We start from the raw sequence: 121,896 nt of genomic DNA, 5'->3' as shown, positions 1-121,896 counted from the left end.
TTAATAAGCAGTTTAGACTGTGAGGGGGTTTTTATTACTTGAATAAAAAATAAATCCTAAATGCCTCTTGGATTGCTAACAGGAAACATTAAAGCATTTTGACTGATGGATCTAATGCATTTCCCCTAGTTCACACTTGTTTATTTCTTGAACTTTCCTCTGCTTCGCCTGCTGCCTGCCCCAACCACTTCCAGGCATTTTTGTGTTAGTGTGTTTTAAATATTTAGAAAGAGTAGCTTTATTTAGCTGAGGGGAGTTGCAGTCATTTCTAATGAGAGCCTTTTAAGGATATAGTTTCATGGGAGAAAGAGGAAGATTCTGGGGTGGCTCAGTGATCCTTCCCAGCAGCTGATGGAACTAATTCACTTTCACAAGCTTTATAATGAAGAAGTTGTGTGGATGGTTCTGAGATGGTTCTGCAGTGCCAGAGGAGAGAAAACATGACAGGAACTCTAAACAACTGACTTCAACAGACATTAAGGAGAAATGCAGTATTTAGGGTGTATATATCACTGATGTTTTCCTGCAGAAGCCATAAATCAGAGGCCATAAGTTTCTAAATAAAAGATGTCAGGGCAAACAGGGAATATCTATCATCTTCGCGCTCTGCGTGTGAGCTCTGGGAGGCATTTGGCTGGCCACAGCTGGAAGTGTTGCTGGACTAGAGGATCTGACAGGCTACCTCATTATGTGTGGCGGCTCCTGACTGTGGCTTCCCTAAAGCATTCTTCACAAAGTTTCTCCTGCGATTGTCACCTTTTGAAACCGTGGACTTGGGTGTTTCAACAAGCTCTCTGTTTCTCAAAGATGGATGTAAAAACAACGAACAGGGAGTAGTTCAAGCTGAAACAATATTGAGAAGGGGAAAGCTGGCTAGTTTTGTGGAAAACATTCTTCATTGCTATTACTGCTCAGGCTGCATAGAATCACTTCAAGTGACAGAGATGAGCTATCTTTTTATCCCTCTGCCATATTCAAAATCAGTATGCCTAAATGGTCCTTTTATCCATTTTATTTGCATAGGAGTAAGAACATAAGAACCAGGAGTGCCAGCTTGCCGCCCTGACCGTGGGTGCCCGGGGTCGTGGGTGCCCAGCCCCTTCATGGGGAACTTGGGGGGTGCTTGGGCACCCAGGGCTGCAGGGAGTTGGCACCTGTGATAAGAACCCTGCCTAGGTCCATCTAGTCCAGTATCCTGTTTTCCCCTCTAACCATTTGGATGCTACTTGGTAGCCCACAAGCAAGACCAGCTCCCCACTAACTGGTGTTCAGTGACCTGTTTCCTGGACATGGTGGTTCCAATTGGTTGTCATGAAAAGGAGTCAAGGGTAGACTTCTCCTTAAATTTCTCTAATTAAAACAGAGCACTTCATTTTGTCTGTCTTGCATTTACTCCCAACCAATTTCATTTGGGAACCCTAAATTCTAGTGGTATGGTCAGGGTGGGGGCAGAGAGAGAAAAGCAGTTTTCTATCCATTCTCCCCACCGTCGGGGTTGATAAGAGACTGTGGGAGTGGAGCTCACTTATAAGCTTGCTAACATCTTATTCTGCTCTACGTCATTATTTGAATTCTTATAACACTTCATAAAACAGATGTTGCTTATTTTATTTTATTAGACTACAACTTCACTAATTCCTGACCACCAGGGCTTTTTTAGCCAGAACACAGTTCCAGCCCCTGTCAGGTGGGTGCCATTGCCATTATAAGAGAACCAGGAAGGCATTCATGGTGAGTTCCAGCACCTATTTTTCTAGAAAAATAGCCCGGCTATCCTCTGACTATATTGGTTGGGGCTGAAGAGAGTTGGTTCACTATCTGGAGGGTACAGTTTAGCCACCCACCATAGAGGCTGACAAACTGGCTCCATCACAGCCAATTACTATCTCTACCTTATTTCACAGGGTTATTTGGATTAAAAGGTGGGGGGAACCTATTGGCTCTACCTTGAGCTCTTTGGAGGACTGATATAATTGGCATCCATCTGTCTCAAGAGACAATGGCGTGCGCCTCTGGAAGTGAAGCCAAACCGCTGCATTAGCAGAACCAAAGTGACCTCCCCAGGGTGAAGCCTGGCCAGTATGTCTGGAGGTCCTGGGCTGCCCAGACAACAAGACCTCCCTCTCGGCCTCACTGATGTGGTCCAAAGGAAAGCAGAGCAATATGCATGGGGTGTTAGGGGAAGGGTAGAACCTCTGGTGAGGGACACGTCGTGCTCCTTCTGTGGTAGTTTGCCCACCTTGGTCACCACCCTGCCCTCAGTGCTCAGCTATGGCTCCTAGAAACTGTCAGAATACGACAGCAGCAAAGCCCCAAGGAACGGCTTCAAGTAGCTGTCTAAACTTGGTCAGAGTAGCCGATGGGTCTCAAACCCTTGGTGGTTAGGGACTTCTCCTGCATGCAAGGACAGGGTGCAGTGGATTGAGCAGACAAGACCAATAGCGGACTGATATAAATATGATTAGTAAAGAATAAAAAGCGTTGGTCATTATTCTGAATGCATTAGCATTCTCTCTCTATCGCTCTGTATATAACACACACACACACACACACACACACACACACACACACACACTTATATATATAATACCATATCCTCCCATCTTTGGGGACAGGGCTTGGCTGGCAATGGAGAAATCTGCCAAGCAGCTTTCACACTAGATTGACTCTAAGGGGATTCATAAAGAATGACACTTCTAGCTTGTGCTGGCTGGAGGCTCTGCTTTTTTCAAGATCTGCTTTCTCATATGTCTAACATCTCTCATCACTAATTGTGCAGCTCCTTTACAAGTTACATAATACTGCACTGCTGAAAAAGCTTTTGTTTGCTGAAAAGGGTAAAATTTCACAATGGAGGTAAAACACACTAAAAAGGAAATGGTTATAATCTCATTCCAGTAGAAGATCCTTCTCTTTGCAATGCCTTGCCCATCCCCTTCTCCATCAGCCAAGGCTGATCAGGTTGCCACCTCTTCTCTGAAGTGGTCCTCAAGACTCTGAATACAATTGTAATTTGCACATAACAGTCTCTTCTGTGTATTAGATTTTGAACGCCTGTTGATTAAAACAAATATACACAGATCTCCAGCTTTTAAAATGTGCTATTGCAAGCAAAGGTGTAGCAAGAAGTACACTCAAAGGAAGATCACTGGATATTAAAATGACATTGTCTTATCCCATCAATTTCCCCTTGGAAATTTATTTGCCTGCCAGGAAGGGACACCTATTGATGGAAGATTCAAATGTGCAAGAGAACAACAAGTGGAATATAGCAGAAAGACGGGAATGACTGGATTGGGGAATAATCAAAGGCAGAGGAGAAAAACATTTTACATTAAGAGGGGTGCAAAGGGGAGTAGTATTAGTGTGTGGAAGAATAGCAGGGAGCAGGAATAGGCCCCAAGGCTGTGGGAGAAAATAACGGCTATTGGAGGTGGCACAAGGGAATCTAATGGCTGAGTGACAGGAACACACTCCCCCCCCCCACCAAAAAAAAATTCCTAACACATTTAAAGGGAAATCCAGCTAAACAGCTGCCCAATCAACTGTATCAGCCCCAAATGATGGTGCGGGGACAGAGGTTCCCTAGATGCAGGGCTGTATTTTTGTTAAAACAGTTCTGGAAGCAGATCTTTCCTACAGATAATTCGGATATTACTGGTCAGCCTTGCTCCCTGATCTGGGGCTTGAATCTATCTGTGCCTCATAGGAAAATGGTGGTGAGGCTCTTAGGAGTGGCATGTAATGAGATTGCACAGCACTGGATGTACATAGAAGGTTTCTCCTTTAACAGGTTGATGGCCTGTGTCTGATGTGTTGCACTCTAAACATCTAAGCCAGCGTGCAATAGTAGTTTGGTGTTTTTAAAAGAAATATCATTTTGACACAGTGTGACACAACCTTTTTATGTCAACTGTCATATATATATATATCACCCCCATCCCCCTTGTTATGTAGTTGAGAGGTTATGTATCCCCAAGTTTTTGAGTGTGAGAATTTCAAATCTGCAGTTACTTTTGTGATTGGACAACATTTAGCTTGGTCAGTCTACGTTTGATGCAGAAGCATATAAACTGCTTTCGGAAAAGAATTTGAATTTTACCTTCTGAAAATGTCAGGTAATGCGTAAGAATAAGTATACAACTGCAAGTACTTGGCAATTTTTTTTAATGATTTCTGTGCCATTTTACACAAGTTTTACTCACCAAGCAAAACTAAATTATATTAATTTGACCCAAATTTATTTTGGTCATGGTACAATTTTTTAGCACCTCTCAGTTTTGGAATTTGAAAGCTGGAAAATCCAGCACACCCTGAAGCCCGTGGTGCCGCTGCAGGGCCTGTTTGCCACAGCCCCACTGCCTGCTGCTCTCTGCGTGGCCGTTTGGAGGGCCCCTGGGCTGTGGGGGGCCCAGACTTTGGCCCCACGGCCTCCTTGCCTTGGCAGCAGCTGCCAGCCTTGTTCTCCCTGGAGGTGGGGGAAGGGAGGAGGCCGGGCCGGACGGGGCGGCTGCGCTTGCGCTGTGGGGAACAGGGCGAGAGAGGTAAGGGGGCAGAAATCAAGCAGCCATGGGGCTGGAAGAGGGTCAGGGAATGGAGCCGCTGTGAGCGGGGACGGGGGTGGTGGGGAGGTGAAGGGAGAACACTGAAGCATCCCGGAGGCGGAAAGGGGACTGGAAATCTCCACCTGCAGGGCAGCCATTTTGTGGCAGGGCTTGAAACTACAAATTTTTGACTTTGCCCTGTGGGCCCAAGCAGCCTTCAGGAGCCTTCGGATTTATGGCTTCCTCGTGTTTTATTCCCTTCCCACAGCTAAAGCCTGCTAACGTCGTTCTGCTCCTGGTATATAAATGCAGGAGCCGGGAGACGTTGGTGGCGCTGCCTTTCCACCATCATTCCTGTGGCCTGTGAGGTTGAAAAGGGCCTGGGGGGCGAGAGGGGGCCGGAGGGGGTCCCTCTGTCAGTTTTCTGCATTTGAGGCCTTGTGCTCCCAAACTTCCTCCACAAAAATATACATAAATATAAATAAAAGAGGATCAGAAATAAGAAAGCACATTCAATTCGCACACCTTTGTTTATGTACAGATGAGGAAAAATAATTCAGATTGAAATATCCTTTTATATTGCAGTGCAGATCAGATCATCAGAAGACATAAGTATTAGTTAAAAAAAGAAAGAAAAAAGATTAACTTACTATTTACTTTTTTAAAAAGACCTTTTCTGGCCTTTTTTGCAAAAAAAATCAAACTACCGCATGAAAATCAATCTCTTTGGCAATGTTTGATTCAACACTTAGCCTGGCCAAATCCACAAGACATTTCTGAGACATTGTAGATAATTATTAATTAGCTAAAGTTTGCTAAACGGCCTCTCTCCAGAAGCTACTGTTGCTGGAATTGTCAATAGTATACTTAATACTATTAACACAAACATTTGGAAACAGGTCACAAGTTTACTAGATCTAATGGCTTTAACTTGATTGATTTGATTTGATTTATTATATTTCTATGTTGCTTTTTATTCAAATGAATCTCAAAGCGGCTTACAAACAGTAAATAACAAGAACATAATAGAACATAGTAGAACATCAGAAATACAGCATAAAACATAAAATAATTAACAAATCATCAGTGAAACAATTATAATCTATAAAACACTTAACACTTAAATCTTACTTTGATGGAGAATTCACAAAGTGGCCCTAACAGTAAGTGGAAAACCTACATTCTAGGTTGTTTGATAGATTGCTGAGAATGAGCTGGGCCTGAGTGAAAAGCGCTTGGAAGCTCCTAAAACACTTTAGTATTGTGCACCTGTTTGGCTTTCTTCTAGAATCTAGCCTGATTGCATTTTTAGTTTCTGTTCTCCATTCTCATTCAGACATAGCTGAAGATGTTTCCTCCTGCTACTTCCACTTCTCTGCTTTAAAAAGGTCCTCTTCTTTCTCAGCAAGCCATAGCCAAACTCTTCAGAGACTCATCAGTCATTTTGCCCAAGGCTGCAGGGAGTTCAGCCTTAACAATACCCTGATGAAGACCAACATCTTAGGTCAGGACATTGCCAGCACTCCACACATCAGCATTGGTGATCACACACTTGAGGTGGTAGACAATTTTGTCTGCCTACGTTCCACCATAACCAGCAATCTCTCCATCAATGCTGAGCTGGCAAGGCAGCTGTGGCAGTGGCTCGCCTCTCCAAAAGGGTATGGGAGAACGTGATGCTAATGTCCAATACCATGATAAAAGTTTACCAGGCTTGCGTGTTGAGCACACTGCGTTATGGAAGTGAGTTGTGTGCAACTTACAACCTATTTGGAGTGATGTCTCAATGCCTTCCACATGAGCCATGCCAGGAGGATTTTGGGTATCAAATGACAAGACAGAATCCAAACAAAGATGTGCTCACATTCCCAGCATGTTCACATTCCTGTCTCAGCGATTGTATATGCTGGCATGGTCATGTCCACAGAGTGGAAGATGTCAGGATTCCCAAGGATGTGTTTCCAGCACCAGGCCAATTGGCAGACCAACACTGCATTACCGAGATGTCTGCAAATGTGACAAGAAGGCTGGTAACATCAACCATGCTATGTCTCCAGGCACTTGCAGACAACCACAATCAGGGCCAGATTTGGGTTTAATGAGACCCTAAGCTACTGAAGGTAATGGGGCTCTTTATATGTCCAGCTGTCCTTTGTCAACAACAAATTATCACTTTTTTGTGTGTTGAATATATGCTATATGGTAATTATGGACTTAATGGATATCTAAAGCCATTTGCACATAACAAAATATGTACATCATAGGAGCCTACACAACACAAAACAATGTTGCTGCATGTAGGTTTTATTTTATTTGTTTTTTATCTTATATTTTGGAAATGTACATCCAGTTTTTTTCCCTTTAATTTTTTGGGGGGACCCCAAAAGATTGGGGCCCTAAGCTATAGCTTGTTTAGCTTATACATAAATCCACACTGACCGCAATCCCTGGAGATAGGCAATCAAATTGTGCATCCATAGCAGTGACCACAGGAGAAATGACCCCTGGTAGGAGCACAGAGAGAAGAAACACCATAGTCCCAGTGGGACTCCTTCATCTGCCCCAGCTGCAACAAAACAGGTCTCTCCCACATTGGTCTCTACAGCAGGCACTAAAATCATCCAACAGCTTGACCCCACCCCAAAAAAGTACATTCCTCCATTGTCTCCCAAGACAGACAGATTCCAACCTCAGTGCAGCCCAGCCTCAAAATGCAGGAAATTTTGTTCCTGACACACTTCCTCCTCCTCCCCATTCTGTCTCCAGTTCACCATCTCTGCATTTACTGCAGCACTACAAATGCATACCACACCTTTAATGTTTAAATGCAGAATAGTTTTTTGTTTTGTTTTTTAAAGCTGCTGTTCCTGCCATTGCTACTATAATAAACACCGCTTACAGGAGATATTTTAAGACTGGAAGAAAGTCAAAAGATGAATGGAAGATTGGCATGATGTTTATTGGACAAATGGCTAAACAAATTAGTACCTGTACTGGATCTGGGAGTTCAGAAAGTGGAGGCTTGTTCAGCCTGCTTCAGTTCCCTCTGAGAAGTCTGCATGCAGAAAGAAGCATTCTGTTCACCATGGTGGACAGATGTAATACAATTCTGGCAAGACAGAGGCCTGTGGATGATTGGTTATGCTGTATGAGAAATATGTCAGTTTCCTGTTCTGGATGAAGCTACCTTCCGTCTGCAGGAGCATGTTTGTAGTCTGGGAGGATTCTTTGATCCATCATTGTCATGGAGGTCCAAATGACTAGGAATGCTTTTTACCAGCTTCCAGCCATGTGCCAAGTCCAACCATTCTTGGATAGGGATATTTTAGCTACAGTGGGTGATGCACTGGTGACCTCAAGACTGGATTAATGCATTTTATGTGGAGCTCCCCTTATGGTTGGTCCAAGAAAGCAGCAGGCAAGCGAAGAAGGCGGTAGCATGACTTCTAGCTACTTCTGCTTTCCGACAGTACTGCACATTATGCTACTGGGCCACATTTAATATTTTGCCACTAGTTTATAAAACCATAAACAACTGGATCTGAGGGATGACTGCCTTCCCTACATTTCTGTCCTGCCACTGTGGTCATCTGTAGGCACTCTCGTGGTACTGCATTGCATCAGAGAATCATTCTGTGGCTATACTGGTTAGGTCAGCAGTGGGTATTCTTTATCTTTAACCAGATATTTATCTCCCCTCCACCCTGCAGGCCAACTTTGACAGTTGGGTTGAGACCTGTCAGTGTTGCCCCATGGGGCTGGAAGTGACCAAACAAGACTGAACTCCCCACACATCAGCTGGTGCACAGAGAGCTCAGTCCTGCTTTCTGCAGGGATCATCTGTGTGAGCCACAAATCTATCTCTGCCTGTGCCACATCTGACATCGCATATGATGCGTGCACTAGATTTAAGCCTCCTAAGTATTGCTCAAAGGGACGTGGGTGGCGCTGTGGGTTAAACCACAGAGCCTAGGACTTGCCGATCAGAAGGTTGGTGGTTCGAATCCCCGCAACGGGGTGAGCTCCCGTTGCTCAGTCCCTGCTCCTGCCAACCTAGCAGTTTGAAAGCACGTCAAGGTGCAAGTAGATAAATAGGTACCGCTCCTGCAGGAAGGTAAACGGCGTTTCCGTGCACTGCTCCGGTTCGCCAGAAGCGGCTTAGTCATGCTGGCCACGTGACCCGGAAGCTGTATGCCGGCTCCCTCGGCCAGTATAGTAAGATGAGCACCGCAACCCCAGAGTCGGCCACGACTGGACCTAATGGTCAGGGATCCCTATACCTTTAAGTATTGCTAACAGCTGAGCTAAAGAAGGCCTTCTTCTTTTTCATACGTATGGGGTAGGGAGAAAATGCAGTATCTCAAGTAGTGCTAGAGTGATGGAAAAGTTGCGCTTGGCCAAATGTGCTAATGTTCACTTCAGAGGCAGAAGCTGAGAAAGAAAGGCAGGGAAAGCAGCAAAGACACTTTTGACAGAATAATTGCCTATTCTTGCCTCCTGGTTGGCTGGGGACTGGAGCTAGTAAAGGAAAGTATTTGCCTTTTGAGGAAATATTGTTGGGCGAGAACTTATTATGAATGGTGGCAGATATGTGAGACAGTTGGCTAGGAACATCTTCCATGATCCTCAGAGTGCCCTTTCCTGAACTGATCATCCATTGATAGAGCTCTTCTCTGACATTTTCTGGTGCCGCTCTGTTTTACATTATAGTGAAACCAGGGTGTTCTGTCTTATGACAGACCCTGGGCATCTTATAATCCTAATTGAATAACATTAATGTAATTAAAATAGCACAAACAGGATGTTCTTGTTCATTCAGTACAGTGGATCTGGTTCTTTGTAGAAGATTTCACTTTTGAAAGCTTTTTCTGTCATGACAGCTTTGTCATGAAGGAACAGGTTTTCAGTTGTATTTCTGCATGATCTGTCTTTTTGTGCATGCAAAATTCCAACTTTTCGGCCAAGAATGCAGCTTGCTCCTCTGTATTTTGCTACATCTTTTCTTTTGCAACAGTCAAAAAGGTCAATTGAATCTACAGCATCTTTGGTCAGGAGACAAATTCAGTAGAACCATGAGATCAAATGGCGTTAGAGCTAAGCTGGAAAGACCCCTTCCTTTAGCTTCCATACTCAAGGCAGAGAAATGGGGTGGCGAATTGGGCCATTTTTTTCAGCAAGAAGTGAAACTACCCTAAAACATTTCAAGGGGTACTTCAAGATATAGTGCCATTCCATTGTACCCAGCCACTCCCACACCACCTCCAGAGTTCTCTCTCTTTTTGCTCTGTAGAGATGAATGGGGACATCATTCTTAGCCAATGAAACTGTACCAGGTTAACTCAAACTGGTTTGGCTTACCCCTACTGTAAATACAAACTGAAACAAAAGATTTTACTATTGAACAAAAGACATAATTTTATCAGATGCTTGAAAAAAGCACCCCTTTTTGTTGTGATTAATAACTGGGAGTGGAGAATAGTTCTTCCCAAGGCCTGTGAGACCATGGTGGTTTGAATAAGTGCCTGAAATGTGATTTAATGCAAATCACCATTTGCATAGAGCCCACAGCATCACTGATGTCACAGCTCCTCTTCTCCCCAATGTTTACACCATGTTCAGATAGAAACACTAGACCTCAGTCTGCTAAGAGGCGTTTGCATGGCATAGGAAATGCTCATAGTTCAAGGCACAATGTGAAGAAGGTGGTTTAAAACTGTGGCCATAACTAGTTTTACTTTGGGAAGGGATTAATCAGTAGTGGGTCAACATTGCACCTCACTCTGCCCTCCCAACAGAAGATAGCTGGCCCCAGATGTTGCTCTGTAAAGGTACACCTTTTGTCTCTGGGATAGCAACCATATAGTACCTGGGTAATACAGGGATGGGGGTGGCGCTGTGGGTTAAACCACAGAGCCTAGGGCTTGCTGATCAGAAGGTTGGCGGTTCAAATCCCCGTGACGGGGTGAGCTCCCGTTGCTCGGTTCCTGCTCCTGCCAACCCAGCAGTTCGAAAGCACGAAGTGCAAGTAGATAAATAGCTCCAGCGGGAAGGTAAACGGCGTTTCTGTGCACTGCTCTGGTTTGCCAGAAGTGGCTTAGTCATGCTGGCCACATGACCCAGAAGCTGTACGCCTGCTCCCTCGGTCAATAAAGCGAGATGAGCGTCGCAACCCCAGAGTCGTCCGCGACTGGACCTAATGGTTAGGGTAGCCATTTTTATGTTGTGGACAGAGGGGACCTGCCTCTTGCAGAAATGCAGTGAGCACAGCTGTTTCTGGCACTGGAGATGCAGTGGTAGATTCTTGCCTGCCCGTTTAAGGCACAGAGTCTTGGCTTGTAAAATGGCGGGGGGGGGGCACTATTTGAGTGTCATGGCAAATGACTCATACACACTACATCGGGAGATGTTTGAATTTGTCCTATATTGAAAGACAGGTCACTTATAGGATGTGGGCCCTTTTGGTGGATATGAAGAATTGCAGATAGTGGCTGACCTCTGCAGAATGCTAGTTTTCCCACTACCTTACCATCCAGCAATACTTTTAATCAGGGCTGGCTCAAGACATTTTGGCAACTGAGGCAGACCCCAAAATGGTGTCTCTCCTCCTTGCCAGGGAAGAAGGGGTAAGGGAAGATCAGGAACAAATGGGGAAGAAAAATCGATATTGGGATCTTCTGTCCTGGTGGATCCTGCTGCCTGAGGTGGTCACCTCACCTTGCCTGATGGGTGAGCCGGCCCTACTTTAACATTCCTTGGCAGCATACAGAAGCTCTAGGGGAAAGACTGTGACAGATTGGGAAGGATGGTGAAAACATGCTGATAGCAACTCCATAAAAATGAATGTGGCCCTCTTTTTTAGCACTGAACAAATAAGTATTACCCTTATGTATCTGAGCTAGCTCACCCCCCCCCCCCGCTGACCTTTTTGCATAGAAGCAGAGGCTATTGCTCAAATGCCTTGAACTACATAGATGTGTCTACACTGATTTATTTAAAGTTTCACATCAGAGTGCTGAGTTCTTTCACAAATGAATACTGAAAATATGTGACTGCAACCCCTGGGAAAGGTTGCCTGCCATTCTTCCTATATTGTCAAGGACTGTGTACACACTAAAGCTTTAAAACACATTCCAAGCACATTCTTTCCCTCAAGGAAAGTTTGCCTGTCACAGAGTTACAATCCTCAGCAGTCCTTAACAAACTAGAAGGCCCAGAATCCTTTGAGGGAAAGAATATGCTTGGAATATGCTTTAGAGGTGTTGTGTATACCCAGCCCTTGACAATGTACAAAGAATGGCAGGCATGCTTTCTCAAGTGTTGCAGTTGCATAGTTTTCAGTATTCACTTTGGAAATCAGGAGAGCTGGGTCTGCTTCCATCCCTGCCCTGATAAATGTCCCAAATGACCTTTGGCAATGCTTTATTCTTACATAAGAGGAAAACAACGCATACCTGCTCCCCAGGCCGCTTAATGCATGGATACTAATGCAGTACTGTATGTTGATTATGTGTCTTTCTTCTTATTGCTGTAACAAAGTGCAAGAATCTTGTTAATGTTATGATTCTTTAGCCTTTGGTAAAGGGAGATTTGCACAGCAGTTGGTTTGGGGTGGGGGCTGCCAAGTCAGCATTGCAGTGGTACCTTGGTTCTTAAATTCAAATCATTCTGCAAGTCTGTTCCAAAACCAAAGTGTTCCAAAACCAAGGCGCATTTTCCCATAGACAGTAATGCAAAATGGATTAATTCATTCCAGACTTTTAAAAACAACCCCTAAAACAGCAATTTAACATTAATTTTACTATCCAACAAGACCATTGATCCATCAAATCAAAGCAATAACCAATGTACTGTGCTATAAAATAAATAAGACAGTATTGTAGATGATAGAAAATGTAAAAAGAAATCTTACCTGCACTGATGATAGTCATTGTTTAGATGGGGGGCTTTTATTCATTTCCGCAATCACACAATCAATCACAAGGGGCTCGTCTTATACACGGGTAGTGCTGAGGGGTGTTTTCTTAATTTGGAATCCCCAAAATTATACATGGGGGCGTCTTATGCACGGAAAAATATGGCAATAATGATTTGCCTATCTCAATATTTTTACATATGAACTGGATTTCACTCTTGACTTTGAAAGGGAACTTAGAAGGGTATCTCACAAAAGATAAGACATAGGCCAGACATTCTCTGTTCTTCCCTTCTGAATTCAGCTTCTCTGGCTTCAAGATGATGATCCATGTTCCAAAGTGTAGCCAGATAGCAACTGCTGAACCTCGCTTGACAAGTTTCCATGACTTCTGCGTAATGTTTTTCTCCCCAGAGTGAGACACGCATTGCCTAGAGAGATAGCATGACAGGATTGTAGCTTTAAAATGAATGTGTTCAAATTCCCCATCCACCAGTCACTTCTCTGTATAGCCTTGGGGAATTCACTTAACTTCTTTCTGTTTTATTTCCTTACCTGTGAAAGAGAGATGGGTAAGCACAGTGCTACCACTGGGGAGCCAGTTAATAGCTTTAACAGGTTTACAAGACACAAGCCCTCAGCCAAAAAGACCCTACTTACTTCAAATTAGGGGGGGTGCTTTCAGGATAAATGGGGTCCTTTGTGGCTGTTATCTTGAGGTGAACACCACACTTCTCTGCTTATGAAAACAGAAACTACTCAGGAATGAGTAATGGTTCATTTGGTGCCTCCTATCTCTTCTTTTTCTTCTTCATTTCAGTTTCCTTAGCCAGGGCCAGATTATATGATGTGTGACAGTGGGGCACACAAGGTTCACAGAGAGAGAACAGTGAGACCACATTCTAGCAAAAGAATCTGATGAATGGAAACTAAAAAAGGGATGTGTAGTAATAATAATAAAAAGTGCCATGATTTGTGCACTTAAGGGAGTGACAAATGATCCTTGATTGTATGTGTAAAACAAAAGTACAGTTCCTTGTTGCACCATTTGCATTTAACATTTTAATTATTAGAGTCAATTTTAAAAACTAATTTATATACCACTTGATAGTAACAAAAAACTAAGCGGTTTATGAAAATGTTAAATAAAGCATTAAAATTATCAGTGACAACAGTTAAAAACAGGTATTTCAAAACATTCAAAACATTATTAAAATCAACAGTAGCTAAAAAGAGATAAAACACACATTATTTCTACATGTCTGGATAGGCTTGTCTGAACAAAAATGTTTTAAGGTTCCAAAAATAGAACATTGCACTAATTGAGTCTTGAAGATGCCAGGGCATGAACTACTGTGGCCAAGGTTTCCCTGTCCAGCAATGTCTGTAATGGTTACATCAGTCACAACTTCTAAAAGGCACTTCTAGCCACTAAGGCTACCTGGGCCTCTAGTGACAATACTGGATCTAGAAGCACTCCCAAACTGCGGTCCTGTTTCTTCAGGAGGCAGGCAATTGACCAATTTCTGGAAAACAGGAACTTTGATCTTATATTTGTTCTTATTTTGTTTTTGGGTACCTATTTAGCATTTTAAATACAGACCATAGGTCTGCAGAGGTGTATGGGGTGGTAGGGAAGGGGTAGAACCTCTGGTGGGAGACATTTCCTGCTCCTTCTTGGGTAGTTTGTCCACCTTTAGTCCCCAACCTGTACTCAACTCTCATCTGTGGTTCCTAGAAGCTGTCAGCATGCAACAGCAACCACACCCCGGGAACTGGCCAGCTAAACTAGGTGAGGGTAGCCGATGGGTCTTAAGCCCTCCGTGAATTAGGGACTTTATCTGCGTACAAAGAAAGGCTCCGGCAGATTGAGTAAGTGGGTCTAAAGGCCAAGAAGGCAGTTTCTGCATGTGGTGTAGAGGGAAATGAGGGGCAGATGGGGCTCATCAGCCAGGGAAGGTAGCCCATCTAAATGAAGGAAAACTCTGATCCTTAATCTCCTCCCCCTTGTCAGATATCTTTGGGAGAAGAAAGACTAAGGAGTAAATCCTAATATCCAGCGTGGAGTCCCTAAGATGCCTGGATGGTGCCTTGTGTGCCTTCTTCCAGTAACTCTTGCAGCCCAGCTGGTGCCAAATGTATTGCTCTGCTTTCCTTTGGACATCAGTGAGACTGAGGGGGGAGGTCTTGTCATCTTGGCAACCCAGGACTTCCATACACCAGTGGCGTGGTTAGGGGGTGTGAGAGGGGCTGATCATCCCGGGTGACACTGGGCCTGCAGGGCACCCGAGCTGCCACATCCCTCCTAGGCACCCTCCAGCTGGAGGGCGCCTGGGAGGAATACTCTTTACCTTGGCACTCAGGTCTGTTCTTCTTTCTGTTCTTGCATTGCACCAGGGTGTTTTGTTTTGTCTTGGTTTTTTGATATTATGTCAAATAGGAATTAGTCAGTGCCTTTCTTAATGGACTCAGTAAATGAAGAGCCCTTTGACCATTTATCTGAAATGTGGCAGATGTGCTTCATTGGAGGAGGGGGAGGAAAATGTCTGAAATTTTTGTGTCAGCTGGATAGAAAATTTGTGTTTCTCCCCTATATTTTATCATCTGATTGAAGATTAGTGAAATACAAATGAGAATCCAACACATGATTCTTCTTTTCAAGATCTTCTGACTACAATAAAGTGTTTCAGATACTAACCACCCCTCAGTGTTTCTGGATTAAATGATATTTTTAACCAGAGCCTTGTGGCTTCCTCAGACACTCCTTAATGCTATTACAGATAGTTCTTTCATTATGACCATCTTAGGAAAAGGGGGACTTACTTTTGTAAAAAGGGATCTACATCAGACTTTGCTAATCTTGAAGTGTATCTTTCTACCATTGGAAGCATCTTGTGAGTGGAGTTCCATTCACAGGATGCTTCTGCTGGTGAGAAGGAGTGAGACAACATACACAGTTTCTTTGTCCCTACAGCCCCTGAAAATGTGCTCAGTAAGGGGAGCTGCAAGCAGAGGGGAGAATTCGTGAAAACTGCCTCCCTTTTTCTGCCCATTTGTTAGAATGACATTTATTTCATCACAAAATTTTACCAGTTTCCATAATTCACAATTGTTCCAATGATTTCAATTAGAGACTCTACTTCTACAGCCTGAAACATCTATACTTTCTGATATTGGTGACATTTGTGAACATTTGATAACGGGATATTAAGTTTTCCATTCTGAAATGACTTATTCCAGAAATGCCTGCACAGAAATTACAGCTGCCAGCTGCTTTGTAAGTGCAGGGTAAAGGGGAAATATCTTGGAGGATGGGGGAAGGGAGAGTACCAATCATTAATTAGTATAAATATGGGTAACTATCAGCTTCTTGCCATCTATTTAACTTTATTCCTGCCTACTCCTTGATGTGAGATTAACATTGAACATCTTGTGGTTGAGTCGTGAAACAATCAGTGGTGCCTCTGTTTAAACAGTATGAGCAGATGTTTACTAGCTTAGGGGAAATTTGTACAGTTCCAAAATCCATTAGCCTCAGTACTTGTTGCATTAAAATGTATTTAGCTGGACAACCATGTGTGACAAAGGTACACATATTCCTTGTGAGGTAGGTGAAGCTGAGAGCGAGAGGCAGCCACCACCCACATTATATAACCCTAGTCTGAATGTGTAAGAATTCAGACCTCTTCTGTGGAGAACAGCAGATCTGGGCCAGTTTCCTTCTGTTAACCAGGTAGCTTTAGGCACAAGTAGGCAACTGTGGGTGAGGGAGACTGTGGGCAAACAAAACCTTATTCAGTCAGTTCCAGGTTTATCATTAAACTTTTTATTAAAGGCTTCAAAATAAACAAGTAGAAGAGTAAGAAGCAGCATGAAATTTAAAAATAAACAAGTGATTTCTAGCTAACCTCACCCTGATATAGATTCTAAGCTAGGTTTGATAAGTTGGAAGTAGAGTCTGTCCCTTCAGGCACCATGCAAACAGGTCATTGCAGGGCACCCTAGAAGGCATTCAAAGGGGTGACAAAAGCACCAGGGGAGATCTCATTGTGTGGAATTCAATGTAGCCCAAAGTGGGTATGCATGCATGCTTAAAACAAGGTTGCCACCCTCTCTTCTCTCTGCATGCACCCCCTTAACCTGTGCTGGGGGTTCCACAAAACCCTACAGACAGATTTAGGGGGTGCAAGGGTGGAGTCCCATTGCACAAGTGGACCTCATTCTGTGTACACATCAGCTTAAATGAATCCTGCCCATTCTTTTTCTCTCTGGAGATTCAAGAAAAGGGCTGGCCAGGAAGAAATGAATTGATGAATCAGGGGAAAGCCAATTCTTCTTGGTACACCTGAGGTTCATCATGTACACAGAGGGGAATTGACCATTAACACTTGCCAACAACCAAGTAAGCTGATAGAGTACCGGTAGGTATGAATGGTAACAGTCTCCTCTTGGTCCCTGTCCAATGAGATTAACTAAGAATAAACACAACCCTGTGTTTATTGGGCGGGGTGGGGGGATGCTCAAGATGTGTCTTGTTCATTATAACGGAGTAGAAAGTTTCTGGACTGAGATAGAATTTCTTAAAGTAGAGAAAGTATGACCTGGTTTGTATAATTGAGGCCTGGGAGTCCCAGTAGCCAAGTCACCAGTTCCCTGCAAGTTTGGGTCAGTAGAGGGGATGGCATGAAGCTGGTGTCCCGTTCTATTTTTCTCATCACTGCCACTAACTATGCCATACCTTCTCCTCCCAGAAATAACAGCAGGATATTCATGCTCCCCTCACATCTACCCCCACCATGCTTCCTCCAACATATCCTGCCATGCTCATCACACCACAATTAATTGCTTCTCAGTTCTCCACATCCTCTGCCACGTCTGTATCCCACTGAGTGACCCATTCACTCCAGGATCACAGAGCAACATCCACAAATAAATATGTTCCCAAAACCAAAGAAAGATTTTTCCACACAACAGGGCCACTCCCCTGTATCACTATGTCATATGAACTACTGAGGCAAATTCTGCATTACAGCCCCAACATCTAGCAGACTGCATCATGCCTTTTTGAAAAAACCTCCAGGACATCCAATACCCTCAATATATATATATACATATTTTTAAATTAATATTTTACTTTTAGGTCCAAGGAGACTGAACAAATTGAAGTGAAAACTACTGTCTTCTGTTGTCGACACATTTGAATTCTCTGCTTCGCTCCTCTCTTATTCCTTGTAAGTTACATTTTGTCTTATATATACATTAATGGTTTTTAATGGTGGTGAAAATATGGGCCATTAGCCAAAATAATACTCATAAAAATATGAATTTGTTCAAAAGTGACTGGCAAAAGATTTTTGAAAACTGCACATATCTTTTTTATATTTTACTGTATAAAACTTTTATACTTTTAGAAAACCATGTAAAAATGGAGTTTTCCCCCATTATGAACATTTCTCCACCCACCCATGTTTATTATTCTTGTGGTTGCCTAGAAACTTCTATGTGCAACTGAAATTGCAGAGGAATTATAATAATGAGTTGACTACTACTTGAGAGTGAAAGTACTGTATACATTGCTTTATATTAAGATGAAACCTTATTCAACTTTAGTACCTGACAGAAGGCTAGAAAGCAGGAATACTGGACTTAATTGTTTAACAGTAGACACGACAACTTGTTATATGTCCCCATGGATTGTTATAAATTGTTTCTTTCAACAAAAAGCTCTTACCCTGGGAGGGACATGGAGAATGATTGTCATGTGACCATCCCAAGATGTGGTTAGCTTCCCTCTTCCCAAATATGTTCATTTGGATTCCAGAGTTTTTTACTGCTCTCCCTGTGAGCAATGTTTCCTTTGGTCTTATATTGGAAGAACTGTACTCTCAGGGACAAACCTATCACATGCATGTAGTGTTATATTTATTGTGATTTATTTAAAATATCTTCACCCCACCTCAGCTCAAAAAGGGTTCCAGAGCAGCTTACAAAGATAAAATACAAGAACATATCTGACATTGTGCTGATAATCTAAGATACAACGCAAAAGAAGGCATTGAGAGGGAGGGAAAAAGAAACACTCAGCCACTAGACCTCAGTGAACAAAGTTCTTATAATGACCAGCTGGAAAGGAGCAGTTCAAGAAAAGGAGGAGCCAAAAGTTGCTCATCTCCCACGGAGGGTGTAGTGACACTTGCTTTCTTGCAGCTTGATGGTATGAAATGACTGCTGCCAGATGACAGTGGATGAGGGAGGAACATGATGCAGGTGGTTTAAAGAGATTACTAAATCCCTTTAGGATGTGGGGAAATGTTACAGTATTGTTTTCTTAAGTGATCCAGATCCTTTGTCTTCAGTATACTGTATAGTGTACAAAGGTCTCTATTACAGATTTTTGCTTCTAGCTGTTCCAGGCTCTATTCCCAAACATACCTGGACTGCAATGTCACATGTGTGACAGAGAGAGTGCATGGGCAATAAACATAGGACAACGGTGCATTGCAAAGTGGACCCAGATTGGTCATGCTTGTGGAAAGTAAAACATTAATGCACACAGGGAAGAAGATTTAAGAGGTTTTCTGGTGCCTTGTATAGCAAGTTGAAGTGTGACATAACCATCAACTCTTTGATTCTATTATTCATGCCATTGCGTGTAACATTTATAGACCAATCAAAGTCAATTAAATCCCATTTGGGGAGAAAGCAGAGGGTTATGCATGGGCTTCTATCACAGTTTCTTCCTAAAGTTTGAAACACATGGTTGTCTTTCTTACAAGATGACTGTAATATTTGATTAGCTTTCCCTGGTGGAAGGCTTACTCTGCGAGGTGGCATCAGCAGAACCCAGGCAAGCACTCTCGCTCTCAGTTTCTATGGCTGTTCCAGATTTGTGTTACTGCAGAATTGACTCCGTATATGTGCCAACGAAGTACTCAAGAGTCTTGTCAAAGAAAGGGCTCAGATTGTGGTCTTGTAAGCGTCCATCACCGATTTAGGTTAAAACTGAATGCTTTTTGGGTTGCTGAGAAAATAATTTCTGAGGGGAACGAAAGGAAGCAAAAAGTGAAGAGAATGCCTAAGCTTTCTTACAACCCAACGTCACAGGAACATGCCTGGGGCAGGCAGTATTGCTGAATCGAGCTCTGTGCCCTTCAGTCATGTTAATCCTTTTGGCTGAGACATTACATAACCATTCCCTTCCATATTTCTGTCCTGTCTGGCCTTTCAGCAGCCTTGGCTTCACGTTGTGCTAATATGAACATATCCCAGGCTGAATCTGGTAGTGGTGGCTTTCATGCTAAATAAATAGCTTTGTAAGCCAAATTATGTTGTGTAGTCAAGAAGAAATTCATCTTTTCTTATGAGCATTTATTGGGGGAAGTCATTGAAAGCTAGGACTATAATTTCCTCAGTTATGTACTGTGAAATTTGGAACGCTACAAAACCCAGAAGCTTTAAAAGAGCAGAAAGCAAGGCAAACTTACCACAATAACAAAGGAGGTACTGGGGTGGGGGAATCCATTGGAATCCAGTAAGATCTTATTTTGACATGGGTAAATAAGGCAAATTTGTTTGTTTGCAGATGTGGGTATTGTAAGCAATATATAACATGTGTTCTCAGCTTCAACTGGAGAAAGACTAGGTTTTGAGACTCCTGGGGGCAGTTTGAAAGAGTGATCACATCTTATGGTGAATATAGTCATCCCACCTTTTCTACTAGTAAACAGGTTTTGCAGGTTTTTGTATCTTTTCATTTCTAAATATCTCTCCCGCAAGTTGTAACCATGAGCGACTCATAATAGAACATAACCCTAGAACCACTTCTGAATAAGAAGATGAGTAGCTCTGCTGAATCAGATCTAAGGACCACCAAGTCCAGCATTCTGTTTCAAGCTGTGGCCTTCCAGATGCCTTTGGGAAGCCCACAAGCAGGACATGAAGGCAAGAATTCAAGTAGGTGTCAAGTATCTGGTGTTGAGGAATGCTAGGCTCCACCTGCCATGCAGGGGAATAATTGAGAAGGCCTTGCATATGCACATAATAACTTTGCTTTAGAACTGAGTAAGCCACAAGCAGCCTGCAGGGATCTGGGATAAAGAGAAAGCTGTAGGGCAGACCTGAAACAGGTCTAATTCCCATTGCTTCAAATTCTGTCATATAATTCTTAGCTATATGCACATATATATGTGAAAGTAATCACTAGGAAGCAAGCAGCTACTATAGCAAAGTTATTTTTCCTGAACTCATTCCAGCATTTGGACCCTGGCCTGTTCCAGCAAGTGGTCAGTTTTGCTTGCACATGCAAGACTGCTAGTTGCAGTGTCTAATGCTGATGCTGTTTTATATACAGATAGAAAATGAAACATGCATTCTAAAAAAAAGTTGCATTCTGCAAGCATATATAAATGTACCCAAGTTTGCCTTTCAGATATAAAAATGCCCTATTGTCACTGGGTGTCTCAGAGGAGCTGACACTGCATTTTAAAACATGTTGACATAGAGCTCAGTCCCACTATTGTCCAATGGTCCCCCCCCCCATAGAATTGGGAGCCACTTTCACTGAGGTTCCATTACAGGACATGTGTAAGTGGGGATTCCCCCATTCCACCCTTTTGGGTGCAGAAAAAAATGGAGAGATTTGGTGCAGAAAAAAGAGGATTTGTAGATATGCAGAAAGCATGGGTGACATGAAGAGGGAGAGAAAGAGAGAGAGAAGAAGGGCATCCCACGACACCCCTGACCAATTGTTAAATCACCCAAGGGTGCTGAGGCACACAGGTTGAAAACCTCTGGTTTAGACAGATAAACAAGCATGTATCTACCGTAGTTATGATGAAGACTGTGTAATTTTTTTTATACTTTAAAAAGAGGGACCCTCCTACTCTGAAGCATGATTATTTCCTTTTAACAAATGAAAATACTCTCCTTAAAATATTTGTATCTGTGCATTACATGAGAAAAGAGACTGCCATTTCCAAGGTAATAGAAGGACATGATACAAATGTGAGGGATAAATAATTACTTGGGCACATCAGGAAATAAAAATTAGCTGCCTCATCACACACTAGTGCTTCTCATCCCATTTCAGCAAATAATAGCACCACACTGCAAGGATCAATATTACAAGCTATACAATGTAAACACCATCAAATCAAAGGAAAAATACCCCTTCCTTTTTTTTAAGTCCATAAGCAACAGAGTGAAGGTAAAATTTGCAGTGATTTGCTTACTGAATACAATAAGGTGAGGCTTGATCTGGCAAGCAATAGTTCCTACTCAGTTATTTCCCAAGAGAGAAGCATTCAAGGGCTTTCACCTCAACTTTTATCTTATTGTACATAATCAGTCTTATCTTTCAAGTCTACTTCTCATGTTACTTTTTCCGGTGCAGAGACAATCTGATGTTGCAAAAAGTCTGTATCTTGTACTGTCTGATTTAATTTCACCACGATTCTGCAGAATTCAGCTTCCTGAGAATCTCAGCTTTCATTTGAAATAAAGCATGTTTCTTGCCCTTACCTTGATGATGATATGCTTGAAAGTGCATCTGCTTGGTCAGATGTCAGAAGTCCATTGAAATGCTAAATAACATCTCCAGTGATTGGGGGAGTGGGGAAAGTGTGCAGGGCTTTTGTGCCCTGCGTATGTCCTTGCCCTCGATGCTTAAAAAGGCACACACTGAATTTACAGTAATATACAAATTGATTTACAGTTAATCCATTGATTGCTTAATCAGTTAAAATATAAATGACTAATCAACTAAACATTCATCCCCAGGCGACACCATATCTAGACTATACTGCTTTGTAACCACTCTTTTTGACACACAGGAAGTCAAAGAATAGATTTAGGACATTCTAGGAGAAACAGTTAGCAGCATACATGAACTAAAGAGCTGAATTGGAGTGCAGCTTTATCCTTTTAGATACTAATACCACTGTTTCACAGGAACTATTTTTAAAAAGTGCCAGTTCTACATAAGGACCACTCAGGTGTAGTAGACTGTACTCTTGCATACTTGTTTTGTCAAAAGTAATGATCTTAGCTCTAATGAAGGTTGACATTGGGGAAAGTGCTATATAAATATTAAACAGGGATCACATTTAGAGACAGAAGGGATTAGTATAATTGCTGTGCAATTTTTGAGTTCCTCTTCCCTGGACTGGCCCCACCATTAGGCAGAGTGAGGCAGATGCTTGGATGGGGAGTTGGATGGGGTGAGATATGGAGGGGCAGCAAAGGGGAGGAAAATAGAACTGCATGTGCCACATTGCCTGCCCTGACCTCCCAAGCTAACATGCAAAATTTCATAATTTAGCTACCAGTCCAATTGGCTTCTTTATGTAGAGAGGAGTAGCATCTTATCCCTTTACCTCAGGCATCAAAGTGTCCTGGGCTGATTCCAGCCCTTCTCCAACCTCTGTTGCCCCTGCATCTTGAAAGATGGGTCAGAGAGAATGTTGTTTTGATTACTCTCAAATGATCTCGGTCTAGTCATTGAGCCAGTATTAGCTCCTTGAAACCATAGGGTCTATAACATAAATGGAAGAAGACTCATTATGATTACGTCAGAACAGAGATGAAAACCCACTTGCAGTCTTATTAAGTTGTGGCAAACAAATCATACTTTACCACCACTGTCTGTTCAACATAGTCCTGCAGAGATCTTTCATGTAGTGAAGGGCCTCCTGGGTGCAGACCTGGCGAGAGATTTATTACTAAATTTCTATACCATCCTTCATCCAAGGATCACAGAGAGGTTTACAGTATAAACACAAAAATACATATTAAAAAACAAAACAATAATCCTCAAAGAATTAGTTAAGTAATTGGCAGATAAAGTCATTGCATCCATGCTTACTTTGATGCCATAGTTGTGACAGTGTGTGCCATATGGTCATGTCACAGCTTGTGAAACATGTAGATGTGTACATGTGGGATAAGGTCTACTATTTGTCTTCCAGAGTCATGCCTATCTTAGCTGATGAAACTTCCAGGGCAGGGCTGGGTGTGTGAATCTTTGATGTCGTGAAAACCTTTTTTGAGGGGAGAATGATCCCTGCAATTTTTAAAGAGGCAGTAGTGAGACCCATGGTAAGAAAGCTTAATTTAGACGTTTGGTTTGAGAGATCTACCTCCCAGTTTTTAATGTTCCATTTTCGGTAAGCTGATGTGAGCGGGCAGTGTCAGGTGATACTAGTCTGGTTTCAGGCCTAGTTTTGGAGCAGAAGCAGTCATAATTGCCCAAGTGGATGACTTATGCTGGAAATGGTTGGACCTGTTGTCTGGGCTGGGATGCAGTGTTGTGGTAGCTCTGGTTCTTCTTGGAGAATCATTTACAGAAGGTGCTGCTGAGGAATTTGTTTCATAGGCCTTTGACTTATGGGGTGTCTCAGTTTTATTCTGTCCCCCATATGTTTTAACCTCTACATGAAACCACAGAAAGATATCTGCATGCATAAGTGAATTGTGTGTAAGTGAGGAGCACCCCGCTGCATCTCCAGCTCATGAAGAGATCTTCGCCAGAGCCCAAAGGGGACATCCTCTTCAGGCTCTAGGGAGGGTCTCCTTGTGAGCCGGAGGCACAGCACGGCTTTGATAAGGCTCTTCAGGTCTCTTCCCCCACTTCAAGGTTTCTGGTACCATGCATATGCGTGGTCGCACATGACTTGAACACACCTGAGATGCCTGTACACCAGTACTGATCCAGTGTCGTAGGCTGCCAGTGCCCAGTTACCACACCCAATTCAAAGTGGTCATGAATTTTAAAGCCCCAAATAGTTTGGGGCAGGTTACTTACACATGTATCAACCTGCCTGTACCTTAAGTTCTACTCTAAAGGACCTGTTGAGATACCCACTTGCAGAAATCACTAGGAATGTTGAACAGAGCCTTCTCTGCAGTGATTCCCCCAATTATGGAACTTGATTCAGCATGAGATCAATTGCTCACAAAGAGGACAGATGAACCAGCAGAGACAGCAAGGAGGATGTAGTGGTACTTGTAACATGGAATGGTACCTTCAATTGCATGACAGCTTCAGTTACAGAAACTCCATGTCTATTCCAGTTTTCTGGCATTTAAAGGTAAAGGGACCCCTGACCATTAGGTCCAGTCTAAAGTATCTCTGGATCCTAGCCTTTAGAAGCTTGTGAATGTCCCTAGGAAGAGGGAGACCAAAGCTTTTATTAACTACACATGGCTTCTACTTATCTGAGGGGAGGAAATGCATTAAATTGATCTACATATACATTTCCCAACATGGTCCCCATGGTCACCACAGCATCCTCAGGTACATCCCTTGGCACCTGCCAGCACCCCTGCCTGGAGTTTGGCTTTGTTGTTGTTTTGTGGGGTGGCATTGCCTGTAGTTTGGGGTGGACTATTGCCTCCTTTTTTCTATTTTATTTATTTTTGGAGTGTAAATAGCTGTTATGCTCGAGGGGCTGTTGCATGCAGGAGTGGTCTGAGTATCACTAATTTATCTGGTGTGAATTGAGCACTTTGTGGTGCACACAGCAGTTTCTTAGATTTCCAAATCTGCTCCCAGGCCCAAAAAGGTTGGGGACCCCGATTTACATTAAAGCAGAGCTTTCCAAACTGTGTGTCGTGACACAGTGTGTCGGCTGCAGTGTGTCACACGAACGCTCCCCACACTCCTCCTGGGGCTGGAAAGGGATTAGTTTAACCTCTGGTTTGCTAGTAAAACTCAATTACTGTGTCACGAAACGATGCATGTCTAAAAAGTGTGTCACCAACGTTTGGAAAGCTCTGCATTAAATCTAGATTTTTTTCTAAGCTTAAAATATACACTTTTTACTATACTCTTGAGAACTTCTACAAGTTTTAGAAGGATGATTAATATATACTTACATTAAACTGCATGGCATTAATTTAGAAATTTGATGACACATGAACTCTCTTACACACAAAAATATAGTCTATAAGACATAGTGCTACAGTGTGAACTAAGAACTTGTTTACATTTTCCTGTATGACTTGTGTTGGGAAGAATGTTGTCACTGCAGTTCTATCATAAGTGGGGTTACTTTAAAGTTGGAGTGCACAGAACTGAACCCTTAATTTTGTTGCACTCGGCTGAGAGAGGAGTAGATGAGCTGAAAGTGCTGGAGGGGGCAAGGGGCTCCATACTTTTTAGATGAAAAATGGACTGGCAATAGAATCCTAGCTCTCCCATACACTTTGCTATTATATGGCTCACTGCTACTTATAAAAGCAAAATGAGCCGGCTGCTATGGACATACAACCAACTCAAGCGAGTCTATTTTAAGTTTATACATAAATTGTTTGAATGTACAAACATACCACAACAATGCTCTCAAACTACACTGCTTTGTAACAGTTTAGTCTCAAATTTACATGAGAGTTGGATTGACCTTTGGAACCTGATGACTCTTACTCCTTTCCCCCAAAATAGCTTTCCCCTTCCATACCAAGGTCTGAATTCTTGTCCTGTTAATAGCAATTATTACATTGACTTTGGTAATGAAGTGACTCTCAGAACTAGCAGATGTCTTGTAGAATTTAGACTGGCTGACAGCTGGAGACGATATGCAAGGATCCGTTTCCTTGTATTTGTGCTGAATTCTAATGAGAATTTACTCCAGCAAACCCCTAGAGGAGATTCTGTTTTGGTGCACTAATTGCTTGTGTGTGTAATTATACCAAATGTAGATGAAAAACTGAAGCCCTAATTTGTCCTGATGATAGTGAAGGAAGAACAGGAAAGCAACAAAGCAATTAAGGGGCTTCCAGACAAAAGAGTTACCGTAATTTTGGAATGAGTTCGTGAACATATGCTTTTCACAGAGTCCACACAACATTGTGGGCATCAAAACGTTAGCCTGTATTTATTGATTTACACACACTTAATCCAGATTTCCCCTTAATGTAAAAAATCTGATAAGTGAAAATAACCCAGCCACCCATCCAATCACCCCCGGTAGAAGATTGTTAGTGTATTTTTTTGAGTTGGCCTTTTGTCACGCATGATGTTTCAATAAGCAGCCTCATAGCACCACACCCCTAATGTCTATTTGCCCCTCACCTGAGCACAGTAGAGGGTCACTCATCACATCAATTTCCTCCAACTGCTGTACGCTGAAAGTACATCTAATCTATAATTCTGCCACCTGAGTACAACTCTTAAACAAACCTTATGCAAGTCAGGTAAATACCACTCTTCCACAAGATCTCAGTATTTAAAAAGCAACAACAAACAGGAATGGATATTGCCTCATGCAAAAAGCCACAAGCTTCCATTTTTCCCTATTGTGCAGCAGAATAACTAAGGCTATTGTTATTATTATTTATTAAACTTGTATACCACCCTCATCCAAAGATCTCAGGGCTGTTTACAACAGGAAAATACAAAACAGCTAGTAACATTTATTCTTGTGTGCTTCCTGGGATTGTTTTTAAAGGTGCACCCAGGTGCAAAAATGCCTCTATACATGCCCAGAATGGAAAGAGGGTTGGCAGACCTGTGATTGAGGAGCTGGCAGAAATATACAACCCAAACAGCCAAAACCCACCAGCCGGTGAAGAGGGCTGAAGAAGCAGGAATGTGGTGGGGGCTAAGATGCCAAACCCGGGCGGGGGGAAGGATCTTTACGACCCGTTTACACGGAAGACCCTTGTCTGCAACTGCAAACGCCCTCGTTGGCATCTCACCCGCGGGCTTTACAGCAGAAACCCTGCCAGGCGCTCCGACGGCATCCTGCACCTGCCAAGGTGCCTTCAAACCCCCATCCCGGCCCCTCCGGCTACGTTTAGGGCCGTGCTTCGCCCCAGCGGCCAAGGGAAGTTTGAGGAAGTTTGTTTGTTCAGACGTGGCCGCAATGGGCTTGTTTCCTGGTTAGCTCCGCAGCTGCGGGAATTGCCGGCCTCGCGCTTTCCGCCGGCCGCGCTTCGCCGCGCTCTTCTTCCCCCTTCGCCCCCCGCTCCCTCCTTGTCTGACCCCGGAGCAGGCGCGGGGAAGGAGCGAGACTCTTTCGGGCGCCCTCTCCCTTTCCGCCTCCCCGCGCGAGGCTGTCTCCGAGGGGCCGCCCAGGAGGTGGAGCTTGGCTCCTCCCGCTCGCTGGCTCGCTCCTCTCCCCGGTCCCCGTTTGTTTCCTCCGGTGGCAGCGGCAGCGTGGCCGCCTGAGGGGCTGCCTTGGGTTCCTGCGCGAGCGGGCGAGAGGCTGGCGGGAAGCGGAGCAGCCTCGGAGGGCCCCCGGGCAACAAGTGGCCGCGCCGCCGCCGGCGCCCTGCCCTCCCCTCGGAGCAGGTAGCCTCCTGGCCAGCATGTCCGGCGGCACCCGGCGAGCGGGCGGGCCCGCGGCGCCGTCGCCGAAGCTGCTGCTGCTGCTGCTGGGTTAGGCATTGTCCGCGCTGCGCCCTCGAGAGCATCGCGCTCTCTTTCGGAGTCGCCCCGCGAGCGAGCGAGCGAGGGAGTGAGTCACTCGCGCGCAAAGGAGGGAGGAGGGAGGCCGGCGGAAGCGGCGTCGCCACCCGCCCTTTCCCGGACTTCGACTCCCCCTTCCCTGCTGCCGTCGGGGAGAGCCGAGGGAAGCCGCGCGCCCCGCCGCCAGGCCTCCAGCCCCGGCCTCGTTCCCGGCGAGAAGAGCGCAGGGAGCCGCACCTGGGGGCGGGGAGGCACGCCGGGCCGCCGCGGCGGAAGCGGCGCGCAATGGGAGCGGCGGCGGCGGCGGGTTCTGGCGCCCCCGACGAGGCCGTCGCCCCCTGAAAAGCGATGGTGGCGGATCCACCGACGACGGCACGAGTAGGAGCAGCAGCGGCGGCCCGGGCCATTGTCTGCCAAGGTAAGGCGAGCCTCCATCGCCCAGGTGTGTGTTCGTGGGGAGCGAGGGGCGGGCGAGGCGGGAAAGGCAGGACTGGACCCGCGGCCGCAGCCCTCCTCGCCGGGAAACCTGCGGGCTGCTCCGGCGGGGCGGGGAGAAGGGGAGGCTGCGCTTTCGGCCGGGCGTCGGAGGGGTTGGCGGACTTGGCGCCCTCGCCCTCCCAGCGCCCTCAGCCGCCAGCCTGCTTCGGGTGTTTGGCTCGCTTTCCGCCCCGCTCCCCGGGCTTGGACGTGGAAAATTCTAGCTCAGCCTGTGGCTTCAAGAATGGGCGTTGAGGTCCACGAGACAAACTGGGGAATTTCCTCTTGGGGCGTCCTAGGTGCGAGCGAGACTCAGATTTGTGGCGTCGAGATTGGAGCCTGTCTCCTTCTGGCGTGGCTCTTTTTCTTCGCTTTCTCTTCTCTTTCTCCCCCCGCCCCCCCCCCCAGCAGTCCGCTGCCTGTCCGACCCTCACAGTCCATGCATCAGCCTTGTCTATACTGTAGTCAGGAATGGTAGAGTTCATGTGGGCGCAAGTGAAAATGTAGAGGGGTTTTGTCTACAAAGACATTTGGGTTGCAATCCCAGACACATTGACTTTTACGTTTGATTGGGGGCGGGGGCGACGACTTCTAAGTGCATATGTATATGGTTGCCCTGTTGGGAGGGGGCGGGTGGTTGACTAAGGGTGATGGTGAAATCTGGGTAATAAAAAGAAGTTGGGCCAGATTTCTGCTGCTGTTATTCAGGTGTCAACATGACACAGAGCAGTTTCTGTTTCTGCTTGAGTGAAAAAGTAAGTTGGCCTTGAGATTTGTTTTCTACTCTGACACTAAACAGGGCTCCCCCTAGTTACAAATTTGAAAGGAGGAATATAGCAGGCGCTTGCCCTGGCTGCTCTTACCTTGTGATCTTCTGGCATTGGTCATGAATTACAGTATATTGAAGAAAATTGCAACACAGAGCCCTTGTTGTGAAGTGGGACAGTTCTACTGACAGTTGCCCCTTAGAAGCTGCAGCCCTCTGCTGTAAAGTGGAAAAATAATTCATTCTAAATTGGAAGTGGCAAGCATAATCCATGCCAATTTGCTCCAAACATAGAAGCATCCTCTGGAATTCAATAGGAGTTCTTTTTTTAGCATCTGTGCAAGTTTTCTTCTTTCACATTTAGTGGAGTTAATCTTATTGTAGGGTTTGACACAATGATCTCACTCCATGAGGGTGATTTCACACATAAAGAATTTACCACACTGATACAGGTGCAGAGATCAAACATGAATAAGCCTTAAAATAACCTTCTTTAAATTTAGTTGGTCTTTAACACAAGAATGTATAGCAGATATTGTTTTAAAAGCCTTTAGCATGACCTTCAGATAACAGCCCACCATGGTGTAGTTTAATGATTAACTTTAGGATTCAGCTAGGTAATATGGAATCTGTTTTGACAAGAATTGGTTACCTTTCATCAGATAAGGGGAATCCTTGATTCTTTTGTGCTCTTGAATCTTTCCATTCTTGCCAAAGATCACAAAAATTACGTGTTGCAATGAGTTTTTGTTATGTTACGAAGCACTTTATTAAAAGTGGTAAATACCACTGTTTCATAGATAGGGATATAGTCATGGATATTTATGTTTCCTTACCTCTACCTCTAACTAGTCACCTGCATGACAACAGTAATGTTAGCTTTCATAAAATGCCCCATGCTGTAGGTTTTTCCCATTAAGTGTCATTTAATTTTCATAGAGTAGAATATATCTGGTATGGCTTAGGTGAAAGGTAGCAAAAGGGTGTCTTTTGAAACTTCTCATAATCTAAGGAAGTGAATGGACTATTTCCATAATTCCCTGGTGTGTCACCATGTTATCAGGGTGTTAATAGGCCTTCCCCTTTATGTTACATGCTGGGTCAGTTGTACAACAACCTGGAGAAAAGTTGCCGTGCTACAGGTAGGGAGGGATCAACTGGCTGCTTAAGAGTCTGGTTGCAAAGAGTAGCATGTAGCCATGGTAGAGAAATAAACTTTTAACATAAGCAAAGGGGAAGGCAAAGGCACTGGAATTTTGTGGCAACTTGGGAGATGTTTGTGATATACATGAAAGAACTTCAGCCTGCTATAAACATGTCATCTGCATTCCCCAGGTTCTGGGACAGAACTTAATACACTTACTTATGAGAGACAAACACACATCCTCACCTGTTTTGTTTTGTACATTATAATCAAAAATATATATTTTTTAAAGATTGGGGAAAAGTTGAGTGCTTAAGAGTCTGACGTAACCTCCCTCAACCTGATACCAGCCAGATGTTTTGTGTACTTTAAACACCCATCACCCCCCAACCAGGATGCTTAATTCTTAGGATTGATGGAAGTTGTAATCTAAAACCAATGTTGGGCACCAGATTGGGGAAACCTGGAATGGTGGAGGAGAAGGGACTGTTGGCAAGGGAGTGGCACTGGAGAGTATGGAAGGGAAGGCAGTAGCAGAACACCAGCACGCTGATTGGAGCTGAGGCAGACTGAAGAGAATTATGGTGAATCTGATTCCTGGCTATAGGAAGTACCAAAGCTCGATAATTGTGACCATTCTGTTTACAGACACTGGTAAATGAAGGCAACTGCTCAGTTTCAAGTGTCTTCCAAATATGCTGCTTGATAGTGTTTGCATAAGTGTTTTCATTAAAGAAGCCTTAGGGCTCTTTGTGCATGATGCAGATTAAAGGTAGATTACAGAAACTGAAAAAAGAGTTTATGCTTGGAAGTAAATCCTGTTTAGTAAATCCTTTGTAATAACTCAGTGAAAGTTATTACTGGATAAAGGTTTAAGTGTACGTCAAATGTTATGGACAAAGGACAAAACAAACATAGAGAAGTGTGTTTGTCAATGCATAGCTCTTACATGCTACTCCACTTTTCAGACTTTGAAATCTACCGTATTTTTCGTCCCATAGGACGCTCCGTCCCACAGGACGCACCTAGTTTTTTTGGGGGGAAATAAAGAAAAAATTTTCCCCTTCATTTCCCCCCCAAAAGCAGGTCGGAGAAACCGAACCAGGTCGAGGAACAGCGGGATGGCGGCGCTGCACCTCCCTGCTGTCCCCCGAGCTTGTGGGGCTGGCCAATGTCTGCCCGGCATGAGGGGCGCTCTGCTTCAGGGCGCCCTGCCCACCGGGCGGCAGGCTGCTATCTGCAGCGTGGGGAGCCCTGCGGGGAACTCCTGCAGGGCTCCCCATGCTGCGGATGTCTGTCCGGCGGGCGGGGCGCTCTGCTTCAGGGTGTCCCGCCCGCTGGGCAGCAGGCTGCTATCCGCAGTGTGGGGAGCCCTGCGGGGAACTCGCGCAGGGCTGCCTAGGCTGCAGATGTGTTCCCGAAGCGCCGGGCGCTCTGCTTTCAGCGCGCCCGGCGCTCCGGGAAGCAGGCTACTATCCGCAGTGTAGACATCCCTGCGGGACCTCTCGCAGGGCTGCCTAGGCTGCGGATGTGTTCCCGAAGCCTGGAGAGCGAGAGGGGTCGGTGTGCACTGGCCCCTCTCACTCTCCAAGCTTCAGCGAAAGCCTGCATTCGCCCCATAGCACGCACCCAGATTTCCCCTTCATTTTTGGAGGGGAAAAAGTGCGTCCTATAGGGCGAAAAATACGGTATATGCTATTTTGTAGTTAATCAGGATTGTAAAAATCATGAGTCTGCTAGTCTGACACACACACTTTAAGGAACAAGTTATAATAAAAGGTGAGAATCTCTTAGAAGACCATGTTCTTAAAAAGTCAGGATGTCCTGTGTGGGTGGATCAAGGGGATTTAAAATCATGCTTTGAATTGCCAGGGGAAAGGGCTGATTATAAAATGTCCTGAATGTTTAACTCTGTCTTGGTTGCCGTAGCAATTAAAACTTACAGAATCATCAAACTGGAAGGGACCATGAGGGTAATGTAGTCCAACCCCTGCAATGCAGGGATCTTTTTGCCTAACGTGGGGCTCAAACCCATAACTTTGCAATTAAAAATCTCATTCTCTGCTAACATTATCAAAGAACCTCTGGTCATACTTCTGGGAGTGTAGCCCACACATGTGATCTGCAATGATTTGTAATTGCTTGGGGCAGCAATTGTGAAATTGAGGCTTTCTGCAAGTATACCAAGCAGCATAACACATGAAGACTTAAGTTTGGGCACTGTCCAGAAGCAAGGACAGCTAGATAGTTGACAGAAATGTTTCTCCTTGTTACAAAAGTAAAACGTTCTTGCCACCTGATTGACAGTAAAGATAGTCCTAGCTTGCCTTGCTCAATAATAAATATTGTTATACACCACACATTTTAGGGTGGGCATACTTTAGGCTGATGGGGGTCTATTTCGTTTTTTCATTCCAGAGCCCCAGATCCACTAGCTGGAGTTGCTCAAAAACAGCAACTTAAACATAAGGGTTAGCTGTGGCAATTCATAAAATAGCAGGTCAGATTTTAGCTGAATGCAGTAGGCCTTATAGTCCTTGGTGGGCCAAAGATTATACCTGGAATATGCAACAGCGTACGCTGCATGTTACCCAGAAGTAGCCCTGTCAAGTTTCTAGACTTGATTCATTGTGTAAGTGCTTACCCTTTTAAAGCCTTATATAAATTGGGACCCAGGTACTAAAGTATTGCCTTCAGCGAATGAACTGGCCCGTATGCTAAGTAGACCTTTGGAGAACCTTTTCTCTTTATCTCTGCTTTTTTTGTGTGTTGGCTTCCTGCCTCTGGAATGTCTTCCTTAGGGAAGCTTCTGGCAAAGGCTCTTACACATTATTGTTGTTATGCAAATGCCTGCTTATTTCCCCAGACCACCTTGGCTGAATTTTGTTTTATTATGCTGTTGCAATTTTATGCTTTTGCTAAAAAAATGAGAGGCACAAATGGGCAAAAAAAATGAGAGGCACAAATACAAGATGGGTGACACCTGGCTTGAGAGCAGTACATGTGAAAAGGATCTAGGAGTCTTGGTCGACCACAAACTTGACATGAGCCAACAGTGTGACGTGGCAGCTAAAAAAGCCAATGCAATTCTGGGCTGCATCAATAGGAGTATAGCATCTACATCAAGGGAAGTAATAGTGTCACTGTATTCTGCTCTGGTCAGACCTCACCTGGAGTACTGTGTCCAGTTCTGGGCACCACAGTTCAAGAAGGACACTGACAAACTGGAACGTGTCCAGAGGAGGGCAACCAGAATGGTCAAAGGCCTGGAAACGATGCCTTATGAGGAACGGCTAAGGGAGCTGGGCATGTTTAGCCTGCAGAAGAGGAGGTTAAGGGGTGATATGATAGCCATGTTCAAATATATAAAAGGATGTCACATAGAGGAGGGAGAAAGGTTGTTTTCTGCTGCTCCAGAGAAGCGGACACGGAGCAATTGATCCAAACTACAAGAAAGAAGATTCCACCTAAACATTAGGAAGAACTTCCTGACAGTAAGAGCGGTTCGACAGTGGAATTTGCTGCCAAGGAGTGTGGTGGAGTCTTCTTCTTTGGAGGTCTTTAAGCAGAGGCTTGACAACCATATGTCAGGAGTACTCTGATGGTGTTTCCTGCTTGGCAGGGGGTTGGACTCGATGGCCCTTGTGGTCTTCCAACTCTATGATTCTATGATTCTATGATTCTATTTTATTGCCCTTTGATTTTATTGTTTCTGTTTTATTTATTTATTTATTTAATTTCTATACTGCCCTATACCTGAAGGTCTCAGGGCAGTTCACATAAAATATCAAATACATAAAATCAAAACAAAAATAACAACCCAATAACTCCCCCCCCCAAAAAAGAGCAGGCATTTTAAAAAGGGTATAGGATGTTAAGACAGGGAGCCACTGCAGAGAAGGCCCATTCTCATGTTGCCACCCTCCTGACCTCTCAAGAAGAAGGGCCTCAGAAGATGATCTCAGGGTTTGGGTAGGTTAACATGGGAAGAGACGGTCCTTGAGGTATTTAGGTTAGCCATCCTGGCAGCAACAATGTCACTTCAGCAATACTGAGGGAGGGGGTAAAAATATTCCTAAATAAATAAGCACCACTTATTCTGCTGGGCACCAACACAATGTAAATTCTGGATCTGAGAGACGGGGGAAGTACCAGTGCATGCTACTAATTCAATTACTATGAGAGAGAGAGCATACTTTCAATGAGTACTTACATAATAATATGAGATCACTGAGCAGAGAAAATGGAGTCGAGAATAGGGCTGTGTAATTCTAACCTTGCTGGCTTAGCCAAACATTGCAGTTGCTAGCCCTCCCCCCACCAGTTATAACCCCTTCTCTGATCCAGAAAGAAGTAGAGAGGATCATGCACTGTTGGGCAGTATTTCCTGAAGGCACACAGTGGGCTTTAGGCCCTGGTATCAAACATTTTGCCTGCATGCCTCTTTCGCCTGAGGACCACATTGTCTTCTGGGCAACTTTCCAGGGACCTCATGTAAATTGTGGCCAGGGCTAGAGGCCAGGGTGGGAAACGTAATAAATGTAATCTTGTGAGTTTATACAGTAGGCTACCTTCTACCTACCCATCCACACCATTCCCTCTTCCATCCAGGCAGGCTAGGGCTGCCATATTTCAAAAGGTGAAAATCTGGACAAAATCCACACACACACACCCCGGAAGTTGTTGAGCTATTTTTAAGGGAAATCGGCAAAAACAACACTGCTGACATGGATTGCCATACGTCCAGATTTTCCCGGACATTTCAGCGATTTCTGCCCAGACTGCTGAATCCTCGCTATGTCCAGGAAATTCTGGGTGTATGGCAACCCTAAGGTAAGCAAGAGTCATTGTTAGAGTTGAAGGACACAAGGTCATTGAGGGATGTGGCCTGGGGAGAGTTCCAAGAGCTAGTCAGAGATCTTGAGGGCCACATTTGACCCTCCGGCCTTTGGTTCTCCCATCCACAATATGTAGCCTTTCTCCAAACCTTGGAACTGGAGAGGGAGTGGGGGGGGTCACCACAGAGTTGCTTGGAGATCTCCCATGTACCTTAGCACCTTCAGAGCTTGGAGGATAGCTGGCAGTTTGTCATACTAGACAGTAGCAGCATGCCTGCCTTGATGAATGTGCCCTGACCAAAAACTTGAAGGCACTTCAGCTGGTGACTGAGACTGATACATGCTACTTGTTCTTAGCCATTGCTCAACCAGCCATTATCACACTTATGACACTATAGCTGCTGGTCCAAGGCTGCTGGCAAAGCAGCCCTACTGTTCCAAGCACTACTACTGGAGTGTCTTTCAGGAATGCAGACTACTCTGCATTCTTCTACCACTTGACCAGAAAAGGAGTGAAGCAGCTGACTGAATTACCCTCCAAACACTGGCTCCCTTGGCCAGTAAAGTGAGATGAGCACCGCAACCCCAGAGTCGTCCACGACTGGACTTAATGGTCAAGGGTCCCTTTACCTTTACCATTTCAAATTATACATGTGCCCACAAGCAATTTTCCATGCTTTCTCCCCACCTTCCCTGTATGCCTCCATGATGTCTGCTGTTATAGAAGAAGGGCTAGCACAATCTGAGCATCACATTTAAAAAGTGACAAGTGTCAGTTTCTACCATGACCAAGACAGTAGTCAACATGTCCCCACCTCAGAGCTCTTGACCTATTTACAATGGCTTCACTTCCAGAAGTCAAATACAGTGGTACCTCGGGTTAAGTACTTAATTCGTTCCGGAGGTCCGTTCTTAACCTGAAGCACCACTTTAGCTAATGGGGCCTCCTGCTGCCGCTGCGCCGCCGGAGCACGATTTCTGTTCTCATCTTGAAGCAAAGTTCTTAACCTGAGGTAATATTTCTGGGTTAGCGGAGTCTGTAACCTGAAGCGTATGTAACCCGAGGTACCACTGTATTTTTTGTCCCTGGGTTTGTTTTTAAATAGAAAGAGTTTGGATAGTAGTCAACTAAATTTTACTTTGAGTAGAGCCATTGAAATGAATGAACATGACTGTTAGATGCATTGATTTCACTGGGTCTACTCTGAGTAAAACCTAGTTGAAAGCACTCTTAAACTCTAGTAAAAAGTGTTGGATGAAATTTAATGGGTTCAGTTCAAATAGATTTTGTGTTTAGACCTTTGATAATGCAATCAGATAATTTCAAACCATGATATTTTAAAATGAAATGTGTTGTTTTATGTTTATATTCTTCAAAGAATCTGATTTAAATAAAAGCTTTTGCTCCCATGTAGCAAGTGTGTAATGATTGCAGTCCTAATATTTTCATCTTAGCTCTGAAATGTGGTTACTTGGTTTTCCTTTCAGATAAGAAAAACTTAACATACTGGCTCTTTACACATTTGTAGAATCATAACTACTAAATTATCCTCAAGAGTTTTGTCATGTGCATCTTTAACCAGTGACTCATCTGACACCTCACAGTAAGCCAAGGGTTGCTAGTGTGGCACCCATGGGCAAACATGTGCTAACAGAGGCTTTCCCCACTTTCCCTGGAGTTTCCTTTTTGGATGTCAAGTGGAGAGACAGCTGAGAGTGGGAATAAGAGAACAGAAGGAGGACAAAGTGTGTTAAAACAGGCCGTAGTTCCTTTGGTCACCTGAAGGCCATTGAATCTGGCCATTGTGCACAGTGGACAGAACAACATGGATAGTAAACAAATGCTAACCTTGTAGAGCAGGGGTAGGCAACCTAAGGCCCGGGGGGGGCAGATGCGCCCAATCGCCTTCTCAATCTGGCCCACGGACGGTCTGGGAATCAGCGTGTTTTTACATGAGTAGAATGTGTCCTTTTATTTAAAATGCATCTCTGGGGTATTTGTGGGGCATAGGCATTTGTTCATTTCCCCCCCCCCCCGAAAATATAGTCTGGCCCCCCACATGGTCTGAGGGACGGTGGACCGGCCCACAGCTGAAAAAGGTTGCTGATCCCTGTTGTAGAGTAACAGCTTTCACTCTGGAAATTAGCACTAGCATTGGTGGCAACAGCTAGATAAGTCATACATCTTTAGAACATTTAGATGCAGCACAGAAGATGAATAAAGAAATGTTGCATTACTGTATATTCAGCTAAGAAAAAATAGAGCAGAAACCCCTTGAGAGGCAATTGGTATTTAATCAAATAGAAGTCCTAACCAGTGTTTTAATGCTGGTTGGATTATTTATTTATTTTTTAAGGAGAGGGAAACTTGATGAAATAATTTCATCATCAGTAGCTTAGTATAGAGCCTAATTAGACATGAGTAGAATGAATAGAATGTTATGGGATAAGGGTGGCACTGTGGGTTAAACCACAGAGCATAGGGCTTGCCGATCAGAAGGTCGGCAGTTCAAATCCCCGCGATGGGGTGAGCTCCCATTGCTCGGTCTCTGCTCCCGCCAACCTAGCAGTTCAAAAGCACATCAAAGTGCAAGTAGATAAATAGGTACCGCTCCTGCGGGAAGGTAAACGGCGTTTCTATGCAGCTTAGTCATGCTGGCCACATGACCTGGAAGCTGTACGCTGGCTCCCTCAGCCAATAAAGCGAGATGAGCGCCGCAACCCCAGAGTTGTCTGCGACTGGACCTAATGGTCAGGGGTCCCTTTACCTTTACCTTTAGAATGTTACTTGGCATGATTAAATATTTCTGAGGTCTAAACTTACTCATGGAAAACATCAAGGCTTCATTTCAAGCTCCTGCAGTATAATGTGGGTGATCCACTAGCAGAATGCAGCACCTCTTCAACAGTTGTTGGATAAACTAGGACTTACTCATGGAAAACAACAAGGCTTCATTTCAGGCCCCTGCAGTATAATGTGGGTGATCCACTAGCAGAATGCAGCACCTCTTCAACAGTTGTTGGATAAACTAGGACCGTGACAGATTAGAGAACTGGGCCAAAACAAACAAGATGAATTTTAACAGGGAGAAATGTAAAGTATTGCACTTGGGCAAAAAAAATGAGAGACACAAATACAAGATGGGTGACACCTGGCTTGAGAGCAGTACATGTGAAAAGGATCTAGGAGTCTTGGTCAACCACAAACTTGACATGAGCCAACAGTGTGACGCGGCAGCTAAAAAAGCCAATGCAATTCTGGGCTGCATCAATAGGAGTATAGCATCTAGATCAAGGGAAGTAATAGTGCCACTGTATTCTGCTCTGGTCAGACCTCACCTGGAGTACTGTGTCCAGTTCTGGGCACCACAGTTCAAGAAGGACACTGACAAACTGGAATGTGTCCAGAGGAGGGCAACCAAAATGGTCAAAGGCCTGGAAACGATGCCTTATGAGGAACGGCTAAGGGAGCTGGGCATGTTTAGCCTGGAGAAGAGGAGGTTAAGGGGTGATATGATAGCCATGTTCAAATATATAAAAGGATGTCACATAGAGGAAGGAGAAAGGTTGTTTTCTGCTGCTCCAGAGAAGCGGACACGGAGCAATGGTTCCAAACTACAAGAAAGAAGATTCCACCTAAACATTAGGAAGAACTTCCTGACAGTAAGAGCTGTTCAACAGTGGAATTTGCTGCCAAGGAGTGTGGTGGAGTCTCCTTCTTTGGAGGTCTTTAAGCAGAGGCTTGACAACCATATGTCAGGAGTGCTCTGATGGTGTTTCCTGCTTGGCAGGGGGTTGGACTCGATGGCCCTTGTGGTCTCTTCCAACTCTTATGATTCTATGATTCTAAGCTCACCTGCATTGTCCATGATCCCATTCCAGGAGTGCTGAGCAATAACTGCTCTTTCTTTCCATTTTTTGTTAGCCATCTATGGAAGGGGAGGACGTAAGCCAAGTAGCCCAGTTCAGAAATCATAAGAGTACATGTTATAGAGCAGGGGTGTCCAACAGGTCGATCACGATCTACATGTCGATCACGGATGTACCTGGTCGATCCTGGTCAATCGAGGGACACTGATGCCCCCCCCCCCCCGACAAACCAACGCAACAACTTTGGCTGATCCTCCCCCCAAAAAGCTCAAAAACTCCAGTCAATCCAATGGGTAGATCACTGCCAGTTTGTTTATAGTGGGAGTAGATCACAATCTCTTGGAAGTTGGACACCCCCGGTATAGAGATATGAACGGAGGACAAGCATGAGGGCTCCTGGCTAGTCTTTTTCTTTTTCTTTTCGTTTCATAGTTGAAGAGTTTGGGTTCGTCACTGTGGAACGCTTGTAATCTTAGTCACCATGGCACTTGGAAAGTGTTGCATGATTCATTACACAATCCTTTCTTTTTGACACATCATTGACTATTCAGATGTTACTAAGAATCTGAACACATGATGGATGCATAACAAAGTGCAACACAGGGTTGGCCCTTCTGAGCTGCCCTCTCATTGAATTGCTGATATTCTTCCACAAACATAGTCAAAGCAATTGTAACTGGCTCATGGTGTTTACCTATTCACAACATCACTGCTTATCTTGTTAGATGGTGATGCATTGCAAACAGTAATATTTGGGTTAAAGGTCTGTTCTTTGCTGTGGAAAAAAACCAAAAGTTTCAGAAGAGGCAGCCAGCAACTAGTGACCCATTTAACCCCTCTTGTCTTTTCTTCCAGCTTCTGTTAATTAGTAGCTGAACTCCAACTTTTTATCATTCTTTTTCATAGTAGTTTAGCTGCTTGGAGCTCTGCAAGCTGTTGAAAAGCAGTCGGAGATTAATTCAAATTCTGCTCTCTTTAATTTTGACTGTTGTTACTGAAATAAAAGTTCTCTTTTTACCATATAATTCATTATATCAACTATCAAAAGCTAGTTGTAAATTCTGTCATCATATCTTTGTTATTTCTTTTAAAACAATATTTCTGAGTTTTATTTCAGTCCCTTGATTTCCATTACATGAATTTTGTGGTGCTACTTACAGCATATCAGGAGTTCATAGTTCAAAGTATATAGAACACATTTCAAGGAACTGTAATGCAGGTTTACCGCAATCCCTGTTGGAAAAGAAATTGACTAAGAACTTGACACAGGCATGGGCTTATGAGAACTAAATCAGAAGCTGAAATGCTTTACCGTTTCTACCTTTACCGACTGCAATCTTAAATATTCTTACCAAAAAGTACCTCGTGGGATCCAGATTCTAAGTAAACCTGTTCAAAATCAATGACAGGCAGAGCAATCCTAAGAATTCTTTCTCAGAAATAAGTCTTTTTGAGTAAATAGGACTTACTCCTTAGAAAGTATGCAGAGGCTTGTAGAATTGGATACTTGAAAATCAGACATTAACATACGTAAGTGCAAACTGAATTTTGTGCCTTGTGAGCAGAACCTGTGTTCCTGGAAGGGAGAAAATGTGATTAAGTAATCAGAGTTTCTATAGTCGTATCACAGGAACAAAATTAACCTACTTGGGCATCTGGAAATTCCCATGCTCTAACCAGTTTGATCTAGCTATTCAAATACCATTGCTTCAACATCTTTTTTCATCAGCATTACAGAACAGGCATTTAATATTATCCCTTAGACATTGTGGCTGGGGTGGGAAGGATTCCGGCTGAAAAAATTAATACTTGCATGATTGACTTTGTGTAGTTTAACCCTGTTTCTTCTTTTCATGTGGAGGGGCTAAGGCAATGATCTGAGTTTACACAACAAATAATTAATAAGCCATTTATTGCAGTCTGCACAATGTAATATAGTCGAAACTAGAAAGATCTTTTTGGTGTAACAGTAGATAACCGATATAAGACAGTCTAGAAAGTAGTGCTTCTTGAGAGACTAACAAATAAGCTGTGGTTGACATGTGGACAGATCAAGAAGGGTGGCTTCACCCCAGTGGTTTGATTTTATTACATATGCTATGTTGTAAACAAAATCTGCCCTTTTTCCCTTCCAAGAGCCCGTATAGAGTCCTTACGTGGGTTCCCTCTTGGTAGGAGAAAATAACAGAAAATAGACATTTTTAATTCCCTGCCCTGGAGCTCAAGACCACCCCTCCATACATCATACATACATCACAGAAGGTGTAACCCAAGACCACCACCCCCCAAACATCATACCTACATCACAGAAAAGGTGGTCTACAACAGAAATTTGAATGTTGTTGCTTTTCCTGTCAGTCAGGTTATCTGATAATGCCTTATCTGATTGCCTTTCCTGGTAGTCTGCCCATTCCTTTGAAATGGTGATTACCCAGTTCCTGTAACAAGGAAGGTTTTTCACTTCCTTCCTCCTTGCAGAGAAACATTTGGTCAGCTTGGGAGTCAAAATGGTTTCAGGTCGGTCTTCCTGTGCTGATCTGTGCTTGGTTGGTACATTTATGAACATATATATATATAAGTTCATAAATGTACCAACCAAGCACAGATCAGCACAGGAAGACCGACCTGAAACCATTTTGACTCCCAAGCTGACCAAATGTTTCTTGGGAGTATATTTATGAACATATATATATATATAAGGAAGGGACGCGGGTGGCGCTGTGGGTAAAACCTCAGCGCCTAGGACCTGCCGATTGTCAGGTCGGCGGTTCAAATCCCCGTGGCGGGGTGCGCTCCCGTTGCTCGGTCCCAGCGCCTGCCAACCTAGCAGTTCGAAAGCGCCCCCGGGTGCAAGTAGATAAATAGGGACCACTTACTAGCGGGAAGGTAAACGGCATTCCGTGTGCTGCACTGGCTCGCCAGATGCAGCTTGTCACGCTGGCCACGTGACCCGGAAGTGTCTTTGGACAGCGCTGGCCCCCAGCCTCTTAAGCAAGATGGGCGCGCAACCCTAGAGTCTGGCAAGACTGGCTCGTACGGGCAGGGGTACCTTTACCTTTACCTTTATATATATAAGACCTGAAATTTTATTATTACAGCTAGTATGTATGAACAATCCCGCCCCCAGCCTTTGGCTCAATTTGGTTTATTTAAACAATATTTTCACTTCTATTCTCACGTTCAGTTATATATCAGTACCCAATTTTGCCTTATTTGTAACCTAAAAAGAAAATGATTATTATCCATATTCAGTTTTAACACAACCACAAGGATATTTGACTGGACAGTTGGCTACGTGATATTGAATGTTAACTGTTACTTTTATCTTGTTTAAATTAGTTTATAAACCAGGAAGCTATATATTGGCCACTAACCACAAACCAAATGTCTGAGATATGCTATTTTTGTTATCCATGAATGATGATACAAGATGGTTTTGGTCTATTTATTTGGTTTATTTATTTATAATTGTGGTCCTTCATATAAAACCCAATAAAGAGTTATTTAAAAAACAACAACAATCCAGCCAGTGGCCAATGAAAGAAGAAAAGTTAGAAGTACTGTATCTCTTTCTTACACCGTAATCCTTCCCAGGATTAAAACTGCATAAAACAAGTGAAGCAGTTTCAGGATTGAGCTGCTAACTTGAATTTATTGTTGTCTGACACTTGGAAAATACTCTGCAGAATACTGAAGCATTAAGTTGGCCTTCCCCAATTTGTGGCCTTTCAAATGAGACACAGCTCTCATCAGCCCCGGTCCTCATTACCAATGGTCAGAGATTATGGAAGTTGCTGAAGAAGGCTGCCAACCTCTTGACTTTATAAAGTGTACATTAATCTAAAATATGCTATCTGTGATTTGAAGCTAATTGTTTAAAATTCACAAACATCAACCCCAACTCTTTATTTGCTTGTCGCCCCCCTCCCCAATCCTTTTACTTATACAGAACTTTGCATATAATTAAATTGATGATAACTTTACTGTTCAAGTGCCAGGTTAACAGAGGCTAGCCATAAGTCCACTTTTATAATAGAAGCGAAACTTTTCTTCAATAATATGAAAGCTGCTGTATTTACTTATTTATTTGTAAGATTCCTTGCCCTTTGCCATAAAGTCCCAGGACAGGTTGCAACAATATACAATTACAAAAACAAGTAAAGCAATTATAATTTCAGAATAAGTAAAACACATAATATAGATAGCAACGGGGGTTCCATTCCTGCCCCCCCCACATTAGTGGAGCATGCATGCATAAGCGTGCACTGTTCCATCCCTTGTTCTGCCCTCTTCTGGGTCTAAAAGGACCCAAGTGTTGGTGGTTGTGTGTCAATCAGACGTGCGCAAAATGGTCGCTGCCTGTACAGTTATAATAACCTGAACGGTACATATTCAACAAAAGGCATCCACACACTGAACACCTTTTTTGCGGTGGCTCCCTGCTTGTGGAATGCTCTCCCCAAGCACCTTCATTACATATCTTACATATCTTTAGGTGCCAGGCAAAAACATACTTCTTCTTTCAGGCCTTTGGCTAATTAGCCAATCTATGGTCTTTTAAACTGTTAGAGGGGGTATTGTTTTTGTTTGTTGCTATGTTATGTATTTTTGCCTTTTTTAGATTGTAAACCTCTCTGTGATCCTTGGATGAAGGGCAAAATAGAAATTTAATAATTCATTATCATCATCATCCTCTTACCTAGTTTCTCCTTCCCACCTAGACTGTCTTAGGAAGTGGAGGCAGCTGAAAGTTAGGTGGAGAAAGCAGACCATGTGTTGAAAGTTGAGGATCTGAAGGTGAATATCTAGAAGCCTTGAAAGCAAGTGACGCCTTAGGAATCACATACATTTTTGTGCTTGAATCCCAGAAACAATGCACTGTGCATTGTAATTTAAAACGATTTCGTAGATTAACTAAGACTGCAACCCCAACCCCATTTACCTGCCCTATCGAGTTCAATACGATGTATTTTTTAGTAGTCATGTTTAGGATTGTACTGTTTAGTTTCTAGAGATGGACAGCCTGATCCTATGCATGTTTACTCAAGATGTAAGCTCCACCAAGTTCAGTATGACTTGCTTCCACATAAGTGCACAGTCTCACATTATGCAGAAGTTCCATTTTTAATGCTGTGGGCTTCAGGACACACTTTGTATTTACAAATTTAGCTCAAAAAACAAAATAAACTACACATATGTAAATTATTGTGTAAAATTGTTTAGAAGAGTTGTTCTTTTTCATGGCAGTTTATCAGATGGCATTTGCAAAAGCCTCTGAATTACACAATCTCTGCAGCTCCAAATATGGGCAGCAGCTACTAATATTGGCCTACCTGAATACATAATATTGGCCTACCTATATAGTTTGCTGTTACTTGAAATCAGTTTTCACGAGTGTGTTGGATATCTAAAATCTTACACTTCCTACCCAATTGTGTTGGTGCTGGTACATGAAACTCATGCTGTGTTGCAGACGGTGTCCCTTCTTTCTGAAGTCTGGAGAGGACTTTTAAATATCACTTCAGTGTATCCAGCTCCTAATATGTGCTAACAATGCACTCTGATGTCATGGCATACAGGAGAAAGTGCCAGTGCAGTTTTATGTAGCAGCTTCTCCCCTGTATGCCTTACAGTTTTTCTGTTAGGAAGAGTCAATACCTCTCCTTTCAATCTGAAATTGTAATAAATTCAGGTTTGCTAGCCTGATATCATAGCTCATTAATGCCATCCTGTCTGTATTTTATATAGTAGTTTGATAGTCATTGAGCTAGAATGAAGTTTTTTATTTGCTTAATTTGAGTATCTTCCATATTGCCTTCAACCATCTGGAAGTACTTGGTAAGTTTCCTTTTGCTATATACAATATTATTAACTGCTTATCTGATTGGCTGTTGATTCATAGTCAAAATGCCAACTGTGTGCCATCTGAAGCAGTGAGGTTGTGTTTGCACATAATACTTAAGCCATGGATTAAAATACAGCACATAAAAAAACTAATTCAATCAGTAATAATGCTGTGAGAAAATTTCTTCCAGGCCCACACTGAATGAAGTGGATGGGGAAAACTAGCAGATCATATGACCCACCATCTTCTAGTCACAGGGCCAGCCAACCACCACCACTGCTATTAACAAACCAGCTGGCTGTCCACTAACATAATTACCATATTTTTCGCTCTATAAGACACGCTTTTCCCCTCCTAAAAAGTAAGGGGAAATGTGTGTGCATCTTATGGAGTGAATGCAGGCTGCGCAGCTTTCGCTGAAGCCAGGAGAGCAAGAGGGATCGGTCCCTCTTGCTCTCCTGGCTTCAGGAATAGACGCCCGAAGCCTTCTGAGCGCAGCGGGAGCCTCCTGCTGTGCTCAGGAGGCTTCGTGTTGCTTTCGCTCCCGCTGCGCTCAGGCCCCTTCAGCAAAGCGGGAGGAGAAACGGAGCCCCTTCCTTTTCTCCTCCCGCTTTGCTGGAGAGGCGCTGAGCAGAGAGGGAGAGAATATTTTTTCCCTTGTTCTCCTCTAAAACTAGGTGCGTCTTATAGAGCGAAAAATATGGTGGCTGGTCTGCCCATCTACTGCTGCCACTTCCCCTACTCACTCACCTGCTCCCACCAGCTGCAGTGGCACTAGAAGGCCTGGCTTCACTTTGACAAAGAGTTCCCTAGAGTGAGGTCTTGTGGAAGCAGTCACCCAGAGGGTGCTTGCACAGTTTTTGCTTCAGAATACACGTCAACATTTTCTTAAAACTTTAGTGTTTATAGAAGAAGTTTATAATTGTGTATTTAAGCTGTGATTCAAGTGCTGCAAAGTGAGGACCACACTGGCACTCTCTGGACGACTCTTCCGCAATGCCTTGCTCTCCCTTTCTCCAGAGAAGCCAGGCGCATTCTCAGGTTTGATGAGCAAAGAAAGGAATATGCAAGGCAGCACAGCAGTATTAGGAGGCTGGGCCCAGTCTTAGGTGTGCAATGTCTGGCCCCCACTCTGGTTTCTGCTAATGTTAGCAGAAATCTGTTTCTCTGCATTTGCCACCCATCTGTTCTAATTCCACCCTCTGGAGCAACAGGGAACACTTATACATGAGAACCCTTCAGATATTTGAAGACCACAGTCATGTACTCCTTTGATCTTCTTGAGACTAAACGTACATAACACATATCACTTAGTTACCAGACCTCTCACCATGCTGATCTTCCTTCTTTGGAAGCACTGTAGTTAATAAGTGTCATTCTTTTAATGTGGTGCCCTCAACTGGGCACAATACTCCAGATGCAGCTAAGTCACATAGGACAAGATTCAGCTAACGAGTCCCATCAATGGAAGCCCTACACAAGGGCTTCCAGTTGTTCAACGGGGCTTCTCCTCTCCTCCCCAGCACCCCCAGAATCGGTTTGGGGGGATCAGGAGAACCACAATTGGGCTAAAATCATGGTTTAACTTTGCATGCAAACACAACCCTTAAGTGTAGCTGAAGCCTGCAGTCTGCTTTATCTCAACAAGTGAGTAAAATTCCCCTAGATAGCCAAGATTCCTTCTCCTTAGTGTGCAACAAAAGCAGACATAAGATTGATGCCTACCTTATTTTTTTTGCACATGTCTCCTATTTAGACGTAAATGGATTAATTTACATTTAAATAGCTCATTCCTGGCAATTACTCTGGTCATAATTATTTTGTTTTTAGAAGTGGTTCTGTTCTGGAGTTCACTTATTAATTTTTACTATTTATTACAGCATTTTTATACTATCAACAATAATTACTCTTTTTCACACTATGTACCCCCCCCCCCAATATAAAATATAGAAATACAATGTGAACATAAAATGAAAATTTAAGATTACGCCTTTATGGGAAAATTCAAATGGATATCCCTATACAACCCCCAAAGCTTATCCAAGGTGTTGAGGAATCCCCAGAAAATGGTTGGAATTGGAGGAGGAAAAAATTGGTATGAAGACATTTTGCACAAGAAGCATTTATAATTTCCTATCTAACTGCTCTTGGTTGATCTTGTCTTGCTTCTTAAATTTCTCCAATGGTTAGCAGTAGTGAGGACTTAAATGGTGGGGACCCTAACTTCTTTTACTTGCCTGCTCCTTCTCTGATTTTTTGTGTGTATAGGAAGCATGCAGGAGAAGGAATGAGAGCAATATAGATCACCGTCTGCCTGTCAAGACACCTCTAGGCATACCAGATGAAGGTGGCTACAGAACAACACGCACAGTACAGTTGTGTACCAGGGTGCAGGTTGGATCCAGACAGCTGCTGGCAGGGGGCGGGTTTCTCAGCTTTTGCCAACTCCTTCCAGTAGTAGCTCCCCATGCTGTTCGTTAGGGTTTACAAGCCCCCTGGATTGGCTTTTCAAGGGGGAACAGGGAACTTCAGTGGAAAGGAGGAGGTGGGAAAGCCTCTAGTTTCTTAGGATCCATCTTGATATCAAGCTACATTTAAGGTAAGCTTACATTCCTGCTACTGTTCCTCATTCACAGTTTAGTATTAAATACTGGGCAAAGTTATTGCCCCAAGATAAAAGCGTAGTTGCTTTTTATCACCCTATAAATAATTTTGCTCTCTTTTAAATAACTAAGGAGCTTGCCTTTATCTTCGGAATGCTTTAATTAAAAATCAGGCATAAAATAATTAGTTGGTAGTTAATTCCACAGACTGTTTTGACTCTTTAATTATGAGGAAAGGCTGTGTTCTCCTGCATTTTGGTGGGTGTGTGGGTGTTTTACTAGGGCAGGGCCTTAACAGCCATTGCACACAGGTTCTGGATCTCCCTCACCTCAGTGATACATCTGGCCTCTTCACTCCTGGCTTCTGTCTCCACACTAATAGCGCAATCCTATACATTTCTACTCAAAAGTAAGCTACACTGAGTTCAATGGAACTTAGTCCCAGATAAGTGAGTATAATATTGCAGCCAAAGACTGTTTTGAGGGCTTTGGGAATAGTTTACTTTCTGTTTGCTGCGTTTGTTTCTGTGCTTGTTTTGCTCTCAGCTATTTGGGTTTATCTATCCTACCTACATGAGCTTTTTATACATATATCATTGAGATTGTGGCCACTTCTTTAAATGTTCTGTTTAGCAGAAAAGCATGTTGTAAATATTTTTAAATGAAAGTAATGCAAGTGGCATAATTCCAAGGGGCATTCAGGAATTATTTGTGTGATATCCAACTGAGTAATGCCCTGACTGCCATTGAGTATTTTTAAAAAAGAAATTCTAATTGCTACTCTTGCACATTCCCTTAGGCCTGTAGGGTAAAGATTGCTGCTTAACCAGTACTGTATGGTGGAACTGGTATTACAACTTCCAAACAAGTAACTTTGCTGCTGTTATTTATGTGTTCTACGCTGTAAAGTGCCACAGATGTCTAAAGGCACCCCTTGTTTTCAGTCTGACCTGCTACACGCATGTGGGAAGGGTTTGGGTATTATTTAGCAAGCAGCAAACCTTCCTCTGCCGAGGTAGTCTGGTACAGATGGATGTGTCCCGTCCTGTCTCCCCCACCCCCAGCGCTCATTTTTATCCTTGCACCAGCCTTGATAGTTGGTTATGCTGAGAATGAGTGGCAGGCCAAGGTGAGCTTCATGACTGAGGGGGGATCTGAACCCGAGTCTTTCGGGTTCAAGCCTGGCACTGCCCATAATGCCACACTGGCTCTAGTTGTAGAATCTTATAAGGGCACTGCTGCAGCTACAGAAGACGACCAACCCTTGGGTCTCTGCGGTTGAATGATAAAATTTAGGAGCAAATTGAAAAGCATTAATTCCCAGTCTGTTGCATTAGAATTTAATGCAAGCTTTTATATGAAAGGGAATTTTGAAATATTTTTCAGGGCGGGGAGGGGGAGGGGAATGTTAAACACACAATCCTTCATATAAATTTTAAGGTGCCAATATATGAAAGGTCTCTGTCACATAATTCGCATGCTTAAATCAACTGTATACATCAAGTTTTACTTTACAGACTCCTTCAGCCTTTCCTGACCCATAACTTCCAGTTAGTGCAATATGTTTGTTGGTGCTGATGGGAGTTGTAGCTCAAAACATCTGAGGGAGCTATAGGTTGGGGAAATTGTGCTACTTTTTTCCCTAGGATGATCAAAAGCAATATTTTTGGATCCTCCAAAAATGAAAATGAGAGTTGACAAAAGCCTCTCCTTGTTCAAACACTCCCTTTGGAAATGGGAGGAAAAAACAACCAATGAGCTAGAGCTATATGAAGGTAAACTCAGGCTAGTTTTCTAACCACTTACACTCTTGGTGTGAGCTGTTTTCACAATTGCCTCCTTTAGAGTAAGATCAAACATTGGTAAGATGGGGTTCAGGGGACCTTCATTAACATCCTAGTTATTAAGCAACATTTTACTTAATTTGTTCTGAAATTACATGTTCATGTTGCAACAGTGACTTAGAATTAGAATGGTCATAGCAAGATCTTTTATCTGATCATATTGAAGAACGTCAAAAGAAGCCTTGTATCATCTGTATCATCCTCAGAGATCTGCTGAGTGCTCTTCTGTTGAGATTTGGACAGTGTCAATGAATGACGGCCTTTTTGGCCATGCCCATTCACTGCCCTTGGATCATTCTCCCCAAGGGAGCTTCTTCTCCTGCCCCACCCCTTCAAGTCTCCTTGGTGCCAGAGAGAAACCTTTCTTTTCTCAGAAGTCTTTTAATTGTTTTCAACATTAAAAAAATCTTAGCATCTTTTTCAGCCAGTGTTTTAATATTGCTTATTGGAATTATATAACCTAAGAGCGATGTGTGTGTGTGTGTGTGTGTGTGTGTGTGTGTGTGTGTGTGAGAGAGAGAGAGAGAGAGAGAGCTTGTGGTGGGATTGTGTTGCTAGCTGTAGTTTGATCATGATGTTCTATATCGTTAATCTGTTTTAAACTGTACATTGCCTAGAGGCATACATAATACTGTACTTGTAATAATACATTTATTCCACACCCTGCAATGCAGCATATGGGCAGTGCTTTGTAAGTCAAAACTTATAATGAAAACTACAAGTAGTACTATGAAAATAACTTTCTCTAAGTTTATTTTATACTCCATATTCAGTTCCACTTTGGTGGATAATATGGTATGCCTTATCAGTAATACAAATGACTAATCCAGTACATTAAGAACTATTTTGTTAGGTAGCTTGTTCTCCTAGTCGGATATAAGAGCATGTGTCCGAGAGACAGAGGTACCCTTGAGGTTTAGCTGCCTTTATCAGGGCCAGACCTTTAGTGTGTGTGTGCCCCTGCCCTGTGGAACTCCTAGCTTATATTTTAATATCTATTTATTAAATTTCTATACCACCATACATCTGTGAATCACAGGGCAGTTTACAATAGAAAAACACAAACATACATAACGTAATGGCAAACAAAAACAATTCCTACCCCAGTATTTATTTTATTATAGTAGTTTGGCAGGAGCATTCCTTGCACATTTTTAGACACCTTCTAAAAACTTTTATTCAGACAGGCCTTTCAGATCTGAGATTCTTTGCCAATCAATTCTCAGTGATACGTTTCACATTTTTATTTTAATACTGTGTTTTTAGTCTGTATATTGCCCTGTGACATTTTATATGAAAATGTGGTTTATAACTATTTCAATAAACTGCAAGGGGTTGGACTAGATGACCCTTGGGTCCCTTCCAACTCTATAGTTCTATGAAATAAAATCTTGTTGTTTGTTCAGTTTTATACCTTTCATTCATACTGGTTGCTGTAAGCAGCTTGTGCATTACTGTATTCCCAGTTCAGGATGAGATTTTGATTTACTGAGCTTCGCATTCTTCCAAATACCTAGTCACACAATAATTGCATTCATCTGGAACGATATCTTGCTATATATACCATTACATGTTTTTCAGATGTTAATGGCTCTTTCTTTTTTCTAGATATGAGACATGAGTGTTGGACGCAGAAGATTAAAGTTGCTGGGAATTCTAATGATGGTCAACTTCTTTATATATGTGATTGTGGAGGTGTCAAAGAGCAGCGGCCAAGCAAAGAATTCAAAAAGGCACGTTATAATACCACAGGCCAAATTCTGGAAAAAATTTGTTCCTCACAAGGCATATTGGAATAAACAGCAGCAGAAGCTGGAACGCTTATCCAATCCGATTTTTGCATTGCTTACAAATATGACAGTGGAAGAAAGCTTATCTTCTAATGGCAGCTTTTCAAATGCGTGTGATCCTGACCCATTTGTAGCTCTACAAATTAATGGCTTTAAAGACTTGCCAGATAGATTTAAAGACTTCTTGCATTACTTGAGATGTAGAAACTATTCATTATTAGTGGACCAACCACACAAGTGCAAACATAAACCTTTTCTGCTTCTGGCTATCAAATCACTTATTCCCCATTTTGACAGAAGACAAGCAATCCGACAGTCTTGGGGGAAAGAAATTAAATCGGGAGATGCAACTGTTGTGAGGGTCTTCCTGTTAGGCCAGAACTCTCCGGAGGATAACTTTCCTGATCTCTCAGATATGTTGAAATTTGAGAGTGAAACCCACCAAGATATTCTTTTATGGGACTACAAAGATACTTTCTTCAATTTAACCCTGAAAGAGGTACTGTTTCTGAAATGGGTGAGCAATACCTGCCCAGATGCCCAGTTTATTTTTAAGGGAGATGATGATGTTTTTGTGAACACGCATCAGATCCTGGATTACTTGAAGAGTTTAACCAAGGATAAAGCCAAAGACTTGTTCATAGGTGATGTGATCAAAGATGCTGGACCTCATCGTGACAAGACACTGAAGTACTATATCCCAGAAAGTATTTATGAAGGCTCTTACCCTCCATATGCAGGAGGTGGTGGGTTTCTCTATTCTGGTGATCTTGCATTAAGATTAGCCAATGCATCTGACCAAGTCCTACTCTATCCCATTGATGATGTCTATACTGGAATGTGCCTTCAGAAACTTGGGCTTGCTCCCGAAAAACATAAAGGCTTCAAAACTTTTGGCATTGAAGAGAAACACAGGGATAATATTTGTTCCTACACAAATCTAATGTTGGTCCACAGCAGGCAACCCCAAGAAATTATTAAGATTTGGACGAACTTGCAAGATCCAGATTTAAGCTGTTGAGTACATATATGTCCAAAAGTTCTCTCCAAATTTGGGTTTAATTTCTTGGCTAAATGGTTAGTACTTTGAATGGTTTGTTTTGCAAAGCAAAACTTGCTATAAATGGTTTGTCCAGAACGTCTAAAAGAACAATTACATCAGTAACAATGCACATCATGAGGATATGGCATGTAGATGCAATCCTTTATCTTTCCACTGTCATGTGTTCAATACTTTCACCGAATAAAAACCTGAAAAAGCATACCCTTCAGAAGTTGTGATTAAACTATTAATTTAATGACCATTTAGCTCAAATATTAGAAGACCTTTCCTGTTTTCTAATTATAATAATTATTTAATTGTGGTGATAGAAGCTATACACTGATTTGTTTTCCTGAGATAAGATATCTCGGAGACTGTTTTGGAACTCAAATTCAAGAAAGTAACTTCAAAATAAATAAACTTGGGTGGAGTGTTCAGCTCTCATACTCTGAGTACTCCTATTGGAATTAAGTTACAAGTAATTTAAGTTTATGGATTTAAATGGACCTACTCCTGAGTAAAATGCAACTCATGTCACCAAACAGTTGGTTTTTATGGCTTTCCTTTTCCACTGTCTCGTTATATCCTCCCACTGAACAGTATTCAGTTAAATGTGATGGAGATCTGTGTAACCTGTATGTAACTGTGTTTAAAATATCAGATGATACATATCTATGGCTGAGAAGCTGTATAGTTTAAAGTGTATTTTGGGAGGTTAAGTGTTGCTTTGCATCAGACTTAGCTAATGGTCAAGCGTTTTACACTTTTTCTGAAACTGGTACCAGACCTACACAGTCTCTTTATTTCCACAGTAGGCTTAACATTTGCTCTGTTGTCTTTTATGTTGTTTAAAAAAATCAGGCAACTTCACTGATAAAATTAACTGATATGTGAATTGTTAATTGGCTTACAAAAACTGGGCCTTCCTTATGGTCTAGGGTTAGAACCTTATGAAAATGTGCAATTTCTGAGATTCCAAATCACTCAAATGACCCCTATAATTATTAAGGGTATCTCAAAGGCACAGGTCCTAAAACACTCTATCTGCCATATCTTCATCTGTGTTATATCAGACAATTATTCAAAACAGTGACTGCTTTCTTTATATACGTAGAAGTGCCTGTATTTATTGTTCAGATGGAAGACCAAAACATTTTCTTAAATATATTTAAGAAATATTTGTATAGTGTTGTCAGTCATATTTAAATAGAGTAAACTATTTTAAATGTGTTGAAATATAAAAAGTTAAATAAAGTTAATTGTTTTTGAATTTCAAAAAGTATATGTGTGTACATCCCAATTTGTATAGACAAGTCTAAATAATTCACACTATATAATGATCACCATCAGTATGTCAACTTTAATTTACTTGAGAGCTCTTATGGCCTGGGTCTGTGGTTTGTTGCCCCATAAGATGGGGCCATGTTCTTGTCCATCACACTGGTGCAATTTCTACCATTGCACTGCTTGCTAGGAGCAAATTATAACCAGTCAACAAGGAGTGACATTTTGCACTGGAAAAGCCCCTCTGTTTCTGTGGGTGCAGCAAAGTTGTCCAAGTTCATTTCCATTTCCATGGTGTAGGGGAAGCTTAGTGGTATTATGAGGTAACATTTCAGTGGCAGAGAGACTGAGAAAGAGATCTACAGGCAGCATGGTAGTAAAGGGGCTTGCAGGGGCATATATAATGCTCGTCTTTACGATAATCCAAAACTTAGAGCAGTGGCATTCTTCCACATTGTTTTGAGATAGGCTCCAGTCTCCTCAGAGGGGTTTCTATCTTTTTGATGTTTAGATTTGAAGGGAAATCTGTTCATTCTTAAAAATATTCTATCCTGATATAGTTGTATGCTTACGTTAAGAAAGAAAATTGCTGAGGGAGGAATTCATCATGGCAGTCATTAAACCTTCCCCCGCATGCATTTCTGGAGGTTGTTCTTATACCCCACAGCCAATTTGGGGTGGGGGTGGAGGAGAGGAAGGGGGAAGCCCCATTGCAGTAGCAGCACTCATTAGTATATTCCCCTACTCTAAGGCCACTGTTCTGTTCCCCCTTACATGGAACAAGCACCATTGAACTCAAAAGGGGCTTATTCCTGAGTAGACATGTAGAGGACTGGACTTTAAGGCCCGTATCCTGTGAACACTTGCCTAGGGATAAGCCCCAAAGAATACATTGCAACACACTTCTGAGAAAACACACAGTAAGCTTGTTCATCTTAGTCCTTGTCGCTCACCTCGTTTTCCCCCATTTTTCTGTATTCCGTTTTGTTGCTTTACTCCACGCTTACTGCACCACCAAGTTCATATTGTCTGCAATCTCTACGTTTTATCAAGAGATAAAAATGAGTTTTTTTTAATTCTATTTTTGTAAATAAAATAAAATGTCTTTGAATTTGAAAAGTGTGTTGCTGTAAGATTTGATTAGAAACTTGTTTGCGGTATTTTAATACTTTGACTTTACAGCAGATTGGTTCTATCTGGTACGTTCTGTGTATGCAAAAGCAGGAACATATTCCACTTTATGTTGGTAGCAGCACTTTGGCTCCACTGAAATAGGTGAGTCAAGTTACTTTTGACTTAAGTCTCATTGATTTCAGTGCTGAAATCACTAGACACTATCCAAAAATAAAACTGAAAACAACACCTGGCCATTGAGTAAACTCCATGTATGCTGCTCTGAGCTTCTTAGAGAGGAAAGATACAATATAAATGTGATAATTAAATAAATAAATAAATAAATAAATGGTAAAGCCCTTAACACAACAGTAAGTTGCCAATAACTTAATGAATGTAAGGAAATTCAGACAATTTAGACTGTTGCCTAAGGCAGTAACTCCTAATAGGGAACAGGTGCTGTAAACTTAGGAACAGTTCAAGCTGTGCTGTACATCTTAAAAAGCAAGTTAATGAGAAATACACAACAGTCCCATTTCAAAATTACATGTGCAGCCCAAATTCATGTTTATTCAGAAGTCTTCCTAGTTCAGTGGCACACACTCCCTTTCCCTTCATCATGGGGTTCCAGACCTGTTCATGAGGGCAGCACGAGTAGCTTAGAAGCATTACAGTAGAAATCGATGATGAATGCAGCACAAACACTCTTAAGAATCTGAAAGCATATGCTGCCAACTTGTACCTGTTAAAGTGGTAAAGTAGAGCTCTAGCTATAGTAGTCTGTTGCAGCAAAAGCAAGAGTCTTGTGGTATCTTAGTATGTTTGGCATAATCTTTCCCTGGAAAAAGGAACCCCAACTGGAAGAGTACACCACTTCCAGACGCACTATAATCCCCGTACAATACTTGGATAAGGCACAAATGTTACAAAAATCAATTTAACCCACAGCTCTAAAGTTCTTAAATTTTAACCAACTATTTTAAACTGCTTTGAATAGATAAGCTGAACTGAAAATGACACTGAGAAGTTAAGAAAAGGACAGCAGAAAAATGACGAGTATCTGAAACAGCGTCACCTTAATTTGTTTTGACTGAGTATACACCTTGTTAATAAGGGACGTGGGTGGAGCTCTGGGTTAAACCACAGAGCCTAGGGCTTGCCGATCAGAAGGTCAGCAGTTCAAATCCCCGCAATGACGGGGTGAGCTCCCATTGCTCGGTCCCTTCTCCTGTCAACCTAGCAGTTCGAAAGCATGTCAAAGTGCAAGTAGATAATTAGGTACCGCTCTGGCGGGAAGGTAAACGGCGTTTCTGTGCACTGCGTTGGTTCGCCAGAAGCGGCTTAGTCATGCTGGCCACATGACCCGGAAGCTGTACACCGGATCCCTCGACCAGTAAAGCGAAATGAGCACTGCAACCCCAGAGTCGGTCACAACTGGACCTAATGGTTAGGGATACCTTTACCTTTTTACACTTTGTTAATATCCTTCAATAATTTTAAAAGTAACAGTTGCACCATTGAGAGTAAGCCTTTGCTGTTAAGATAATAAAAATATAAATCCTATAATATATGGATCAAATAACAGTAGTCTTAATAAAGACATATGAAACCTCCATAAACCATGAATCAAAATAGTTTTTTGAGCAGACTGAGCCTTGGGCACTCATTTATCCCCTTTCTTGGCTTTGAGAAGATACTATGGGACTGGTTCTCAAAGGGTGTGACTGACGTGCCACACTAGCAAGATCTGGCAAGATTCAAGGACAATCAAAGAAACATTTAAACGTTTCAGATAATATATATATATATATATATATATATATATATATATATGCAGAATATGGATAGATATCTTTTCAAAATGAGAACAAGAGCACCAAGTGATATTTAGGACATATTGTTGTGAACACGGATTTTCAACTGATGAATATGATAGCTCAGAAAAGAGAAAGGTTTCTTTTTGTTGATTAGGAGATGATTTCTTTGTCTCAAATTAGACCTAATATAAATGAGATTATCCAGCAAAAGCAAGTTCACACCTCTCAATGAGTTTGTACACATATTAAGGTTCAAATATAAGAGGCTTGTTTATAATTATATTTTGGGAATGATTCATGTTCTTATGTAGTTGCATTATTTTATACTTTCTGGATGTTCCATGATCCTATTATAAAGTAATTGTGTTCTGTATTATGAATCAAGCACAGCTAGGAGTCGTTTCTTTTTTGTTTTTCAGTGTATTCCTTACCAATAAAAAACTGGGTGTGGTGCAAGATTATTCTGAAAGTATGGCCCAGAGAATTTTCTTTTGATAACTGCTGTACTGTGGCCAAGATACTGGGAAATCTTGGAAAAGGAAGGGGACAAATTGAGATTGCAGAGTTTTGAGAAATTAAAAGGGAAGGTGAGAGATTGGCTGCACTATCATCAAATAAATGAAGCGTTTAAATTGGACAGTAAAATTGGCTTCCAGGTGGAAAAATCAAAATTGGAGACAGAATTGTTAGAACCCAGTACTAAGAATTTGTCAAAAATGTACAACTTGCTGCTGAAATGGAATACACAAGATGAAACGGTTAAATCAGCTATGATTAAATGGGCTCAGGACATTGGTCATAATATTTTGTTTGCTGATTAGGAAAAGTTGTGGACCACCGGGATGAAATTTACGGCATGTAATGCTCTAAGAGAAAACATTATGAAAATGATATATAGGTGGTACATAACCCCAGTCAAGCTTGCAAAGATTTACCATTTGCCTGATAATAAATGTTGGAAATGTAAAGAAAAGGAAGGTACATTCTTTCACCTTTGGTGGACGTGCCCGAAGATTAAGGCATTCTGGGAAATGATCTATAATGAACTTAAAAAGGTATTTAAATATACTTTCCCTAAGAAACCAGAGGCCTTTCTCTTGGGTATTGTCGGACAGGGGGTGTTAAAGACGGACATAACTTTCTTTTTGTACGCTACAACAGCAGCTAGAATACTTATTGCGAAGTACTGGAAGACACAAGAACTACCCACACTGGAAGAATGGCAGATGAAGGTGATAGACTACATGGGCCTGGCAGAAATGACGAGCAGAATCCGAAACCAGGGAAGAGAAGCAGCGCAAGAAGAATGGAAAAAGTTCAAGGACTATTTAAAGAAATATTACAAAATTAATGAAAGTTAGAATGATGTTGGATTGGAAAGTAAATGGTTACTATTAGCAAGGGTTAAGACAAGGAGAATAAGGAAGACTAGATTAAATTTAAATTAAAATAAGGGAAGATTTGCTGAGCAATTGATAAGAATTTGGAATACAGAAAAGGGAGGCATGAGGAAGTCGGGGAAGAAAGGTATAAGAAATTAAGATTCGAAATGGTACATTTTTTTTGTTTTGTTTTTGTTTTTGTCTGTTTATGTATTTGTTATATGTTTTGTTGTTGTTATAAAAACCTTTAATAAAAAATCATTTTAAAAAAAAAATGATAACTGCTGTACTGTGGTTTGTTAAACCCAATCCTGGTTTGTAAGCAGTACTTAGTTTGGACATCATGGAAAGCCATGGATTAACAAACCACAGCATCTTCGGCAGCTGTATCTTTATATATAATTGTATGATAGTGCTATAACGCGATCAAATAGCATTGTAATTCTCTGACAACAATAGTTATGACTTCAGTTCTGTTTGTTGTTAATATCTGTGATTAGGTTTCTAAAATAAGTTAATCTTTCACTGTAGTCTTTTCTCTCCAACATGTTTCATGAGCAGAATATGTTAAGCATTCTCCACTTTAGAACAGCAGTTTAATATGGAGATAATGTTAGATGAGGCTGTGTAAATAAATACTGGAGTGGAGAGTGGGAGACACGGTGTGAGCTTTTCAGATTTGAGTGCCTTCAACTTGACCTGGCACAGCAGGACTGGATAAAACGCTTCTTTCATCTTTCGTCTTGTTTTGAGCAAGGCCTGCCTGGGTTGCTTGGACAATATTCAAAAACATGCTTCTTGTCTGAAAAGGTTCCACAGGGATCAATTAGACAATGGTAATAGCTAGCAAAGCACTACTTAGGTACGTACATAAATGATAAACAAATCCATATTTTGAAGTAGTTCCTTCTCTTACGGAAAAAAGATCGCATAAAATAATTTCATGTTCACAAAGGCCGTTTTCAAAATGTGAATGCACATCCAGCTTTTCCACATACTTAACTGTGGAGTGTTTTGTTTTTTAGGGTATATATAGGCAGGCAATGTACTTCAGGTTCTAAAGTGAAACTCACATTACAATGCAAGGTTTAAAATACTTGAGAAATTTAAACAAATACCAGAAAGATCTGTGCCTGTTTGAAATGCTCCTACAGTGGATGTTGAATGCTCCTACAATTACACGCTCTCTTGTTTCTGTGGAGCAAGTGTGCAGTTTAAGAAATGCAGGAAGATCAGTCTCCTCTGCTATGCATCAGGCTGTGTGTCTGATTTATCATTCTTTAGGTCTATTCATTCTTAGCATAAGCAAAAGTGAGCCTGTGAACTAGGAACACACGAGACAGGCACAGGGTGCGAAGAATAGCGCCTGTTCTAACCTGGTGCTGATCATATTCTTTTAGGGTCATACTAGGTGTGAGGCTAACTGCATATTTTAATGCAAATAGTATTTACAGGGAAGCCTGAGCAACTTTTTAAAATACTGTTTTTATTTATTTTCATGGTACAGAAAAATTAGTAACCTGTCCTGATAAAATTACAGACATTTATCATGCCAGGTGTTAAAGTTTCATTTGATTGCTCTAAGAGATCACGCCACATTTTCCCATGAGTGCCGGGTGGATTCCTGCCACAGCCTGAACGATTTATGTATTCAATAAACATTTGCCCTATGTTATACAAGGAATATGGATTGTGTTTGCCCTTTACCACAAGCCTGAGCAACTTGGAGGGGAGGGGATTCATAGAATCATAGAATCTCAGAGGTGGAAGGGACCCAAGGGTCATCTAGTCCAACCCCCTCCAATGCAGGGATTGAATTGATGGTTTCCCCTCTGAGACATGGTGGCTTTTTAATATGTGTTGCTGTTTTTTGCCATTTGCATTTTGAAGGAAGCAAAGATGGTGGCTGTGAAGGCTTCCCATGAAATGCAAATAGCTGCTTCAGAAAGACAATTTGTTTGTAAGATCGCAGTGGGTGGAAGCTAAACGCTTTCCCCTTTCCACTCCCAGGACCTTCCGGTTTCCCTGCAGTGGCCACTTGCATAACAACTGCAACAATAATTATCACATAGTCTTTGGTCCTTAGACAACTGGAATAATAGAATTTTCCTAAGAACCATGCCTCCAGATGTTGCTGGACTCTAGCTCCTCTCCTGCCTGCCTATTGGGCGTTCCTGGTGAGGAGAAGCTAAGAACATCTGAAGATCATCATGTGGGTTGCCACTGGCATGGAAAGTTCAGTAAGAAGCTAAGCTTGAAGCACAATTAAAAGTTATCCTGTCTCTTTGTGTGCAGAATTCACTGGAACTAGAGGTTTGTTGAATATATATATATCAGGATTTAAGAGGCAGAAGGGAAAAAAATTACGTCAAGGATAACACTGTTCTTTATCAAGCTCTGATTGGTCCCAAGTGATTAAATTACAGCTTGCTTACATGAGACCAAGGGAGCTATGTTATTTTTCAACACAGTTACTTTTATTTTCTTCACTCACAGGAGAGGAGCGAGGCTGGTGGTATCCTTGGGAATCCTGAGCCCTGTTTCCATGGAAAAAGAGGTTCATTGAAATGGAAACGCGAGAGTTCTTTGAAAGAGTGGTGGGCAAGAGATTCTCATGAATTATAATTTTATGTGATTTTATGTGAACCACCCTGAGATTTGCAGATAAAGGGCAGTATACAAATTTTAATAATAATATGTTCAAATGTCACATCTCCTTAAAAAGTATGAATTGGGTACCTTTCAGTTGTACTTGCATAAACATAACTTGTAGTCCATCATTTTCACAAAATAAATGCAGGTGGAAAACAATCTTAGTTTTGCTTCCTGAGTAAGAAAGTAATAAGAAATTAAATACATACATTTTCTTTACAAGTGCTTTTATACTGCAGTATTGTGGCAAAAGTGCATCTCCAGCATTCAAAAGTAATAAAAGGATATTCCTTCCCTAAGTGGTGTGGTCATTTAAGAGAGTTGCATCATTCTGAATTAATCTCATAATATATAATATGCTTTGAGTATCTGTATCACGTCACACAACCACTTTTTGTGCTACAATCATGATGGCCATAAATGCCCTGCTGTGGCTTGAGACATGAAGGATGTTTACAACATGAAACAAAACACCACCCTGTAATAATGGAGGAGGGGAAGAATTTGGTATGCAAAAAGGTATCTGCAAAGCAACTAAGCCACATTTCATAACCTTTAGTGGGAGTTAGGGTGCTTAAGAGAAGACATAAATTTGGTTTAAAAGTATAATAAATCAGAAATTCTCCAACCAAGCGGCTTTGAAAGAGGAAAAAAAAATCAGTTATTTGCCTAAACGTTCAGACTTTCTGTAAGTATGATTGTGCCTGAGATAAAATTGAAAGAATTCCATATGATATGGAAATGCCTTCTACTTGGCAACTTTGCTGGAAAATGCAGTGCTGGCTGTGAGTGAAAGAAAACCAAAATTGGTAAAACAGCATCTCAGTCTAGCTTTTGATTAACCTGCTTTTTAACTTATTATTAACACAGTTCTGCTATCGGCTCATATCACATTGTTCTGCCCCCCCCTTTACTCCATGCTCTTCTTGGCCCAGCCAATTCTCCTTCTCCTTCAACTAACCTTCAGTTGTTTTAACACATAACATTTTAATACACAGGTCTGTGTGCATGATTGAGGGTATGGTGTGAAGCAGCTGTTAGATTTGACAGAAGAGTTTTCCTGTTGCTGGACTGGAGACTGGATAGGCAGAATACAACTCTTGGCCCGCTTCTAATCCTTTTGTTCCTAATTTGCAGCCTTCCACTGATTTGGAATAAAAGTGAAAAAGTTTTTAACATCAGCAGAAATCTAACATCAACACAGAGGCAAAACTGCCCTTTTATAGTATCCCTAAGGCTGAAATCCAGCACACTTCATTTATACTAGTATCTGCCTCTCCAAAAAGTTTCTTCACATCGGACTTCTTCCCCGGCTTCCTTATCTCTCCCCAAATGCTGCGCTGCTGATTCAGCAAGGCCATGTACAGGTTTATCTGTCTCTAGTCTAATTAACCAAGTGGGGTGTGACTCAATGACTGCTCACAGTTCTGTATGGCTAGCACTGAATACATCTTTGGGATATTTTAGCAGGGTTGCGTTGCATCATGCCATTCTGTGTTGCTCACTGAATAATACCGCTGCAGGAAGCAAATCACAACCCTTTGACTTAGGTATCCAACACTTCTTAATCCAGTTTGTGTGTCTGTAAACAGCTGACTGAGGGCGCTGTGTGGTCTAAACCACAGAGCCTAGGGCTTGCTGATCAGAAGGTCAGCGGTTCGAATCCCTGCGACGGGGTGAGCTCCTGTTGCTCGGTCCCAGCTCCTGCCAACCTAGCAGTTTGAAAGCACGTCAAAGTGCAAGTAGATAAATAGGTACCACTCTGGCGGGAAGGTAAATGGCATTTCTGTGCGCTGCTCTGGTTCACCACAAGCGGCTTAGTCATGCTGGCCACATGGCCCGGAAGCTGTCTGCGGACAAACACCGGCTCCCTCGGCCTATAGAGCGAGATGAGTGTGCAACCCCCAAGTTGTCCGCAACTGGACCTAACGTCAGAGGTACCTTTACCTTTATACAGCTGACTACACCAACTCCAGTGTGACCAACAGCAGGCAAGAGAGTGAGGAAGCAGCGCTGGTGGGAGGCCTTGAACCAAGGAGTCGGGGGAAGCATTTCATAGAAAGGTTTAGCAAGCCACTCTGTGAAGTGCGCACCTCCCTCATTTAAAGGCAAGTGGAGGATGGGGGTGATCTGTGAGTGAAGGTGCTTTTGGCAAGGGAAGAGGGGCAAGGGGTGGAGGCTGTGTCAAGGGAGGAGGAGTTGGCCAGGGGTGGCAGTCCCTTGTATTTCATAATTACATCGCATTTTAAATCCTCCATACCAATTCACACGGAATACTTTTAGATCGCATCTGAATTATTACAAACTATAGTGCTATATCTTTGCACCATGACTGAGGTCTGATTCACAACCAATTGTACATACAGTGGTACCTCGGGTTAAGAACTTAATTCGTTTTGCAGGTCCGTTCTTAACCTGAAACTGTTCTTAACCTGAGGTACCACTTTAGCTAACGGGGCTTCCGCTGCCGCTGCATCACCGCCACGCAATTTCTTTTCTCATCCTGAAGCAAAGTTCTTAACCTGAGGTACTAACTATTTCTGGGTTAGCGGAGTCTGTAACCTGAAGCGTCTGTAACCCGAGGTACCACTGTAGTTACATTAACAGGGATAGATTTCGGCCAGTCACTAGATGGTGTTGCCTTTTGTTCGGAAACTAGCTGGTGAAAAATGTTGCAAGCCCTGAGTTGTCATGACCAGAGTTGTGTTTGTGGAGCATGCGGGACTCCCAGCTACTAGCATGCTACCTGTAGTATTGGAGCCTCTGTGCTTCTGAATACCAGTTGTTCAGGATCACAAGGTTACCCTCAAGTCCCACAAGCAGTGGCATCTGGCTAGCCACTGTGGGAACAGAATAGTGAACTAGATCGTCTTTTGGTCTGATCAAGCAGGGTTCTATTTATGTTCTTAAGCATACTTTCTTTGTAAATCAGTGAAAATCAATTATGTTAGAAAAGGGATGTTTAACACAAACATATTTCATGCTTTAGAACTCAGATGAATTGGCTTAACAAAAGAAATTTCCTGCCAGGTGAGTTTGCCAGGTAGCAGAGCACAAAAGGGCCTAGCAAATAACGAGATGCTATACAAACAGAAATTGTTGCTGTTCTCAGAATCTCTTTTCAGTGTTTAGTCATGATGAGGGCAGGGAGTTATGGATACCACCAAATGAATCACATACATTGCACTCGCTCCTAGTAAAAGCATGTGGATATTTGCAAGTGTTGTTCCATTGGACCAGTGTCCATTACACCAATAAACTGGGTCATCTTATGCACCGTGCACCAGTTTTGCCACCTCCCACACTCTTGCAACTCAGCTTTTCCCTGCCTGGCAGGGCTGAGCCAAAACCTCTACAGTTCTGTAGAGCATTCCTCACAGGCAAAGAAAGCTTCCTCCCCCGCTCTTTCCTGTCTGGCAACCATTGCACTATTTCTACAGAACTCTTTTAACAAGAAACTTCTACAGAATTCTTTCCTTAGTGGTTCTATTTTGTGCTTTTGTCACTGAAAAGTATTCTACCAGGAAAGCCTGGTGTGATCAATACAGTCCCATTAAAAGATAGTTCCTGGATAGCTCAGTTGGAGAGAGTATGTTGATAATGCCAAGGTTGCAGCTTCGATCCCCATTTGAGACAGCTAAACTCTTAGGCTGGGATTCCACTAAGAAGCCCCACCAGCAGAAGCCCATGCAAGGACTTCCTCTAGCACAATGAGCCTTTGCCCTTCCTGTCCCACCAAATTGACTCAGGGGGAATTGGGAGAACCCCCCAGAACAGTGCATGGGAGGAGGAGAGGGCAGATCATTCCATCTGGCAGGCAGAAATGCATGCACAGACAGAGCAATCTGCTTAAGTGCTACATTGAATTCCTCCCAAAATGAAAACATCTAATTTCCACATGGAAAATTAAATGCAAAGCTCCCCACCCCATCACAGCAGAGAGCCCTGCCACTTCTGCTCATCTTCACCCATCAGAGGTTTCCCCCTGGGACTACCCTGCTGGCATGTGCTTCCAACACCATCTTGCAATGCTTGTGTCACCTAAGAGGTGGTCTTCAGACAGCCTTGCAGCTGAGACACCTAGCCGGGCCCTCAGAACAGCAACCAAGGCTAAACAGTTCTGGTAGCGGAGGAGAGGGAAGATGCCAAACAGTCCTCCCCCCCCCCCCCCCGCTCATGCTCAGCCACTGTAAGAAATGACTGAGGAGGCCTGCATCCAAATGCTGCCCTCATCCTGGACTTACTGCATAGGCCAGACCATATTTTTTTTACCACGTCAGATCCTAATTTGTAAAAAGGGAACAGGTTATTGTATGGGCGTTGCTGTCGCCCTCAAAAGGAGAGATACTTTAACATGAAATGAGCAGAGATGAGCAATAGGGCACTGACTCACTGGCTCGTTTTTAGCAGACCACTTACTTCTGTGGAGCGCTGGTTTCATTTAATGTCACCCTTGTGTGTTACTAATTTTGCAAATGCAGTCATGTACTGTTTGAAAGGTTTTCTTACATCACTTTTCAGATGATGTGAAATATGTATTCCGAGCATACATGCATTGTTTGCCTTCTCTAGGCATCTGTTTCACCACCCTTTCATTCTACAATGCCCTCCTTTTGGTACCTTCCTTTGTGAGGTATAAGGGCATTGTCTTGAGCTTACTCAGCAGAGTCCTGGCAATCGGCCAGTACTCAGTTCAAGGAAGATCTTCAGGTATGGGATTTTCCCTAATGCAGATTGCTGGGATAAATCATCAGTCAGCTTGAGTCACTACAGCCTGTGCCCGTGTGCTTGGAATTAAAGAGCAGAGGTTCCAAAACACATAGTAATTTTCTTCCCCCAAAAGGGAGGCACTATCTAAATTTAAGCACCTCCCCATGCCTGCCTGGTACCTCTTCGAGGCTCTGACTGAAATGCCGCAATGAAAAGATTGCCTTGGGTGGCCATGTGTTCTACTTTACAAAGGAGAGGCTTCTGTTTGAAGGGCTCTCAGTCCATGTCCAATTTAATTATAAAGAATTCTTACTCTTATGTTGTTACTTCTCTATCCCACCTTTTCCTAGCCATGGAACCCAGAGTGGCCTAGTGATTCCCAAGCTATCACCCATCCAGAAACTGACCACACCCAAACCTGCTTAGCTTCAGCAAGGTTGTGGCCTCATGTGCCTTCAGGCCATACCCAGCCTAACCACAAGAAGGGAGAACTGGGGGCTTGAAGTTGCCCATCAACACTTAGTAGCTCGGCAGCAGACTGAGCAGACAAACAGGTAACTTGGTCACAGTCTTCAGGTGAGAGGGGAGAGATGGGGAGACTTGTTTGGGTATGATTGGGAGTGTTGCTTCAGAGCTTATCAACATTACTGGCATATTATTGATTATAATACATTCATATATTGCGATTTATACTGTTTTGATTCAGAGATTGTATTTGTTATACCTTTATTGCATTTTTTCTGTATTAGCAGTTGTTTTTATTAGGTTTTGTTGTTGTTGTTGTTGTTGTTGTGAGCTGACTCAGCTCAGCTTGGTTGTTCCAAAAGCAGCATACAAATATTACATCAAATTGAAACAGTCTACCCAACTGTGGCAATATTAGTAGTATTTATATTTAAACTGGAGTGATTATTTCTAAATTTGCATCTCTAAACTAAGATACACAAAGCTTTGTGCCCTCTCTCTCTCTTTGGGGATGGTCTCCAGGAGGGAGACAAAATGAGCCCACCATCTCCTTTTCTCCACAATTCAAAGACAAGCCTCCTGTTCCTATCCCATCACCTGCCCCTAAGCAGGGGAATTCCTCTATCAAAGGAGGCTATCAAGACCCCTGGATTCCTCACCTTCTACTCTTCAGCAGTCTCCTACCTGCTTCCTTTGCATTCCTGGGATTTCTAGAGACCTAGGTAAGAAATGCATCCTTCTCAAAGGGCTTACTAGGTCCTTTGCAAGATTTTTGTGACCAGAAGATTTCAAAAGTGACAGATTGCTCAAGAAAGATCAGTAAGAGGACAGCTTAGTAAAAAAGGTAAAGGCAAAGGACCCCAGTTGAATTCGACTATGGGGTGCAACACTCATCTCCACTTTCAGGCCGAGGGAGCCGGGTCATGTGGCCAGCATGTCTAAACTGCTTCTGGTTTAATGGGACATCGAGACAAGTACCAGAGTGCACAAAAATACCATTTACCTTCCTACTGTAGCGGTACCTATTTATCTACTCACAACAGTATGCTTTAAAACTGCTGGGTTGGCAGGAGTGGACCAAAGCAGCAGGAGCTCACCCCATTGTGCAGATTCACACTACTGACCTTCCGATCTGCAAACTCAAGAGGCTTGGTGGTTTAGACCACAGCACCACCTGTGTCCCTGTAACTTAGCAATAGAAGTTGAATCAACAGAGCCACCCTCTTCCAGCCTCCTGAAAGTTTCAAATTCCTCACTTTTAAAGGCTGGACAATATTTGGGGGTTTGTCAGGAGACAACAGAGCTATCAATAAAGACAAGAGAGAGAGTGGACACTGAACTGAAGACTGATAAAGAGAAACTGGAAGACCAGGCCAGAGATGTCATAATCATATTGGCCAATATGGGGTGTTTTCAGTCTCCTCTGTTGCTAGGCAAACTTTAAAATACATTTTTTTAAAAGCTCCAACAACTCTAGCAATGATTTCAATTCCTCCAGCTGTTCAGTGTGTAATTATGTAATTTTGAGGTTGATACTGAAATCTGAGAATTAGTAGAAATCTCCACTATGTCATCAGTCAGAGGCTGTTACCAAATCTGCTCACAGACACAGACATGAACCTGAATCTTGCTTACAGACATTTTCACAGAGCTATCACTTTGTGGATCTTTATATGGCACAGAAATTATTGCTACTGGCACAATTACATTAGAAATTACCCATATTGCTTTGCTCATTTGGGGGTAATTGGCAGGAATCAATAAATGCCAATATTATCTTGTTTCTTCAGGGGAATTAGCAAGAACCCACACCATATGCTATGCTTTATTTATTTTATTTCTACAAAATGACAAAAAACAAACAGGAATGGCTTTGTGGCTTGAAGCACCAATACAGAAATGCAAGAGAGTTAAATGGTTACAAATTGTGCAGGCGACCCACTTCTCATTGCCTGGACCCTGAGCTTACACAGTTCCTACTGCAGAGAGAGAGTCAGGTATTTCTCGGGCAGGCATTTAGAGACCCAGTGAGACTGCAGAAAGGAGAAACAAACCAGGAGGAGGAAAAGTTGGCCTGCAAGTTAATGGAAGTCCAGGTCTCACAAGAGCTTTAGGTAAGTAAGATCAATGAAACATGAAAATGAGAAGTGATAGGGATGACATGCAATGGTTATCTGTCTTTAGAATGGGGGAAGCAAAGAGAAGCAGTTTCTTTGGTTTTTACTAAGTTCACTGTCATGGCTGGGTCCAGGGCTGCTGGCAATGGCTAAGCTGTTGATTCTGGGGTAGTGGAGACCCTGACAGCTATGTACTGCACATCTAAGATGGTTTTAGTTTGAGCTTGATAAATTGGAACACACATATCCCCATTTTGCTTTTTCATGTGGAAAGGTGACTAGGATACTAACTTCACCTGACAAGCAGTACAGCAATTGATAGCTTCCAGCATGATTTGTGTGACATTCAGTGGACTGTTCAGTCATCTCATCTATTGTGGGGGGTGGAGTAGGGAGGTTAGTTGCAGAAGCATTGGATTTTCCTCTTCCAAGCTTCACTGTTGCATGATTAGGAAACATGCTGTGTTCAGTAAATAGGACCCCCACACTGTTTAGCCAAACCCTGAACACCAAAATTCATCACAATAGTTTTAACCTCAAGTTAAAGAACACAGTGATAGGATGTTTCACAGAATACCTTGCCCGCGGTAGCAAAACCACACCTTGAGTTTCCTGAACTGCATATGGTGGAGGTGGGAACATGGTTGGTGGCAGCAATTAACCAAGTGAGGGCCTGGCAGGGGAGCCAGGAATTCAGAAGGACCCACCAGCTGGGAGCTGATTCTGCCACTGTGCAGGGCCTCAGCCGGCACCGTCCTCCGCATAGGAAACAGATGCATGCAGTGGGAAGCTGTGAAGTACAGGACTTTTGAATGAAAGCTGTCTGTCTCCCACGTGCAAAAACTTATCCGGCATGCAAGGCCCACCTGGCACTGCACACCTTCTTGCCCTTCCAGCAGTTCTCCTTTCTGAACACACCTTATGTACACTTCTAATGTCCTGCTAATATTCCATGACAAATCTCTAGTCTTTGGCCTCTTCCCGCTTTCCTGTTTATATGGGCTGCTATCTATTTCATAGGAAAGGCAGCCTTGAATTAACTGCTTTAATTATTCACTCACCTCAGTAGAAACATTCAGTTATTACAATGTGTTTCTCCCTACTAGAAGTTAACTCAATCCTTCGTGTGTGTGTGTACCCTGCTAGTTCCACAGATACGTTCCTGTCAACACAGGAACCACTGAACTGGCTTTGCTCATGTTATTCAGGCAGGCTGATGCTGATCTTTATCTCTTTGACTACTTCTTAGAAATATGTTGCACTCTCAACACTGCTAGTAGCCTACAGGCAGTGCTGGGGTGGGTGTGGGGAGATAAGCTATGCTTGATTCATGGCAAGATCAAGGCACTTGGGGAGGGTGGGTTCCCATATCTGGTAAATCGGCTGCCCAGCACAGGGCAGCATTCCCCCTGAAAGAGCAGGCATGCTGTCTGGGGTCTTTCTGCACCCAGTTTTATCAATGGAAGTCCAAGTAGCCTCATTGGCTAGAAGTACCTTTTATGAGCTGCACCTGGTATGGCAGCTATGACCGTTCCTGGACCAGAAGAGCTTGATCCACAGGAGTGCAGGCATTGGGGACATCAAGACTGGATTGCTGCAGTGCGCTCTAGATGGGCCTTCCCTTGTCCTGGAAACTGCAGAATTCTGTAGCCTGGTGTCTAAACTTCAATGGATGGGAATCCAAGTGTGTGCTTGACTGGCAGTCAACATATCCATTTATGATGTGCATATTCTTTCTAGCTCTGGAAGAAGCTTGATGTAAGAAGGAATAATGGAAGGTCTCTTTAGTACACTCTCTTGTTACATTTGGGCACAGCCTGTTCCCATTTTCCTTTGAATGCAGATCACACCTCTGTGTGTTGGGTTAATTAGTTTGCCACATCATAAACAAGGCAAACCACCAGCATTAATTGGCATCTGCCTAAGTGATGCTTTATAAACTCTAATTACAGCATCGTAAGACCTCCTTGAGTTTATCACTGTGGCTCGATCAGACTGAACTCAGAAGCTCAACTTTATATTACAGCGAAATACTTTCATGACTAACTGGTACACTGTATGCTATGACTGCAGGTTCTGCCAACTTCAAGCTTGGCAGCCCATGAACCCAGGTGGGACTTGCAGGAGGAGAACAGATGCCAAGTGCAATTTGACAAATGAAATGGGTGGGGAGGTAGGGAACATGCTAAACCAATTCAGTACAAATGTTCTGAAGAGAATGCGGATTTCTGCATACAGCCTGACACTGACGTCGTGGTTGTTACTGCTGTTGCTACCATTATTTTGCGTGACCTTTCTCAAAGAGTTCCTTTTGTACCTAGAGGCTCAGCTTCCTTGGGCAGAGACTGAGTGGTTTTGTGCTATTTGTTTATTTACAAATGCACAGCTTGAGCAGGGGGAGGAAGCGTGTAGGTGCACAAACAGATAGTGCTAGTGGCATCATCCCACCCCGCAAATCCTGGTGCCCATACACCTTAATGCTGCTTCTTGGAAACCAGCAATATAAATGCAAGCTGCTTCATTTCATCAGGCCTAAACCAAAGTGCCTCTTTCTTTTCCATTAGTTTAAAAACCAAACCTGCCTTTTGCTCCCACGAGGACTGGCAAGTGCCACTTCCTAAAGCTGGCTTCTTAATTTTTTTAAGAGGATCAGCCATACCAAGACCTGAGGAGAGAGCTACTTTCCACAATCAAAGTGGATGTTTACAACATCATTATTGCATGCAAAGTACATTTTAAGTGGCTTAGTCATAAAGAAACTACTTGCCCCAAAGATCTCAAAGTACTTTTAAAGGAAGGAGAAGAGAAAAATTAGAGGGGCAATAAAAGAAGCAACAAGCTTTCAGTAAAATAATTTTTAAAAATCAGTTTTCCAAGTTGTTAAAATGTCTGTTTAAATAAGATTCAGTGTCAGTTCCCCCACCCCACCCCACTTTTTTGTTTATTTCACTGGCCTTGGAGTCTGGCCTTGATGGCTGGTTAAAACAGGCATAAGTTTATTACCCAACCTTAGCAATACAGCTCATGAGTTCTTTTATTGTACCAGAAAGAGATATCTTCATTTTGTGGTCCTACCCATATGCTCAGCTCGTGCCAAAACTAATGAAAGTAGCAGCATCTAGCAAGGTTTATAAACTGGCCATTTGCAGACTTAGAATCATAGTATTGTAGCGCTGGAAGGGTCTTACACTGGTTTTCCTAGGCAATTTGCAAATTCTCCTACTGGAAAATGTTCAAGGACAATTTTCAAAAAGATGCTCACTGTTGTTTCTAATAGCCTGAAATGTGTTCTCCTATTAGTGCTAATATCTCTTTAAAACATAAATGACCAAGAAATCCTGGGTAAATAACATTAATGTTTATTTCTCATCTTCAGCCTTTTAGCACTCATCTTTCTGAAGCCAACACAGCAACAACCTGTGCACAAGAGAAAGGTGAACCCTGAGATGCACCCAAATAAAATAAATATTTTATTTTAAAATTTGTTTGTTTTTTTAAACCCACCCAAGCAGTGCATGCATGGGAGCTGGGGGGTGGGGGAGCAAGTTCAGGAGGGGGGGGGGAGCTGGTGCAGCATCAGCTGAGGAGGAGGGAGAAGCAGAAAAGAAGCTGGAATGGGGGTGGAGGAAGGCAGGCAAGGAGACAAAGCACCAAGGAAGCGAGAGGTCTGTGTAAGGTACAAAATGCTTTTAATTGATCAAAGCAAAGTGGGCGGAAGAGAGAGAGTACAGATACACACACAGAACACAGGGCGGGAGGAGCGGCTGCCACTGCCGCTTGCCAGCCAGCCTTGTTGTATCTCACAGCCACACAAGCAGACTTTCTGCCAGTCTCTTTCTGTGTATCCTCCCAAACCCACTCCATTTCTTCCCTGAAAACAACCTGGCTAAGCACCAGAGTGTAACCAGGCTGAGATACCCTGTGGCTGCCCTGTCTCCCCCGCCCTCCAGTTCCATTCCATAAGCAGCACGGGTAGCAGCAGATCTTCCCCATTTTCCTGCGTCCCTTGAAATCCCTGATCCTCTGCAGGCCTACTAAACAATGTCCAGTCACATGATGCTCAGTTGCAGAGCACATGCTTTCCATGCAGAAGGTCCCACGTTCTACCCCCAGCATCTCCAGGGCTGGGAAAAGACTCCTGTCTGAAATCCTGGAGAGCTTCTTCCGGTCAGTGACAACAATGCTGAGCGGGGCATTTGGGCACCTGAGGCAAACTACAAAATGGCACCTCCCTATCCCAGCCAGGGAAGAAGGGGTGAGTGCAGATCAGGAACAAGAGAAGGAATGAAGATCTACTTTGGGACCTGCTGCCACTGCGGATCCTGCCCCCAGAAGCAGGACCGACCCTAATGCTGAGCTTGGTGGATCAATGGTCTGACTCAGTACAGGGCATCTTCTTGTGTTGCTCATGGGCTTTGTTCTTACCATGCGGCTCAAAGAGGTTTGTGAGCATTGTTCCTTCAATGGCAAAGGGCTTGAGGTTCAAGGCACCATGCACTGAGGACAAGCCCAAACCTCAGCCTCCTGGAAGCTTCACGTTGGTTGGGGCTATTGGTAGCAGAGCACATGCTGAGCACGTATTAGGTATCAGGTTTTGTCCGCAATATCTCTAGATAAAAATGAATCCAGGGAGAAGGGCTGGGAAAGGCTGGAGAGCTGGGGGCAGGGGCGCCTGTCCATGCAGTCAGCACAGAGAAGATGGAGCCAGGGCCTGACTCAGGCTGTTTTCCAGCATGTTTCCTCCTGCTCTGGAGGGGAGGACCAGAACCAATGGATTCAAGTTACAAGAAAGGAGATTCCGACTCAACATCAGGAAGAACCTTCTGAAAGGAAGAGCTGACAATGGAAGGGACTCCCTTAGGAAGTTGTAGACTCTCCTTCTCTGGAGGTTTTTAAGCAGAGGTTGGATGGCCTCAGGGATGCTTTAGTTGAGATTCCTCCGTTGTGGGGGGTTGGACTAGATGATCCTTGCAGACCCTCCAAGTGTCCCTATTTTCCAGGGAACATCCCTGATTTAGAGAAGCTGTCCCAGTTTCTGATTTGATCCTGGAACATCCTGCTTTTCTTAAGGAGAAATATTGGAGAGTATGGAGTTATCTGACCCCTGAGCCATCTGGCGGCAATCCTGTACAGGAAAGGGTTTTTTTTTTAATGTTTAATGTTTTATTACATTGTTATATAGGTTGGAAGTTGCCCATAGTGGCTGGGGCAACTCCGTAAGATGTGTGGGGTATAAGTTTTAAAATTATCAATATGGAATGGGACGTCCCTATTTTAATTGGAGAAATGTTGGAGGGTATGCGCTTGGGCTCCCTTCCCATTCAGCATAAGACACTGTCATGAAATTAGTCAGCAACGAAGACAAACAAATCATAAAAATCAACTGATATCAAAATTAAGGTAATAACAACAGCCTACCTAGGACTTTAGGGGTGTCAGCACTATGGATGTGGAAGGGCAGGATCTGAGCCAAGTAAAGTTAAGCTCCTTGGGGTCCCTTTCAGTTCAGTGGGACAGAGTTGAGCATACAGGCACCTGAAATTGCTTATCTTGGCTAGATCAAGCCCTGTGACTTTTGAGCTAGCAATTGCAATTAATGTATCATCACCACCTTATATCAGCCGCTACACATTTTACCATTATTGTATTAAGGCCATGTTTCTTCATGGAATATTCATCTCCGAACACTACGTATGCATGAATCCTGTGATAGTTGGGGGTGGGAATAAAAGCAAAGCACGTGGAGGGTTTTTTTAAAAGACAAAACTGTATTCAGTAAGACGGATAGAATTATTATTTATATATGGCCATCCATGTGATTCTACTTCTCAGAGGACAAATCCCTGTCCTGAGGAGCTTACAATCTAAAATTTGCCAAAGGAGAAACAACAGTGGAGGAAGGGAGAGTAGGGCAGGCCAAGAGAAAATAAATATGCTATTGTTTCAGTTCCACATGATTAGGCTTGGTAGCAGGCTTCGTTTTCACAGGGCACGGGAATTACAGGGTTGAGCCCTGAGCGTCACAAAAAAGAAACACTGGCTTTGAAAAAGCAGCAGTTGGAATTGCATACGGTATTTGTGAAGCCAGCTCATGTGTGTCATTTATGAGCTAACTTTAAACCAGGATTGCCGCATGCTGAAAGGTCACGGGCACGGGTCCCTAGCAGGTTTATCAGTCACCAAATTGCGAGAACGGCATTTCCTTTCCAAGGTCACAAAGGATACTGCCGTTAAACCTTCATGGTTCCACAAAGGCAGATTTGCATAGGCAGATTTGCATTGGTAAGAAGGATATTTGCATTGAAATGAACACCAGGATACAAAATACTCTGTTTCCCACACCCCAGATCTCTCTGAGCAGTTTAGAAGTCTAATAAACATTGAGATTTCCAAGAGCTGGCTTGTTTGTTTTTAGCACAAAGCAGTATGCAATGGTGACACCTGCTGTGGGAAAAGAAAACTGACTTGAGGTTGCAACCCTTCCCTGAACACTGATTTCAGAGCAGTCATACATGGGAGCCTAGGAGCCAACTCCTAGGGGCCAAGGTCCCTTCGGCTCCCCCAGTAAAATATTTGAGGGGGGCAGGCCCCCTAAAGTTGATGGCCATTGCCATTCAAATGATGTGCACGCACCATGTCATGTGATCAGTTACGTGGGGCAAGGCTTACCTGCCCCCCCAATTTTATTCAAGTTAGCACTCCTACCTGGAAGTGTGCTGTGCTGTAAAAGTATTCAGCCATTTCAAGCCCCAGGCTCAAGTGTGCCAGAGGGGAAATATAAGCCATTGCTGAACTGAAGGGATTTTTATCAATGTGGCATGATTTAGCAAAGGCTTGATGCTTCTGTTGCATTTCTTTAAAGAAAAAAAGCAGCATAACAGAAACAGAAACACAAGTTTCTGGCCGGATAACAAGACCCCCACCCTGTGGCCTCGCTGAGGTGCTCCAAAGGAAAACAGAACAATATATTTGGCACCTGTTGGGCTGCAGGAGTTGCCAGAAGGAGGCGTACAAGACACTGTCCAGCCATCTTAGGGACTCCACTCTGGATTTGTGTGGGGTTTACTCCTGAGCCTTTTCTGAGCCTTTTCTTCTCCTGAAGATATCCCGCAAGGCACTGGAGGTTTAGGGTCAAAGATTTCCTCCTTCTAGATGAGCTACCTTCTCAGGTTGACAAGGCCCACCTGCCCCGCATTTCCCTCTGCAGCTCGTGCAGAAACCCCTCCTTGACCACTGGACCCACTATTGGTCTCATCCACTCAGTCCTCCAGAGCCTGTCCTCGTGTACAGGGGGAGCCCCGCTTGCCAAGGGTTTGAGACCCATCGGTCAGGATGCTGAAGAAAAAGTGAAATATCAAAGGAGCAAGGAAATCTTCCCCATTAGCTGCTAATTGCGAGAAGGGATATTATAGATAAAATATTTACCCTTGGATTTATTTATTTATATTCCATGTATTTATAGGCCACACAAAGCAACATACAAGAACAAGAAATAAAGGCAAATTAAAAACAGCAATACAGTGGTAGGTACCTCTAGATGTGAACAGGATCCTTTCCGGAGCCCCGTTCACATCTAGAAGCAAACGTAACTAGCGACGGCACATCTGCGCATGCACATGTCGCTTTTCGCCGCTTCTGTGCATGCACGTGACATCATTTTGAGCGTCTGCGCATCCGCAAGCGGCGAAACCCGGAAGTAACACGCTCCATTACTTCCGGGTTGCTGCGGAGCACAACTCAAGACGCGCTCATCCCGAAGCGCATTCAACCTGAGGTATGACTGTACAAACATTTGTAAAATGTTAATACCTTAAATGCAATCTTAAAAATTACAAAGCTGGTTAGAGTAGTACAGCAGCAGGCAAATAATATTTCAACATGCATCCATCAGACAGAAGAAAATAGTTTTCCAAAACAAGAAGTTTCCACCTACCAAGAGAAGTGAAAGAGCCAAGCAGCTTCTCTTGAGGAAGCAAACTCCATCCAGACCACGCAGATGCATCTGGCCTGCTGCTTCATCAACCCCCCAGAGCCAAGAACGGGCAGTCACTGTCTTCATGGTCGGAGCCACTGCATCCCTTGCATTTCTGTCTTTCTTTAACCATTCAAGGCCCAAAGCCTCTTTGGGGGGGAGGGGGCAGGGGGATGTCACTTAAATGGCTGTAATAAATTCCTATGGCTGCAGCCTGATCCCTTCCACAGCACTTATGGCACAAGCAGCCGGGCTTCTTTATTTAAATACCTGTGTAGAAAGGGAAACTTTTGCAAGGGCAGCTTTTTCAGCCTTGAATGGAAAGCTGAAGCTAATGAAACTCCTTCTTCTGCACAACTATTCAAACTGCAGGAGCTTCTGGTTAGGCTGCCCAGCTATTCCCGACCATCACTACTGTTAGCATGCCATTCTTCTTTGTAATATTTCCAACGTGTGTGTGTGTGTGTGCATGCATTGTGGGCGTTGGCTAGTTTTCTTAGTTGTTGAAGACCCAAAATATATTCCTGTTCCCAAAATACTGTTTAGAGAAATCCTACACTCCTCGCATAAATGTTTTGCTTGGGAGGCATCCATTGCCCATCCCAGTCCATGTTGCAATCGCACACAAACATCTCATGTCTCTGCCAGCCCCTGGAACACCTTCCCATGCAGAAAAATCACATTAGGTGCTATGTCAACAACGTCTCTACTTACAGACGTCAGTATTCATTTCAGGACAGCCTTACAGCAGGTTAGCAGTGAAAGGAAACAGATGTTCTCTTGTCTGAAAAACATTGGCCTTAGATTACCTTCTCTGGTCTCGGTTCAAAGCTGTCTTCACAGAGTTCAAAGCTTGATGAACCAATTTTTTAGCTGTTTGTGTCTAGATACCTCTTTGACCTCAGTAGGTACTCTACAAATATTTGCAGGGTTAGAGCCAAAGTTGTGGATCAGATACTTTGCTCTCCTACTTCAGGGGGGAAATGTGTATGGCTTTATAAAACTTCAAAGCAGTTTCACTTTTCCTAATCCAGGCCTGTCCCACCACAATCTCTGGGGCCAAGTGAGCAGGGTGCCTGGCTTCTAAAAGAGGAGGGGCCTGGCTTCTAAAAGAGGAGGGGCCTAGGCTCACTTTTTCTGGGAAGCCACCCTTCCTAATCCCAGCTAACAGGTATTAGCCTCATTTTCATTACTTTGTATGTTCTAGAGCACAGCATCAACAATGAAGACAAAGCTGCCGAATTCCAACCCGCAACTCTTGATATGGCTGCTAGTTTCCCCCCTGTCTTCAGTCTGTGCCTTCAACAGTAGCCTGACACATAGAAACTTTAGCAGCTGGAAATTTTCTTCATCATTTCATGTCCATGGCAGGAAAAAAAGAAAAGCTTTGCTTCCTTAATTTCAGTGCAGGGCTGGACCTAGACACATCAAAAAAGCAATTCAGTTAAATGCGTTGTAAACTTCATACAGGGAAATTCGGTTGGCGAAAGAGAGGGCTCCACAGCGCCATCTGGTGTCACAGTGTTGTAACACATATAAAGCACTTTGTCTTTATGAATGTAGGTGAGACCCAGGAGGCAACTACTGAAGCCACAGGATCAGTAAAAGTATTCTTGACACTTTTCAATGGACAAGACATCCCTTTTCTTCTATCACCTGGCATTTGCTCCATGAACAGGAGCAGCTTCTGCCCATGGATCCAAGACTCTATATTTGCATCAACTGTCTGAGCTCAGGCTGAGAGGTAGTGAGGAGCCCATAGCCCTACAGGCGGCTGAGCTGAGACTTTCATTTCCAACCTTTGTGCATGATATATGCTGCATGTGTGTCTTCCATGCGCCATCTCTGAACAGCAACACGGGGCCAGGCAATATGGAGAGCTGCTTTGGTATTTAGGCTTGTGGTCAACTCATAGCCTGAGCCTATGCACGTTTACTCGGAAGTAAGACCCATTGTGTTCAGTGTGGCTTGCTCCCAGGTAAGTACATTAGATTGGAGCCTAAGGATATGTCATTAAAGTTGCCAAGAGTTTTCTGACATTCCATACTGTGAGCTGAACTGGCACTTAAGTCATGACTAACTTTCCCCATTGTTTTCAGTGGAATGTGGGTTCAGCTAGCCTAGGCTGCATTCTGAACTCCACTTACCTGGGAGCAGGTCCCATTGAATTCAATAGGCTTTCCTACTGTTACTGCTTGCATGAAGAGAGATACCAGGCATACAAAACTTTCCCTGTGCCTTCTTCTGCCAAGAAAAGTCTGCCCCACTAAACGTTGTAAGAATACAATTTTGATCAGTCAGCTACTAAGCTGTACTATATTGCAAGTTGCATTTCTTGTTAGGAAATAATAAATGCATTGAAACACAATTAACCAGTTTTTTAAAAAATGTTAATACACTTGACAGATATAAAATTTGGTAGGAAGTCACACAGGAGCATGAAAATAATATTCTCATTTAATGTTTAAATAGGGAGCATACTGATTTCTTGGGAAATGTCATCTGTGCTGCAGCTGATGGTGCTTTGGCCACTCAGCTATCGGCTTTCTTTGGTGCTAAAACAACACATGGCCACCAGAGGGAGCTAGAGGACCAGCTTTACTGTATATCCTTTCAAAGCTTTTTTGGTACCAATAATGCACCATTTAAAAGGTGAGGCTGTTGTAAGTGCTGTGCTGAAACTTACCAACATGGGTTTGGGAAATCTTAGGTTTATTGGCCTTGGTCCTTTATGGTATGTGTGTCATACATTATTCCATTATTTGACTTCAAATTCATATTAAGTCTAATACTATGTAGTCATTGAGAATGTCATTTAACTCCATTGGATTTTCTTTAGTGAAGTATTTATTTCCTGAATAAACATGTATTTTATTTATTAACAATATTTCCATGCCACCCCATGACTGAAGTTCACTTCGAGGCATCATGTACATAAAAATGGTTAATATAGATAATATAAAGCAATATAAAACACATCACATAAGAAATTAATCAATAAGAGCAATAGGTAGGACTTTAAAACTTTAGGAAGCCCCACAAAATCTATTAAAAGCCCCTCCCCGGGCTTGCTGATCAGAAGGTCGGTGGTTCAAATCCCCGCGATGGGATGAGCTCCCGTTGCTCGGTCCCTGCTCCCGCCAACCTACCAGTTCGAAAGCACATCAAGTGCAAGTAGATAAATAGGTACCGCTCTGCCGGGAAGGTAAACGGCATTTCTGTGCGCTGCTCTGGTTCGCCATGACCCGGAAGCAGTCTGCGACAAATGCCGGCTCCCTCAGCCTACAGAGCGAGATGAGCGTGCAACCCCAGAGTCGTCTGCAACTGGACCTAATGGTCAGGGGTACCTCTACCTTTACCTTTAAAAAGAATACAGCGCAGGTGCTTCATGAACCTCTCTGGGAATGGTATAAATAGGAACAATCTTTATTATCAAATTCAAAGGCATGTTTTACAACAACTTAGAGAGCGCAGTCCACAGCTAGCAAATGCCATCTACCCACATTTGTTTTTATGTCTGTCTGCAAACTTATTTCTTGGGGGCTTGGCTTATTAAGCAAAGTGAAACTTACTTCCAAGTAAACATGCAAACATCCTCTCAAGCAAGTGAGCCCTCAACTATTTAATTAGTGCTACTTGGCACCTTGTAATCTGATTGGATAATAGAGTGCCTTTGAGTGGAGGGAGAATTGGCTGGCCTTGAAAAGTGAGAGAGATTCCAGCAACAGGCTTCCCTAAGAGAGAGCGAGTGAAGCAGCTGCAGCAGACACTGAATGGTTTAGGAAAGGAGCAACTGTGGAGATATTTAATGGAGGGGCTTGGTAAAACTTTATGATGAAGTTGCTTTTTCCACTGGCATTATTTCTTCTTTTGCTTTGCTCTTGCTCGTTAGGGAAGGAAACTACCAATCAAGTTTCCAGGGGTTTCCCGACGCCAAACTTTGATGTAGGAAAACATGATGAATGGGTGAGTATTGATGTTGTCCTAAGAGTCAGGTCAAAACACATCTTGCCCCAAGAGGGCTTCATGTAAGTGCCTCATTCTTCCATTTATATCCCATGTACCTCTGATAGAAATAGCCACATATGTTAAATAAACGCACCATTTCCTCTGTAAAGTAAACTGTGCACTTCCCGGAGTTAATGGGATTTTGGCACTTAATAAGCAGTGAACCCTGGAATGACTGTGTGTAGGGAAAAGCGCTTGTATCTGTGCTATACTTGCATAATAATAAGAGTAAATCACTTGGTTTTCTTTTTAGGTCGACACAAGTCTTAATGGATCCCAGGAATCAAAATCAGGTGAGCTTTAAAATTGACAGTGAAGGAGCAAGGTGATTCATTCATGGGTTTGACAGCAATTTTGTACTGTGCACAAGTATTGTTGGGATTTGTGTACTTTGGAGGGGGGGTGCAGCATGGCTGCAGGGCAGGCTCAATACCAAAGGGATGATTCAAATGGTAATGTAATCCCTAGAGGCTAGTTGTCTTCCTTCCAGGATGGGGACTAGGGCTGCTGCCGGCCAAGGAGCCTGTGAGCAATGGATTTCTGCTGCTGCTGTTCTTCCTGACTAAGCCCTTGGGTTGGGCTCTGCTAAAACAAAGAGGGAGAACGGCTAGAGAAAATTCCAGGCCCTGTTTTAAATCTGGGAAGGATAGGTGGTGTGTTTGTTTTGTATCCCCCACACTTTAAATGCACAAGTGCCCACAGGGCAGTATTTACATTATGTTTATTTATAAAGTATCACATTACTCCCATGGCAGAAACAGCTGCCTCTCCTATTCCAGCTTTAGGGTGTTCTTTGAATTTTGCAGATCTGGTGTTTTCATGCCCCTCAGATGACCACCAGTGGGATTCTGTGATTTGATTTATTCTTTGCCAGTTTTCCTCAAGCCAGTGTTTCAGGCTCAGCTACGTAGGTTATGAACTTTGCAGCTGAGCAATGAGAAGATTCAGATTAACTGAGGAACTGGAGGGGCTGTAGCACCACATCCCTGGAATCTCTCTGTGTTGGGAGCCCTTGGGAGGGAGGTGTTGGGTTCGGCGCCTTGAAGCTGCAAACAGAGCCATAAGAAGGAGAAGTCAAGCAAAGCAAATCCCATTACTGGATGTGATGGCTCAGGTGCAAGAAGATGGAGGCTGTTATTTCTGAAACATATAACCCTGATCGACTACCTATAGTTCTCAGATAGTTGTATTTGTGCTCTTGATAGCTTACAGCAAATGGGATAGGAAATACAAACTTCCAACATTTTCTTCAGCAGATTTTGTCCAAGTGGCACAATGATTGACTGGTTGGTGTCAGAAGATTAGTGTGGTGTTTTCCATACTGTCACAACCACAACAGTCGCCTCCAGTCAGCACCAAGGAGCAAGTGCTGTCAGCTTTTGACATACATGCCAACTGCACGTATATACCAAGAAGTAAAATAAAATGATTTTTCAGCTTCATTCTTAACCCTGGATGATGTGGAGTTGTTTTATCTCTGGAAAGGATGTGTGAATAAATCTGTGATAAATCTTCAGAAATGTTTTCTCTTGCCTTGAATACTGGCAAATCGCAAGCCAACTGTTCAGCAGTTGTGTTACCTCACAAGGTGTGTCCAGAGTCAGCATTATTTTGAAGTTGCCTAAACTCAGGCAGGCTTCCACTTGTTCCCCAACCAGTGATCTGTCAACATCAGCAGTCTGCTTCTGGGGTGTGTGTTGGGGGGTAAGGGGAGCTTGTCTGAGCAGAACTTTATGCTGTCTCTCTTTGTCTATTGTAGGCCTATAGTTGGCCTGTGAGCAATATGGGTATACTGCAAAACAGGTAGAACACCAAACTGCCTGGCCAGAGTGCCATAAGCATAACTAATACAATGTATGAAGTGCTTCCAGATGCTCAAAGCATTGAATAAAGGCCAAGAAACCAGGCCAGTCCCTACTTAGCTTTGCAAATGTGCTAGCAATTTTATCGTTTTTCTAATGCAATAAACCAGGCATAGGCAAACTCTGGCCCTCCAAATGTTTTGGAACTACAATTCCCACCATCCCTAGCTAACAGGACCAGTGGTCAGGGATGATGGAAATTGTAGTCTCAAAACATCTGGAGGGCCGGAGTTTGCCTATGCCTGCAATAAACCAATCGTGCTCAATAAATGGATCCTCCAAACTTCCATTTGTTCTGCCACTAACCCCTGAAGAAACCTGCAGTTTAGTGCTGAATTGGAACAAATGGTTTTTTCGCAAATTGCCATCTATTCTGATTAGCTTGAAAGAGCAGGTTTTCAGGAGGAAAATGGTGGGACAAAGGCAAAACCGCTCAGACCTGTGCCAAGAAAGCATAGGACAAACAGGAAAACCCCTTGGACCCATGCTTTCTAGGCTCCGAACAAGCGGAAGTGTGGATGAGCCCAAAGTGATGGTGATTGTACACCTTCTTTCATCTTCCACCTACAGAATTGGGATTCCCTTGGCTGCTGGTGTATCTTCCTGTAACAAGTTGCCACGCTGTCTTGGAGGGCGATGCTGGAACTTTCTCTCCTCCAGATCTGAGCAGGATGCCAGGCAACAGCTGGTGCAACTGGACTATCTGGGCTGGTCCTCACAAGCACATCTTGATTTACATAGAAGGATTTGAAGGGATTTCACAATGTGAAGAAAATCAGGATAAGCTCATATTCCAAGGAGTCTTATCAAGTGTTGAAAGCAAAGTAACTTATGCATGCGGAAACCATGGTACTTTGGTGTTTGCTGCACAGGCTGTGGCTGTCCATATAGTGTTTTTGTCAACAATGTCTTCTCACAACCATAGTCATAAATATTTTAAAGGACGGTATTATGTATTTGAAGATTATGAAACTTTTACTGGTGGTGAAAGGCCAGTTATGAAATCTAACAGCAGTGCTGGACTTCCTCCCAAGTCTTTTATAATGCACTCACAGCATATTTTGGATTTTGTAAACACTAGCAGAAAGCTTAGCAGCGAAAATGGGCTTCCTGCGACTAGTAAAGAGAGGTGGTGGGGAAATAGCAAGGCTACAAGCTTAGAATCATTCCTGCAGCCTACGGTTTCTCTCTTGAAAACCAAAAAAAAAGTTACCTTGAAACCTCTTGATATAAAGAGGATACACGTTGCTAAGCCAACTATTGATGACATTGGGAATGGGAATGAAACCTCTTCCAGCAACTTCAAGAAAACTCTAGTCTTAGAATCAAGCAGTATTGAGAATGAAGACAAAGCAATTATGTACAAGCCAATTGCCTCTTCAGCCACACTACGTGTGTCCCAAAAGGTCAGAATGATGACAAAATCGGTGGCAATGAAAGGTCATGGAACTGTCACTGAATCTGTCAATCTTCAAAATAGTGGGCACAGAACCACACGCTGGAAGCCAGCATACATGAGCAATACTGGGAGAACAATATTAGGAACATCTGCCTTGAGTGGCACTACTTTTCCACAAATGTTCATGGAAGATCAGAGAACTCCAGTTTCACCTCCTAAAAGTATCCCAGAGAAGAAGCAAGAACAGGTTCTTCACTCACTGCTGACTAATTCTGAGTTCTCCAGGAAAATCATGGATGAAATGGAATTTCAACACTTGGAACTGCAGGAAGTATATACAGGAGAGCAGAGGAACAATCAAGCCTTTGGAGAAGAGAATGGCAACAGTGATAAGTACATAGCAGTGACTACTGCTGTAGGAAAAAATGACTCTTGTGGAGCAGAGCAGCTCACTACAGAAATGCCAAGCATTCCTACAGCCAAGCCAAAAACCTATCTGACCACTGCAGGGTACCCTAATGTGCTTCCTGCTCCTTCTCTAAGGATGCTTAATAGGAAACTCTTGGGCCCCACTACAGCTACAGCTACAAATTTCCAGGCTGTTCCCTCAAAGAACTCAAAAGGTACCCAAGTAGAGGCAGTTTCTACTTCGCCTCCCAACAATCCAGTAACCAGAAACGCAGAGCGACTGCCAAAGAAGCGTACAAACCCAAATCCTCCCTACTCACCTTCTGCTCAGGTATCAAGTCATAAAACTTCATTGAAAGCAGAGAATAATTCCTATGGTAAGTCTTGTTACCTCTAAACTGCTTATCTATCAACTGAGGCTGGTAAACGCATGGAGCTAATTGGGGAAATTACAGAAGAAATCCTTGCTAGCCTGTGTGTTTCAGAAATCTGGCTTAACTCCACTGAGCAGTGTGTGGTTTTCAGCTTTTTCTAGTATTTGATATAGGAGGGGGGGGTCAGTAACTGTTGGCAAACGAAACAAAATTGTCACTCTAAATCCGAGCTGCTTCACACATTGAATTTCCCCCACTCGTTCAGTACTGGCCAGTCACTTTTATTATGAATGGTCACTGCTCTTCCTTTGCAGAATTGTCACTCTGTACTGTTTGCATTTAATTGTTTTTATTTTATTGATTGATTGATTGATTGATTGATAATGGAACCCCACTGTTTGACAAAACAACAACTATGTTTTTTCTCTCTCTCTTTCTTTGTGTTTGTGTCTATATTCGCCTACTGACTGATATTCTAGTCCACAAAAGACTATGCCACAATTCTCTGAAGGCTGTCAGGTGTATTGTGTTCAGTGAAAAATGTTTTACTTGTGCATATAAACAACATGTGTGCAAGCATAAAGTGTATTTTCATTCCACATATTGCATATGGGGCTAGGGTGGGGGGATTATTTTACAATAAACTGTATGTACTGTACATGTGAGTCAGATACAGTTCTGACTTGATGGTGTTTATGGGCGTTGCACTAGAACTCTCATGTTCCGGATACTAGATTGATATTTTTCCGTTGTCTTTCTTCCATAGAGAGGGATTCTGTTTTGAAGCCCCATGACAATAATTTTGTACTGGAATCTGAGCACAATCCTGGAGGTAACATTTCCATATCCCCTTCCTCAAGGCTGGAAGAACTTAAAAAAAAAATTGCTTTCTCAGTGTAGTTTAATAATAATAATAATACTTTTATTATTTGTACCCCACCCATTTGACTGGGTGGCTTCCAACAGATATAATAACATAACAAAACATCAAACATTAAAAACTTCCCTAGATGTCTTTGCAAAGTTGTGTGGTTATTTATCTCCTTTTCATCTCATGGGAGGGCATTCCACAAGGAGGGTACCACTACCAAGAAGGCCCTCTGCCTGGTTCCCTGTAGCTTCACTTCTGCCAGAAGGCCTTTGGAGGTGGACCTCCGTGTCCAGACTGAACGATGGGGGTGGAGACACTCCTTTGTGTATACTGGGCCAAGGCTGTTTGGGGCTTTAAAGGTCAGCTCTGGGAGCCAATGTAGATCCTTTAAATCGTTGGGTGAACTGATACATCACTGACTGTTAAACCAATGATACCCATGCTGCAAGTGGGCCCTTTGGGGGCAGGGAACACTTTCCTTTGTGCTTATTTATTTACTGCATTTATATCTCACCTTTTCCTCCAAGGAGCTCAAGGTGATATACATGCTTCTCCTTCTCATTTAATCCCCACAACAACCCTGTGAGGTAGGTCCATCTGAGAGACTGTGACTGGCCTAAGGTCACCCAATGAGCTTCATGGCTGGGTGTGGATTTGAACCCTGGTATCCCACGTCCTAGTCTAACATCTTAACCGCTAGACCACACTGGCTTAGGGGGCTGTTAGCTTTAAATACGGTGGCAAGCTGTAGGAATTGCTCTGCTATTTTCTGTATCCTCACTGCACTTCGGCAATCTTTGGGTCTTCTGCAGATCTTCTGTTTGAAATAAGTTTTGGTATAGAAAACAAAGGATGGAGCTCTCCCATTGGAAGTGAGTTGGAAAAAGCTCTCATAGACTCTATTAAGAGTCAGGTAAGAAAACAAATGGCTCTGGTTGTATGGTAAAGCTTTTTTTGTAATGCTATATGTCAGTCCTTTTAACAGAGGAGCTTCAAGTCCTCAATTTTAGTTCTTTATTTTTGAGGTGGGGGCACACCTCGCCTTGGCACGTCATGTTGATGCTGGTATCATGTCAGTTCCACAAAATGAGTTTAATAGATTTTCAAAGTGCACAGTTAGTTAAACATGGGTATTCAGACAAATTAAAGACAGCAGAAAGGTTGGATTTTCACCTTTTTGTGACGAATAAAATGGAAGCACACAGAATCACCAGAAGGCACACAAGGAAATAGACATCTTTGGGGAAATGGTGAGCATTCACTATTTTTGGAATAATAAGAGTTTTTGTGAAAGAGATTCAGAGTGACTAAGAGATGTTGATATTAAGAAATGGAATAAGAATTTTGTGAGTTACAAGAAGGGAAAGAAGAATGGAAACATATTGAAGAGATATAATAGATATATAATACATATTTATTATAGGTGCAATTGAAACACTTGAAGTAAAGTTATAAAAACAAAATACTATTTTTATATTACATATACTTGCGTAGTTGTCCCATAGTAGGAAAAACTGAGGTCCACCATACTTGGGTGAGGCTTTTGTTGTTATTTTTAACAGGATATTAATTATGCTATCAGCACCTTTGTTTCTGTTGCCATTGATTTAACCATTGGTTATCTGTAATACAAACCCACAGTTGGGCTGCTTTTTTTTCAGGTGCAAGAGAAAGTGAAACTCCTCTCAATCAAAGTCAAGGAAGTCAAGTTAAAGGAAATTATAAGGAAAGAAGAAACTGAAACTGATAGGTATGTCTACTAAGCTATAGCTTGCCCTAAAATGGTAACAAACTTGGTTTAAAGCACCCTGAATTTGCGTGCTATTCTTTATCAGTTGCACTTAATGAGGAAAAGCCAACAATATTATTTCCAACCCTTCTTCCTTCCTTCTCTGTAGTAAACCTGCAACTTGCCTTCCGTCTTCTTATTCCCAAGCTGAGATAATACCTTTATTATATGTGCTCAGCTACTAGAGAAGGGAAGTGTTAATGTACTCACTCATTTGAAATTAATACTTTTTATACTAATTTTTATATGTAGACAAAATGGTCCGAACCTGATATTCATGTTCTGGCTCCATCTAACACCAGAAGAAAAGAATATATCTCACTTATTGCATTTGCAACTGGAAGACCTTGGTGGAACATCTGTGGAAGTTGGCAAGGTTCAGACAGTTGTGGTGAGAGGTGTGTAAAAAGTGTTACACTATTTATGGGTGGTATAAAATAACAAGTTAGATAGAGATGGGGAGGTCCGGGATGGGGGAGTAAGGCGGAAAAATTCCACACGTCTTCCTATCACTAGCTAAAAAAGAAACTTTAATCATTCAGTGAATAAAATTCTGGGCTTGCGATTTTTGCATCAGTGAAGGCAGGAGGAAAGAATAGCCCTTTAATCCACAGAACAATTAAGCTGATCACATAGGGCTGGATTCAACTTTAATGAGAGCCAGCACAAGGTCTTTCGCCAGCACAAGAGGGCTTCTCCCAAATAGGCTTGGGGGGTCAGGAGATCCCCCAGAACAGCAAACAGAGGGTTATTGTTCCATCATGCAAGCAAAAGTGCTTTTGCAGACAGAACGATTGTAATAGTGTGATGTTGAATTACACCTTAACATTGTGTCACTGTCTCCTAAATCAATTTAGAAGTTGATTACATGGCATCAAATGGAACTGAAACTTCATTCTAGTTGGTATCAGTTGAAGTATGCAAGCCAGCTATTGCATGCAGTTTGACCCACATAACTCTACAGCATACAACAAAAGCCTAATACCTGCTTTTCTCTTCAAGAGAGGAACATTTGGAGTAGGGAAGCCATTAGGTGGCATGTGTAACTCTCTCCCACTGAGAGCCAGTGTGGTGTAGTGGTGAGAGCGGTGGACTTGTAATCTGGTGAACCGGGTTCACTTCCCCGCTCCTCCACATGCAGCTGCTGGGTGACCTTGGGCAGTCACACTTCTCTGAAGTCTCTCAGCCCCACTCACCTCACAGAGTGTTTGTTGTGGGGGAGGAAGGGAAAGGAGACTGTTAGCTGCTTTGAGACTCCTTCGGGTAGTGATAAAGCAGGATATCAAATCCAACCTCTTATTCCCAAAAGTTGCTTCTCTCCAAATCATCTTGTTTCTCCATCTGCCTTCCCCTCATGGAGTTTGAAGCACATTCGCCTTTGGCTTCTAGCACTTTATTTTACAATGACAGGTCCTGCTCCAAAGCAAGTCATTGTTGAAACCATGTACATGAAGACAATGGGTTATCCCCTCAGTGTCCATGACCCAGCTGCACTATGCATTTAAAGCAGGATCATACCACTTTAGGAAGTTATGGCATCCCTGGGGACTGGAGTTTGTTAAGGGTGCTAAGAATTGCTAGGAGACCCCTATTTCTCCTCACAGAGCTACAATTCTCAGCATGATTTTGTTGGGGGTACTGGTCATTCGTTTTCAGACAACTGTCTTCCTGAGTTTCTGCATGTAAGATGAAACTCTGGTTGTGAAGCTGGATTGTTTACACTGGTGCAAAGATAAGACAGTGAAGTCATGGGCACACGCAGCGCATTATGTGAGAGTGACTAAGAGAGAGGTTCGGTTTTGATCTGCTGAGAAGATGCAAGCAGATCTGCCGCGGGGATCCGCAGTAGTTTCTGTAAATAGCAACTGTTAAGTTTAACGACAGGCAATAAAGTAATCTGTCTCATCAATCAAGACTCAGGGCCAATTTCCTCACGCTTAGCTGCAGACTGTATTTCAGCTCTGCTAAAAGTCTGGTTGGAAGTGTGCTGGGCAAATTGTTTATGGCTGCCTTCACGCCGTAAACAGCAACAGCCAATCCTTTCCAGGGAATTCTGAGAATTTTAGCTCTGTGAGGGGAATAGGGGTCTTCTTACAACAAACTACAGTTCCCAGGATTCTTTTGGAGAAGCCATGACAGTTTAATGTGGTATAACAATGCTTTTAGGTGTATAGTGCAGATGGAGCTTTAGTGTTGTCAAGTTAAAAAGCTAGTGGTGGTGAAGTTCATCCACCCTTGACATTTCAGCCAATTTTGTTGACATTCTGGTGCGCCACATGCAAAGCACATGCTTGAGCAGGATTTCTGGTGCAGCCATAATGGAGGTTGTGCAGGGCTTCCACCTGTGAGGAAGTGCTTGTGACGTGCTTAACCATGAAGTGATCATTGTGAGTGAAAGAGCTGGGCGTGGGGTGGGGTACCATAGAATGAATGCTACAGGAAAAGTGGGAGGGAATTTTTTTTAATGTCTACTGAAAGAGGTGAAGAAAAGGAGAAGATGGGAAATTAATCAGCTATAATACTTCAAATACTGCATGCAGTGCTCATATCTAAAAAGGTAGCTGGCTAATAAAAGCTTTGTGCATGCAAAGACTAATCCTTAACATCAGGAAAAGTCAAAGCTTAAGGAAAATCTATTTTATTCCATACATATGGAATGCCATAGCATTGCATACCCCAACATTTTCATTTATATTTTTGTTATTTTGACTTGTCCTCTGTTTTCAGAATTGTTTGTATCAGTTGTTTCTAGTTTATATCTGTTTAGCTGGGATTGTGTAACATCTTTTTCTTCTTGTTTCTTCTTGCACCTATGTGACTTAGGGCTGTTGTCTTGGTGTTTATTCTGCCAATCCATGGGAGACAGAAGTAATGACTGGCAGTAAGACAGCTTCCAATGCATACTAAATTCCTACTTAATTGGTTAGCTGTGGCTTATATGACTGGTAGTCTGAAACCATGCTATTTAAAGTTTATAGCCATGTTACTGCAGAACAATTTTATTCTCGCTCTACCTGCCAGATGTGAATGAATGCAGCTCTGGGATTGGGCTATGTGGTGACAAGGCAATCTGTCGCAATGGATATGGTACATATATATGTCAATGTAAAGAAGGTTATGAGGATCGTTCTCCAAAAAATTCAGGAACTCTGTGCTTTCATAATCCACAGACAGGTATGTATTTATAAATCTGCTTTGGGATTTATTTATTTATTTAGTATTGGGAATTAGAATGAGAATACTTAAGGATAAGAATAAAAATAATTAGTAAGAATAGTAAACATGTCATGCTGCTTAACATAACAGCAGTTTGCATTAAAATGTTAAAACTAAAATATAAATGCTTATCACAAAATAAAATAGAGACATAGTAGACCATTAGAAGGTGTCCCTTCTCGTTCTATGGGATATCAGTTGGGTGTGCATCTTAATCTGGAAGATGTTCTCTTGCTTGTGGAAGTATATTCCTCTTCTTAAACCCCAGCCAGCTGGCACAAGACTGGGCTCATCCTACGGCAGGGTTTTTTTTCCTTATGAACAGTAAATCTTGTAGAATCAGACAGAAGGTGAGTTTGAAATAATTGTCCATCTTAGAAGAAGTATGCTATTTGCATTGGAAATTCAACCTGCCAGTTTACCGTAGCAACCTCTTAAGCTGTCAGAGTAAGATTATGCCTTTTTAGTTGTACTGTGGCTCCTGAAAGTCTTTGATGTAGTTATGCTTCTGTTCATATCACCTGAGAATATATGGATGAAGGTGGACACAGTGTTTAAAAAGCAGTCACGGTGAGTTCTTCAATAGTGTGAGCTTAGCCTTAACAATTTACATGACAGACAGATATTCAGGCATGTGTGCCAGCAAGCCTTATGCTGATTCAGCCTTCAGTCCTGCATTTTGCTTCACATTTGGTGTGAGCTGTCTTCCTTTTGTTTCAGGTGTGATGTGCATTATGTTCTGTTATATGTTCTTCCTTGACCTTATAAAAAAAGAAAAAGAAAGAAACAGCAAAACATTTTGATAGTTGCAAAACTGCCCTAAGCAGTGTAAGGAAGTGATGGTTAGTAGCCTATGGGTGTTGATGGACAGGGGGCTTTATCCCAGATTTGCTTTTAAACAAAGAAATTCAAAATGTGCATAATGGCTGCAGAAAGCAGGGCTGTATTTTCCAGAAGAGGGCAAGTTATGTTTGCACTCCGTGTGGCAGGAGAACTTCCAAATTCAGCCTTACTATGTTCTAAAAATGTTGTGTCTTCACCCTAAGATAGTTAACTCCTGTCCTGAGTGTGAAGGAGCATGAAATGTGAATGTTGGTCTCCTAGAATCCTTGACTTGTTCTATGACGTGTTGGCTGATCTCTTTTGAATGTGGAAGGCTAATTTTGTGCGCAAAAAGCATTCGGGAAAGAACGAGTTCAACAAAGCAGTTTTATTTGTCTTGCAGGCATTAGCTCCTTGTTCCGCTATACCGAGATTCTTGTAGGTACCACTGTTTTTTTCATCTGTGCTCTTGTAGTGGTGATCAGTGTGCTGTGCAGCATAGTAAAAAATAAATTTACTAAGAAGGACTTGCACTTTCAAGAGGCTGCTTTGCCTGGGACATCTACATCATTTGATCAGAATAACATCCATCCTCTCCTTAGTCTAGACCCTGGCCTGTTAAAACTCAGAGCCAAGTCGCCAGAACGGCCTTTACAACAGAGAACTAGCCCCAGTGAAACGTACAGAGTATCTATTGAACAGTCTGAATGTTTATAAAGAAAATGCAATACTAGTTGCACCCCCCTTCCCCAATTCATAATCTCCTTTCCTTTCTTGTTAGTGAGTAGATGCAACTTTTTGTTTCTTAGCAGTTCTTACCGAATTCTTTTTATCACCCCTTGTTCTCTGCCCATTTCCCCCGATATCTTAATTAAAATGTAACTCTTATAGTATTTTTTTCTTCAGTTTATGGGCAACTGTATTTTCTGCCTGGCTTTATATATAAACAGCAATGAATGTGACTTCTGTTCATGACTGTTAATAAACCTGATATCCTGCTCTTTGTGTAATTGTGTATCTTGGTTAATAGTCAAAATAAATGCATGGGGCAATGGAAAGGCTGTAGGGTTGTTTCCGGACAACCTGTTTATTCAGGTGTTCATCCTGATTTATTTTCACAAAGTTTGTGGGTAGCTTAGACAACACCAGCTATTTATTTAGCATATGTTGTGGGCTGTAAACCAAGGGGAATACCACCCCCTGCCATTCTCCCCCCCAAGATTATTATTAAAGTTTTCTCAAAACATTAAAATAGTATCTAGAGCAAATAGAATCAAAAAGACAAGAAACAGAGGAGAGAGAAGAACAAGAAAATAGAAAAAGAGAAGAAAAAATAGTAACAATCATAATAAAACACAGAATTATATGTAGATATCCCTCTATCATAATTATACCTTAATCTTCAATCCACATGCAAAGAAGTGAGTCTTCCAGCTCTCGCTTCCCCCTTTCTCAGCCTCACACCCTGAGGAAAACCCCTCTGGCCTGTTTTTCACACTGGTCCCTCTCTTCTGTCCATCACCTCTGCATGTATCTTCATTTATCCCAGATATAAATCTTCAGAAATCAAAACATGTGCAAGAATAAAATCAATAAAGTGCTATCAAAAATTAACAATCAGAACGAAAACAGTGAATAAGAGGGGAAAGAGGGAGGTAAAGATTAAAAGAGAAAAGAGGCTTCCGCTTCTCTGTCTGCCAAAATGTTTAGCGTATACACTCCAGAAATATCCAGCTTTCCTCCCATTCTGCTAGATGGTAATCCCAAATTTTCTTCCCACACATCCAGAATCCATATCTTCTCACTTAGGAAGTTCAATGTAGCTCTTCATTTACGCATTGTTATCTTTGATCTGTGTGTCCAAAATAATCTCTTTCTAGTTCTTTTTAGTGAGTTTCTCCTCAGATGCTGCAACCTTTCTCAGTAACGTCGTAATTTATATTTGTTTGCCTGTTAAATCTTTATTAAATCATTTTTGGTCCTTTTGCCCCCTCCCCCCCCCCCCAGTCTTTGATCAGTTTAGTCTCTAGGAGATGGGGGCCATTTTCTATTTGCATATTCATTATTCCACCAATCTCATCAGACACAGCTCTGAAAGCACATTCAATATAGAAAACCATACTTTGAACTGTCTTGAGCAATTCCTGTGGTCAGTAAATTTCCAACTTTACAGCAGATTCCATCCTCGGCTCCCACCTTTCTGACAGCTGTAAATCTGACCCCTCAGCTCCATCTGGTATTTTTCCATGTTTAAACAAATGTGGTTTGTGTTTGCCACCTGCGGATTCTACACCACATCCCATTTGTCTTATCTGTGTCCTGAAATCTGTATCTTCTGTAATCCATTTCTTAACTCAATCTGTTGCATTTTAAGCATCCTTTGCACAAATTCAAGGATCAGTGATGTCTTTCGTGTAGCCATGATTTATTAGGCTATCTTTGCTTCCCTGTGTCATATGACACAATTTAAAATTCTCACTTTCATTTTTCATCAACTCAGCACAAGAAAACAAGGATTTACAAAAGATGTAAAAAATAAATTACTGTATAAGCAATTCTGAGCTCCAGTCCCTTTTAATCTTTCCAGGCAATAAGTTATTTAAATTTTCTTGAAAAGGCTCTCAGCCTGTTATCTGATACTGCTTTTCACTGCCCACAGTCTTTTTCTTTTTAGCCAATTAATTTTCTTTTTATTAATTTTCCAAATTGTTACAAATCAATCCAAATTAATTCAATTAAATACAATTAAAAACAAAAAAGGTTTCCTGCTCTCATTACAGGATATGTCAATGCTGTATCTGCACTGCTGCATCAATTCTCACTTAGTCTCTAGATGACATCACTTACACATGCCACCAATATTGCATTCATTCAGCTGCCCCTTTACAATCCTGCAAACACAGCAAAAAGCTCAATTAGACCTTAGTATATATAATCCTGAGAAATCTCTATGTGGGACAAGAAGCTACAGTTTGAACTGGATATGGAACAACTGATTGGTTCAAAATTGGGAAAGGAGTACGACAAGGCTGTATATTGTCTCCCTGCTTATTTAACTTATATGCAGAATTCATCATGCGAAAGGCTGGACTGAATGAATCCCAAGCCGGAATTAAGATCACCGGAAGAAATATCAACAACCTCAGATATATAGATGACACAACTTTGATGGCAGAAAGTGAGGAGGAATTAAAGAACCTTTTAATGAAGGTGAAAGAGAAGAGTGCAAAATATGGTCTGAAGCTCAACATCAAAAAAACGAAGATCATGGCCACTGGGCCCATCACCTCCTGGCAAATGGAAGGGGAAGAAATGGAGGCAGTGAGAGATTTTACTTTCTTGGGCTCCATGATCACTACAGATGGTGACAGCAGCTACAAAATTAAAAGACGCCTGCTTCTTGGGAGAAAAGCAATGACAAACCTAGACAGCATCGTAAAAAGCAGAGACATCACCTTGCCAACAAAGGTCCGTATAGTTAAAGCTATGGTTTTCCCAGTATGGCTGTATGGAAGTGAGAGCTGGACCATAAAGAAGGCTGATCACCGAAGAACTGATGCTTTTGAATTATGGTGCTGGCGGAGACTCTTGAGAGTCCCATGGACTGCAAGAAGATCAAACCTATCCATTCTTCAGGAAATCAGCCCTGAGTGCTCACTGGAAGGACAGATCCTGAAGCTGAGGTTCCAATACTTTGGCCACCTCATGAGAAGAGAAGACTCCCTGGAAAAGACCCTGATGTTGGGAAAGATGGAGGGCACAAGAGAAGGGGACGACAGAGGACGAGATGGTTGGACAGTGTTCTCGAAGCTACCAGCATGAGTTTGACCAAACTGCGGGAGGCAGTGGAAGACAGGAGTGCCTGGTGTGCTCTGGTCCATGGGGTCACGAAGAGCCGGACACGAATAAATGACTAAACAACAACATATATAACACTGGGCAACAATTTTTTACTTTTTGAATGTTGTCTAGATTTCTACAACTGATTTAGGGTATTTTTGCACTGCTGAATCAGGAAATGGCATCCGTTTCTCTCCATCAGGTCAGGTTTTTGTGTTAGGTTGATTTGAAAAAAATCAGATCTTGTGACAAAATCGATTACATTTTTGTGGCATTATCAGCTGTTTTTTGTCAACACATATCATCCTAAATATGTTTTTAAGAGAAAAAAATGTTTTTCCAACAGCATATATTGATTACCTGATAGAAACATCAATTACTGTAAACTGAATGGTGGGCATTGATAAAGGTAAGTACACGTAAATTGCATGTTTTTTCAAACTTCAGGGCTTGAACTTCCGTTTCTTGGAACTCCTGGAATGCTCAGCGGCAGGGAGGTCTCTCTTCAGAGTCCAACAGTAGTCAGCCATCATGACTGCGTCCCAGTGACCCTGATACCTGGTCTCCATCTCTTTCATGTCCTGATGAAATCTCTCCCCCTGCTCGTCACTCATTGAACCCAGGTTCTCAGGAAACAGGTCCATATGTGAAAATAGGTAGTGCATCTTGACGCTCATGTTGCAGCCCAGGTTTGTGAAAGCAGTCAGCATGTTGTTGACAAGTTCTGTGTAGTTTCTGGCCTTATTATTGCCAAGAAAGTTCTTCACTACCAGAACAAATGCCTTCCAAGCTTCCAGTTCCACTTCGTTCATTGAGTTTCCGAACTCTGGATCTCTGATGAGCTGACGGATCTGAGAACCGTCAAAGATGCCAGCTTTCAACTTCTCCATGGTCAATCCTGGAAAAGCCTGGTACAAGTAAGTGAAGCAGTCACCATCCTTGTCCAGAGCCTTGGTGAACTGCTTGATTAAGCCGAGCTTGATGTACAGCGGTGGGAAGAGTATTCTGTCTCTGTCCACCAGAGGGTCGTTGATGACGTTCCTTTCTTTGCAAGGCACCAATTCCTTCCGCACAGGCCAGTCCTTCTTTGTGTAATGCTGAGCACGGTCCCTACTATCCCACATGCACAGAAAACATGGGTACTTGGTGAAGCCAGACTGTTGTCCCAACAAAAAGTTCACCATCTTCAGGTCAACACAAATAAACCACTTATGCTGATCATAACCAATTTTCTCCAGCACATACTTCACCGCTTTATAGTTCTCCTTCAGTGTAGTCGAGTGAGCCAGGGGTATAGAGGCAAACTGCTTGCCGTTGTGTAGCAGAACACATTTCAGTGATCGCTTGCTGCTGTCAATGAACAGTCTCCAATCTTTGGGTTCGTACTGTGGAACTCCAAGCTTGAGCAGAAGCTGTGCAATATCTGCACAGTACACCAAGTCCTTCTCTTCCGAGAAAAAACGGAGGTACTCTTGATGTCTGTTGCAGAAGAAGCTGATGCGAGCACTGTCAGAGAGGAGGTTTCTTTCCTTCAATCTGGATGCCAACAATTTGGCAGAGTCCTTTGACAAGCTGAAGTCGCGAACTAGATCATTCAACTCCTTTTGGGAAAATGGATGTGGAGCATCATCTTCAAGAACCACTTCTTCTTCTTCATGTCCTTCAACACTGGAGGCATCTTCGTCACTAATGTCAGGAAGTTCTCCGAAGATAGGCACTGGAATTTCATCACAATGAGCTACAGGAAGACTTGCTGATTGAAGATCAGGATACTTGAGGCTGCTCCGGTTCTTTCTGTTTATCCCCGTCACATCAACAGCGCAGAAGTAGCAGTCAGTGACATGGTTTATTGGCTCCCTCCAAACTATGGGAATTCCAAAGTTCAGACTCCTCTTGCCATTGGTCCACCCACGTAGAGTCTCGATGCATGCCTTGCACACCATGTGTGGCGCCCAAGCTTTATCCTGGTCACCAAGTTTAATACCAAAATAACTTTATGCTTTGCCGCACCAATTTATGGAAGATTTCGAGGTTTTATGACTTCAAACTGATCCCTTTTCGACATAATCACCCAGAACTATCGGACCTGAATACTTCTTGTCATTAAAATAATCATTTCCAATCAAAACAATTATTCGGCACGGCATTTTACCCCCACCAACTTCTAAAATGCTCCACATAAGCGTACATGTGAACAAAAACGTAAAAAAATGACATGTGGCCATAGCTCAAAAACTTGACCTGATTGAGCAAAACCAATGTGATTTTTGGATTCAGCGCGTCAGATTCGTCCTAAATCATCTGAAAAAACGCAGACAAGAAATTTGTTGTTGACCAGTGAAAGCACGTGTAGTTTTTCATTAAACTCTTGTTTCCAGGCTCTGGCGTCTTATTCCAACTCAATCCTCTTGCTCCGTGTTGTAGTTGTGGATCTTTCCCCAGTTGAGTGATTTATTGGAGTATTTGTTTTGTCTGTATTTTCATTCAAGGTTGCATTCCATCTTGATAATACAGCTACATAGTGATCTGACTGTAGCCAAACATGCAGAGCAAATCTTCCAGACCTTTTCTCTCAGCCATTGGATCCCATCCTGCTATGCCTTCCCCTCCAGTGCCCATTGTAACACAAGTCTCTCTCAAATTCAGCCTCTCCTCTGCTCCACAACAGTCTAGCTGCAAGTCATTTTTTCACTGCATTCCTTCTTCCACAGCACCCCATCTGGAGATGGTCATAAACATCATCCATTCACTCCTCAGTCAAGGGGGAGGGGTGACATAGTAAAGTTGTATTAAATTCCTTGTAAAACACAAATAAAATGTCTTCCTCCCCTTCTCATCTAAGAAGAAACACACGGACAACTACACATGCCTCTTTTCATTGTGCAGGGGAGGGCAGAGGAAAAGAAAACAATATCCAATAATCATAAGAAAACAAAAATCACCCAGCCTTCCCATTTTCCGTTCATGGCTGTTGCAGGGATTTTTCAAAGCTTTCAAATATCATTCAAATGCCTTCAAAATGTCTTAGTTCTTTTGGCAGCTGATTAATCGCAGCTCATTTGCATTTCTTGCTTTGAGACCGCCTCATGATTTATCCAATTGGTCAAATTAAGGTGGAACTTTTCCACAAATCATGCTGGAAAACGGAGGCTCATTCCTCGGCAGGGGATCACTCCCAGGTTGCTCCCATTCTGCCTTCTGAAGTAGCAGACTCAGGTCACATGGATCAGCGGGTGCCATAGTTTTTCCAGTACCCCCAGAAAATTCCAGGAGGATTTATGCCTCATTTCCTTCCTCCCCACTGCCTGAACTTCTTCATAGACCCCGGAGGGGCTGCGGAGAACACCCACCATGAAACGTGGGCATGGCCAGAAAACCTGCCCACAGTCCTTTTTTCCTCTGTGTGTTATTTAATTGGCAAATACAGAATCTAATTTATATTTCTTTCTTTCCAGTCTTAAGAGAGGAAGGATTTGAACTACAAACTCTAATTTAAGAGCTATTATGCAGTGCTTGAGCCGATATATTTTAAGGTTACCAGATTTTTTTCAATGAATCCGGGGATGCCTTTTTTTTTTTTAAAGAGAAAAAAGTTATTTTTTAAAAAAATCAAGAAGTAATATCTTCTGTGGTCTCCTCTGTCGCGTGGCCTTCCTCTGGGCCCCAGCCTGCTCTCTTGGGCCGCTAGCCGCCATGGAGGTAGGCTCGGGTTGGGCCTGGGCTCGGCCACATGTCCTTGCCCTCCCGGTGCTCTCCTATCTCTTCTCTTCAGCGGCAGTGGCAGCGGTGCAGCAAGGTCGGGGCTTCTTTCTTTTTTCTCCTCCTTTCTCTTTCCTCCTTCTCCTTCTCCTCTCCCCTTTCCTTCTGCGTTGGCTCCGGGGTTTTCCTGGCCCCAGAGCACCACTGGGTAGTTGGCCAGGCACTCTCACTCCCAGCTCGATTTGGGTCACGGGGGGGAGGTCAGTGGATCCCCCAGTTGACGCGCCAGGCATCCCCAGTTCCCTTTCAGTAGTGGCGGCAACAGTGGCAGTCTCAGCAGCCTGGAGCCACTCTGGTAGCTTCAGGAACTGCTCACTGCCGTGGCACCCGCCATGTTGCCTCTCTGGAAGTCCCCATTTGATGTGTCTTGTGCCATTGAACCAATCATGCGACGTTCATTCCCTACAACACTTAAAGTATAAATCCAGGGACATTAAATGAAATCCAGGGGCATTCCGGGGATGGATTTTGTCAGGGGACAGATTTGTAAATCTGGGGACTGTCCCTGGGAAACAGGGATGTCTGGTAACCACAATATATTTGCCTTGCTCTAGATGCTTGTCAGGTTCCCAGAGGTTTATTTTTCCCCTCGTACGATGATGCATGTCTTCTTCAGAACATCTGAGGCAGGCTGTGCCCTTGGACACACACAGCCCAGTCCAAAGGAGAGTTAGGTATCTCCTGACCACCTCTCATCACTGTAGAACAATCTCTGCTAGTGGGAGTGCTAGCAGGCAATATCTTAGCTTGCCATAACTCCAACTGGAAGTTCAACATATGTTGTGGTCTGATTGTGCAGAGATCATACAAAAGTGTAACAAGCAAGTAAACACTTTCCCCCATTGCTTTCCTTATCACAAAAAGTCTTGGTTGGGGTTGTTGGGTGGTTTTTTTGTGTGTAAAAACAGGTTTGTTCCACAAGAACTCCAAACCAACTTTAATTGTGTAAACTGAATTTGCCAGGATGTGATTGAATCCCACCCTTAGTCAAGCTAGCTAGCACAAGGAACTTCTGGCTGCCTCCAAGATCAGAAGATCTGAGTCTTCCCCTGTCTCTTGCCAGTAAGTAATGTCTAGTAAAAGCAGGGCCAGCCCAAGACATTTTGGCACCTGAGCCAAACCACAAAATGGTGTCCCCTTCCTCGCCAGGGAAGAAGGAGCAAGTGAAGATCTATATGAAGAACAAAGGGGGGGATCTACACTGGGATCTGCTGCCCCTGTGGATCTTGTCACCTGAGGCTATTGTCTCACCTTGCCTCACCTTGCTTGCTGGTCCTGAGTAAAAGGCAGATGGTATGATTCAGGCAATACCAATGAGACGGAAACATGGAAGGTGCCTAAAGAAGCCAGGGTGGCTATCTAAAGAACTTTTAACTGAGTTAAGATTAAAAAAGGATGTGTACAAAAAATGGAAAAGGGGGGAAACCACCAAAGAGGAATTCAAACAAATAGCCAGCACATGTAGACACAAAGTCAGAAAAGCTAAAGCACAGAATGAACTCAGGCTTGCTAGAGAGGTTAAAAGCAACAAAAAAGGCTTTTATGGGTATGTTCGTAGCAAAAGGAAGAACAAAGAAACAGTGGGGTCACTCAGAGGAGAAGATGGTGAAATGCAAACAGGGGACACAGAAAGGGCTGAACTCCTCAATGCCTTCTTTGCCTCAGTCTTCTCCGATAAAGAAAACAATGCCCGACCTGAAGAATTTGGAGCAAATGATTCAGCAGAGGAAACACAGCCCAGAATAACTAAGGAGATAGTACAAGAATACTTGGCTAGTCTAGATGTATTCAAGTCTCCAGGGCCAGATGAACTGCATCCAAGAGTATTAAAAGAACTGGCAGATGTGATTTCAGAACCACTGGCAGTCATCTTTGAGAATTCCTGGAGAACAGGCGAAGTCCCGGCAGACTGGAGGAGGGCAAATGTTGTCCCTATTTTCAAAAAGGGGAAAAGAGAGGACCCAAATAATTACCGCCCAGTCAGTCTGACATCAATACCAGGGAAGATTCTGGAGCAGATCATTAAGCAAACAGTCTGTGAGCACCTAGAAAGGAATGCTGTGATCACCAATAGTCAGCATGGATTTCTGAAAAATAAGTCATGTCAGACGAACCTGATCTCATTTTTTGACAGAATTACAAGCCTGGTAGATGAAGGGAACGCAGTGGATGTAGCCTACCTTGATTTCAGCAAGGCATTTGACAAGGTGCCCCATGATATTCTTGTAAAGAAGCTGGTAAAATGCGGTCTTGACTATGCTACCACTCAGTGGATTTGTAACTGGCTGACTGACCGAACCCAAAGGGTGCTCATCAATGGTTCCTCTTCATCCTGGAGAAGAGTGACTAGTGGGGTGCCACAGGGTTCTGTCCTGGGCCCGGTCTTATTCAACATCTTTATCAACGACTTGGATGATGGACTCAAGGGCATCCTGATCAAATTTGCAGATGACACCAAACTGGGAGGGGTGGCTAACACCCCAGAGGACAGGATCACACTTCAAAACGACCTTGACAGATTAGAGAACTGGGCCAAAACAAACAAGATGAATTTTAACAGGGAGAAATGTAAAGTATTGCACTTGGGCAAAAAAAATGAGAGGCACAAATACAAGATGGGTGACACCTGGCTTGAGAGCAGTACATGTGAAAAGGATCTAGGAGTCTTGGTTGACCACAAACTTGACATGAGCCAACAGTGTGACGCGGCAGCTAAAAAAGCCAATGCAATTCTGGGCTGCATCAATAGGAGTATAGCATCTAGATCAAGGGAAGTAATAGTGCCACTGTATTCTGCTCTGGTCAGACCTCACCTGGAGTACTGTGTCCAGTTCTGGGCACCACAGTTCAAGAAGGACACTGACAAACTGGAACGTGTCCAGAGGAGGGCAACCAAAATGGTCAAAGGCCTGGAAACGATGCCTTATGAGGAACGGCTAAGGGAGCTGGGCATGTTTAGCCTGGAGAAGAGGAGGTTAGGGGGTGATATGATAGCCATGTTCAAATATATAAAAGGATGTCACATAGAGGAGGGAGAAAGGTTGTTTTCTGCTGCTCCAGAGAAGCGGACACGGAGCAATGGATCCAAACTACAAGAAAGAAGATTCCACCTAAACATTAGGAAGAACTTCCTGACAGTAAGAGCTGTTTGACAGTGGAATTTGCTGCCAAGGAGTGTGGTGGAGTCTCCTTCTTTGGAGGTCTTTAAGCAGAGGCTTGACAACCATATGTCAGGAGTGCTCTGATGGTGTTTCCTGCTTGGCAGGGGGTTGGACTCGATGGCCCTTGTGGTCTCTTCCAACTCTATGATTCTATGATTCTATGATGTCATGATCAGAGCTCCACAGCTTCTGCTGTCTTCAGAAGACATTAGCAAGAAGATGTGGGGCAGCTGCTCTTGCAGGTGACCAGGCAATCACTGAAACATCTGGCTCAGCAAGTTCCTTCCCACCTTGGGATTTTTTTTAGTCAGCTTATCAGTTTATTAAATAAATGAATATCACAAGGTATGATCTGTAAGCTTCAAGCTATTGCAAACTTCTGGTACTGCAGTTTGTGTCCCTCTCCCCCCCCCCCTTTTAAAAAGAGCAAGATCCCTTGTTCTCCTTAAGGGTTGCAGAGATGAAAAACATTTTGTTTTGCACCTTGTCTAGCTTGCAGTAGCCACAGATCTCGACACCATCTGTGTGTGAGACACAGTTCCTCAGACAACGACTCAAAGCAGCGGCTGGGCAGCAATGCTGCTACTGAGTGCTTTTCAGTCGATTGCAGACTCCAGTGCTACACACACCACTCCTGACGATGCTGCCCCACTGCCCACAATCGCCCAGTCCTGGACACACACCTCCCTTTCAGCCCCTCCCTCACAAAGGGGAATTCTCAACGTGGGAAGAACCCATAAGAAAAACACCTGAAGAAGGACAAGCTTTGCTACTGCACTTCTCAGGCTCTTCCTGGAAGCCTCATTCAAGAGGCTGTAAATTGCTCAAAGGCAAAATGATGCTAGGTGTATGAAAGAAATAATAATAAACAAGCAAAAGCACTTGCTTTTACCTGAGAATTCCCACTCTCCCTTGATATGGTGTAGCCTTAAATAATTTCTTATTTTTTTAAATTTTGAAAGCAGAGCTGTGTCCACAAGGTGGCAGTGTTTCCCACAGAAAGAAGAGTTGAGCTGCTTTCATATTACAAATGGCACTAACATTCTCTCATAGATTTTATTTCATGCAACTATTTGCATCCAAAGCAGCCCTTAAGACTTTTGTATACAGCCCCTTACCCCAATAATTCCTACAGTAACCCCTGAATATGTGCCAAACCAGCAAGGCAAACAGACAACAGCAAGTCTCTGCAGAATGCACAGCAGAGAACAAAGCACCCTATAAGCCCTTGCTAAAAGTAAATCAAAGGTTAAGTAAAATCACTCAGGCAGGTTTGTTGTGAGGATAAATCCCGTGCCCCCCGTGCACCTGTTTCCTTCCAGCCCTGATATTCTTGAGTCTCAGCTCTTTTAAATGTTTGAAGCTGTTGTAGATGTACCATTCTAAATACTGTGGAAATTAATCATAGCTCTAGCTGTAGTAAAAAGTTGAAGCCCTCGCGCTTATGCCTAGACCAGAAATTCTTGCCACCACAGTACGGTACTACAAATAATTTTGCTTCACCCACACATCACACTTCAAATGTAGCAAGGCAATCTACTTCAGGATTTTGTGTATGACAAATCTTAGCACCAAGTAACTGCCTGCATCACATAAGTGTGTGTGTGTGTGTGTGTGTGTGAAGTCTTTATTTTCTGTTTCTAATCATTTTTTGCAATTTCTTTTATTCATACTGTGACTTAACAAAAGGCTTTGTTTCATTTCTGGGTTTCCTAAGCAACTTGAAAAGGTTCAAAATTTCTGTATCCCAAGTCTTCCTCTCATATTTTCATGTGACGAGGACTGCATGCCAGATTGACCACTGGCTAGCCGGCTCATGAAGAGGCCATTGTTGAGCTCAGAAAGGCCTGCCTGTGTCCAGGGGACTCTGGGAACTACGAGAATCATTGCTCAGCACTTTGCATATCTCGCCCCTGCTAGCAACTGTGCCAGGATTCCTTCAGCTATGTGAGCCCTTCTGTGAATACCACGAACCAAACGGGGCACATATTTTAATCCACAGTCTTTCATATTCACACATGCATGATCACTTTTTCGTACAATTCCCCCCTCAACACTTGTAGAAAATCATGCTTAAATATAGCTATGTCAGACCCTACAGCAACTGAAAGAAGCGAATGTCACACTTCGCTCTGCAAAATGCAAGTTTGGAGTCCAACAAGTCTGCTTCCTGGGGCATATTACTAATGCAAATAGGATGAACTCAGATCCAGAGAAGATCACATCAATTGATAAATGGTGAACTTCTTGGGATGATTTTTGTTAAGTAATTTAATTCTCTGAAATTGTAAATGCTTGTATGCAATACTGTGTTAAATTTGATTGGTTGGTAACTAAATTCTAGAGAGTTATCTAGTAGTTTTCATGTGATTGGCTAATGATGGTATCTATTGATGGAGAGACTCCATTTTATGTGAAGCAAAATTACTGTGTTTTAGAACGCACTGTGAACACTGCTAAATCCATAGCGGACACCAGAGTGTTGGGCCTGGACAAAATAATCAGTTTGGTGGCTGGGACTCTTAACAGAAACAGAAGAAATGAAGAGATTTCTGGCTTGCCTTCAGAAGGGTAGCACTCACCATGTACCACTAAGGCTGTTGCACAACCTCTCTCATTACCAGGGAAACTGGTATCTTCTGCTCATGAACTACTATTTCTCATTTCCAGAAAAAGCCACATTGGCTGAACTGACTTCTAATATGGTTGTCCAACATTTCCAGGCATGGGGCCCCACAGCTTGTGAGGAGTGATAATGGACCTCAATTCTTTACTGCAGAGATTTTCAACCTTTTTGAGTCCACGGCTCCCTTGACCAACTACATTCTTTCTGCGGCACCCCTGTGGGGCTCAGAAGCCCAGTTATGTCACCCCTTGCCTGCAGAGCTGGCAGCTCCTCGCCCCTTTTCGAAGACCCTCCCTTGTGGAGTGTTCCCTCAGCATCCTCTCCCCTCTCCTTGGGAGTCCTCTGGGCAGCTGCTGCCATGCTGTCTCTGAGCTTGCCCCACCCCCACCCCAGAGAGAGGTGCCTCCTCACACTGCCCCACAGGGGCCTGGGACTTGTCCATCCATTCTCACCAGCAAGGGCTGGCAGACTGGGTGGCTGGGCTCCCTCACCCACTTGCTTGCTTACTCCGAGGCCGCCTCATCTCCTGGCAACCAGCATCCCCTGGCTAAGCCCCAGATGCATGATTCTCCTGTGAAGCTTGTAGCTAGGGCTGGGGCAACAAACAGCTGTGCAAGCCTTCGGGAGACAGAGATGCTAGAGGGTATCAGAGGAGGGAGAGGAGGAAAGAGGGGCAGAGGCCAGTGTTACCTGCCGCACCCCTGACCATCATTCAAGGCATCCCAGGGTGATGCCCCCCCCATTGTGCCAGGGTGATGCCCCACCCCCACCACACCACACTATGCCTCTGGGTTTCAGTGTGTAGTCTTTTCATTAGAGTCATTGGCTAAGGTCCCAGTCTTGTTTTCTTTGCATGCAGAGACCCCAGTACAAGAACCTGGTAACTGATCAAAGTAAAAATTATAACATACTTTATCAGTCAGTCTTTATTTCAACAGCAGTCATTCCTGGAGGATGCGTACCCCATTAGCCATCAATCATTGTGAAGCTCTAGCCTCTCTGCACACAATTTGAGCTACACAAGTAACTCAAAGTTGACTTGACAGTTACGTTTTTCAGAGTATCGAAAATTGGTATTTCACTCAGAAATTATCACAAAAATATTTGGCATCTACTTATTTGAGAACTGACGTGTGTGTGTGTGTGTGTGTATCCTGCATTCAAATTTAGATGACAACAAAAGATAAATCATGTACCACAGAGTACATCTGTTTTGTCCATATTATTGTAATGTGATACAAAATTGGCTGTATCTTTTGCATTTGTGGTAAAGTCAGATGGTATATGCAAGATACATAATGTTCAGAATTTTCTTGAACTAAATAAAATAAAAACAAAAACCTCCCAATTTACACTTCTGGTCTATTTTGCACCCCCTTTTCCTGCTTTATTTTGGCTAAACAACCCACTCTCCATAAAAAGAGAGGCAGCTTTGTTTAATGCAGAGACACAGCTGGAATCTCTTGCTGCCCTCCGTTATGCAGAATTATCTTCCGTTAATGGTTTGTGCCCACATCCCTGTTATTTATTCCAGCGAACTATGAGCTCAGCAATAAAGCAGAGCACCACTGAGATAATAAACTGAAACGTTAAAAAAAGTAATGCTTCCTTCTTTGAAATTTGATTCTTTCCTGTCTGCTATCAATTCATGGGTTTTGTGATGAATACAATTCCACACATAATTGAATAGCAATCAGATTTGGAAGTGAGACACAGCCTATCTATAGATGGCTGTCTTTTGGAAGCATGTGATTTGCTTCCCCCGGCTTCTGCCATGAACTTAGTCCTGTTCTAGCAGCAGCAGTTTGATAACTGTGTACGCGTAATGGAGTAATTTTAGTTTCAGTGCAGTAGAAGTCTCTTCTCAAGTTTTTCCAGGCTGGAGATAGACAATAGATTTTTCAGAGACTTGAAGGTTTGGAAGAGGGGTCAGGGCTTGTGAAGTGCAGGCTCATCTTGCCTAGGTCTGCTAGTATATTGTTGCAAAAACCTACGTAACAGTTTGACTGGAGGCAACAATGGGACAAAAAAATGCAGCAAGGGAAGTGATCCCTCTAGCAAGCAAATTTCTATTCTGATGGTAATTATTGTCATTCTGCAGTCTAATTGCAGTTACATTTCCTGATCCTTTACTACTCAAAACAGGTGTGCAATTTCACCCCAAAGAGTAAATCTGCACTCATTTTTCTTTTAAATGGGTGTGTGCAGGTATGCAGGTCTTCCACTGACCAGGTGCTTTAGGTAAACACTTAGGTGAACTTTAGGTGAACACTACCCAGTGGGGATTTGTCAGGCCCACCTCTTCACAAGATGCAGTAAGACACTTCAGCAGTGTACCATTTTTCAGCCTCATCTTGAATGTGGTATGATAGTACTCTCATTGAATCATAGAATCATAGAGTTGGAAGAGACCACAAGGGCCATCGAGTCCAACCCCCTGCCAAGCAGGAAACACCATCAGAGCACTCCTGACATATGGTTGTCAAGCCTCTGCTTAAAGGCCTCCAAAGAAGGAGACTCCACCACACTCCTTGGCAGCAATGTGTACACTGCAATGTGTACACTTTCCTATTATGGTTTCTAGTCATTTTGTTTTGACTTACTATAACTTCTGCTCGATTCAGCCCAAAACACCACTGCACAGAAAAAACTGAACAAATATACCCAGAGGCAGGGATAATTCCAATATGACTCCATTAAACCTCTGAAAAGTTATTGAACATGTTGACCTTAGCTGTGATTCCTGCACTGCGGGAGGTTGGAAGCTGCGCAGAGGGCCTGGGGCAACCCAGCCAGATGGACGGGGTATAAATAATAAAAAATGTATTATGGAATAGGAGGTCCATATTTTCATCAGAGAAATGTTGGAGGGCTGAGGCCTCTTTGTGCTTACTCCATTACCTGGCTACCTCTAGGCCCAAATTTCTCTCAAAATGCCCCAAAGTGATAAGAAATGAATATAAGATTGTAACCTACATAATCAAGTTCATTATGAATGTTTAAAAGCATGAAAAATCTTCTCTGCTCCATAATACATCACACACGTTTGCCTTCAGTTCCTGATATCTTTTCCAGTTTTGTATTTTGAAATAGGTTAGGCCCGAACAATTTGATTGAAATGTGAGCAATCAAAATAGATGTTTTTCTCTGTGTTCAGTTAGGCTTTCTCATGGTTTCAGTGCATCAAAGGCAATTTCATGGAGCCATTTACTATTTCTCTTCTGGGATAAATGTAGCTTTTTCAGCTTTTGCTATCACCTCTATGTGTTAACTAGGAGAAATGAAAGGACAATATTTCTGCTGCCAGAAAAAGGGGCTGCCAAGGACACTTGCCTAAAATAAAATAATTGCCATTTCCTTCCTCATGAGTGTGCCTGAATGAGGAAGGGAGGCATAGTGTGACACTGCAATTTTCTCAGGCAGCCGCTTGCTATGGCACAGAATAAATGTGCTCCAGCCGGCTCTCAGCTGTGTCTCCAACTGCTTTCCAAAGGGATTGCTGCTGATAGTCTGGGACAAAGCGCACCAGTCCACGTCACGGGCAGATTTATTTTAAAACCAGTATGTGCAGTTAATTACCATGCTGCGGAATGCAAGAGGAGCGTGAGGGAGAAGCCAATCAAAGCTGCAGCTCCCATAGCAGCTGCTGTATGGATGCCTTTCCAAATAACTCAGCACAGCAAGTCCTTCACGGCAGCAGGTTACCATGGGAAATGACGGATTTCTGCATCTGACCATGAATGCCCCCCAAGTGGGGGGAAAGTGTTTGTTTCCTTTAATTTATTACGTTTCTATCCCACACTTCCCTCAAAAGATCCCGGGACAGAAAACAATAAAACAGCAAAGAACTACAAATATTTGGAAACATATATTCTCACACCTAAACAGATCCTCAACCCTGCTATAGAAATTCCACCACAGGGCTTATCTGCAAATAGCGCTTTTGCCTGTATCAAAAAGGCAATATGCTGAGTTTACCTTTGGGCTCAAAGTTCTGTTATGAAATCACAGTAGTATTTAACAGATGGATTGTCGTTGCTAAAGAACCAGAATGAAGCTTTAACAGAGAGGGAAGCTGGCAAAAAAACAAGGTTTTAATCCTTGGCCTTGTCACATGACCAGATTTAAGTTTAATACTATAGGCTCTCTAAGTCACTGTTGAGCAGCTATATAACAGAACATCTGTTTGTACTTGCATGTATGCATCAGAAGTAGTTGATATTATCTTTGTATTTTGTGTGCTCGCTTCGGCAGCAGATATACTAAAAATCTTTATATTTTGTTTTTCTTGGATTTTTGTTTTGCCTGTTGTAAATAAAACAGTTCTTTCAAGGCCTTTGCTGTATCAGTATTGCACATTAAGAAGTTCTGAATAGGTGGGTCTCATCGTGTAATGCTACTGTCTACAAGTATTCTACTGATGTACCTGAATGCCTGTGGCACTCACATTCACCCTCGTATCCATGTAATAAAGCTTGGGAAATTGCCCCTTTGTCAAAACTCTGTCAAAAATTGTGTGTGGTCAAAGGGAAGAAATGAATGTTCTGTGAGCTGCCCTGAGACCTCCTGGTATAGGGAGGTATATAAATTCAATTAATAATAATAATAATAAATGACACGTTCATAGCTGGGGGGGATTATTGTTTTCACAAGCAGAGCAAATAACACTAGACCAGGACTGAAAGCCTGTGGATTACACCTCTCATATTGGATAATGTAAGCTAACTCTCAAAGGATCTGTACTAGAAATATTGCATGGTATTACTGCTTTATGTTTATTGGTTTTTATTCATTTTATTGAAAATAATAATAACATAATAATAACAAAAATACTACATTGTGTTTAGGTTTATGCTTTCCCATGATTCTTTGGGGGCTGCCAAGGCTCCATGGGTTTTAAACGTAGAGTGTGGATATCTGGAATGGATACCTGTCAGTTGAGGGAATTTGGGAAGATCTGAGAGGATCAGAAGAGAGCTTTCCCAAAGATGGCTTTGCTTGATCATCTGATGGGAATAAGCAAGGCTTCAACCTTCTTGGTGTTGTATTCTCTCCTCAGGAAGCTGAGGCTTAGAAAAGGGCCTGTTTATCATCAAGGTAGTAGCACGCATGTCATAAAAGCAACCAAAGAAGGCCTTTTCAGAGTGAGGCAGGGAGATGAATATGATTGCTTTACAAATATTTTAAAGTTCCCCAAAGGCTTTTGAAGATGAATAAGGCTGTACAAAACATGAGTGGAAAGCCACCATGGAAGTGCACCTATTGCATTTTGGGTACTTCCTTCTTCTGTGGATAAAATTTTGAAGAAACAGTTCTGGTTTTCAACAGAAATTTGATTTATCCAGTACTGATTGCTGAGTTCTTGTGTCCTTCTTGGAACAGGGATGTGCACAACAGGGAGTGGGTGGCTCAGAGCCCAACAAATGCCTATTTTTCTTTTTTAAAAAATAGCAATGAGAATTGGATCAACTCTTTGGAGAATGGTGTCTCTGTGTGTGTGGTTTTTATTCACACTTTACAACGTTATGACTTCGTACTTTAAGAAACTCTTGCAGCTGAATGTTGGAAATTTTTGACCTCAGTCCAGAGAAAGGTAGCTGTGTATTGAAATCAATGGGTCAAGCTATTCCACAAGGAATTTAGTTCATATGATTTCCACAGTGCTTAGGTACATCTAACTCACATATTTCTTGGATAAATTGTTCAGCTGAAAGCCACATTGGCCCAGCTTAAGAATGAGGGCTGGATTAGTTTAAATAGATTTTATTTAGGATTTGCTCCAGAACTGTCATAGAATAAAATGCCAAAGAGAGAGAGAGAGACAAGTTAGAATTTCCCAGTGGAAATATTCTGCTTCCACCCAAAGGGGAAGAAGCTCTTCAAACCTCATGTGCTGCAGCAGCCAAAGGAAGTGCTATCATCACTTAAAACTGCCCAAGCCCAAGTATTGTGCAGTTTAAGCATAGCAAATGTCTGACTCACATTATTTTCCCTCTTGAGCATCTGCTTTTTAAAAAAGTATCTGTAAGAGATTTTGGCTTCCAACTGGAACAAATACGTATTAGCACAGCCAATCTCATGTTGTGGTTTACCTACTTTTAAATGGGACCATGAATATTTGTCCATGGAGTTTTCTTGGCAGGGATACTGGAGTGGCTTGCCAGTTCCTGCTCCAGGTGGATCACGTTTGGTCAAAACTCTCCACTATGACCTGTCCATCTTGGGTGGCCCTGCACGGCATAGCTCATAGCTTCTCTGAGTTATTCAAGCCCCTTCACCACAGCAAGGCAGTGATCCATGCTTTTCTCTTGGGAGAAAAGCAATGACAAACCTAGACAGCATTTAAAAAGCAGAGACATCACCTTGCCAACAAAGGTCTGTATAGTTAAAGCTATGGTTTTCCCAGTAGTGATGTATGGAAGTGAGAGCTGGACCATCAAGAAGGCTGATCGCCGAAGAATTGATGCTTTTGAATTATGGTGCTGGAGGAGACTCTTGAGAGGCCCATGGACTGCAAGAAGATCAAACCTCTCCATTCTGAAGGAAATCAGCCCTGAGTGCTCACTGGAAGGACAGATTGTGAAGCTGAGACTCCAATACTTTGGCCACCTCATGAGAAGAGAAGACTCCCTGGAAAAGACCCTGATGTTGGGAAAGATGGAGGGCACAAGGCGAAGGGGACGACAGAGGACCAGATGGTTGGACAGTGTTCTTGAAGCTACCAGCATGCGTTTGACCAAACTGCGGGAGGCAGTGGAAGACAAAGGTGCCTGGCATGCTCTGGTCCATGGGGTCACGAAGAGTTGGACACAACTAAACGACTAAGCAACAAGAACATGAATATTTATGTAGCCATGGGAGAACTAGCCAGGAACTCTGTAACCTGGAATGTGTGATGCAGTCTACTAGTGAAGAGGCTGAGCTGTAACCCAGGAAGACTTGACTTCAAAGCTCATTGCACCTGCCAACTTCCAAATTGTTCCATAAGCAAGGACTGAAAAGAGTGCTGTCAATCAACACTCCACCCACACCTCCCCCTTGGAAGACTTGCCAAGGTCCTTGCCTGGCAGATGCTCCCTGACCCCAGATTCATGTTCCATCCTAGCCATGGGGTGGAGGCAAGGCAGGGATACCTGCATGCCGGGGGAAAGGGAGCACTGTTATTTAAGCACAAAAGTAAGATACTGTGTGTAACGGAGGCTTGTTAAGCAAAAATGAGGTTTTATTAGAAGTGATGTGATAAAAGAGAGACCATTTTACATATGGGAACAATTTAATGCTGTATATGTAAAAAAATGTTATTCCACAAATTTATATATCATGTGATTGTAAAAGAAAACAAACAAACCTTAAAGCAGTTTACAAAAAGTATTTAAGTTCTAAGTTCTGTCAGATGAGTGGTCCCTGTAGGCCACTGTTATCCACTCTTGTGAAGTTTTGTCCTTGTGAAGGTGCACCAGCTGCTCCAAAACCAAATAAATAGAACATGTGTGGCATTTATGTGCTTATGTGTTGGTGACAGATGCTCTTAAGCCTGATTACTGTTTATCCAGCGTTTCAGTGAACAGCTTGGACAACTGATTGAGCTAAAGGGTTAAAACTAAAGGAGCGAAATACCAGCAAGCCTTCAGTTAAACACTGACCACTAGAGGGAGAAGTGTTCTCCCCAAATAGGTTTTATAGCTACCGGTATTTCCCATTGTTTATGAGCACAGCAGGATGAATACGGGATGCAAATAGGGAAGGCATTTCTAAAAGACGAAGCTGTGCCAAAGTTAATGGCCTTTGGCTGCACCTCCAGCTCCTCCCTGCTAGTCACAAATTAATATTGGTGCACTAATGTAAACCACAATCCAAGCAATATAGCAGCCTCTGGAGCTTGGGTGCTGCACTTAAAAACAACAGAAGCTCAATACGATTGGATTTTGGCCCTGCTTTTTGGACTTCTCCAAATGCATAACACAGCTTCGTGAAAATTGCATAGATCAATGCAAACATCAGCAAATTTAGTGCAAAATAATGGAGTATACTTGTTATGTAAAGGCAAAGTTTTGTGCAAAGCAAGTTCTGCAGCAAACAACTGGTCATAAATCTGTTGACCCAAGCAGTAAATGTACAACTTGCTAACTATTTGGGCCTAAGAAATAATATGCTGCAGAAAGCAACAGAAGTAATAGAAGATGGCTTTAAAATTATGTGAACCACATTTCCTGGTCATTTCTGAGAGGTCACCTATAGCTTCACAACTTGACCAATGCTAGGGCTGAAGTTTTTCTCAAATAAATGCTAACATCGCTGCTCTTCTAAGGAACCCTTCCTCAGCCAACCTATATGTTCCTAACAAAATGGAGAAAGAAGATGAAGGTCCATTTCTGTTTTACGTCTAGTATCACAGTTTGGTTTCCAGAGGTTTTTCCTCCATTTGGATGCAAACCTTCATAGCAGGTCCGTATTGTCCCCTTGCCCTGACTTCAGGCAAGATCTCCACAAGGCTGCTGCCATCATGCAGGCTCCACTTCAGTGTGCTACTGGTGCCTCCACTTGCCCCAGTATTCTGACTCCAGACCAATAGCGCATGGAGCACAGACATGTTAGCAGGTCCCATAACATCATTCCACCCTGGGAAGCTTGCAAAAATCGATAAACGTATGGGTGGACAAAAACATGCCCATCTGGGTGGATTTTTACATTTTAAAGGAAATGTCCAGGGTTTTGAGGGGGGTGGTGGTGGTTGGGCTCAGGCTGGGGCTGCTCTGCACGCCACAGCTGCTGCCAGCCCGAGTTAGGGAAAGAGGTGCATGGGGGCAGCAGCCCCACCCGCCCACAGGCCTCTTTTCCTGGCTTGGCCTGTCCTGTTTTTTTGCTCTTCAAGATACGACAACCCTATTCTACTGTCATGCATGAGCAACAATCTTACTTTCATTATAAAATGTAGTAGAATATATGTCAAGTCAGCTCAATCTTGTCTATGTTTACCTAACACATTGGCTTGCCCCCGTGACTGAGGTCATGCTGCATGATGTGCATGCACTATGCACATGCTGCACAATGTGCTGAAGTCACTCGCACACTTGCATGTCATACACATGCCATGCAGTTTGAGCACATGACACAAGCTTGCTGTGCAGTATGAACAAGTGATGTGAGCACATCGTGCACACAGTTGCCACAGAATTTTGAGGGGGCCTGATCCCTTCCTTGAAACTTTTGGGGCACCCTCACCCCCCCCGATGGCGCCTCTGATGTTTACTCCAATGTGGGTGCCACTGAGTTTAATGGGACTTATTCCAAAGTAATTGCGGCCTTTGACTTTTAATGCATGCATATTGAATTTAGTGGTATTTACATCTGTGGACGCGGGTGGCACTGTGGGTAAAACCTCAGCGCCTAGGACTTGCCGATCGTCAGGTCGGTGGTTTGAATCCCTGCGGCGGGGTGCGCTCCCGTTGCTTGGTCCCAGCGCCTGCCAACCTAGCAGTTCGAAAGCACCCCCGGGTGCAAGTAGATAAATAGGGACCGCTTACTAGTGGGAAGGTAAACGGCGTTTCCGTGTGCTGCACTGGTGCTGGCTCGCCAGATGCAGCTTGTCACGCTGGCCACGTGACCCGGAAGTGTCTGCGGACAGTGCTGGCCCCCGGCCTCTTAAGTGAGATGGGCGCACAACCCTAGAGTCGGACACGACTGGCCCGTATGGGCAGGGGTACCTTTACCTTTACCTTTTTAAACCTGCATGGGCTTGGGCTAAACAGTTGCACTGCTAAGCATACTGTTATGAGTTTGTGGGCGCCAGACACACATAATTCCTGGATTTAATAAGTGTTAAAGTTTAATCAATGCTTGGAGAGTTAAACTAGAAGTCAGGCTCTTAATAGTAGGGTGGAGCCAGCAGTCCTTCCCAAAGTGCTGGCTCCACCCCCTCTGGTAGCCAATCAGAGAGAGGCTCCAGCCCTCTGGTGGAATTCTGACGTACTGCATCACCAGACTCTGGTCTGGCTTGGCTGTCCATCACAATAGACCATTAACAGAGAACAAAGACAGGGAGATGGGCTCTGAGCAACACAGAGCCTCGGCCGGCCAGCAGATGGGAGGAACCCCTCTCCGGACTCTGAGAGAGACAAAGCAGAGTGGAGAGTTTAGGATTGCAGCTGGGGATGATAAAGGCTGGAAGAAAACAGATTCAGCCTGTAAAACGCAGCAAGCTGAAGAAAGGCCGAGCCATGGCTGGTGTCTTTCTGAAGCCAATGCTGTGGCTATGGGAGAAGCAAGACTCTCTTGGAGTGTCAATGCTGTGAGCCCCTCCATTATAGACTCAGGTTGTATATATGAGTAAATAAACCATATGTCATAAAGACACCACATTCTCCGCTGGGCCTCATTTCCAATGAAAACACGAAGCCCGAGTAAGTGCCTGGAGCCCTAGAATCTGACACCGCCCACAGATTGTGGTGATGTGCAACAAAACATGGTAGTGTGTTTCATTGTTATTGGCAGCCATCTTCTCAATAAATGAATGTACTTAGGATCAGAGGGTACCAATTCCAGGGAGAATAACTGTTTGTCCTTGCAAAATATAGCTCAGAAAGAACATTCCTGAGGAAAAACAGCATATACTTTAGATAGTGCTGAATCCCAAGTGATTAGCTTTTAATTATTATGGTGTAAATTACTTAACAAGTTGGTACTTTTCATGGTAACTGTTATCACATGACATTTACAGAGCTCTCTCTGAATTTCACAGTCACTGTGGCAGCCACATAATTACAGATCTTGCACAAAATGGGTATTGTGCCAAGGATTTAACACCCCTTTTTGGGGGTGGGGTGGGGGCTTAATAGCTAGAACAAGAGCTTGGGGGTTTAGATAAGAACTACCAAACTGAACCAGATCTCTGAACCAGATAACTCTGATTGTTATAGGAGTTTTGCATGCATCCACACCCATTATATTTCTAAAATTGAAAATCCAGACACAAAAGTTGTTGAGCTCTTCTTTGCGGGGGGGGGGGGGGCAAAGTTTCCACCCAGATGCTGCTTATGGGACTCAGAGGAAACTTATGCAGCACATTTCAATTGCGAAGTGATTGGTCCATTTATTATTCAGTCTCATGGTTCCAGACTCTAGAGTTTTATATACCAAGCATAAAGCTCCTTCAACAGTTATCTCTAGTGTACTATGCTTGTGGTGGTGAAGCCTCGGGCTCTGACTGATTGGCTGACCTGTGTGAAGGCACAGAATTCTGTTAGAATATCTGCTGTCCTAATTCTGCAGTGGGATGGAAATACGTGAGCTTGACTGGAATTAAAAGCTCACTCAAGCTACAAGGACAATAGGCAAAATTCCAGGTGCTGCAGAGGCACAAAGCTAAGGTGTGAGAGACTACTATGTGCAAGTTGTGCATTTCTTCTGATTCTACAGAATTTGTTGGTAATTTTTTGATGAAGCTGCATGCACCTCACCACTTATTTGCTTCCTTCCTTGTTAATTTCATCAGATCAAGAGGAGTTGAATATCCAATTCCAGGAAGTGGGCGGGTGGGGAATCTGGTGCCTTCAAGTAAATTATTTTTGAAACATGGAGATTGTTTGAACTTTCGACCAGCTTCAAATTCCACTTCCTTGCCCCTCTTTTTGAAGTGGTGTTTGAGTAGATAATGGCCTCTCAACTCCAAACACTCTTGGATGACACAGGATATCTGGATTCATGTCAATCTGGCTTCAGGTATGGTTTTGGCATTGGAACACTATCATTCTGATGAAGAACCTTCATGAGAAAATGACAGGGGAATGTGGTCCTTGTCACTTTCCTGAACCTCTGAGCACTTCAGTACTATCAAAATAGTGTCCTTTGGCTTTCAGAATTCAGAATCTGGGGAACTGTGATCCCATTCATACTTACCTCATTGATTCCAGGTACCGGTACTAGGAGTGGGGAGACAGTTGCTCTGACAATTGTGTCATGGGGCATTATAGAACTATGTTCTGCCCTCCGTGCTATTTACTGCCTATGCAAAGTTGCTGGGAAATATTGTTCTAATAATTGGGTTGAAACATCAGTAATACTGACAGGGTGCTTGTGGGTATGTGCTCAATGCTGTGCCCTCCCACCCCTTGACATTCATGACTAATCAAAGTGATCTTGGGGGTGGGGTGACTGGATGGGTCCTGAGTGTTGCTTTTTCACATGAGGGACTGGTGCCTGCTGCCTTGAAGGAGTGATAATGGTCCATTCCTGGCGGGGGATGGGAACCACTCTGGAGCAAATAGAATTTTAACAACTACTACCCAGATGCAAATACTCCCCTTTCTTGGACCCACCTAGATCCATTCCAATCTGGTTTCAGGACTGCATTTGCCTTGGTCATTGTATTGCCCAAAAAATGGCCAGTTGGTGGTGCTCCTGGTTTTGATGTAACTGTAGCTTTAAATATTTATATATCTGCTGAAATGTCATGGCTTGACCAACTACCAAACACCTGGCCCCCCTGGAGAGAACAAGATGCCTGACAAGTGACTTGTACCTAGTTCGGCCCCAAGGATATGCCTGTTGGCTGACCATCAAGGCTATGAGAACAAAGTGACTGCATGAGCACACCTGTTATCAGACCATGCTCTCAAACCCGTGTATAAGAGCTCAGTTTCAGCAGTTCTCGGAGACTTCTCGGACAAGACTTACCAGAGGACGTTGGCCCAAATTATTGTTCCCAGGGTCTCCACAGCAATTGAGGAACCATGAACTTTGCTTTTGCAGTTCTCTCCCTAATATCCTTTTGTTTTTGTATTTTTTGCTTGGTCCCTTATGTTAAATGCTATTTTATCTTATTCTTAATATTTTCCAATTAATAAACCACTTCTTCACCCGACAGTCTGATAGTCCTCCATCTGCTGGGATCCGAAAGAACCTCTTGCCTGAGTGATAGGAAGAGTGTGATTCTGCTGTTCCTGCTCAATATCATTTCAGCTTTTGATATCACTGACTATGATATCCTCATACCAGATACTGGGTACCACTTAATATTTAAAGTTTATTGGGCATTAGAATAATACTCCATTCACCTATTACTTACTCCCTGGGTTACTGAATGGAAGATGGAACTGCAGGCTTTCCAAGGACCAAAATTCATTGACTTTTGGGCCTTCCTATCCATTAGTAGCCATGCTATCCACCAGTTTTGGAGGATTACTTGATCAATCACAATGTAATTCATAAATGAAGTGGGCTTTATCTCTGTATCACTAGCTGCAGATGTTACCTGGCAGTGATTCAACAGCTTCATCTAGCACCCTAGACTGAGTGTTAAACCATTACTAACTACTGTACAATGGAACAGAAAATGCAAGAGCTTATTAAGTTTACATAAACCACAGGATGCAAGATAAGGACAAATAAATAAAGGCTTTGACACATAAAAGAGATAAATCAGAACTATATCCTGAACTCAACCTTTTGCATCTTCAGAGAAATACTAACTTCTTCCAAACAATCAGCAAGCAAAATAATATTTTTTACTTACTTGGAAGTAATCTATCTATACCCATGTCATCTGAAGGCTGCTGCTGAGGGGTTAGGGATAAAAAAAAGGCCAGGATTGCTGGAGGACTCTCTCATATACCTCATTCCAAATACAGAAAATTAAGCGAGTCACAACACTAAGGGTTAATTCACGCAAACATCTAGCTCATTTGATTTATCTCCAGTTGGTGACTTTGGCTGTGTACAATTTAGTGGCTTAAAATGCAGTGATGCTAAACTCATGTGAACGTGGCTTCAGACACAGCAATGGGAGTGCCCTGGAGCCAGAGTAAATGGAAATGTATGCACAGCCCTTTTCTTCACTGCATGTATAAAACGGCTGCAGTGTAAAATGTGTTTGCATTGACAACAGTAGGGTGTTGTTTTTTTTAAGCTTGGTGTTTGATCTGCGATTGCTTTCACAAATGCAAGTAAGGAAATTATAAAATGATAGGCATGCAAACGTAAATCAACCCTAAGACATTAGCAGACAACTTCAGCATTGCAAATGTAGAAATCCAAGGATCGGTGGGTACAGCAGCCCACAAAAACGGTGGGTTGGTTAGACTCTACACCAGGGGTCAGCAAACTTTTTCAGCAGGGGGCCGGTTCACTGTCCCTCAGACCTTGTGGGGGGTCGGACTATATTTTGAAAAAAAATATGAATGAATTCCTATGCCCCACAAATAACCAGAGATGTGTTTTAAATAAAAGCACACATTCTACTCATGTAAAAACATGCTGATTCCCAGACCAGGGGCCAGATTGAGAAGGCGATTGGGCCAGATCCGGCCCCCGGGCCTTAGGTTGCCTAGCCCTGCTCTACACTCATATGTGCTTCCCACTGCAAATAATGGCTGGCATGCCATGCATGAGTGACTGAGGGCCTCTCTGGAGCCCCCTACTTCCCCACTCTTGCACCCTTGGGGGTAGGCAATGGATCACATCATTTAATTTTAGTATTTCTAGACTATTTTAAAAGACAAGGCTAGGTAATTTATCAAACATTAGATGGGTATAAAGAACTCTGCTAGATGGTGTTCTGAGACTCCATTACATTCTGCGACTGAATCACTGAATTTCCTGTGAGGAAAGAGAGAAATAATACAGTGCTAAACCCTAATTTGCCACTGGATCAAGGAAGGACTTTGATTGCCCAAGGCCACATGGGAAGGAAGGAACTCCCAAGTGGAGGTTTGGCATCATAATTAGACTTGCACGAAGAAAGGATTTCACCCTTTTCTACTCAGAGAAGAATATATCAATCTTGCCAATCAATGAAGCAATTTGTATTTGAATAGGATTTTCTCTGTGAGAGAATTCTTTTATTTTTAAAAAGCAATCTATTAAAGTCCATACTTTTGTTAGAACTAAGCTTTATAAAATCCTATTAAAATCCTTCCCAAACCCACTGTATCTCTTTCTGTTTTATATTCCCAATTACATTCTTTAGAACTGTTCTGGAAGTATTGGTAAGTGAACATCCTGAGGGTTCTGAATTCATGCAATTGTGGGGGGGGGGAGGCGAAAGGAGTGTTTTTCTTTTGACAGTATAGTTTAGTTCAAAACACTTTCTACTGATCTTGATTGGAGCTTGGAACAGGCAGAGCTGGAGTTCCTTATGTAAGTTCTTGAAAATATTTTCCTCTTGGCATGCAGTTTCTTGTATTTTCAAGGGCAGATAGGAGTGGCCTTGCTTTTGTAACTCTAGAATGATTTGTGTTTCTTTCTAGGCGTGGATTGTGGAGTCTGGCTTGGGAACTATGAGAACACTAATGTTTTAAACAACTGCCCTCTTATTCAGATCTTGAAAGCATGCATCCACTTATGACAAAGGATCTATATCGTGAATAGAGGGTCTAGGTGCTAAGCTGATACGTAGAAGGGGTCATATACACTTAGGGTGCCCCTTCCAAGAATAGTAACTTGCCATGCTCATGCCAAAGCTTAGCAAAAATGCAGAAAAGGCAAAAACATTTCTCTATAACCAGGCCTTTGACTGGCTGACCATACTATTGCATTATAAATGTGTTTGTGGGAGGGGGGGATATCAGTTGGTTTGATGGTGGTGGTGTATTTTGTGTTCCTCATTTTTTTATTTTTATGTTGTGAACCACCCTGTGATCTTTGGATGAAGGGCTGTATTCAAATTTAATAAATAAATAATAATAAAACTGTTTTTAGTGTTGTGTTTTAATTGTAACATGCAATAGGACCTTAGGGTGAAGGGTGGATTAAAATAATAACGATGATAATTAAAAATAAATACAAAGGGCCCAGTCCTACCCTCCCACCCTCCTCCAGCCAGTTGCCTCTCTCCCACTTACCTGCAGAGCCAGTGTGGTGTAGTGGTTAAGAGCGGTAGTCTTCGTAATCTGGGGAACCGGGTTTGCATCTCCGCTCCTCCACCTGCAGCTGCTGGGTGACCTTGGGCAGTCACACTTCTCTGAAGTCTCTCAGCCCCATTCACCTCACAGAGTGTTTGTTGTGGGGGAGGAAGGGAAAGGAGATTGTGAGCCGCTTTGAGACTCCTTAAAGGGAGTGAAAGGTGGGATATCAAATCCAAACTCTTCTTCTTCTTCTTCTTTTGCTGTTTGTGTTCCCACACTGAGGCTTCCACAGTCTTGGTGGGTTGCTGTTTTTGTCTCCTGAGAGAACCCCATCCCCAGGTGAGGCTGTGGAGGCAGGGAGAATGAAAATTTATGCTGCCTTTTTCGCTGTTATTGAGTGCAGAACTAAACCCTTAAGGAGCGAAGGATTCCCTTCCCAACCCAAGAAGACCTAAATTTTCTGCAGGTATCAGTGGTGTCTTTCTGGGGTTACATGAGCACTACAGGCATCCCTCCACTTATGCATGTTATACGCGCATAAACAAATAGAATCACAGAATTGCAGAGTGGGAAGGGACCACAGGGGTCATCTAGTCCAACCCCCTGGAATGCAGGAAGCTCAACTAAAGCATCCAAAGCAAACCAGAAAATGGCAGGAGAGAGCTGGAGAGCTCCCTACTGTACCCGATTTCACGTAAGTGCATGTAAACACAGGGATTCCTGTATATACTATCTGCACAGTGGTGCAACTCCAGCATAAATTAACAATGTTGGTGTTTCTTCTTGCACTGATGGTGCAATAGAATTTAGTAATGACCCCCATCCCCCCCCCAGCAGATGGAGATCAGGGCTAATAGGATAGCACTGTTAACAGGAAACAGAGTTGTCCCTTATCTAACAACATTTCTACTTGTTATAGGCAGCTGGGAGTCGTGGTGATGGTGGCAAAATAATCAAACGTGTTTGCTTTTTCTATCAACATGGTCTGTGGAAAAGGCCTTTGTTACTTTTAAACTTTTGACTGTTTCATGTTATGCTACTTTCATGGAAGATGCTCCAATTGTTCTTTGAATTTCCCATGGCTCTAAAACAATGGTTCCATATTTTCAGAATATGCTTTCTTGAGCTCCTGTTCCCTTTATTTTCATGTTCTAGGCCTTCTCTAGCACACATTAGAGGAAGCCCAAAGTTTCTACCAACCTATTTACTTATATGTATCCTTTGTCTTGTTTGCAGGGGGGGAAATCCCCCCCCCCCATCAACTCTGCACTGGTGACAGTTCATTTGTGGTCCTGAACAACCAGTGTAGCATTTATGTATCACTGAAGCAAACTGCCTTAAGCAGAAACATTTGGAACATGCCTAAACAGCTCAGGGCTCTTTCGTACAGTTTATAACATGCACCATTATGCTTCAAAACTAAGTCTGATGCGGAAATAGATATTATCAGGGCCTAACAATGCAGTTTGGAAGGCAATTCTATTACAATTGCTAACTAACCAGAAAAGCAAAATAAATCCTTTGCTTATGCCAGAAAAGGGAGAGGGGAAATTGTTGTAGCTTGTTTTTCACCCTGAGCCACTGGATATTTGGGGATGGGGGGGGAGGTGCTGTACAGTTTAGGTGAATACAGTGGTACCTTGGTTTATGAACTTAATCCATTCCGGAAGTCCGTTCTTAAATCAAAGCCATTCTTAAAGCGAGGCACGCTTTCCCTAATGAGGCCTCCCGCCACCGGTGTCCTTCCACCGTTCAGAGTCTGTTCTTAGACCGAGGTAAAGTTCTCAAACCAAGACACTATTTCCAGTTTTGCGGAGTTTGTAAACCAAATCGTTCTTAAACCGGACTGTTCTTAAACCGAGGGACCACTGTAATTTGTTTTGCTTTTTATCTAGACTCCACTGCTAGACCCACCAAAAACAACTGAGCTTCACCAACAGCGTCCCTTATCAGACCTGCGTACAGATGATCTATCCCAACCCTGGAACTTGGCCATGGTGCAAACTTCCAAAAAGTGGTAGATCAAAGCACTTGATATCACAGAAAGGGATAAATTTCAAGGTAAAATCCTTATTTGGGAAGGACTTGTAGTATGAACAATAGAGAATGGACTCCACTTTCTACCCATTGGATTGTGAACTGCCTTTCATTGAATTAGAAATAGATTGTGTGTGTGTGTGTGTGTGTTGTTTGCTTTTTACAATACTGGATAAAAGGGTTTGCAACTGTAACTTCTACTTCTAAGTAAATATATTGGTATATTAGGGCATCAGGTGCATTAACAAGTTGGGCTACAGTATTTTGTCACCCTAAATCAGAAGATTGTGTG

The 121,896-nt window shown here is 42.9% G+C and overlaps 3 protein-coding genes and 3 long non-coding RNA genes across 19 annotated transcripts; 2 read left to right on the top strand and 4 right to left on the bottom strand.

Annotated features, from left to right (window-relative positions):
• The first annotated feature begins 3,723 nt into the window (after positions 1-3,723).
• On the top strand, positions 3,724-54,484 carry B3GNT2 (UDP-GlcNAc:betaGal beta-1,3-N-acetylglucosaminyltransferase 2). 8 transcript variants are annotated; one of them, XM_083606673.1, is made up of 3 exons: positions 3,724-3,793; positions 17,597-17,687; positions 50,858-54,484. In XM_083606673.1, exon 3 carries the CDS (start codon positions 50,867-50,869, stop codon positions 52,058-52,060), a length of 1,194 nt encoding a protein of 397 aa, XP_083462799.1. In that variant the 5' UTR covers positions 3,724-3,793; positions 17,597-17,687; positions 50,858-50,866; the 3' UTR covers positions 52,061-54,484. The 8 variants fall into 8 exon arrangements, with proteins under 8 accessions (XP_083462799.1, XP_083462798.1, XP_083462797.1 ...); XM_083606672.1 differs by lacking the exon at positions 3,724-3,793 and adding an exon at positions 4,000-4,118; XM_083606671.1 differs by lacking the exon at positions 3,724-3,793 and adding an exon at positions 4,451-4,544.
• LOC310759520 lies at positions 12,469-44,467 on the bottom strand. Of its 2 annotated transcripts, XR_014546370.1 has the most exons (6): positions 43,657-44,467; positions 40,116-40,190; positions 29,203-29,324; positions 22,830-22,987; positions 13,117-13,280; positions 12,469-13,011 (listed from the first exon to the last, which is right to left on the bottom strand). It is a non-coding gene; the product is annotated as an uncharacterized lncRNA (long non-coding RNA). The 2 variants fall into 2 exon arrangements; XR_014546371.1 differs by lacking the exons at positions 12,469-13,011; positions 13,117-13,280; positions 22,830-22,987; positions 29,203-29,324 and adding an exon at positions 39,245-39,890.
• Positions 53,312-56,801, bottom strand: LOC310759527. The gene is made up of 2 exons (XR_014546379.1): positions 55,952-56,801; positions 53,312-55,580 (listed from the first exon to the last, which is right to left on the bottom strand). It is a non-coding gene; the product is annotated as an uncharacterized lncRNA (long non-coding RNA).
• A 22,341-nt stretch (positions 56,802-79,142) lies between these two features.
• Positions 79,143-91,342, top strand: LOC310759357 (uncharacterized protein). Of its 6 annotated transcripts, none has more exons than XM_083606441.1 (10): positions 79,461-79,559; positions 79,855-79,894; positions 80,858-81,189; positions 82,034-83,647; positions 84,411-84,476; positions 85,328-85,428; positions 86,177-86,265; positions 86,557-86,702; positions 89,326-89,478; positions 90,746-91,342. In XM_083606441.1, the coding sequence occupies exons 4-10, from the start codon at positions 82,135-82,137 to the stop codon at positions 91,057-91,059; spliced, it is 2,382 nt and encodes a 793-aa protein (XP_083462567.1). In that variant the 5' UTR covers positions 79,461-79,559; positions 79,855-79,894; positions 80,858-81,189; positions 82,034-82,134; the 3' UTR covers positions 91,060-91,342. The 6 variants fall into 6 exon arrangements, with proteins under 6 accessions (XP_083462571.1, XP_083462569.1, XP_083462570.1 ...); XM_083606442.1 differs by having other exon boundaries at positions 79,468-79,559; positions 80,855-81,189; XM_083606443.1 differs by lacking the exon at positions 80,858-81,189 and having other exon boundaries at positions 79,150-79,559; positions 90,571-90,889.
• Positions 89,490-108,302, bottom strand: LOC310759564. Its single transcript, XR_014546416.1, has 3 exons — positions 107,707-108,302; positions 91,737-91,899; positions 89,490-90,281 (listed from the first exon to the last, which is right to left on the bottom strand). It is a non-coding gene; the product is annotated as an uncharacterized lncRNA (long non-coding RNA).
• LOC310759000 (uncharacterized protein) lies at positions 94,626-95,973 on the bottom strand (the record flags this gene model as incomplete). Its single annotated transcript, XM_083605764.1, has 2 exons — positions 95,826-95,973; positions 94,626-95,706 (listed from the first exon to the last, which is right to left on the bottom strand). Exons 1-2 carry the CDS (start codon positions 95,909-95,911, stop codon positions 94,626-94,628), a joined length of 1,167 nt encoding a protein of 388 aa, XP_083461890.1. The 5' UTR covers positions 95,912-95,973.
• Positions 108,303-121,896: the final 13,594 nt, after the last annotated feature.

Source organism: Podarcis filfolensis, assembly GCF_964270895.1.
Source record: "Podarcis filfolensis genome assembly, chromosome: 3".
NCBI classification, from domain to species: domain Eukaryota; kingdom Metazoa; phylum Chordata; class Lepidosauria; order Squamata; family Lacertidae; genus Podarcis; species Podarcis filfolensis.
Note: the sequence above shows the minus strand (reverse complement) of the source record. Positions and strands in the feature narration are given on the sequence as shown.

Excerpts from the sequence above, each read along its gene's own strand:
- LOC310759357 (XM_083606440.1), top strand. The coding sequence starts at position 79,425 with ATGATGAAGTTGCTTTTTCCACTGGCATTATTTCTTCTTTTGCTTTGC. Across the intron at positions 83,648-84,410 it reads AGCAGAGAATAATTCCTATG|AGAGGGATTCTGTTTTGAAG; the intron begins GTAAGTCTTGTT and ends TTTCTTCCATAG. Across the intron at positions 89,479-90,745 it reads CTTTCATAATCCACAGACAG|GCATTAGCTCCTTGTTCCGC; the intron begins GTATGTATTTAT and ends TTTGTCTTGCAG.
- B3GNT2 (XM_083606673.1), top strand. The coding sequence starts at position 50,867 with ATGAGTGTTGGACGCAGAAGATTAAAGTTGCTGGGAATTCTAATGATG.